The sequence below is a fragment of the Anguilla rostrata genome, chromosome 1, assembly GCF_018555375.3.
Source record: "Anguilla rostrata isolate EN2019 chromosome 1, ASM1855537v3, whole genome shotgun sequence".
Classification (NCBI taxonomy): domain Eukaryota; kingdom Metazoa; phylum Chordata; class Actinopteri; order Anguilliformes; family Anguillidae; genus Anguilla; species Anguilla rostrata.
The window spans coordinates 80,397,659-80,505,750 of record NC_057933.1 but is presented as its reverse complement, the minus strand read 5'-3'; the positions used below and the strand labels follow the sequence as shown (position 1 = coordinate 80,505,750).

Genomic DNA, 108,092 nt, shown 5'->3' with positions numbered 1-108,092 from the left:
CATTTAAACCCCAGTTTGTCACACCTGACCAGCTCAACAAGGTTTCTAGCTGTTGAGTGAGGTTTGCTTTGTTAGGGTTGGAGTGAAAACCTACAGGACGGTAGATCTCTAGCTGTTGAGTGAGGTTTGCTTTGTTAGGGTTGGAGTGAAAACCTACAGGACGGTAGATCTCTAGCTGTTGAGTGAGGTGTGCTTTGTTAGGGTTGGAGTGAAAACCTACAGGACGGTAGATCTCTAGCTGTTGAGTGAGGTTTGCTTTGTTAGGGTTGGAGTGAAAACCTACAGGACGGTAGATCTCTAGCTGTTGAGTGAGGTTTGCTTTGTTAGGGTTGGAGTGAAAACCTACAGGACGGTAGATCTCTAGCTGTTGAGTGAGGTTTGCTTTGTTAGGGTTGGAGTGAAAACCTACAGGATGGGGTGCTGAGGCCTATCCCAGCATGCATTGGGATAGGAAGAAAGGCAGGAATATAGTACAGATCAAATACAGGTCAGAACAATTACATTTAATTCAGAAATCACAACAGGTGCTGGATGATTTCCGGATGATTTTCTTACCCGTTTTACTAGCTCTGATAACGTCGCATTCTAACAATTCAATTTCATTACAATGCGAGTTCAATTGCTCGACAGTTGCTACTCTCCTAAGTATAACCTTGTGTCCAGATTATTTAGATGATATCGGAAGTTAGGGAATTCCATGCAGTACTGTGGGTCTCACGGAGTTAGCACTTGTTTTGTGCATTGAGAACCGGCCTTCAGTTGCAATTGAAGGTTATAATGTACTGGAAACTGTGGTAACGGTTAGGCTGAGAGCTGAGCTGCATTTTTGTTGGTTTTATTCAGACACTCAAATTGAGCTTTCCCCTCCCCCTCCTCTGTGGAGCAGATCCAGGGCAGCGCTCGCGGGTTCCTCTGGGCCGTGAAGACGCCGTCCTTGAGAGGGAAGAGGTGAGATTAAAAAGCCGTCCGCCGGCGAGGCGAGCAAGACAAATCTGCGCTGAGGGAGGAGCGCTCCCGAGCTCATCTCCTGCTCCTCCCTCCCTCCCTCCCTCCCTCCCGGGGAGGAGCGCTCGCGAGCTCATCATCTGCTCCTCCCTCCCTCCCTCTCAGGGAGGAGCGCTCCCAAGCTCATCTACTGCTCCTCCCTCCCTCCCTCTCAGGGAGGAGCGCTCCCGAGCTCATCTCCTGCTCCTCCCTCCCTCCCTCTCAGGGAGGAGCACTCCCGAGCTCATCTCCTGCTCCTCCCTCCCTCCCTCCTGAGGAGGAGCGTTCCCAAGCTCATCTCCTGCTCCTCCCTCCCGGGGAGGAGCGCTCCCAAGCTCATCTCCTGCTCCTCCCTCCCTCCCTCCCTCTCAGGGAGGAGCGCTCCCGAGCTCATCTACTGCTCCTCCCTCCCTCCCTCCCTCTCAGGGAGGAGTGCTCCCGAGCTCATCTCCTGCTCCTCCCTCCCTCCCTCCCTCCCTCCCGGGGAGGAGCGCTCGCGAGCTCATCTCCTGCTCCTCCTCCCTCCCTCTCAGGGAGGAGCGTTCCCGAGCTCATCTCCTGCTCCTCCCTCCCTCCCTCTCAGGGAGGAGCGCTCGCGAGCTCATCTCCTGCTCCTCCCTCCCTCCCTCCCTCCTCCCGGGAGGAGCGCTCGCGAGCTCATCTCCTGCTCCTCCCTCCCTCCCTCTCAGGGAGGAGCGTTCCCGAGCTCATCTCCTGCTCCTCCCTCCCTCCCTCCCTCTCAGGGAGGAGCGCTCGCGAGCTCATCTCCTGCTCCTCCCTCCCTCCCCCCTCCCTCCCTCTCAGGGAGGAGAGCTCCGAGCTCATCTCCTGCTCCTCCTCCCTCCCTCCATCCCTCCCTCTCGTGTCACCTTGACCTGTCAGCCCTGTGCGTGAGTGCGTTTTTGTTGCAGGTCTTTGAAAATAATGCCATTATTTACGTGAAAAGGTGATTGGCTTTGGTCCTCCCATGACACTATTGGTAAAAATTGGGGGAGACCGGGGGGGGGGCTCGGGGTAATATGATCAATTAATCATGTCTGCCTCATCCATAGTACTGTCTGCTTCTTTTCATCCCGACCTTTCATCTTCTTTCCCCTCTCGGGTAGTTGTCTTTCCACCTGGACAGAAGAACAGGGGATGGGTTGGAGTGACGGCTCCCTCCTCCTTCCGGGAGGTTCAGAGCTCAGAAAGGGGGCTTCTGGGAGGGCGTTTTTCTGCTACCGAGCTGGGCTGCTATGGACGGCTATGTGTCTGGTGGAGGGGTCTGTTGCCTCCATACATAAACGCGTAAATGCGTGTGTATGAGATGTGCATAATGCACGATAGCCCTGGGGCTCTTTATGTCCCACCTGCGCTGCCCCTCGATCGGGTGGGAAAAGCGGACGCGCAACCTGGCGAAATCTCGAGTTTGGGATCTCGAGGTCTGTTCGGAGCCTTCTTGCACCAGCTCTTCGTTACTTTAAACTCAAAGCAAATAGAGATGAGGAGCTCTCGAAAATGATATTTTCTGAACGGGGGTTGTATTGCCCCCAAACTTCACACATTCAATATACTGTCACAATAGCAGGTGGAATTCTTGTTACAGGTAAGTTGTGATTAATTACTAAGTGGTCGAACTTCATCCTTTTAAAAAAAAAAAAATGATTAACCACTTTTTTTTTTTTTAAATCCTAGTTTGATAGTAGGCTACTGCCATACTGTGGAAACGTAATTAAAAAGCTCCACATTTGCCCCAAACCCTCAATCTGGACTGTGTGTGTATACAGTTCCTTCATGGCTTGCTTGCTGTCTCATCCCTGTGTTCCATCCTCTAGCAGTGCACTGAAGTAACACAGTAATGCATGCAGTGTAACAATTTAATGTAATGAGGGAGTTCGGAACAATATTGTTTACTAAACTCAATGAACTTAGTTTGCAGGTAGCCCATACGGGTGCTGTTTTGTTTAATCCGCTTGTTTTCTGTTCTCTTTCAAGCCCGGCCGTTACACAGGACGATTCCAATTATCCAGCGTATGACTCAAGCCGAGCTGGCTTAAGGATAGGAGGCACGGAGGCAGGTGCCACGGGCTCAGACGCTCGGCCCGAGGACAGAATCTGCAGGACACATCAAACAGAGCTAAACGAAACGCAGGTAGAAGGAATGAGCGGTGGGAGGAGACTGATAAATAGCTGGCAGGGATAGAGCTGGAGACAGAAAGAGAGAGAGAGAGAGAGAGAGAGAGAGGGAGGAGGGGGAAAGGATATTCTAAAATATTACCTAGAGACAGACTGAGAGTGAATACAGGAGTTAAAGAGCAGGGACAGAGGGCTGAGAGAGAGAGAGAGGTTTCATGCAAACTGAAATGCAGTGGCAGTGAGGACTAATATGAAAATTACTTTAAGTGAGTGCAGGTGCGAGATCTGATTACGTTTATATATATATGTATATACATTTTTTTTAATTCATTATTTCTCTTGAAGGACATGGAGCTGTAAGACTTTGTTGCACATTAAAAGTAAGTGTATCTTCTTCTCTTTTCTACTGGTCTGGGATTCTTTTTTCTGTTTCATACCTGGTTCTGTAATAATCTTAAATACCTCGAGCACACCTCTGGTGACCTCGGCAAGTACGACTCTGTTTCCAAATTCATGTTTGCTTGCTTGTTCAGCTGCGTTGCTCCACACAAATCTCTAAAAAATATACTGTCCTTGTGCATGTCAGGATGTTCGACATAAATCAGTCTGTTTATGTGTCTGTGCTGTGAACTGCTTAACTTAATCTCAGCTCAGAGCAATATACACAGAACATGTTGGCTGTAGCTGTTTGTTGTTAAACCCGCAGTTAAATTTGGTCTTTCTTGGATGTGATAGGTCAGTTTGTCTCTGTTTAATCCTGCAGTTAGATTTAGACTTTATTGGATGTGATAGGTCAGTTTGTCTCTGTTTAAACCTGCAGTTAGATTTAGACTTTATTGGATGTGATAGGTCAGTTTGTCTCTATTTAAACCTGCAGTTAGATTTAGACTTTATTGGATGTGATAGGTCAGTCTATCTCTATTTAAACCTGCAGTTAGATTTAGTCTTTCTTGGTTGTGATAAGTCAGTTTGTCTGTATATATAACCTGCAGTAAGATTTAGTCTTTCGTGGATGTGACAGGTGAGCCTGTCCCCAGCTAAACCCCTGGTGAAATTTAGTCTTTCTGGGAAATGACGTGTTATTTTGCCCCATTCATCTCTTATCAGTTCCATTTTATATGCCTGTCTCATACTTGTATTTCTTCTTTGTCTTTTCCTTTTTCTTGGTTGTGTCATTTTGTTTGATCTGCGCATAGCCATCTCCTCCTGACTGGGACAGCCTTTTATTTATTACCCTACATCTCAGCGTCTATTGTTCCTTGGGGCTATTTCATTAGCCAGAGGATGCAATTTTAATGAGCAGTAGAAATGAATAACCATCCTTCTCCCTTCTGATTCCAACCGTACCTGTCTCTCAGATCATGCTTGATGTTATAATGCGTGTCTGGCTCCAGCGATACCACTGTGTTTTTGTAAAGTGATCGAAAACACTGGCATTACAAAACATGGCCAATTTACTTTCACATCCAATCCAAATACTGCACGTCTAATAGTTTGAGTCATGTAGGGATGCTTCAAACTATTCACGATATCCTTAGTGTTGAAGTTGAGATTTATTACTTGTTGGGTCCAGTTTCATAGTAAAACAGAAGACAAAGTTCTCACAGGTTACGCTGGTACTATTGCGGAGTTGCAGTTACTCGCTAATTTACAGTTCACTTCCTCCGGAGTGTTTTGATTGTTTCCTAGAAACAAAAGGCAAATCAAGGGTCACGACGCATTGAAGAGGTACCTGTGCTGTAGTGACCAACCAGTTGCTTTCATTTTCCATAAGCAGATCCCCTTGGATCTGACCAGCTGGTCTAAAATTCAGAAGCGTGCAAAAGGAAAACCTATGCAAAGCTTAGACCAGACACTCAGAAAAAAAGTGTCTATAAAGGCACAAATGTTTCTCCCTGGGCTGGTACCATAAGGTCGTACCACATTGACAGAAAAACATAATTACATTACATTACAGGCATTTAGCAGACGCTCTTATCCAGAGCGACTTACACAACTTTTACATAGCATTTTACATTGTATCCATTTATACAGCTGGATATATACTGAAGCAATTCTGGTTAAGTACGTTGCTCAAGGGTACAACGGCAGTGTCCTACCCGGGAATCCAACCTGCGACCTTTCGGTTACAAGCCCAGTTCCTTACCCACTGTGCTACACTCCTCCGTAATTAATTTGTACCATTTTTTTGCTCGTAAAAGGTAGTCATTATTAGGCCTCCCAAAATGTAAAATCGTTGTCCTTTCTGGGTACATTTGGGAAATTTGTTCCTTAAAGAACAGAAATGTACCTCCACTGTTATTTGAGTGAAGGGACCCCAGATACAGTGGTTTCACTTGTCCAACCGCTGTGTAAAATTTATTTACGTGGGCTAAACTACCAAAATCCTAGCTTGAGTTGCTCGCTTCTCCATAAATCATCTCTATGAGCTCACTCAGGTCATAGCTGATGTCAGATCACAAGTGTATCATGTTATTTTATGACTGACAAGGCTAAAAAAAAATCTCAGAAGGTGGGGAGATGGAACGACCAAGATGGATGCAGATTTAGGTTGCAGCAGGTCACACTTCAATGCTTGCTACTGTAAGAACACTGCTCATCGTTATAGCAAATCTTACAGGCTATGCAGCCTAGCTAGGTTTTTACCAAAACAGCAAACAGAGCTGATGTAACCACTAGGCGAGTGGCTTTGATTCATATTAAGAAAATATTGACTGTGAGATGTGCTTTTCATATAGCTGGTCTGAGCTTCATATAGTCAATAAAAAGACTAGCTCAGTAACCTATGGTTGTGGACAGTGATGCTTTGTACATTATATTTTGAATAAACTATCACAGGGATATAATTGTAATCTCAGCCCAATACCTATATTTGCAACCGGTAACTTGAATACTGTTACTCTATTACGTCAAGCATATGCCACACCCATGGTTGTTAATCTGATGGTTTATCGTTAATAGTTAAAATTAAGCAACCATGCAACGAGTCTGCCCATTGAACAGCATTAATTGCCATGAAGAGGGAGTCACCAGATCACCTTCAAAAACTCATCCATTTTGTTGTGATCTGGACACGAGCCGTTTAATACCCAAATGGACATTTTTATTTTAGAAACGTTTCCCTCATATTCATGCGAGTATTTCTGAAACAATGAATTCATTAGCTCGTTTATTAAATTGTATTGAAACAATTGGATAAATTCGTAGCCTTCAGGGGTATTGGTGCCAGAAACAGGGTGAAAGGGGCAAATAAACTTATGCAGCTTACAAGAAGGAAAAGATTCAGGGAAGTTGACGGGCTGGCCATGTGAAAAGGACAGGTAGATCTGAGTAACAGGCCAGACTGGGAAAAAAAAAAATATTGAGGAGATGCATCGAAGCGGTGTGGTTTGCCTCTTAAAGAGGAAAGAAGACGTGTGGGGGAGAGAGAGAGAGAGAGAGGGGGGAAATGAGAGAGAACAGTCCGTGTCTCTAACCTTTTCAAAGAAGCCCTCTATGCATAGCCAATCCACTTCAGCGACGAGCTGCTTCTGAATTAGCATCCGCATTTACATAATTCGTTTTAATTAATACTGGCTTTAAGAGGCAACGGCACCGAAAGGAAAACACATCAAGGTAATTTAAATTTCCACTTTTCCGCTCGTTGTTTCCGCGTGCGCCAGGCGCTCAATGTTCTCTGCCGCGAGAGCACGGAACTTAGATCTTTAATTTAGCCGGCTTAGCCTACCTTGATGTGGAAGAAACAAGAAGCCGAGAGATTGCCGAAGCCGTCCTGTCTTTCGTCCGGCAAGGCCTACCTGTTGTCGCTCCATGTTTTCCATGGTGTGTGCCTTGACACCAAACAAGAACCCCAAGTTCATTTCAACCCCGTTTCGGCTCAACTGTTTTGTTACTAATTGTACTGATTAGTAGCTCAACGAGGCCTCCATCCGGCGAACGAGGTCCACTTTGGTAGGGTTGAGAGTGAAGACCTACAGGACTGCCGCGCTCCAGGAGCGGGGTTCTGCATATTATATACTCTAAGGTTCTGCAGGTCTCTCCTCACAAACGTCTACCTGGCAGCACCAAACCGGAAATTAAACCAGATTGTGCATCGGAAAGCAGTTATCTTTTAAAATGAGACTAAACTAATGAAAATTGGCTTCATTGTAGTCGATGTAAAAAAAAATGTAAAATTTTTAAATGTAAAAACGTGATCAGGCAGAAATAAATGGCAACCAGCATATATATTGTTTATATTTATTTTGTAATTGAGATAAAAAATAAGTATTTTTGCATACGTCTTATTTCAGTGTCGCTTTAGAATCCCAATAATGTCCCGGGAATATCTGACCCAGGCTAACGGATTCACCGGTTGCTAATAAACTTAACAAGGAGTTAAACTCACCAGTCCCCGGAGTCTTTGCCCAGTGCCACGACTGACCGGTCCATCATGGCCGTCTGATCTTGCCGCGGTTGGCCCGCCGATCAAGCGTCTTCCTCTAACCCTAACCCTAACCCTAACCCTAACCCTAACCCCTCAGCTGGAGTGCGCTGGGCACGAGGCGGCTGGCGGAAGCCGCTGACCCGGCACTTTGAAGAGCTCAAGTGGTTTGAGATCCTTCAGAGGGATAATAACGTGCTTTATGAATGCAGTTCATTCCTTTGTTCGTCCGTCCGTCCGTCCGTCCGTCCGTTTGTTCGTCCGTCTGTGTGATTTGTGCGCGGAGCCGCTGGAAGTCCGTATGGAACGGTGAGTGAGCCGTGTCCTAGCGCGTGTTCGAATGGAGCTCCGGCGGCAGTTTCACGAGGATCCGTATCCCGCGTCCGCTCGTTCGCGTATCCCTTTCCTCGCGTTGGCTAGCTTTGTCCTTTGTGTCAATCTGTATACCGAGGAAACGATGCCAGGCGCATCTCAAACCTCGCAAGGATGAATACAAGGGCCCGGACTGATGGTGGTCCTCAAAAAAAAAAAAAAAAAAAAATGGCGATGTGGTGGCCTGGGGTGGTGGGGCCCAACGTGAGGTCTTTTCATGGCCCCTGAAATCCCTGACGACTCCCCTGGGACTGGATACGGGGCCCGTGAAGAATGTAATCAACCTTCTGAAACGCCTCAAATTGACAAACGCTTGCAATCCAGCGGAGCCATTTTACGCTGAAATGGGTGCTGGCTGCTCAGAAGGTTTTTTTTTTTTTTTTCTTTTCAATAAGACGAGGTCCTTGGAAATTGAATGGGAGTTATGTCCTGAGTTGTATACAGTTCATTTCTTCAGAACTGATATAGCAAGCTTATCTGTGGACTGTGTCCAACATTTTTCCCAGCATTTTATTTTCTCATGCAGTCTAAACATGTTCCGAATGGCTATGCGGCCTTCACATAGCCAGATTTTGGAATGCATTCTTCTGTATTAATTGTTTAATTTGTGCTGACCTCTCAACTCATATAACATATTCTGCTTTTCATTTCACATGTTTCTCTGTGAGACATATTTTGGAGACGTAGTTTAGTTCATTTAATCGTGCAGGATAATGAATTACTAATGTTTGATGAACTGCCTTAAATCAGGTGTTACTGGTTTTGTACATAGTAGAATATCTAGTGTTGATTCAACTCTAACAGAGTGCATATTGCCCTACTCTGGACCGGAACAGGATCTTATGTTCTCTGTTAGAGTCAATTTAACACTGAACATTTTACTGTGTACCAAATGTAACATGAGGCCACCCATCGTCTCAAATGTCAATATCAGCATTCCTTTATAAAAGATGGGTGAATTTCAACAAATTTGTCGATAAATTTTAATATTCTTCAGAATAATGAATAGGGAACATGAAAGACTTAAATGATGATTTAAAATAATACTGTGGAATTCCTTTGGTAATGAACTGTGCTTAAGAATTAAGAAATTATAGCGTGCTTTATGGGCATATTCATTCTGTGGGGGTGCTGGACATTTAATGTTCACAATTTGCCCACAGTTTGCATTAACTGATATTAATTACGCACATTAATTAGAAGGAGTTATGGATATTATAGTTATTCAAAGGAGATGAAACGTTGCGATTCCTTATCGCAGGTTCAGCTGAACGGATTAGCCCCACGTAAACATATTCAGGCACGATGGAGTGTGTTTGCTGACCCGTGCGTGGCCTGTAAACGGGAGGATGCCCGCGCGTGTGTGGCCGAGCACGTCCTTGCTCATGATTGACTTGGCTTTTCTGCGTTCGGGGTCACCGTTCCGGAGCTCAGGGGTTCGCTGTCGCCGTCGCGGTTGGCCGGCGAGCCGATCGACAACCAATAACGACGCGGCTTCCGATCGCTGACCGACCAGGGGGAAGTCCGGGGTCTCACTGAGAGCTCACGCAGGCCGGCCACACCTTTGAGGGTCAGAATCCCGTGATTCACTTACGGGACCGGTCACTTGCTCTCCGCCCTGTTTTTTGGGACCCGGATGGGGAGCACGCGCGCCAGCGGAGAGGGAAGGCGCAGCCAACGCCGTCCTATCGATGGAAGTGACGTACACTACAGACGTACTGCAACAGTAATTACACGAACGGCATCAGAACATTTCGCTGGTTAAGTGCAACTGAGCGTATTGCTGTCGGTCGACCCGTTGCACTCGAGCACAGAATCTATAGCTCGAACGAAACGCCCCATTTAGGAGCCGTGGCTCTGTGTTCGATCTCGGGGGCAAATTAAAATCAGCGGTCTGGGGCGATGTGCTTCGTCAATCTTTCTGCATGTGTTACACATTGCTTTGGCTTTTAGGTACGCGTTAGCTAACGTAGTTGTAGCTATTGTTTTGTTCCAGTTGCATTGTGGTGGCATTGCAGTAGCTCTGGATAAGCATGCCATTAAATACTTCAGTTTAAAGTACTGTATTCTGTTTTATAAAGCCCCTCTTTTGTGTCTTCTTCAGTGTAGGACACAACGGTCCTTTAGCAAGTGCTTTTAAGAAAGGATCCCTCTTTCTCCCTGTAGCCGCCCACTGTGGTTGTTTTATTTAACTGCCGTTAAATGAAGAGCTTTTTAAACTGTCTCTCTATGGGGGATGTAATGTGCATTACAAGGCAGACGAAGAATAGATGGAGAAACGTTTGGGTTCAGTGTTGTGCGAAAGATTATCTCTCTCTCTCTCTCTCTCCTCTTCTCACTCTCACCCTCTCCCTCACACAAATGTCCTCCCTCACTCCCCCCTCTCTCTCTCTCTCACTCTCTCCCTCTCTCTCAATCAATCAATCAATCAATGAAAATGTATTTCTATAGCACACTTCATACACAGAGGCAACCCAGTGTGCTTTACATCTCTCTCTCTCTCTCTGTCTGTCTCTCTCTCTCTCTCTCTCTCCAGATCAGCAGTGCCCCAGGATGGTTGTGTTTAATCTGACCCTGGAGGAGGACTACTCCCCTGCCCCCTCCCTCTCCCCGCCTGTGCCTCCCTGCTCCGTGCTCTCCAACTCCAGCGCCCCCGCTCAGTCCTCCCCCCCGTACAACTTCTACGCGGTCCTGCTGGTGCTGCTCATCTTCTGCGTGGTCTTCGGCAACGTGCTGGTGTGCCTGGCGGTATCGCGGGAGCGGGCCCTGCAGACCACCACCAACTACCTCATCGTTTCCCTGGCCGTGTCCGACCTGCTGCTGGCCACGCTGGTCATGCCCTGGGGGGTCTACCTGGAGGTCGGTCTGTCTGTCCGGCCGACCTTTCACCCCTCGGTCATCCATCGCTTTTGTTCCTTTCGTTTTTATTCTTTTTTTTTTTTTTTAGCTTTTTTAAATCCTTCTGTTTGATGTTTCTGTACCGTTGTTTTACATCAGGGCTGCCCGGTCCTGTTCCTGGAGATCTAATGTCCCGTGGGTTTTCGCTCCAGCCCTAACAAAGCGCTCCTCATTCACTGATGTTTTATTCCATCAGAGTATGAAGGCACAACATGCACTAAAGTTTTGGCCTAAGCCTTCCTCAGTGTGCTGATTATGCTAAAAAAATAAATGAATCGAATGAACCTTCATTTATTTTTTAGCACATTCAGCACACCGAGGAAGGCTTAGGCCGAATTCTAGCGAGCGCTGTCTGTTTCTCTCTTTCATTTATACTTTGTGGGATTCAGCACCATATTATCAGTTAATATGCTTGAGTGAGCACGTTTATTTCGTTTGATTAACCTCATAATAGCCTCGTGTCTCAGTGAGTCTGTCTGTAATAACCTGTCTATAACCTCATAATAACCTCGTGTCTCAGTGAGTCTGTCTGTAATAACCTGTCTATAACCTCATAATAACCTCGTGTCTCAGTGAGTCTGTCTGTAATAACCTATCTATAACCTCATAATGACCTTGTGTCTCGTGAGTCTGTCTGCAATAACCTGTCTATAACCTCATAATAACCTCGTGTCTCAGTGAGTCTGTCTGTAATAACCTGTCTATAACCTCCTAATGACCTTGTGTCTCAGTGAGTCTGTCTGTAATAACCTGTCTATAACCTCATAATAACCTCATGTCTCAGTGAGTCTGTCTGTAATAACCTGTCTATAACCTCCTAATGACCTTGTGTCTCAGTGAGTCTGTCTGTAATAACCTGTCTATAACCTCATAATAACCTTGTGTCTCAGTGAGTCTGTCTGTAATGCTACCTCCATCCTGTGTCTCAGTGCGACTCTTTTGTGTCTCAGTGCGACTCTTCTGTGTCTCAGTGCGACTCTTTTGTGTCTCAGTGCGACTCTTCTGTGTCTCAGTGCGACTCTTTTGTGTCTCAGTGTGACTCTTTTGTGTCTCAGTGCGACTCTTTTGTGTCTCAGTGCGACGTGTCTCAGTGCAGCTCTTCTGTGTCTCAGTGCAGCTCTTTTGTGTCTCAGTGTGGCTCTTCTGTGTCTCAGTGCGGCTCTTTTGTGTCTCAGTGCGACTCTTCTGTGTCTCAGTGCGACTCTTTTGTGTCTCAGTGTGACTCTTTTGTGTCTCAGTGCGACTCTTCTGTGTCTCAGTGCGACTCTTCTGTGTCTCAGTGCGACTGTCTCGTGCAGCTCTTGTGTCTCAGTGCAGCTCTTTGTGTCTCAGTGTGCTCTTCTGTGTCTCAGTGCGGACTCTTTGTGTCTCAGTCGACTCTTCTGTTCTCAGTGCGACCTTTTGTGTCTCAGTGTGATCTTTGTGTCTCAGTGCGACTCTTCTGTGTCTCAGTGCGACTCTTCTGTGTCTCAGTGTGACTCTTTTGTGTCTCAGTGTGACTATTTGTGTCTCAGTGCGCTCTTCTGTGTCTCAGTGCGACTCTTCTGTGTCTCAGTGCGGCTCTTCTGTGTCTCAGTGCGACTCTTTCGTGTCTCAGTGCGACGTGTCTCAGTGTGACTCTTCTGTGTCTCAGTGCAGCTCTTCTGTGTCTCAGTGCGGCTCTTCTGTGTCTCAGTGCGGCTCTTCTGTGTCTCAGTGTGACGTGTCTCAGTGCGGCTCTTCTGTGTCTCAGTGCGACTCTTTTGTGTCTCAGTGTGACTCTTCTCTGTCTCAGTGTGACTCTTTTGTGTCTCAGTGCGACTCTTTTGTGTCTCAGTGCGGCTGTTCTGTGTCTCAGTGTGACTCTTCTCTGTCTCAGTGTGACTCTTTTGTATCTCAGTGCGACTCTTTTGTGTCTCAGTGCGGCTGTTCTGTGTCTCAGGTGGTTGGCGGCTGGAGGTTCAGCCCCATCTACTGTGACATCCTGCTGACTCTGGACGTCATGATGTGCACGGCCAGCATTCTCAACCTCTGTGCCATCAGCATCGACAGGTGAACGCCGTCTCCCCCCGCCCACCTGCCCAGCAGACTCTGGGCACTTTGGGGGAAAATGTTTGTTTTATTCGCCGTTTGATGAGAATGATGAGAATGCTCCCCAAACAAGTCTCAGAGCATTCTGTTGCTCCAAACAAGTTCCATGTCACTGAAAATTGTTCCTGCTGCAGTGCAAACGGATTCACCAACAGCATCCCTCCCCATGGTTGCAATTTAGTCAAAAGAACCATTTTTTTAAGAACTAAAAATGTCTGACCATGTGATTGTGCATGGATGGGGTGGCCTGGGGTCCTGGGGCCCAACGTGAAATTTTTCCATGGGGCCCAAAACCCTTGGTGGTGCCCTTGGGTGTAGATGGCAGGTTTTTAGGCTGGCCGCGCCCCTCTCCCCAGCCCACCACCCCGGCCAGCCTCGGGTTCCCCTGCACCCGTCTCACACACCAGTGGACCACACTGCCCCCCCTCTTTCAAAATGCTGTACTGCCACAACACATATGCCATGGTGCATTTTCAAATCTGCATCTCTCTCTCATAAGTGTGAATGCAGTTGGCTCCTTCGTGCTCTGGATAAGTAAATCAGTCTATAAAGGACTGTATAGTACCACTTTCCACAGCCTCCTTACTGTCTGCTTTTCAGTGATTTTTTCCTTTTCTCTCTTTCTCGCTCTCTTATATATATTTCTCTCTCTCTCACCCTCTCTCTCTTCTATCTCTCTCTCTCTCTCAAGATGTATAACGTGTTACCCAGCTGCAAGCAGACTGAACGTGAAATTAGATGTAGTCACGCCTGTAGTCAAGGTCATTGCAAAACAATATAGAAAAGCAATAACTATAACCGTATAACTATAAAAAACTATAACTATAAAACCATCTCTCTGGATCATATATTCCCTCTCTCTCTCTCTCTCTCTCTCTCTCTCTCTCTCTCCCTGCATGCAAAACACCTTCTGTTTCCTCTCCCTCCACCCCTCCACCCTCCCTACCTTCGTCAGGACTGCACCTTCACCGTCCGCAGAAAGCCGTCACGTTGAAAAGCGATAAATCACACTGGGCTGGCCAAGTACCCCGAGTCACAAACATTTATCTGCTGCACCTCCGTCTGAAAGCCCCGCCGAGCCTAAGAGGCTTGGCCTCGGGGGACGGGGGGCCGCCAACGCTCGGCCGGCTCGGTGTGAGGGGGGAGCCGTGTTCGTGCCGCGGGAATCGATGGGGAGATGTAAATTTGGGAGGTTTATCAAGCCGCGCGAACGGCAGAGACGTTGGTTGGTTCCTCTCTGTGGTTTTTTTTAATGGCCTTGTCTCTGTCCACCGTCCACCCGTCGCTTCACACTCTCTCTCTCGCTCAGACATTTAAAGCTGGTCACGCTCAACGTCCCAAGAAACCCCAAAACACGACTTTCATTTCCAAAATGTAAAATGCATCTTACATCCTCGTAAATAAATGAAAATAGGAAGGCCGTGTTCACATATCTTTATCTTTATTTTCTCACGTTGAGAGAAAGTCTGAGCAACATTCTGTACTTTTTCAATGTTTACTTTGTCCTGGAGAACCATTGTGAAACTTTTAAAAGTTTAAAAGTGTATCTGTTACAGACAGTGTTGGGGAGTAGTTTAACTAGTAGTTGAATCACATTTTGCAGCAGTTTGTTGGCAGTTCAACTACTTTCAAATCTGTCTAGCAGTTGTAATAGTTAATTACTTTTTTGTCATATTGAGGCGTAGCTAACTGTAGGAACTACCAACGACTTTTTCCCCTAAATTGCTTTTTTTTTTCCAAACCGCTTTGAGCAAATGCTGCCTCCTCTCTCTGTTCTCTCTCTTCTGATTGGTGAGAAGCACTCTGCTCCACTATAGTTGCCAAAAGGATAACAGCCAACTGCCACAAACTGCAGCTTCTTCCCACTGAGCTGCGTAGTATGAAAGGATATCGATGCCAAAAAATAGTATTGTTATTTTTCACCTGTTGACACGGCAACAATCAGCGTGTGCGTGCGTATTAGTGGTGTGTATGTATGTGTGTGCTGCATGTGTGTGGTCTGCTGATGCATGTATGTGTGGTGTGCGTGCGTGCATGTGGTGTGTTGATGTTGCGTCATGCGTTTCTGCATGCCGTATTTGTTGTGTGTTGTGCGTGATGCAGGTGCTGCTGTGCATTCGTGTGTGTGTGTATTTACAGGTACACTGCAGTGGCCATGCCTCTGCTGTATAACACCAGGTACAGCTCCAGGAGGAGAGTGGCTCTGATGATCGCTGTGGTGTGGTTCCTTTCCTTCGCCATCTCCTGCCCCCTGCTGTTTGGACTGAACAACACAGGTACCCCCGCCCACCTGCAGGACGCCTCCCAATGTCTCCCAAAACAATAGAAACACAGTGAGACCATCAGCACAACAGTGTCTACCAAAGATAACCATGACTGCTACACTTAAAGGACAAACCTTTCACGCACCACCCCCCCCCCAAAAGGGCAGCTTATTTGCAATCCCCCTCTCCCCCCGCCAGTGGGTTCAACCCCTTATCATGACACCTTCTGTCCTGTGAACCTTTCCCTGTCTGTCACCCTCTCTGTTTTCACTCGTATGAATACATTTAAAATCTGTATATATTTTTTTTGTTGTTGTTGACATGGTCATGGATGATATAATCATTGTGAATAAAGTTCTTATGAATGTTGTGACCTCCCTCCCCCGCCCCCGCCCGCACCCCCAGCCAGTCGGGAGGTGTGGAAGTGCAGTATCGCGGACCCCGCCTTCGTGGTCTACTCCTCCGTCGCCTCCTTCTATGTGCCCTTCATCGTGACGCTGCTGGTGTATGCGCAGATCTGCGTGGTGCTGCGCAGGCGGGGCCGACGCACCGCCCCGCCCCGCAGACACGCCCTCCACGTGCAGGGAGGGGCGGAGCCAGGGGAGGGGCAGAGGCAGAGGAAGGTGAGGAGGGGGCGGCGGTTATCTGTGGTGAGGGGCGTCTGACCTCACCCCTTCCTCTGGGGTTTGCCCCCCGTCTCTGACTCTTTCTCCCTGTCCCATTTCTGTTTTAATCCAGAGACTGGAGGGCAGGCAGCTGCCTGGGGGCCTGTGCATTGGGAGGGGGGGCCCCAAGGGCTCAGTTTTAGGAGTTTCGGGTATCATGATGGCAGTGGAAGTTGGTCAGAAGGACCCCATGGGATTTTCTGGCTACGGCCCCCCCTGCCTCTAGAATCCCCTCAGTTTTAATCTCACAGCTTTGTCGACATGATATATTTTAAAAATGCATATTGCCAAAGCACACTGCACAACAGTCAACAGCAAACAGTAACCACTAGTAACAGTCAAAACCAAATTTGATAGTTGATATGATACTTACTTAAAACATATATAATGGTGAATGTATTAACCCTTATAAGGGTGTAAGATAAGATGTGACATCACAAATACGTGAATTGAATGTTCTTAACTGAATATTCTAATGCTGATGTCACAAAAGCAATGGCGTTCTAGAACTTTGACTGAATCTTGGGGGGGGGGGGAGGGAATCTTTCCAAAAAAAGTATTCTTTAAAAGGTTATTCAGTTAACAATCATCTGTCTAACTCTCGCTTTGTTTTCCTTTTATTCTGCCCGTCCTTCCCCCTCTGTCCTCTGCAACTCCTCTCTCCTTATCCCCTGTTATCTTCTCCATCTCTCTCTCTCTCATCTATCTGTACCTCTCCTTTCCTGCCTCCCCTCCCATCCGCTCCTCCCCGCTTCCCTTCTTTCTCTCCCCAGAATAAGTGCACCCACCCTGAAGATGTGAAGCTCTGTACTCTGATAGTCAAGCCCCCTGCCGCAGTCCCTCACCGCAAGAAAGTGGTGAGTCCCCAACAGACAGGACTCAAAGAGGAAATTTCAATTCTTTCTCATCTATGTTGTCATAGTAGTGCACCTGGTTACTATTTGTATTAATTGCACTATTGTTTTATTAAAATACAATACCTATTGTACTATTTGAATCGGCTGGACATCATGCAAGGTCAACTTATCATCATTATCATCATCATTTTATGGCTATGTAGTCTTTATTAAGTGTGGTGGCATAATTGCATTCTCACCTCACAAAAACAACTAAACTGAACAGAGCTGATAGAAAGAGAGAGGTTATTATGTAAATATAAATATATAAACATGTCTGCAGGTGAAATATTGTCAGAACTGGGCCCCGGCAGCGTTTCCCCAGGAATATAGTCAGTGGAGGGGGAAGTGCCTCGGACAGTACGCAGTGATGGCACTAAGCGGAGAGCCGTGGTGTTCACATGGCATAGCCCACACCTGGCCTGGTGAAAGAATGACCTCATCATGCCAGTCTTGTTAAATAGCACACTTTTTTTTTTTTTTTTAATGGTATTATGGAGACTTGATGTTTGAGTCTGGGGTTTTATTTACCGTTTTCTCTGATGTTTGAGGAGGCCGCTCGTAAATTCAGTGGCTGATGCAATGCCTCTGCTATTATTACCTGGGGGGGGGGGGGGGGATGCGGACACGATCTTTTGTTATATAAAGTTTCCAAGAATCCCATTTAAGAGTTATGGATGCTGTGGGGGAATGTAATTATCCTTGTTGTCTGTGTGAACTCACAATAAAACACTGGCAACAAAAAGTAAAAAGAAAAAAATAATATTTTGGATCAAAAATTACAATGAAAATAAAAAGGATGTGCTTTGAATAAAAATCCACTGGAAAGGAAAGCCACAGCGTTGATTTATTTTCAGCGTATAAAGAAGACACATGGAAGGACGCGCAGGCAGTGGCATGCTGTGCATTCACAAGCACAGAAGGGCACGAAACAACTCTTTCAGCTCTCCTGGCCTTCATCCAGGGGAAGGCTATTAGATGTCATTCATGTGGTGGATCTTACGCGCGTGATCAAAAGAGTACACACAAACAGCTGAACTGCACACACGGAGGAGCCTTCTGCTGTCAATGCACGCTGAGCCCAACCCATGCTCCTAATGGACACGCTATTTAAACATTCAAATATTGAACTGTTCCACAGACAGGGTGAAGGACAGTTCGGTATTTACGAGGTGCCATTTACAACAAGATTCATACAGGGTGAGTCAGGAGACAGCCAGCACGGGAGTGAATGTCCCTTCAGTGTTGCAGATAATATTTATGCATTTTTACATTGTATACCTGATATTTATACATCCTTACGAGAAGACATATTTTCTCTTCTTATCGCTCCTGGATTTTATTTATTTTTGTTGCAAGCTCGCCGTGTTTTGTTACTCTTTTTTCTTCTTTTCCATTTCCATAAAAACCCAGTTAAACATTCCCAAGAAAAGGTTCCAAGAAATGCAGTCCCTATAATGTATCTGTGATCTGTAAATTTTCCTTCAAAATAGTATCTCTTTCAATAAAAAAATAATGACCCCTCCCCTCTGTTTTGATTGGTTACAGACTCTGGTGAAGGAGGCGGTGGTCCACCCGCTGGAGGCGGAGCCTGTTCGCTTCCTCGGCCAAACAGAGCAGTCCTCTCGGCCCAAAATCTCTCTCTCTGTCTCCGTCTCTCCTGCTCCCCCTCTCCCCCCCGCTGCTCGCTCGGCCCTCGTTCCCCGCGGGGCGGTGTTTGAGGAGGGGGTGCGGGGGCGGGAGGGGTGGAGGGAGAGGGACCGAGAAAGGGAGGAGAAGGGAGGGATGGTGAAGGAGAGAGTGAGGGGGAGGCTGTCGCAGCAGAAGGAGAGGAAAGCAACTCAGATGCTGGCTATAGTGCTCGGTGAGAGAGAGGGGGTAGAGATGGAGGGGGTGGGGAGAGATGGAGACGGAGAAAGAGGGGAGAGTCATGAGAGAGAGGGGTGAAGTGTGTGGGTGTGTGTGTCCGTGCATGTGTGTATGCGTGTGCGCATGTCCCTAAACTGTCCAATCACAGGCTCTCTTTCTGCCACGTCTCCAGGCGTGTTCATCATCTGTTGGCTGCCCTTCTTCCTGACCCACGTGCTGCGTGTGCACTGCAGCAGCTGCTGCATCTCGCCCACGCTGTACAGCGCCGTCACCTGGCTGGGCTACCTCAACAGCGCCGTCAACCCCGTCATCTACACCACCTTCAACATCGAGTTCCGCAAGGCCTTCATCAAGATCCTACACTGCTGATCACCTGCAAGGCCTTCATCAAGATCTTACACTGCTGATCACCTGCAAGGCCTTCATCAAGATCTTACACTGCTGATTACCTGCAAGGCCTTCATAAAGATCCTACACTGCTGAGAGTCTACAAGGAGTTCATCAAGATCCTACACTGCTGAGAGTCTACAAGGAGTTCATCAAGATCCTACACTGCTGAGAATCTGCAAGAAGATCATCAAGATCCTACACTGCTGAGAATCTGCAAGAAGATCATCAAGATCCTACACTGCTGAGAATCTGTAAGGAGTTCATCAAGATCCTACACTACTGATGGCCTGCAAGGCCTTTACTGCTAAGAGTTCCATAAGGCCTTCATCAAGATCCTATACTGTAAAGACTTCCACAAGGCATTGATCAAGGTCCTATACTGCTGAGTTCCACAAGGTTTTCTTCAAGATCCTACGCTGCTAAGAGTTCCACAAGGCCGTTATCAAGATCCTATACTGCAAAGGGTTCCACAAGGCCTACATAATGATCCTGTACTGATGAAGATCTGATGCATGTCTCAAAAGCATGAAATGAGATCCTTTGCTGCTTCCACAAAGTCTTTATAAAGATTCTACACTGCTTAGAGTAGCATATGGTCTTCATAAAGATCATGACTTAAATCAATAAGATCCTTCTTACAAATAGTTCACATATAGAGTTCCACAAGCTTTTTATGAATATCCTCCACTGCAGAAAGGTCCGCGAAGCCTTAATAAATACCCTTCACTGCGCAGAGTTCCTTAAAGCTTTCATAAATCGGAGAGTTCCTCAAGGCTTTCATAAATCAGAGAGTTCCTCAAGGCTTGCATAAAGATCCTTCATATCAGAGAGCAGAGAGTTCCTGTATGTCTTCATAAAGATCCTGCATTGCTGAGTGAAGGGGGGTGGGGTGCTAGGTTGATGTAAAGAGGGGAGGGCAGTAGAGAGCTATACAAAATTGCATTTAATATCTCATTGCATTTAATAATGAGAAAAGAACAACACATGACTATCCAACTCTTGCTGCTGACCAAGATAAAACGTGGACAGAAGGACCAAAAGTGAGATCAAAACTGACTGTGCCTAACTGTCAGAAAGAGAGATCTAGACAGAGGAGGGAGCTGACAAAAAAAACTGAGATAAGAATGGTTCAGTCAGATTAAATCTCAGTAGTGAGATATGAAAAGAGATACAGCCATGAAATACAGCTCTACTGTAAATATTTGTATCTCTGATTTTGAAAACAGTCATTTGTGAGCACAGGAAATGATTGTACATATGAAACTATTAAAGCATTGTTTGTGTTTTACTTTGCTCTTGTTAGTTTGGATTTTTCATTTTGAATACTTCTTTTTATAACTTGCCTCAATGCAATATTGGGAATAAACTGCCCAGTCATAATTCAGCCCTACCATTTCTGAGCTCCCCAATGGTATCTTTTGACAAACTCCACTTCAGTTCCACAAACCGCAAGCAGTTCACGCACAGCGTAGCCACTTCCCCGTGCTTAGTCAAAATTAAATATGCATTATGGGTAATGTGCGATGTTATATTGTAAATTAAACCCTTGGCTGAGCAGCGGAAAATAATGCAAGGATAAAGCAATGTTGCTGTTGCGCTGATTACAGATTAACTTTAATATGTGAACAGATCCCCGCGTGGTTATTAAAGGCATATTTCTTTTTTACGCTTGCAGTCAGACCTCGAGCGTAAATTCCTTTCACACATTAGATTTACAAGAGGTCTTGAAGAAGAGAGAATTAATCTTTTCTTGGTAATGACTCCCACTTCATCCATTCTTTTGTGTTGCCAAGAATTCATTAATATTTTTGCGTAGTGCGTTGAGCGAAAGCACCAGGCCGTAGTGCGGTGAGTCGCCCTTCGGTCTCCAGTCAGAACGCGGGAATCTCCCAGAGAAAGAGCACTTGACATAACATAACATAACATAAAACATAATGAGGATTCAACAGGCCATTCAGCCCAAGGATGCTCGCCATTTTCCTGACTAAATTAATGCTCTGATTACCTACAGACTAGATTGTATCTAACACTGTATCAAGCCTAACCTCAAACAGTTTCTGCCTCTACTACGTGACCCGGCAAGCTGTTCCACACATTGACTACTCTCTGCGTGAAGAAATTCTTCCTAATGTCTGTACGGAATTTTCTTTTTGCTAATTTCCGTTGAACTCAAAACGTCAGTCTGCAGGGTCTTCCTTTCTCATTAAATCCTTTATTTTAAGACCCATCGCTTCAGGAAATACCTTTCCACCCCTTCTCCACCCTGAATCCCATTCCCTTTCCCCTCTTCTACATTCTTGCCCCTCCATCTACCCCAGCGCTGTTCAGCTCTAGATCCTGTGGACTGCATGAGCTACACCGCCTGATTTCACTCATTATCTGACCTCTATGGTAAGCTCATAAGTCAGGTGTGGTGCCTGTTTGGAGCAAGTACCTGCAGACACTGGAGCTGAGTAGGGCTGACTTACCCTACATTTCTCCTATTCCAAAAAAAAAAAAACCTTCTCTTCCACCTGTTAAAATATGGCCCGACCATTGCAATTCTCACTAATCGCGACTTGGGATTATATTACATTTTGGCGACATTGGCGATTTGCGATGCTAGGCGATGCTAGGCCCTGTCTTCATTTGCAGGCTGGTCTGGATAGGAGAGTCAGCTGAATGGCTGGAGTGTAAGTGTAAATGTACTTGCCCGGGTACTTGCCCGGGCACGCTGATTGACGGTATTCTCTTTCATACCCTGGCCGAGAAGCTCTGTGTGCCCGGGCGCCATGTCTCATCGTCTCCCGAGGGCGAGTCCTCTGATTGGACGCCTGCAGTCGGCCTGTGCCAGAGTTGCAGCCCTCCAGCGCATTCACTGCACCGCTGCAGCTGCAGCTGCAAGAGCCTGAACACTCGCATGCCAATGTCAGGCCTTGAATCGACACCGGAGATGTGCCAACGTATGTAATATTGCAGACATCATTGGCAACACTAAAATAATGCAACGTGTGCATGTTTTACATTTTCATAAAACCGTTTGTAAAGAATACGCCATCATTTAGAATTCTGGTGATTTTCTGTGGTCAAGCCCTAATCACTGGTTTTCCTGGTTTTATTTTCTCCCGGGTAATTAACTGAACAATTAACAACTGCTACGAATTGCCCAGACTGTCTTCACACCTGCCTCCCAGACAACGGAAAGCCAGCAGTTCTCAGCACTCTAGGACTGTGGTTTGATTCACAGAGCTCTAGACACAGACATGCCGTCTAGGCATGAACAGGGAAGTTATCCCTGCTTTCCTACCCTGTATTTATTCCTGCAGGGATGTCTAACTCCTGTTCTGGAAAACCTGCAGACACACACTTGGGCATTTGTGGTTTCTTGTCAATCAGCAACTAATTAAGGGCCATGGAACAAGGTCTGCGGACTGCTTAGCCAATCGTATTTGCGGTTTCCTTTCAATCAGCAGCCAATTAAGGCCTTGAGAACAGGGTGTGTGATTTGTTTTGCCAACCAATGACTGAAGTGAATCCCTCGTGCTGAAACACACTGACAACCAGCAGACTCTGTAGTCTGTCTGTCTGTAGTCTCTCAGGAGTTTGACACCCCTTGATCAACAACATTTAAGGGAGGCCTGGATGGCGTTGAATGCACTTTCCAAGTACGGCCACTAGATGTCAGCATTTTGATTTGACAAAAGGCTTTCAACTTTGACTTTGTACTTCTCTAGTCTCTATCCCTGTCATTCCAGCAGTACGGCTCTTTGCACTTTTACACTGATAGAGCCCCCATACCGGGTTGTCTTTGGATCAGTTTTCTGTTTTTGTTGTTGTTTTCCATTCTTGAGCCGATTCCTCTGTGTGTTCTGTGCGTGCCAGCGGCCAGCGCTTCCTGGGGCAGTAAGGTGAGAGGCCTAACAAATGCCCTGTTGGCGTGTAATAGGATTCAGGGGGCTTGGACACGCCAACCAGAGAGACACTCGCATGCACGGGCTGCGACACAATGATACGCGCTCAATATTCTGATGTCAGCCCTTCCTTTAGTTTCATCTCGCTGCCATAAACCCGCCGAAGAGCTGCGGCAGATGCATGCAATAGTGCTCACAATGAAGCAAAACAAAAGTCGAGCAACCTAAGTAGAGCGGTGTGCCGACAACCCTGGTGTCCAAGTACCCCGAATGACTCAGCGACAGACAGCGTGTGTCCCACTGACACCTGCAGCTGCACCCGTTCTCCTGCTATTCTCTGACACAGGCTCACAATTAACACGCTGCATCTTTCATGAGCCTCGGTGCGATGCGGACGCATATCAATTACTACTGTGTGTCCACAACCACCCTCCAGCCATAGGAAGAGGCACTGAGAGAGAGAGAGAGAGAGAGATTAAAAAAGAGGGGGTGAGAGAACTGGAGTAGGGAAACAGAGAAAGAGAGAGGGAGTGAGAGAAAAGAAGTGGGGAGAGAGAGAAGAAGAAAGGGTGCGAGAGAGAAAAGGAGTGGGGGAGTGAGAGAAAAAGAAAGGGTGTGAGAGAGATAAGGAGTGGGAAAAGAGAAAGAGGGGGATTGAGAGAGACGGAGTGAGGGGAGAGAGTCAGTGGGATCTGGGTAGGGGTTTTTAGAATAGAGGGAGGGTGTTAGAGAGAGATCCATCAGGTGAGGAAAAAGAAAAGATAGAGGGGAAAAGGGAGAATAAAAACGCTGTGTTGAGAGGCATCTTACCTCTTCTAATGACACAAGAAGGAAAGCAGTCTGGATTAACATAAAATAAAAAAAGAATGGAATGATTTGGTTGGGAACATTCCATAATTCATTTTTTTTTTAAATGGCGGCCATGGAAACACTTTAGGGAGGACCGAAGATCTCCGATGCACAAGTCCCACAGTGCTGATCTGCCCTCTGACTCAGGTAAGGCTGACGTTCAGGTAAATGGCGAGCACTTTGTCGAAATATGCTGCGCGTTCCTATGACAATGAGAGATGATACCTGTTCAGAGTCGTCGCTGAGGAACGTGGGCCACGACAAGGACGTCTTGACGGCACAGGCCTCAGGTACGGCTCACAGCACGGAAGCCTGCAAACGCTGGATGCACATACTGTACAAGAACAGTCTGTATTCATCCTACCTGACAAAAGAAAGTGGTGAAGCTGTCCTTATGAATGATTGGTGTTGGCGGGATTGGCGGGACTGACAGCACCGCGATCCTATCCGTCATTGTTTTCAGCCTCTTCTCTGCATCCTGGGTTACTTTGCGACTTTGCTCTGCCCGTGAGTTTCATTAAAGGTGCATTCCAAATTACATTACATTACAGGCATTTAGCAGACGCTCTTATCCAAGGTGACATACATTGCATCCATTTATACTGGAGCAATGCAGGTTAAATACCTTGCTCAAAGGTACAACGGCAGTGTCCTACCCAGGAATTGAACCTATGACCTTTCGGTTACAAGCCCAGTTCCTTACCCACTACACTACACTTTATTATTTATTTTTATTTTATTTTATTAGTAGTAGTAGTAGTAGTATAGTAGATAGTAGTATAGTAGTAGTAGTAGTAGTAGTAGTAGTAGTAGTAGTAGTAGTAGTAGTAGTAGTAGTAGTAGTAGTAGTAGTAGTAGTAGTAGTAGTAGTAGTAGTAGTAGTAGTAGTAGTAGTAGTGAATATTTTGCACAATGTTTTGTTTATGTCTGTATAATCACAGGGTCATATCATTTGTCTTGCCTGCTGAAAAATTTGCATTCTTCCCAGCCTTCCTATTGCATTCAATGTTTTGTACGCTATATAAGAACTTATAGGAAACAGCCACATATATTGTAGTAATCATAAGAATACATAAAAATACATAGACTTCATGAACACTATGTACATGTTTTTTTAATGCCATTGACATGACATTAATGTAGCCTTTTACAAATGTTTATGTAGTGTTTGTGAAAGTAGCAGCAGGTAGTTCTTCTCTTGGACTGCTCATGCACAGTAGAATGTAACTACACATTTATAGGGCATAATACAGATTACAGGAAATATTGTGAATTAGCGTGGACTTACCATTATCGTCTGTATTCGCAGTGTATGCAAAATGCTTGCATGTGTTTTATCCCTGTGAGAATCCCCTCAGATCCACCAATAGCGGAAGTATCTGACGGGTGAAGGAAGGTGTGTAGTTTTACCCGGAGCTACTGGAAGTGGGATCTCTTTAATGTCGTATCAGTCAACTGACTCCAAAACAATGCTTCAGCCTTTCCCCTGCGCCAATGGTTACATATAGGAGGCTGAAAACAGGGGACTAACGCCTCTATCCACCAGGAGTGTGGCTCTATGTGGATCACTTTATAGGTAGACATGGACGTGCCTCAGGCCTGTGTAGGGGTGACATAGCTCAGGAGGTAAGAGCGGTTGTCTGGCAGTCGGAGGGTTGCCGGTTCGATCCCCCGCCCTGGCGTGTCAAAGTGTCCCTGAGCAAGACACCTAACCCCTAATTGCTCCCAACGAGCTGATCGGTACCTTGCATGGCAGCCTTTCACCGTTGATGTGTGAGTGTGTGTGTGAATGGGTGAATGAGAGGCATCAATTGTAAAGCGCTTTGGATAAAAGCGCTATATAAATGCAGTCCATTTACCATTTAGCCTACAAGGATACAATTGTGAATCTTGCAATGGCACACACATGTAAAACCACCTGACACCCAACACAAATGCATATGGTTATGTTAAATATATTGAATTCTGCGGTTTGCTTTTAACAAAAATGTATCCAACATTGACAGGCAAATTGCAAGTGCAAGTTTTTCCAGTTCGCCGAGTTCATTTTGGTAATTGTGAAAAGCACCAAGCTGCAATTCTGAAAGAAAATATAGAAGGTAGGGCAGTATTTAATTGCAAGTGAAATTTAAGCACAAAGGTTAATGGAAACGAGGCTCATGATTTTTCTATGTCCGTTGCAGGGAAAACCCAAATCTCCTTCAGTCCATCCGAGCAGTACACATGCAGCCTCAGGGCCCTGCCCCTCTGGGATTCTACGCATCCCCCACCCCCCCTGCCCAAATACCCCAAATTCCACCCTCACCCCCACATGAGGGCCCTCTCTCCCAACACATATCCCAGACAGCAGCTCAAACCGCCCTTCCTTCTGTATACCCACACATGAGTCAGTGCCCCCTTATTACATATCCACCTCTGTCACCCCAAAACACAGAAATACATCCAAACTCTCTTTCTTCTGAGCACCCACAAATAATCCAGCACTCCCCCCTCACCTATCAACCTCTGTCACCCCAAAACACAGGAGCACCTCAAAACCCCCTTTTTCCTGAGCACCCACAAATAAGCCAGCACCCCCTCCTCACCTATCCACCTCTGTCACCCCAAAACGCAGGAGCACCTCAAAACCCCCTTTTTCCTGAGCACCCACAAATAAGCCAGCACCCCCTCCTCACCTATCCACCTCTGTCACCCCAAAACACAGGAGCACCTCAAAACCCCCTTTTTCCTGAGCACCCACAAATAAGCCAGCACCCCCTCCTCACCTATCCACCTCTGTCACCCCAAAACGCAGGAGCACCTCAAAGCCACCTTTTTCCTGCATACCCACAAATAAGTCAGTGCCCCCTCAAAACCTCACAACCCCCATCACCCCAAAACACAGGAACAGCTCAAACCCCACAGCCACCTAGTGAAGCCCTCACTCCCTCAACCCCCCAAACATCAGACGACCCCCCAACGGATGGTGGTTCTCTCCAGGTCAGGCAAGCAGAGGTGGCTCAGCTACAGGCCAGCACACAGCAGGTACGTACGCACACGTCAGGCACAGTAAGCATAGACTTCCATTTAAAAAATCATATAAATGTAATGTGTAACATCGTACAGTGTGTGGTTTTGAAATCACTGGGTGGGACACGGCCCTAAAAGTTCTTTTTTTTTTTTTTTACTGCACTTCTGCAAATGCTTTCAGTGCAATAGTGGTGTCAGGTGAGACAGTGTTGGCAGCAACCTCTTGTATCTACCTTACCCCCCCCCCCCCCCCCCCCCATCCAGGCTTCACAGGTTCCTCACACACCCCAAAGCCAATCCCAACAACCCGCCCTGCCTGACACCCAGCAACCAATCACAGCAGAGCTTCCACAGGTGGGTGTGGTCCTGGAAGAGCATTCAATCAGCCTCACGGTGCCCAAGGACACCACAGATGCAGGTAGGACTGGCCTCCCGCCAGACTCCACTGCTCTAGAGTGTGTTTACTGCTGAGTTTATTTCAGTTATTCGCCAGGGACCGTCTGCAATTATAACAACAGTTTCAACAAGTGAAATATGATTCAAGGCACCAGATAAAAGCTCATTTTTGTCTCCAGTCCCTGGGTGGGTGGGCAAGGACACTCTTTTACTTAAAATACTGCACAAAGACATGAGCACAGAGCTGGATCTCAGCAAAGGTCAGGGTTTGGGGCGGTAGGCTGTTGCCACGGAGATTAGCTGTGATTCGTTGTCTCCTTCCTCAGCAGAGCTTGCCACCCCAGGGGCACTGAATTCGGGCCCTTGCCCCTCTCGCCTGGTGCTGATAGCGACCCTACTGCCCCTCAGTATCACCGTCCTCATCTGCCTCGGCCTCGTTGGTAATGTTCTGCACTTCACTCCTGCCTCTCTCTCTCTCTCTCTCTCTCTCTCTCTGTAGTCTTGCACACAACACCTGCTCCCTTCAAAAAAGAAAACTCAGAAAAAGACAGCCTTTTAACGTTATCACTCTTTTTTTATCTCTCCCTCTCTGCCCATCAGTGACGTTTGTAATTTTTCCGTCCAAGCTACGGGATATGTCTCCCCCCTGTGGCAGCAACGTGAACTGCAGCAATAGCCCAGCGCCTCCTTTTCTTGCCAAGCATCCAGTTAACCAAACTGGAAATTTCAGTTCAGGTACAAGACATTATTTACAGTTTACTCGTAAAGTCCCTGGCTAATTAAAAACGAAAAAGATGGAACTGTGTTTTTTTTTTAACTTTAACTTTTTTTTAACCATCTCATGTGCTTCTGATGAACAGTGACCCCCTTTCTCCTGGCAGGCTGTGCTGAGGCCACGAGTGACGGTTGGGGTCGGATTGTGGGGGGCAGCGTGGCCTCCAGGGGCAGGTGGGGGTGGCAGGCCAGCCTGCGGTGGAGGGGCAGACACGTTTGCGGAGGGGCGATCCTCACTGGCCGCTGGGTCATCACCGCTGCACACTGCTTCACACTGTGAGGAAGGAACAGAGGCTGTGCAGAGCGAGAGAGAGAGAGAGAGAGAGAGGGAAGAAGAGGGGAGGGAGAAAGATAGAGAGAGGAGGGAGATAGAGAGAGGAGAGAGAGACTGAGGGGGGGAGAGATAGAGAGAGGGGGAGAGAGACAAAGAGAGAGAGACACTGGGGGGAGAGATAGAGAGGGGTAGAGAGAGAGAGAGAGAGAGAGAGAGAGAGAGAATTTATACTGTGATAATTTTCCCTGCACGGAGAGGAAAGGCTCATACTGTATAATACAGTACTGTTTTTCTCTGCATACAGCGCCATACTCTGTGACAGACTACACATTTTCTCTGCATAGAGAGCTTCATACTGTATAATTTAACTTCAAAGAGGCAGAAGGCATAATCGAGAAAGGGGAAAAAGAGAGAAAGAAGGAGGGGATGATATACTTCATACAGCAACAGAAGAAGGAGAGCAGAAATCAAAACTATGTGAGGGAGCTTTGTTTTCATTCCAAGATAAAAAGATAAAAAAGAGAAGGAATGTCTCTCTTTGAATGAATGTCTGAGTTGGAGGGAGGTTTACTTGCTTTTTTTTGGGGGGGGGGGGGGGGTGTTATGTCAGCTTGTCATATACGAATTACCCACTTTAGTAAGTTCTCTTATTAGAGATAAGAGAATTAAAAAAACTTTGAACTGTGTGAGAGAAACGGTTGTGGCATAGGCAGTCTCTGCCTATCTCCGTCCCACCCCACCTCTCCTCTCGCTGTGTCCGACAGGAGCGAGATGCAAGACGTGTCAGACTGGGAGGTTGTCGTGGACACCGTGAGCATGACGGACAGCGCGTCTGGGAGACACTACCACGTCCTGGGGATAGAGCACCACCCACGCTTTTCATCAGAGAGCAACGACTACGACCTGGGCCTCATCCACACCACCGCTGAGATAGAGATGAAAGGTGGGAGAAGGAGGAGCAGAAGGAAGGACGGAGGAGGAAGGAGGGAGGAGGGAGGGAAAGAAGAGAGGAGAAAGAACGGGGGATGCCCAAGCTGTTTCAATTTCAAAGCTGCATTCAGTTATTCTTTCGTCAAATCATGTGACAAGCACAGTAAAATTCCCTGTGTTAAATCAACACTTAGAGAGTGCATATGGTCCCTGTTGTGCATATGGTCACATGTGCAGTACTCTGTCAGAGTGCAATTAACACTGAACATGTCATTTTCTGTCTGCGTAGATGTACTATAATTTACACAACATCATGATGATTATGCAAAAATTACAATCATAAAACTTGCTCAACAGGTAGCAACGATGAGTGTGCTATGCGGGACAACCTGTCCTGTGTTTACAGCCGAGTGTACGTGACAACCCGCATGGTGCCGGTGTGTGTGTTGTGGTGTATTTGACCACAGTGATTGGTGCCGGTGTGTGTGTTGTGGTGTATTTGACCACAGTGATTGGTGCTGGTGTGTGTGTTGTGGTGTGTTTGACCACAGTGATTGGTGCCGGTGTGTGTGTTGTGGTGTATTTGACCACAGTGATTGGTGCCGGTGTGTGTGTTGTGGTGTATTTGCCCACAGTGATTGGTGCCGGTGTGTGTGTTGTGGTGTATTTGACCACAGTGATTGGTGCCGGTGTGTGTGTGTTGTATTTGACCACAGTGATTGGTGCTGGTGTGTGTGTTATGAGGTATTTGACCACAGTGATTGGTGCCAGTGTGTGTGTTGTGGTGTATTTGACCACAGTGATTGGTGCTGGTGTGTGTGTGTTGTGGTGTATTTGACCACAGTGATTGGTGCTGGTGTGTGTGTTGTGGTGTGTTTGACCACAGTGATTGGTGCCGGTGTGTGTGTTGCAGTGTATTTTACCACAGTGATTGGTGCCGGTGTGTGTGTTGTGGTGTATTTGACCACAGTGATTGGTGCTGGTGTGTGTGTGTCGTGGTGTATCTGACCACAGTGATTGGTGCTGGTGTGTGTGTTGTATTTGACCACAGTGATTGGTGCCGGTGTGTGTGTTGTGGTGTATTTGACCACAGTGATTGGTGCTGGTGTGTGTGTTGTGGTGTATTTGACCACAGTGATTGGTGCGGTGGTGTGTGTGTGTGTGTGTATTTGACAACAGTGATTGGTGCCGGTGTGTGTGTTGTGGTGTATTTGACCACAGTGATTGGTGCCGGTGTGTGTGTTGTGGTGTATTTGACCACAGTGATTGGTGCTGGTGTGTGTGTTGTGGTGTATTTGACCACAGTGATTGGTGCCGGTGTGTGTGTTGTGGTGTATTTGACCACAGTGATTGGTGCCGGTGTGTGTGTGTTGTGGTGTATTTGACCACAGTGATTGGTGCCGGTGTGTGTGTTGTGGTGTATTTGACCACAGTGATTGGTGCTGGTGTGTGTGTTGTGGTGTATTTGACCACAGTGATTGGTGCCGGTGTGTGTGTTGTGGTGTATTTGACGGCAGTGATTGGTTCTGGTGTGCGTGTGTTGTGAGGTACAGTATTTGACCACAGTGATTGGTGCTGGTGTGTGTGTTGTGCAGGTGTTTTAGTGCTGGTGTGTGTGTGTGTGTTTGTGTTGTGCAGGTGGGGTGTGGCCGGTGTGTTTGCCCAGCCCAGGCGAGTCCTTCCCTCCTGGCTCTCGTTGCTGGGTGACAGGCTGGGGGTACACCCACGAGGGGGGTGAGTTCAGCGCGCACGGGCTCATTTTCACAGGGCCAAACACATGATCCAAACCCACCGTTTCCCCCCGCCTACTAAACACAACAGCAGACACTAGGGCTGTTATACTGGTGCCCTGAGGACCAAATGCAGTCCACCACAGACCTTTACTCACCAAGACACTTTCCTAGAAACAGCTTGATGATATTTATATCCAAATCTGCAAGTTCTGGTCTTTCTCTGTGGCAATGAGAGGTCTCTCTCTATCTCTCTGTCTTACTCTCTTCCTTTCTCTCTCTCATTCTCTCTCTCTCCCTCTTTGTATCCTTCTCTCTCTACTCTCTCCTTTCCCCTCTCTCTCTCTCCCTCCCTCCCTCCCTCTCTTTCCCTCTCCCTCTCTCCCTCAATTCCCCCTCTCTCTCTTCCTGCTGCCATGCCCCCCCTCTTTCCCCTCTCCCTCCCTCTGCCCCCCCCCCCCCTCCCTGTCTCTCCCCATCCTCCCCCCCCCCCCCGCCCCGCCAGGTTCGGTATCCACGTCCCTGCGGCAGGCAGAGGTGCAGGTCATCAGTCAGTCCCAGTGCTCCCAGCCCTCAGTGTACGGTGGCTACCTCACCACCCGCATGATGTGTGCGGGGAGGATGGAGGGAGGGGTGGACTCCTGCCAGGTAACCACACAACATTTGTGTGTGTGTGTGTGAACATGTATGTGCCTTCATTTACACACACACACGCACACTCGAACGAACACACACACATATACACACACACTCAAACAAATACACGTACGCACACACTCAAACATACAGTACATATACACACGCACTACCTATACTACACACACACACACACACACAAACAAACATAGTGATACGCACAAACACACACGCACACACACACCCAAAAATACACGCAAGGCAAACACACACCCACACACACAAACATACACACACGCACATATAGTTAAATGCAAAAGTATTGGGACAGTTACGTAGTTTTTGTTATTTTGACTGTACTTCAGCACAATGGATTTGACACAAAAAAACTAAATATGAGGTTTCAAGCGTAGACTGACAGCTTTAATTTGAGGGTATTTACATCCATATCAGTTGAGCCGTGTAGAAATTACAGCCCTTTCAATACACAGATCCCTCCCCCCCCTTCAAATTTTAGGGGAGCAAATGTAATTACTATATATAAACTGTATATTAAATTACACGTACAGTCAGAGCAACATGCTAACAGGTGTGTCTGAAACAGGCGTGTCTGTGATTTTAAGGGGGACAGCGGGGGCCCCCTGGTGTGCGAGACGGGGGCAGGGGACTGGAGGCTGGCCGGGGTGGTGAGCTGGGGCGAGGGGTGCGGCCGGCCCAACAAACCCGGCGTCTACACCAGAGTCACACAGCTTCTCCTCTGGCTGTACCAGTACATACAGGTACAAGCCGCCAACGCATACGATTCTCTCACGACTGGGTCACGTGATTGAATTGAACTGGATGCATTAATACCCCTGGGTCATTTACAATCCCTTGTCGACAATATTGCATCAGAAGAGGTTTTCCCTTCTTTCCATTTGTTTTAAGTTGTGCAACACTGTGTGCTGAACAGAGTCTGCTGCTGGCACAGATGCTCTAGGCAGGCGTTTTGGGCCACAGCCACCTCTGGGCCACACGATTCAGGTTTAAGTGGTGGGTGTGATTTATTGTGGAGCACTTTGGAGCCACAAAAATATCCTTCTTTATGGCCACTGAAACCCCATGGTCAGCTCTTGTTCTGAATAACTGACGTAAAGCGAGCACCGGCGTATTATTGGGTAACTTGTGTGGTTGGTTTGATCTTGGTCAGGTCTTATAGAGACCATCTGGTTGAATAAAGGTTAAATAAATAAATGAAAACTGAATAACTGCTCCTACCTTCTTGAGGAACAAATAGTAATAAAGGGAAACAATAAATACATTTTTAAAAACATCACTCAATTTGTCGCAATACAGTCAAACTTTTATTTTTCATAGACAGGTTCAGAGGAAGGGTCTGCACCAGGCATGGAAGGTTCCCTTCACTGATGCTCAGAAGACCTGCGCTGCAAAACTTACTTATTTATTTATTCATTTGTTATGGAAATATTGTTCACGCAGTAACTCAATAGTAAAGGTGATATAATCCCCATTTCTGCTTCATGTTTTCATTAACAAGCATACTTATTCACATGAAACTGATTAGGCTACCAATCGCTGTATTCATCTTTTGGTAACAAACTGGATTGGTGAAACATTTGTTGGGACCACTGTGAAGGGGTGTGGCCAGCCTAACAAATCTGGCGTCTAAACCGTCACACAGCTTCTCATCTGGCTATACCAGTAGGCTACATACAGGTACAAGTAGCTAATACATATGATTGTTATATGATTAGTAATAAAGGGGAAATAGTACATATGATGTACTATTTGTGTAGTCTTACATTCACCACCCACTCTAAATATCAGGACAAACTGCGTCCCAGTGGCCAAATTACACATTTCTGGTTATGTTGTTAATTGCTGTGGAGGAAGAACCCCATACTATATAGCCTGCTCACCACCAGGAACTTTTGTATTGTGTTTTTATTTTGTATTGTCGTTTTTTATTGTGTCTGCCTAAACGTTCTTGTCAGCCAAATAAGTTTATCTTATCATAAGTGCTAGTCTGTATGGCCAGTCAGAGAAAACAATGTCCCCTTCACTACTGTAATCCAGTAAGAACAGATGTCGCTAAAACATATTATTGCGCAAGCCAACTGGCCTGCCCTGAGATACGTTGCGTTGGCAGACTGACAGTTTGATATTCATATGCAAACAGAAATTAATTTATACGGTAGGCGTTGTCGACTCATTATAATAAGGATACGTGCTGACTGTAACGTTATCTTTGGACGATGAGCGGAAACTACAAGCGATGATCACAATAATAGAAAAACGTACTGATTAAACAAACAGCATACCAGCAGAGCTCGTTCACTCGGTTTGCTAACTAGCATAGTTGGCTCTAGCTAACGTTAATGTGCATGTTATTAGGTCACTACTGCCTAAATAGACAAGCACTATTACTGCAATACAGTGGTAAGTCCATTCACCTTGCATGAACTATAGCTAACGTTAGCATACAGGCAGCTAGTAGCCTAACACTACATTTGCGAAACTTCCTGATCGACTCGTAGCGAGGAGACCGTGGAGCGGTTAAGTGAGTTTTACTTGTTTGTAGTCTGTTGTCTGCTGCAGTGTTATCGTGTAAAGGGAAATGTGTTCCGCAGTCCTGAATACAGTCAGACCTGCGCTGGCCCGTACCCTCATACTGAGAACAGAAGGGCACTCGCGCGGAATTCTAGCCGGGTTTGCGCACATCAACACCGGCACGGACCGTGTAACGCAGACCCGGGGAACTGGGATTAGACACTACGGTGTACGGATGGAGCCGGGCAAAGGAATAATATTCAGACAAGTGAGTGCATTTATGCTACTGCACGTTAAGCGACATCGGCGACTTGTTCGCGCGTCGCTGGTGCCATTCTTTTAATCAATACACAGTCTCTCCCGAAACTTTAGCCATTTTGTTTGCAACCTAACTGGTAAGATAGCTACATGCTGGCACAGCCATAGCGGTAATTTAGGTAGATGACTACTATTAGCTTTGTGCCCGTTTGTTTGCTGGCTATGGTGACTTTACTGTATGGCTGGTTTGCTACAAGCCACCGTGCTAAGTAACGGCAAACAATTGTTTTGAAATAGCAGCAAGCAACACATGAAAACAAAATTCCTCGTTCTGAGGGTGAGCAGTTGGAGTTGCTTTGAGTGCATTCTGCGTAGAGCTCAATGTGTCTAACTTAGCTAGGTAGCTATGATACATTATTATATATGTTTGTATTTCTGAGTTACACTGATGTTATCCACTTTATGGATGTTGTTTATCGCCCTTGATAAGTGATTGTAAAGTAATTTCTTAATGCATGGAATTGCATTCGCGGACTTAGTTTGCGTCAGATTCATTGTAGTATGTCGTCTTATGTTTTTAATTTGGTCGAAAGGCTGTAAATGTGCGTCTGTTGGTCCTTGTCCCTTCTCTTCTCCCTCAGTTGTTTGAGTCTATAAGCAGTACCTACACATATCTGCTGGGGGACAAAGAGACGAAGGAGGCAGTTCTCATCGACCCGGTGCTGGAGACGGTGGATAGAGATGTCAAACTGATCGAAGAGCTGGGACTGACGCTGAAAGTAGCAGGTAACAAGCGAAGGAGAGGCAGAGTGATACGTGACCCCGAGTGGAAAAACAGAAGGGACGGGGGGTGGGGGGGATTTGTGCTACCTTAATGGACTGGAACCGTGAAAACTGTTGTAGAGTGACCACATGATGCATGGTAAATGGATTTATATAGCGCTTTTATCCAAAGTGCTTTACAATTGATGCCTCTCATTCACCCATTCACACACACACTCACACACCAACTGTGAAAGGCTGCCATGCAATGTACCAATCAGCTCGTTGGGAGAAATTAGGGGTTAGGTGTCTTGCTCAGGAACACATTGACACGCCCAGGGCGGGGGATCGAACCGGCAACCCTCCGACTGCCAGACAAAAACAGAGTTGTGATCAGGTACATTTCAATTCAGGAAATTCAATGAAATGCAATGCATGAATAGGAAAATATAGGATATATGTGATTACTTTAATGAATTGAATTTCAATCTTGAGAGAGACAGGGCAAGTGAATAAAAGTGGGGTCACTGAAATCCAAAATTATTTCTCTTGCTAATCGGTTAATTTTAAATGGTTCGTGGTAGACTAAATGACACAGAGTCAGACATCGGGTGTTGTTTTCTGTTGTTTCTCGATGCTTCGCTCTGCCAGCGTCGTCATGGCAATAAAGCACCGTGTAATATAAAATGGAACCGAGCCGCACCTGGTGGTTGGGTTGGGGGGGGGTTGGGGGAGAGAGAGAGGAGGGGAGGGGATACCAGCAGGGTACAGCAGTCTCAGATGGGACGTTAAACCTGAGGGTAATTCAGTGCAGTAATAACGCTTGTTATGTGCTTGTTAGGACGTAGGACGGAGTGTAGCACAGTGGGTAAGGAACTGGACTTGTAACCGAAAGGTTGCAGGTTCGATTCCCGGGTAGGACACTGCCGTTGTACCCTTGAGCAAGGTACTTAACCGAAATTGCTTCAGTATATATCCAGCTGTATAAATGGATACAATGTAAAATGCTATGTAAAAAAGTTGTGTAAGTCGCTCTGGATAAGAGCGTCTGCTAAATGCCTGTAATGTAATGTAATGTTATGTAACACTGAACTGCTGTACACTAAGATAAAACTGTAGCATTCTCAAACTCTGGACATATACACCCAAATAAAGAATGTGTTTGATTCCACCTGTATAAGCTTGAAAGCTGTTTAATTGTCTCTAGCTAATGGTAGGCCTATGTATAAGTGAGCATAGATAGGCCCATTTAATTTATCTTTAATTATCTGTTAGGCTCCTCTAATTTTGGCTGCTCTGGCTATGTTTGATTTGCTAGTTAGGACTGCTTCCTCCTGACAAGTTCGTGATCTTTAGAGTTGAAAAAAAAAAATGACCGTATCTTTTCTCTTCGCTCAGCCAACACCCACTGTCACGCGGACCACATCACCGGCACGGGCCTGCTGAAGAAAAAACTTTACGGGTGCAAGAGCGCCATCTCCCGGCTGAGTGGAGCAAACGCAGACATCCTGTTCTCTGAGGGAGACCACATCACCTTCGGCAAACATGTGAGGGGGGGGGAGAGAGAGAGAGAGAAAGGGAGAAAGTGGGGGAGAGAGAGGTAGAGAGGGGGGGAGAGAGAGAGAGGGAGAAAGCGGGGGAGGAGAGACAGGAGGGCACATAAGGGGGAAGGTGTTATGACAGGAAATTTGAAATCTGTATGTATCCTCTTTCCATGTATTACTCTTTTTCGAAGCAAGCTCCAAATATTTTTTTAAGAAATCGACCGTGATACAGTGTTCTCTTTAAGGGTTCCCACAAACTTAAGCCCTTACTTAAATGCTTGGTCACATACATACATTTTTAGATGAAGTCAAATTGGAAAACACTCCTCCAGATCCCTGATATTTTCAACAAACACATGTTAATAAGTGTAGGTGGAAAATCCAGGTTCAAAAAGTAAAAATCCTCCCCAGTATTTTGTTCCAATAACCTGGATTTGCTCATTACCACAATTCTTCAGCCAGGAGGAAGAACCAATTAGTGAAATCGAGTTCATGCGTGGAAGAAACACGTGACAGGACTTTCTGACCCCTGGACTTTGCACCACCTCTGATAAGAAGCAAAAATGGCAATCATACGATAGCAGTATTGGTTTGTTGTTACTGCAGGAATTGTAAAGTGGTGTAAAAAGGTTATTATACTGCTTACTGTGGCCAGGCTTACCCAGGGGCTGCCTGTGTGCCTCCCCCCCCCCCAGGCCCTGACTGTGAGGGAGACCCCGGGGCACACAGACGGCTGCGTGACCTTCGTTTTGGGGGATCAGTCCATGGCCTTCACCGGGGACGCGCTGCTCATCAGGGGCTGCGGCAGAACGGATTTCCAGCAGGGTAGTCGGCTCCGCCTTTTCTGAGTTTGCATGAACACGCCCCCTATTCTCAGTTCCCCGTGTGCTTTAAATCTGTCGCTCCCTTTTCTGCGTGTGCATAAACACGCCCCCTATTCTCAGTTCCCCGTCTGCTTTAAATCTGTCGCTCCCCTTTCTGCGTGTGCATAAACACGCCCCCTATTCTCAGTTCCCCGTCTGCTTTAAATCTGTCGCTCCCCTTTCTGCGTGTGCATAAACACGCCCCCTATCCTCAGTTCCCTGTGTGCTTTAAATCTGTCGCTCCCCTTTCTGCGTGTGCATAAACACGCCCCCTATCCTCAGTTCCCTGTGTGCTTTAAATCTGTCGCTCCCCTTTCTGCGTGTGCATGAACACGCCCCCTATTCTCAGTTCCCCGTGTGCTTTAAATCTGTCGCTCCCTTTTCTGTGTTTCCCTTAGTTACCCTTGCAGTGGCGGCTCTTCCTCAAGGCCCAGTTTCACCTGTTTGATGAGTACGCAGTGTGCATTCTAACCACCAGGTGGCAGCGCCGTAGAGCTTCTGTTCCTGCCTCTTCCTTCATCGGTGTCACTCCCTGCTTCCTCCCCCAGGCTGCTCCAAGAGGCTTTACGAGTCCGTCCACCAGAAGATTTTCACTCTTCCTGGATACTGCCTCCTCTACCCAGCACACGATTACAAAGGTACTACAAGCGCTGTTTGTATTTATGTCAAACCAGCCCTGTGTGAAAATAGTGTGTGATTTTTATACATTCACCCTTAGGCATTTACCAAGATGCTCTTGGTAAATGGTAAATGGACTGCATTTATATAGTGCTTTTATCCAAAGCGCTTTACAATTGATGTCCCATTCGCAGAGCATTAGGGTTAGGGGTTAGGTGTCTTGCTCAAGGACACTTCAACATGCACAGGGCGGGGTTTGAACCGGCAACCCTCCGACTGCCAGACAATCGGTCTTACCTCCTGAGCTATGTCGCCCCTGTCTTCTCCAGACAGACCTGATGATGTCGGTTATATCCGCACCACTGTAGAGTAAATGCTGCTGCTGATGAACTTGCACTTGATGAGCTAGTTAGCGGTTACTCGCGGTTATTCGTGTGCGGTACTTTCTTTCGTCTGACGGCCTTGTGATGAACCCCGGGGTTCGCATTCATTCAGACTTCGTCACCCACAGTCATTCTTTCATTCTCAGCTGCGGTTTCTCCGGTGAGCCCGTGCAGTGGAGCGACCCTAAAATCTCATTAGCACCCCCCCCCCCCCCGGTGGTGGACCCCCTGTCGGCGTGCGGAACCGTCGCCGCGGCGACGCTGACTCCTGTGCGTCTTCCGTGCTGCAGGTCAGACCGTGTCCACGGTGGAGGAGGAGAAGAAGTTCAACCCTCGCCTGACCAAGACGCTGGACGAGTTTGTGCACATCATGGCCAATCTGAATCTCCCCAAGCCGGCACAGATAGGTACCGGACGAGCGAGCCTCTCCCTGAGCTCACATGCACTCCTGTTACCGTGGACTCTAATGCCATTGTGTCAGTGGTGGGGTGCAATGCTAAGACACTCCACGTGTATGTTTTATAAGTCCTCTTTCTCTCTCTCTCTCTCTCTCTCTCAGTCTCATGTGGTCCATGGGTCTGACCCCCTATGTGTGTCTTATATATGCTCATATATGCACTCTACACTCTCTCTCTCTCTCAGTCTCATGGGGTCACATGGGTCTGACTCCCTGTTTTTGTCTGTTATATACGCACTCAACACTCCTCGCTGTAGTCATGGTTTTTCCCGTGGCAATGTTTCTTAGATGGGTGTGTACAGGGTGTCTTGCGCGACTGGCGTTGTCGCGGTACACACACACACTAACCTTCCCTGTCTTGTCTTTCTCTCAGATATCGCTGTGCCTGCAAACCTGGTGTGTGGACTACATGAAGTCTGAAATTCAGATGGGAAAAGATCTACAGTGTGAGCATAATTCCATAGGCTCTGTCCTAGATTCTCATAATACATATTTCTGTATTATTTATGTATTATTTTTGATACTGTGGATCTAACCAGAGCAGAAAATGGTTCACATATGAATTGGTTTTAAGTTGATTATCCATACTCATTAAGTTCATGAAAACTACATTTCGGAGGTGTTGCTTTTTTCCCCATCATGCTTAAAGAAATCAGTCGTGCTGTTGCCTGGATGTGTTTTGAGATAAATGTAATCATGCTATCAATATCAAGCTGTCCGTGCGCATTTTCTGGTACTTTTTTCAGGCGCCTATCTAATGTAACTACTGCGGATTGCAATACTACGAGGTATGAGGAAAATAAGAATCGAAGCTACTTAGCTACTGAAGCGCTAGAGATGTTGATTTTGTGAATAAATTATACTTAATCATTTTTAAAAATGCAGTTTGTCTCTTTTTTTGTGTTATGTATCAAGTTTGTTGACAGTGCTGTTGTGTGGTACTTAAACTTGTTCTTGTACCGCTAGTGCAGGTTCAAATTTAGCTGAATTTTGTTGTACCAAGATCTAATTTCAGCCAGAATCTGCATCTGTTTTCACTGGCTGACCACCAGTGGCTGAAGTTATTTTAAAAGGCATTCCTGGTTGACCATGTCTGTTTTAAATTCTCTCTACATGAAAACCAAATGGTTTATGCTTATGACTGTTATTATTAGACACCCCCCCCCCCACCCCCCCTTTATTTTTGTGCTGTCTCCATTTAAAAAATGTTTTATATCCCTGCGGATGCTCAGAAACAGACCAAACTGTATGTTTGTTCAAACTACATGGTAAATGCAGGTCATAGCAATACATCATCAGCTGGCCAAACGATGGTGCTGTTTAGCAAAAAAAAAAGTTTTGAGAGCATGCAGTTCTTGACCAGATTGACGCACAGTTTTGGGCACGTGTGTAGATTCCCACCCTTGTGAAGAGAACTCCATAATGTTTGGGACAAAGACTTTTTTTTTTTTTGATCGATCAGACAGGTGTTTGGGGGTTTTCTTCATTATGTGAGGATTCTTCGGTCATCGGCTGTAAAGGTCTTCCTTGGCCAACCAGGCCCTTTGTGATTACTGTGCTCACCAGTGCTCTTTCTCTTAATGATATTCCAAACTGTTGATTTTGGTAAGCCAAAGATTCGACCTGTGTCTCTGTTTAAAAATATATATATATTTATCAGTGTCATTGTGGCTTCCTTGACTTTCATTGGCACAACTCTGGTCCTCATGTTTACAAATACGAATAACAGACTCCAAAGGCAATCAAAAGCCAAGAATGAAGACTAGACACTGACAACTCTCTTAAGCCTACACTAAGGAAGCAACTGAACACACCTGACGCCGGACTAATCACAAACACCTGTGAAGCCATTTGTCCCAAACATTATGGTGCCCTGAAATGTGGGGACTATGTACACAAAGGGATTCTTCAGTATTTAAAAAAAAATTTTGTCCTACGTTTGAGTTGCTTCATTCTTTCACACATTTCTCTTGTACACCTCAGTCAGGAAGACAGGTCTGGGGAGATGGGTGTGACCCACTTTGAACCAGTACTCCTCTGCACACAACTTCCCTGCCTACTGACGCCATCCGGTTCACTTCGAAAGACCGATCTATTTGGTTATGTCTTTAGTCTTTTATTATTGTGGTTCTTTTAACTGCTGGCTATTTTGACTCCGCTTTTAATCTTGCTCTAACAAAACACCTAAAATATTGTCTTCATTCAGCGGACTGTTGTCCAGTAATGCCCCTCAAATATACCACAAGTTTCACTGACAGTGGTACACGCAAGTTTTGTGTCATTTTCCTTACCGACAAACAAAATCAAAACAAACCACATGCTTTGAAGGTAATATTCACTCTGAATGCTATTGTGGGCCCAATGATTGAAAGAACGTGCACACGCACACACACACACATACTTGCACACACACACAGACATGCGCACACACATTCACACGCTCATACACACATACTCGCACACGCACGCACACACACACACTGCTCCCAAGTGCTCCACTCCATCAACCAGCTGTCTGCACTTGACAAATGTTCTTGTACAGGGGTGTGTCCCTTGACAACGTCATGTCTTCGTTATGTTACTTCTGGCCACTGTCCATCTGAGGGGAAAAAACGTTTCAGGACGTGTTTTTATGCTGCCAGCTGTTCTTTGGTTTTGTTTATTGTGCCCCTGCCTCTGCCTTCAAGCTCTCCATCTGTTCAGTCTCTTTCTCCCCTCTTTCATTCGCCTGTCGCTCCCGCTCTTTACTCATTCTCTCTATCACCCCATCTCCCTCCACCGTGTCAAGTAGACGGAGGGGAGGATGTGTGGGCGCGCTTGCCAGCTCGCTCCGACACTACAGTGGGAAAGGGAGGACGGGCCGACGACAGAGCCGCGCGGAAAGATTTACGTACGTGTCAATGACGTGCTCGGAGGGGCTTTGTCAGACAGTGAGACAGAGTCGCCGGGTGATTTATGAAATTATGCAGAGCGTGTATATTAATGTCTCTCTATTTATACCTTTAAACTGTAAATCAACCGTTTTTGGTAAAGTTAACGTCACCACGGGGACTTCCCGTGAATTCCCCATTTGTTTGTTCTCTATATGCATAGTTTTCCCTCGCGGCTCTGCACAACCGAGAGAAAAAAAAAACGGAGTAGGACTACAAATAAATGGAACAAACATAGCACTTGTCAATTTTACGATGAAACACAAGAGACGGGTCTTTTTCTTGTGATCATGTCGGCGTCCCATGATAGGCAAATACATTGCTTGCTTTCCCAAAATTTGGGCAGATTTTAGCCCCCCTTGAATAGGGAGATATTTTTCTTCCTATACCAGTGAGAAGCACCTTGTGATATTTGTCAGCATATGAACAACATGCTATATTTAGAGGACGGTCCATATACCACATCTCCATGACAATTTTGGCTAGTAGCATCGGAGAGAGAACTCTGACATAAACGCAATATTAAAAAAATGAAGCGTTGTATTACTGATTCGAGGTGGGTTACATTTCCGTCGATTCTACCTGAAACATCCTCCCCTTGCAACTCTTGCGGCAGTTGATTTTCCCGACTTTAGACTGCACGCAATAAAGATTGACAGGAGTGGAGCTGGAGGCTGGAGCCGCGTTTTCACACCAACTTTTTGTCCTAAGCGATCCCTCTCTGTCCCTCCCCCCTCACGCATGAATTCCATTTCACCTGTTAACGCGATACATTCAACCGTGACCTGTCATTTTGGTGGAGGTGATCAGGAAGGATTGTTTCAAGTTGAAAAAGAAAGTGGGCAAAGATACCGGAACAGATACGCTGAGTGGCTTAAAATACCACAAAGGGACCTCTAGGAAGAACTATTCGAATTGTTTTCTTTCGTCAGAAAATCCCGAAGCGATAGATATCAAGCATACAGACACATTTTCTTCGCAGCGAGAAGCCATGCAATCGTGTAGGCTATATTTACCATTTTCTTTTTTTTAGTAGCCTAATTAGGTTTGTTTTTAAACAAAGTTCTAGAGACACGGATACTAGAGTTTTTGATTTCTCAGGTCTCACAGAAACTCGAGGATTGGATTTGGCGGACAGCAAAAGCTCCAGTCAGGTACGATCGGTTGTGTGTGTTCTTTGTTTTTGTTGTACTTTCTTTCTTTGAACCAGTCTGCCTAACGCGAAAGCTGCATATTCAAATGATAACTCGATTTCTTTGATAGAAAAAAGGTACCCTATAGACTATGCATTAACCAGACACTATAATTTATAAACAATAAGCGATCGAAGCAGGGCAACTGCAACTCGAGTCGAAATAATTAAACAAATGTATATTATTGCCTATAGACTGGAGTAGGTAGGCCTTACTGTTTATTTGCTCTTTGTACTTTTATTTCAACAAATATTATAGGCTAGCGCAGTCGCCTACTTAGACTGCTTTGCCTGCATAAACATTTTGATTTAGTAGTTTGACGTTCGTACCGGCTGTGTCCGTCTGAAGTTCGGTCGGTTTTTGATCTGATTAGTGATTCTGATGGATTTCAAGTGTTAGTGTTCGGTTAAATAGTGTTTGCTGAATTCCTATCGCAGTTAGACATGATTGAGGTATGCTGTTTCTGCAGGTTGTAGGCATCTTGTAGGCTGCTGTTTACATTGGAGAACTATAAAGTCTAGAGGAGGACGACTTTATTGCTCACTACATTATGAATAAATGCGAATGAAAAACGAAAAGCATGTGAAATAACATTATTGCAAGCCTGTAAACGTGTCAGATAGTTGTTGCTTTTCAATGTGGTAATGCGGTTTAGAGGGTATCTTATACTACAAAAAATACGTCACGAATGTTCAACCAAATTAAGTTTCAATAGAGTTTTTCGTTACTTAAGAAAGCAAAGTAGTTGTGAGCGCAGTTCGGAATTCACTGGGGGTAGGCAATACTTTTTAACTGTTCATTTAATCTTAAATCTGATGTAGTAATTGTGAATTATGGTGGATTTGATGTCATTGGAATTTTGCGCTTTGATGCTGCACCTTCCAATAAATACAGCAATGCATTCCACAAAGTTCAGCTTACATAGTCACATATTATTATTATTATTAATAACAATAACAATAATAATACATTATATTAAAATCTTACTAAATAATATTAAAACACGAGTATGTTTGAGTATGACATAAGTATAACGTGTGTTTGTCATTTAGCCTACTTACCACTAGACAGGCAATCATATGCCGTACAGTATTCATGTAAACTCAATTATGCATTGTAGAAACTGCATCTGGGGGATGGAAAGATAACATTTTAGACTTCCAAGGCTTGTATCATCATTGCTATCGGCACATCAGCATTGGGGGTAAACACAAGATGTGGATAAGTGACGGGAGGGGATAGACGAGAATCATGCGGGGAGAGGTGACAGGCTACCGTGGGAACTTCAAACTCATAACTATCTCTTGCCCTCTCGTATCTCACCTCCTACCAAGTTTTAGCCAGCACTTGCTCAGACAAATCCCCGACTGTAACCAAACCTGTTGTTAACAGCTCCTCCTCGCCGCAACACACGTCCACTGGGACGTGCTGTATACCGCTTGAACAGAGCCGCCTAACCACTACTCCGCGCTCGCGCCGAACGCTGAGTACAGGTGCGAGCCCAGAAGTGCGAGAATGCACGTAACCTTTAGTCACGTGCAGACTCGTTAACCGTAGCCTACGTTATGCGACGACTCGCGCACACAAAGGTGCCCGGGCATCCTTCCCAGATAAGTGAAAATGGAACCTGTGTGGTCTTATAGCTGTACTTTATTTTTGGTTGCACCTGCTCCCCTCCCCCAATTTGAATATTCAGAACGCGCAGAATACGCGCTGTGCTGAGCTTTACGAGGGGTCAAGCATTTAGCACTTATACCCGCAAGAACACAGGTGAGAAAAGGGTGCATGATGCAACTGTCATCAGTACCCCTCACCTTGCTATGTCAGGTGCAAGCAAGAGATCTAGTGGATTTTGAATCGTGTGTACCAACCTGGTGGAAATTTACATCATGAATGCATCCCATAACTAATAATTGAATTCTTACCATCTAACCTACAATCTGACGTGTTTAGGATAGGATAGATAGGTGTGCATCAAAAACATCTGCTACAGAGCCTGTCGGTTAATCATGTCAATCAACCCCTGTCCTTATCTTTAACTAACTGTGAAAAGCAAATTTAAAATAATTTATCTTTTGCAAATACAGTTTGGCCATGCAGTTTAGTAATCAGTAAAACTGCCTGACTGGAATTTGTGAAGTAAAAATGGAAAGCTAGTGTTTATGCCATAACTAAGTCTAATTTATGATTGATTGAATACAGGCCTCTGTCTGGTGTCAGACAGACTGCTGATGCGGTTGCAACAAAAGATTCACTGCACACCCCTTTGCTAGGACTGATGAGGTTGTACACACTGTGGGGGATGGGGAAGGGGGGAGGGAGGGAGGTGGGTTGTGTTTGTATAGCTTGTCCAGGGGTTTGCAAACTTAGTGAAGGAGTCTCAGGGGGGTCCTTAGCAAAATGGAGAAACCATTTTCCTTTTAAAGAACATTATTTCTTAAAAGTGAAAACAGAGCTGTGCTTTCAGGAGTTCATGAGATTTATACATCTGGGAACCTGAGGTGCAGTTTCCAGTAGCTGTTCACTGTGTATTGTATCATAAGACCCAGCAGAACATAATGTATTATTATTTTTTAACACAAAACATGTCTTGGGTGCTATAAACATGTTGTCGTGGAAGCATTTTCATGAAAAATATTATTTATTTTCATTTTTATGAAATGTCTCTTAAACAACAAGTTTCTGCACTGTAGAATATATTGTTCTTGAGGTTAAGACCAGGGAGTTATGTCCCCTATGGGGGGACTTTGATGCTGCCGTGCCCTGAGTTCCATGGGTCTGGTGGAATTCTAATGTGCCCTGAGTTCCATGGTTACGGTGGAATTCTAATGTGCCCTGAGTTCCATGGTTACGGTGGAATTCTAATGTGCCCTGAGTTCCATGGTTACGGTGGAATTCTAATGTGCCCTGAGTTCCATGGTTACGGTGGAATTCTAATGTGCCCTGAGTTCCATGGTTGCGGTGGAATTCTAATGTGCCCTGAGTTCCATGGTTGCAGTGGAATTCTAATGTGCCCTGAGTTCCATGGGTATGATGGAACATTCATGTTCCGTGAGTTCCATGAATGCAGTGCACTATAGATTGTGTATGTGTGTTCCATGGGTGTGATTGGTTTGCAGGGCGGTAACTTGTATAAGAACCGCGTATTAGACTGCGCAGCGCGTTCAGTGTTTTGGCGTGACCGCGTCATCTCCAAACACCGGCTGTGCACACGGAGAATTTCCGCTGCGTGCGTCAGCTGCCATTGGCTGGCGGGATGCAAAGATTGGCGAAAGCCTGTCTTCCATTGCGCTGTTGATTTCAAAGGCTGAGGTGAATCGCTGAACTGTGAACGGGTGCACACGACCCCCACCCCACCCCAGTTTATGGAGAGCAGGAGCATCCCCGTGTCACATTGGCGGGTGAAATGCATGCTCAGGCATTCGTTTTGTGTACACAGGTGTGTGTGTGTATTTGTGTGCGTGTGTGTCCATGTGTCTGTGTGTCTGTGTGTGTGTGTGTGTGCGCACGCATGCACACCGCGACCACATTTCTGCTCTGAATGCACGGTGACAAATGTAAGGCTAAGCTGGCTGTGTCAGCATTAAACGTGGCCTCCGCTGCCAGCTAAGGGAATGCATGAGGGGCCACAGCAGCAGAAGTGATGCTAGCGCGGGCGGCTGTGGTGGTAGCTGTAGCTGTAGCTGTATTTAATAATGACTGGATTGGTAATATTGCTTAATGTAGATGCAGAACTACTGGATGGTAATAGCATAGCTGCACTTCGAAGCGCCTAACTCCTGTAGAAAAGGCAGGGGAAGTAAGGTTGCTATATGGCATATAGCATATATATATATAGTTGGGTGGGGGACCAAATTTTGGGTTGAAATAGGATTCCAGGTATAGAGAACCAAAATGTTAATATGGCTTCAGAACTTAACAGTGCAGTGACAGGCACAGGATAACGTTAAGCCAGTTCTAGGCTTATCATTTTGTATAGATATATATGGACAGAGGGCATCTAGCACGGTGTCCAGCCTGGCCTTGAACTTTCAGTGGGTCTCTGTTCTTGCTGGGAATCCCAGTAATGTGTTCCATGTGTTAATAGGGTGGCAGTGTAGTATAGTGGGTAAGGAGTGACCTGAGGGTGACAGGTTTGATTTCTGGGTAGGACACCGCCGTTGTACCCTTGATTCCTGGGTAGTATACTGCCGTTGTACTTAAACAGCATTGCTTCAGTATAAATGGATGCATTGTAAATGCTATGTAAAAGTTCTCTAAGTCGCTCTGGAGAAGAGCATCTGCTAAATGCCTGTGATGTAATGTAATAATTCTATGGAAACAGTGTATCGTTTTTCAAAATGAAACTTACAGGCTGGGTTGTTGGTTGGCTCATCCTGATAACCCTATGAAGAACAGGTTTTTTTGGAATTTTTTTATTTTTTTTTTTTTGTTCAAAATTCTAAGTCAGTGTTCTAGAACTCCAGTCCTTTCAGTTCCCAGCAGTGACATCAGCAATAGAATGTTCAGTTAAGAACATTCTAATCACATATTTGTTATTTTACACCTGAAAGGCGCGATTCAGGTGTGTGGATGGGCCCCGTGGTCCGGTATCAAATTAGCACTGTGCAGATCCAGCGTGATTGGCTGAGAGCGGGGGTTTCAGTTGGTGGCGGATGCCACCATGGTCGACCGGGCCTTAGCGGCTCACCGGTGTTGAGCTGCACGCCAGGCGTCTTCCTGTGACTCATGTCTGCGCGAGCCCAACCCGTCGACCGCGGCATGGAGAGAAGCGGCGATGTCACGCTCTTCAGAGGAGGGCAGGCACTTGTCTGCGTTCTCCCGAATTCACAATGGAGGGTGTCACGATGAGTGTTTTAGCGTGGGTCCTGATTGGGCCCTAAAAAAGAAGAGCGGGAAATCCTTTTTTATTTTTTTTTTTATTTTTTATAAAGTATTTTGTCTGTTCCGTTGCTTTGCTGGCAGGACCCTACATGAGTAGACAGAACTGAACTTGAGCGGTGGAAAAACGCTCCACTGACAGTGACACGCTGTTCATGTTCTGTTGGCAGTTTGAGTACGTACACCCAGCGCAGCCTGTGAATTTCACACTCTGTTCCACGCAAGCGACGCTTATCATACTCAACATTTGCTCTCCGTCTAATATTTTATTTTTACAGAGAATGCCTACTACAGAAACACTGGCATATGTCTTTTTTATTATTTAGACTTACTTTTAATGATACTATGGAAAGGGCCATGCTTCTTGGTCAAGTTTTTAATTTTTTTTATTTTTTGTTAATTGGTCATTGGTCATGTCAGTTTGGTCCTCTTGACTTCCCGTTTGTCCTCAGACTAAAAAAATCCGAGCTTGTTTATGTTCTGTCAGTGATAACACAGCCACAGTCAGGACTGCTTATCACTGAACTTAGGGAAATAATTAGCAAGGGAGCGCGATGGGGGTAGGGTCATGATTTGGCAAGGGCCAGTGATGTAAATACTGGAGCGGATTTATGCAATGTGCGCCCGTGGGTGTGTCAATTCCTCCAGATAATCTTTGTGCCACTCCTCCGTAATTAAGGCAGATTTTCATCTTTTGTCATTTATCCCTCTATCTGTCTTTCAATCGTTCCGTCCACCTTTGCGTTAAAGATCTCACTGTTTTCTACAGCCTTTCTCTTTCTCTCTCTTGTTGTCGACACCCCTCCCTCTCTCTTCACCTCATTTCTGTTTCGGGCCTTGTGTGTTTGTTCAGTCATTGTTTGTTTTTTGTTTTTGTTTTTTCTGGAAAGTTCTATGTTGACAGGAAAGCTTGGACTTTAATCCCCAATCTCTTCCTCGGCTCCTGTCCCCCTCTATCTCTGTGTTAAACGCGTGTATCTGAGCTGGACTTTCGTTGGACGTTGATAACGTGCTAATGTCCGTTTTCGTCATGTTGAGGCTTAAACGGGATAGACTCGGGTCACGCAAAAAAGGCTCTCACAACGTAGTGGCAATGTTGTAACGTTCCGGTAACGTTGTGAGAACGTTTTGTGTTAGCCGGGATACTTCACTTTCTGCGCTCCTCCATTCTGCGGAAGAAGGCTGCTGCAGTACATTTGAATCCAGCGTTTAATCTTGTGTTCCGGTACACAGCCGCGCACAAACAGCCCAGGGGCCTGTCCCGTGAATTTTACTACTGTTCCGATGCTGCAGCTTTGCTCAAGACCGTGCCGGAACAGAAGAAGAAGAACTCGCACACCTTTGTGAAGCCTGGTGGACTTGCTGCATTTCAAACTGCATTCTGTTGTGCGTTTGTACACAACGCTGGAGCACACGGTCCCTGTTCAGCGCTGCTGGTGTTGTTTGAGAGAAACTTGACACTGGCCTCTGACATTTTAGAACCCATTTCCTCTCCCCCCCTCCACTACACCACCCACCCCCCCCCTTCCCCATTCTATCGTTCACTCCTCCTCTCCTCTCCTCTCTCTCTCACCCTCTCCTCTCCTCCCCTCTCTACTGTGTGTCAGTGTGCCAGTCAGTGGTTGGAACTCCTCATTTGTATCTGTTATATATTTATCTGCATACCTCTCCCCTCACAGGCCAATAGCCTAATAAGGCTTCAGCCTGAACGGAGGAGGGCAGGGAGGGAGGGAAAGAGAGAGGGAGAGAGAGAGAGAGAGAGAGAGAGAGAGAGAGAGGGAGTACAGATAGAGGGTGGGAAAGGTTCGGACAATAAAGAGACTGAGGGTCCGTTCCCACACTCCTGAAATGTGTGTGTGTGTGTGTGTGTGGGGAGGTGGGTGTGTGTGTGAGTGTGTGTCGGGAACAAAGAGAAAGAGGACAGAAAGAGTCCTTAAAGAGAGTAAGATGGGTGCTTTTATCTTCTGTATGGTGTATTGTAACTAGCGCTCTCTCCAGGGCCTTGTCGCTATATGATCTGAGAACAGTGCAGTGAGTCTGTGCGCAGTGTTGAGGGTTGAGTCTGCTGCTCTCTCCTGCTTACCTGTTCAGCTGCTCGGCTGATTGGCTGTGTGCTCTACTGTTCTGTCCTTCCGAGAGCTCTGATAGGGTAGGAGCTCATATCATCATGTCCTCTAGAGTGAAACAAATATGTCATTCGGGCCCTGATCCACCGTCTCTCTCACTCTGGAAATTAATGGCAGTTTATACAAGTTGGCAATATATGATTGGTGGAGGGGATAGAGAAGATGAGCTTGTTGTTGTTAGGGGTATGATTACAGACGGAGTGATGGTGGAGTTTCGGTATTACAAAGCCAAATACAAATGGCTTTGTAATACCGATACCAATACCAATGGGGCAACATAGCTCAGGTAAGACCGATTGTCTGGCAGTCGGAGGGTTGCCGGTTCAAACCCCGCCCTGGGCATGTCGAAGTGTCCTTGAGCAAGACACCTGACACCTAACCCCTAACCCCTAACTGCTCTGGCGAATGAGAGGCATCAATTGTAAAGCGCTTTGGATAAAAGCGCTATATAAATGCAGTCCGTTTACCATTTACAAATACAAATGGAATAGGGTGAGGGTATGTAAAAAGTTTCCTTCTTTGTGCCAGATTTGTTTAGTTTATTTATTTTTATATGATTTTGATTGGTTGTTTTTTTTTTTTTCTTTTTGTAATGCCATTGGTGTGCTGAGAGTAGAAATACAGCATGGGTAAAAAAAAAAAGTCCCTGTCTCTCGCTTTCAGTCCTGCTTCCTTATTTCCTGTAGGTGTTGTGTTTCTGTTGCAAAAGGCTTTCTCGGAAAGGCGTTTACTTTGGCAGCGACCGCGCTAAAACCCTAGCATCTTCCCTGCTGCTCCAGTTTTGTTGTTTTTAGTTTTTTTTTTTTCCATTTACCGTAACACTCAGCGGAGTTGAGCGATTTATCAAAATATCCGTTCCCTCCTTGACAGGTATGCCCCAGCACAATATGGACACAGGCAGGAGCCAATGGGAGAGGAGCAGGCGCCTGCCTTGGATTGACAGGGTCGTAGGGGGCCCAAGCCCCTCCTCCTCGGGGGCGGAGTCAGACACAGAGAGTAGCAGCACGGAGAGTGAGAGAGTAAGTGGTCTTTGTCATTTTTTATTTATTTATTTATTTATTTATTTATTTATTTTTTGATGTGTCATCCTGAGGGTTTGAGTAAAATAATTCAGTCGTTCACGTTTTGAAAAAGGACAACAACGGTTTTCCTCTCTTCCCTCCTCCCTCAGTCTCACGGCAGACATTTTGAGGCGGGCTCTGCAAGGGTCCTGACCTCGCCCTCCATGCTGCGGCGGCGAATCACCGAAATCGATCAGCAGAGGGAGGAGCTAAAGATTGAAGTAAGCCGCGCACAGTTATGCACTCGATCAATTCTATTAATTACGTTTAGGGATTCAGCTGAAATGGATATTCAGGGAAAAAAATGCATACAGCCTACTCTGTTTCTGTGATGGGGTCATATCGCTCTCAGATTAAAACCTGTCTTTCTCTTTTGCTCTCTCTCTCTCTCTCTCTCTCTCTCTCTGTCCCCCCCCCCCCCACCTCTCTGTCTGCGCAGCTGCAGCTGGAGGTGGCCCTGTTGCAGGGGGAGCTGCGGATGGAGAAAGAGCAGCTGTGCAGACACACGCAGACGCTGCACAGTCTGCAGGAGGAGGCCAGACAGAGGGAGAGTTGCAGACTCGCCGATATCAGACAGGTGTGTGCCCAGCATGGCCTTCAGTCCCCGGGGACCACTGTAAAAACCACACAACCAGCAGCACAGGTAAACTAAGCTGCTCAATACACCCTTTATCAACACTCAGCGCTACACAAACCACACAAACCACACAAACCACACAACCAGCACAGCTAAACTAATCAATACACCCTTTATCAACACTCAGCGCTACACAAACGACACAACCAGCACAGCTAAACTAAGCTGCTCAATACACCCTTTATCAACACTCAGCGCTACACAAACCACACAAACCACACAACCGACACAGCTAAACGGAGCTGCTCAATACACCCTTTATCAACACTCAGCGCTACACAAACCACACAAACCACACAACCAGCACAGCTAAACTAAGCTGCTCAATACACCCTTTATCAACACTCAGCGCTACACAAACCACACAAACCACACAACCGACACAGCTAAACGGAGCTGCTCAATACACCCTTTATCAACACTCAGCGCTACACAAACCACACAAACCACACAACCGACACAGCTAAACGGAGCTGCTCAATACACACTGTCAGCATGTAGAACAGCTTCAAAAAACCGCACAGTCTACACAGTGAAAGTGAGCTATTCGATACGCTGTTCATCAGCTTCCAAATCCGAACGGCCTACACGCAGGGCGACGCGGTCAGCTCTCTCTCTCTCTCTCTCTCTCTCTCTCTCTCTCTCTCTGCGCCTCCTCCCTGAGCAGGAGCGGGCCGGCCTGGAGGAGGAGCGCGCGCGCGTGGAGGAGCAGAGGAGGCGCTGCGAGGAGAAGGAGAGGCAGATCCCCACGCAGCCGGAGAGCCAGCGGGAGCAGCTGCTCGTCCAGCTGCAGCAGGTGACTGCGCAGCCCCGCGCTGGAGCTGAGCGGCGGAGAGCGGCAGAGCCGCCCGCGTGCCGCCGGCCCGGTGCTTTTTACCCCACGTTTCAGCGCTTGCTTGCTTCATTTAAGTCCTTCCGAAACCAAACTGGCTGCTGATCGAAAAGAACCACAAAGAACAGCTGTCACTTCAGCCCTCCGGGGCACGGGTTTTGACAGCTCTGTGCAAACACTCACATGGATGGGGATGTTTGTCAGAGAAATATCCCTAGTTCACTCCCTATGTACAGTATATGGAACTATAAGTGTGGAATTATTTGTTGTTTTGCCTTTCAAAAAGTGATTTTGCAGAAAGACGTTCTTAAAAAGCCAACCCTGGCCCTGGAGAGATACAGGTTCTGGTTTCCATGGTTACTCTGCACTTATTAAATCGGTTACAGCAGTTGGCTCTTCTCTCCTGGTTACTTGGGTCTCAACGTGGAGCCGATCTTAAAATGAAAACAAAAACCAGCAGACCCTGTAGCTCTCCAGGACCAGGGAAGGAGACCACGCACTTTTAAAATCCTCCACATGAAATAAAGCTGTGGACCCTTGTATTTCGGGAGGATGAAACTAGTTTTTCCTGTATCTGCACTCAACGCTTACCCCACCCTAAGCTCGACTGATTTCCATTGGTCACTGGGTTCAGCCTGCCTCCCCAGAGGCACTGCGCTGTGTCACATGACCCCTCCTGCCTGCTCTCTGCTTCCTGTTCGGGGCACGTGGGTTTGGAACGACCTGTTAGACTCGTCCTGTCAGTGTGTCAGCGAGGCATGTGAAAAAGGATGAACACATAAACACACACACACACACAGACAGGCAGGCAGGCAGGTAGGGAGCACAGAGACACCTTAGACGTGTGTACTCCTTTCTCAGGGAGAGAGTCATAATGGACTCATCATTGGTATTTATGCAATTGTCCTGATTGTTGTTATTATTGCATTCATTGTCTGAGGCAGACACTGGCCTGTTTGTTAATGCTTCTGCTCTCTCTCTCCCTCTTTCTCTTTCTCTCCCTCTCTCTGTCTCCCCCTCTTTTTCCCTCCCTCTTTCTCTCTCCCTCTTTCTTTTTCCCTCCCTCTCTCTCTCTCCCTCTCTCTCTCTTTCTCTCTTTTCCCTCCCGCTTTCTCTCTCCCTCTCTCTTTTCCCTCCCGCTTTCTCTCTCCCTCTCTCTTTTTCCCTACCTCTTTCTCTCTCCCTCTCTCTCTCTCTCTCTCTCCCCCCCTCCCTCTCTCTCTCATAAGGAGAAGGAAGCGCTGGACGCTGCAGTGCGGGCGTTCGAGGATCGGGAGTTCCAGTTCCTGGAGCGAGAGAGCGGGATCGATGGTGGAGAAGAAGAGGAGGACAGCAGAGGGAGCACGGAGAGAGAGCTATCCCGCCAGCAGCACTCCGTCAACTCTGCGCAGGTAAGACAGGAAGAGGAAGAGGAGGAGGAGTGACTCTCATTTATCCCTCTCGCTCTCTTCCTTCATCTTTCACTCTTAAGCCCTGGGCCGCACATGCATGTTGTCTAACGCCTGGTGGGTTATGGAGAGCCACAGTGAGACTCAGTCAGCATCGGCTCTGCTGTATGATGTAGATAGATTTTTTAAATCTTTTCCAGTCTTCTTCAGTATATTATTCTCAAGGTATGTTCCCCTCTGTAATCTTCACAGAGAGACAATAGGGTATCGGTGACCTCTGACCACTGACTGCTGCCCTCAGCCCTGAATTCCTATTGGATAAGAGGCCTGTCAGTCACTCTGAAGCTGGGTTGGAGCTGAACGAGGTTTAGTGTAGTACAGGTTTGCAGTGCAGGGTGCTTAGAGCAACTTACCTGGTCTTGTGAACTGTCATTCATATCTCCAAATAATGATCGCGATTTTTAATATTTGACATTACGTAGGAGGTAAGAAATTTCCCATTATTATTATTATTATTATTATTATTATTATTATTATTATTAATAATCATTTTATTTTTTTATTTTGTTATGTTTGATTGTGCTGTTTGGAGATAAAGCAGTGATGGATTACTATAATGAGCAGTGTGTGCTGCTTTGTGTATTGTTCAGTCCTGTGGTTTCTATATGCCCATAGCAGTTTGACAATAAATACAATGCATGCGTACAATAGATACAATAGACATTACATCTACATTTTTGATGGACAGCTTTTGCTTTCTGTCGGTGCACATGTCTGAACATGTATGTAATGACTTGAGTTTGAAAGGTGAAATTCTGACCCCGCCCTTCCACCCCCTAACCACCCATCTGACGAGACATCAGGCAGGTTTCAGCTTAACCAAGCTAGTAAATTTAGTTTTGTCCGTAGAAAAATAACCTAACGAACGGGAGCAGTTATTTTTTAAAATGGTATGTGTGTGCATGCGTGCCGATTCATAGTTTTCATTATTCGTCACTGTAGATCGATATTATCAGATTTTTATATTGTACTCAGCAGTAAAAAACAGCTAGGTCATTGTTTGCATGTAACATTTTTCACACGTGTACTATATAATGCTCTTTGTACTTTTCACATTCCCAGTTTGACATCATTCTCACATTTCACAGTTTGACCTCACTGTACTGTTTTTAATTAAGGCACATGTCCAAGCTGAATGATAATATTTTTTGTACTTTTTATTGTCAGTGCAGTCATTGGCACTTTGGTCATTCTAGAGGTCAACACGAAATCATCTTAATATGGCTGCACCACAGGAAGAGGGACAGCTGGTGTCCCAACTGCTACTGGCATGAAACTCTGGGAAAATGAGTTTTACTATATTGGGCCTTTTTGACTCTCAAACAACTCTCCATTAATGACCTTGTGTCACTTTCATCTGGACTGTAACCTTCAGCTAAAATACTCCAGGCAGTATTCATTTTTCATTTGAGACCACTGGCATTATAATGCATTATAATAGGAGCGAGTCCTTCAGCTGGAGAACCAGGTGAAGGAGATGGAGAGAGAGAAGTAGGCCGACTGTATAAAGTAGCCTTGTCTGAAAAATAGATAAGTAAAGGATTGTGGAGTTTGAGGTCCTCGTGGAAGATGGCACTTGAGGGTATTGGCTCTGTGTGCACTGGGCGGATGAAGGAACGTTCAGAATAGCTCAGTAAAAATGTGTGAGGTCTACACATCAGAGTGGTTTTGAGTGAAAGATAGGAGTGTAAAAATGTTCTGAACAAGAGGTTGAAAGGTGGGGCCTGACATGTCCGGCCATGGAGGGACGGGGAGACATCGAGACGCCGAAGGGTGAAAATAGCACAGCTCCGTACAAATAACCAGCTGAATAAAACAAACAACCGAGGGAAACCCGGATCCAACTAGTCTATGTTAAATAAACCTAAACGTGCAAGAACTCGCAGTAAGAGACTGTGTAAATCCTGGAGAGGCTATTCAGCTTAGAAACTGTGCGAGAATGAGCTGTCGGCCACCGGGATCAGACAGTAATATTAGCACTAAGCTCAATTGCCACATTAAAAAAAATATAAATACAGAAAATGAAGACATTAATGCTGGGAGACGTTAATTATTCCTCATAACAGAGAAAAATAAATCCGGATATGGAAAAACTTTAGCTAGAGCTATAATTAGGAGCTCTATGTATAGATGGGTTTTTTTCACACGATCTGTTGTCTGTGAAACTTGGACTTGTCAACGTGCGCTTGGCTTTGTTTAGTGATCTCGACGGAAGATAAGAGCTCATACAGGCCAGTCACAGGGATCAAGGGAAGGCAGGGTTGAAAATCAAGGGCCCCCTCCTGACCAATTTAACAACTTGCGAGAATTTGAGTAGTACAGACCGGGACCACCAGTCACAACAGAGGGTCTGTGTGTTAACGGCACGCGGCATGAATCCAATAAAACTATTATCCGCTTTATTTCCCTGCGTAAATATGCCACAGCCTAATCAAAATCACGTTGAGTACTGTTGTCGTTTCTTCGAAAGTCACTAGTAAAAAAAAAACTTTTACAGAACGGTTTGTCGGGAACACAAAGCTTTTCTACACGTATTATAAACCGGGGACTGTTCAATGAGTGATGCGGAGGCCGTTTTTAAAAATGCGCCGCTGAAATTTACAATGGCTCCCAAAAGCCTTTTTGGAAAACAGACGGGACGGAAGAGAAATAAGCGGATGATAAACCGCGTGACTTTGAAAGGCGCTCTTTTCAGCGCCACAGCAGTAGGGGAATGTTGGAGAGTTAGAAATGCACTGAATGGTGAAGCTGGAATTCATGTATTGTGCCGACTTTGAATTGTAAGCCTAGCTCACTGCCATTTTAGCTGCTTTGGCAGAATATCAAATGTACTGTCCTTAATTTTGGATATACAGGCAGTATCGTGGTCTTGCCTTCACTGAATGAATGACGCATCCAACCTTTTTGGAACCTTTTCCCTTTAAATGTTTTTTTGTTAACTCGCCCCTTTCCAGCTGCTGTTACTCGGAAAAAAAAAAAATAAAACAAACAAAAACAAAGTGGAGTTATGAGCTGGGTAGAGCTGCTGTGGCTACTTTTCCTGTCTTGGCGCGCTCTAGTGGTTAAAGGATGTTACTGCTGTTAGTTCCTGGGGAGCATCTCACTCTTTCAGTTCGAGGGAGTTCAGAGTCAAGTGAGTGAGAGGGTGAAATACTAATTCAGGCAGCGGGTGAGTGAAGAGTACTAATTGATGCACTAAGTAAATGAGTGGGGTCCCAAATCTTTTCTATGGCTGGTTCTGCCAATACAGCCAAAAAATCTTATCTTGAGTGCTTATTCTTATCAAAGCATAGTCTTGTCTGTCCTCCTGTGACAAGTTTTAACATGTTTTACCATTTGAGTACAATTGTACATTTGTTGGAAGCTGAATAGTCTTTCAAATATTTAAGCTCTTTCATGAATACAAATGCTGGAGCACATCTTTGAGAGATATTTTTATCAACATAAATACTTCTCTTTCCCCATAAACTCCGCTCACTGTGTGCGTGCGTGCGTGCGTGTTGGTGCGTGCGCATGCGTACCCTTATGTGTGTGTGTGTGTCTATGCACTCGTGTGTACACGTGTGTGTGCGTGCGTGCGTGTGTGCGCATGCGTACCCTTGTGTGTGTGTGTGTGTGTGTGTGCGTGTCTATGCACTCGTGTGTACACGTGTGTGTGGGCATGCGTGCTTGAGTGTCCGCGTGTGTATTGGGGGATTGTCTGCTTATTTTTCATGTTTAATCACACCATCGACGGCCCCAAAAACACAGGCACTGACAAGAACTCGCACTCAGTCCCGCCCCCAGTCACATGGCAGGCCTAACGAGTTGGGTAATCTCATCAGTTACGGCCGTGAGACGGCGGAGAGAGAGAGTTTATTCAGCTGCGTGATGGCCTTGCTGCAGATGACAGCTCATTTCTCCACCTCCATCTCTGATCTGTCACTACCACTCCATCCCTCTGTCCTTCTGCCCTGTCGATTGTACAGAATCATCCACCCATTCACTCAGTCAAGGTATCTGCCCTAGTGTGACTTCCTTTTCCTGCCATTATCTCTTTCTCTCTCTCTATCTCTCTCTCTGTTATTCCTCTATTATTCTGTCACTTGAAAAGAGCGTATTTGCTTTTTACTGTGACTGATGATCAAAGGATTATCACTGACTGTATAAACGTATGTTTATTAAGCACAGTGTGCCAAATGGATCCAAACAGTGGATCATATTCTGGCAGATTTGTGGGGATGAATAAGAGTAATAAGAGTATGAATATTTTTAATTTTTTTTATTAATTTGGCATGTCCAGTTCCCACCCAAATTTGAAATGCCAAACAGTCCGCACCCGCAGCCACGTGCGCGCGTGAACCCCACTGCCGATTTGGGAGTGCACAACCGCGGTTATCACTCCGCAGACTGTGGCTGAGCTCCCATAGGGTGGAGTCAGAGGAAGACCATTCGTATGCAGCTTTAACATGCAGTCACCCGATCGACCAGGGTGGGGGGTAGCGATGAAACGCGGACCCCGAACCGACTGAGCCCTCCCGTACCAGAGGCGGTTTATTCAGCAGGTGCTCTTATCCAGACTACCCACCCTTTACATAGCATTTATGGGGGTGACATAGCTCAGGAGGTAAGACCGATTGTCTGGCAGTCGGAGGGTTGCCGGTTCAAACCCCGCCCTGGGCGTGTCGAAGTGTCCTTGAGTAAGACACCTAACCCCTAACTGCTCTGGCGAATGAGAGGCATCAATTGTAAAGCGCTTTGGATAAAAGCGCTATATAAATGCAGTCCATTTACCATTTTTTATATTGGCACCCATTTATACCGAAGCTGTGCATGTTAAGTACGGCAGTGTTCTCCTCTGGAATCGAACCTGTGACCTTCAGGTTACAAGGCCGGTTCCTTACCCATTACACTACACGGCCGCCCTTATGTCACTGTCACTGTCACCCTGAGCTAGCGGCCGCAGCCGGCGCAGGCACCGTCCGGGGTCATCCCGTGGTCTTAATGAGTCGTCCAGCAGCCCCCATTGAGAGTACCTCAGCCGTGGCCTCTCTGCCTGTCTCCCTTTCACAGGAGCGAGTCCTTCAGCTGGAGAAGCAGGTGAAGGAGATGGAGAGAGAGAAGGAAAGAGAGATGAACGCTCTCCGGCAAGAAAGGAGGGAGCTCCTCCACAGCTCACACAAGGTGAGGGCGAACTCCTCCTCTGCAGACCTCAGACTGAGTAAAAAGGACTGATAGCAAATGGCCCTTTAGCTTTGCTGTAGCGGTCCTTTCAGAAAGAGCCTTCACAATCTGCTCTCATATGGATCCAGTGCTGAGGGTCTTTGGCTTCTGATCAATCGGCATTTTCCCTGAACTTTGACTTTGGCAAATACAAGCAAGAATTACTTAATTTTCTCATTAATTTTGAGGCGATCGCTCAACTCGCCAACCTGGGTTTGTGAAGAAAACTAAAAACACGTGCATTTAATTTTCAGTCAAGTTAAGGCAAAATGTTGATTGAATCCAGGCTTGGTGTTAGTGTTATTTATATAATAAAATTTTTAATGGGGGACTTTTAGAAGTATATGTTTTGATATACACTTTATATACATATATGTGTGTATGTATTTTTATCTGTATATATAATATTATATATATATATATATATATATATATATATATATATATATATATATATACAGCATACACACACATACACATGCACATATAAGTGTGTGTGTGTGTGTGTGTGTTATTGCAGAGCAGGGTGTTGAATCTGTGTGTGTGTGATAGCAAGATTGCTACTCTTGCAGAGGTTGTGATTAGCCACAATAAAGCACCTTTGATATGGAATTTGATAGGGCCGGGCGAAAAGGGGGAGGCGGACTGGGAGAGCGAGAGAGAGAAAGAGAGTGCGAGAGAGAGAGAGAAAGAGAGAGAGAGAGACAGCTGAAGAGAAAGGGGAGGAACAGCGAGAGGGCAGCGGGAGAACAAGGCATGCGAACTGGAAGTGAGAGAGGCAGAAAGAGACAGAGAGAGAGGAGAGGACATGATTAGCGCTCGCACACCGCCCAGGTAAGACAGCGTTATCGCACAACTTTTCTGTAGGAACGGGCTTCGGGAGCGGCCCTGTAACTTACCGAGTCGGGTTTTAGTCCTGTCGCACAAACGGCAGCCAGTGCAGGGAAGAATCCAGAAGAGAAAGAAGGGAGTGGCAGACTGTAGAGGGAGTGAATGTGTGTGTGTGTGTGTGTGTGTGTGTCATGCGCGCGTATGTGTGTGCATGTCTGTTTTCAGTGGAAATACTGGGGAACTGAATGAATAGTTTTTGAAGCGCTACGGCGTTAGCGCACGTTTGACTGTGGAGGGTGGACTTGACAGAAAGGAGTTAATGCAGACTTCAGCCACTGAGGCGCTCATGTGTTTGTGAGTCAGAGAGGGGGGGAGGGAAGGGAGAGAGAGAGAGGGAGAGAGAGGGATAATGTTTAACTCATTAGAGAGATTTTCAGGAGGCTGTATTGATTTTTTTTTTTGTTGCCCTGTTTCTCTATCTTGTTTTATTTGCCCCTCTTGTTATCTGCCCCCCCCCTTCACTCACCCGTCTCTGCATGGCTATCGGGTTTTAATGCTCTCTCTCTTTCTCTTTCTCCCCATTTCTCTCATTCATACGATGTGTCGTGATTGTGCGTTTTTTTTTTTTTCATCAGATACTGAAGGAGAAAAAACCGCTCTCTGATTGGTCGAACATCACAGGATCCGTCCCCTGCATGATGTCACTGTCCCCACTGACCATTCACAAAGCAGGACAGGTGCGAGGGTGAAATGTCAGCAGTAACTGCGTGTACCGTGTAAAACGGTGACATAACTGAAAGTCGAGCTTCTTGGACTTCGATGAACACAACTTCCGTTCGCAGATTATTCCAGATGGTTTACGAAACAAAATGTCTTCCTTTCAACCTTTTCTCACAGGAATCAACCAAGGAAACGGTCAGCTTGCCCAGAAGGCGGAGGTCACACCCCAGTAAACTAACAGACCGACCCCTGTCCGCACAAGGTGAGCTATCATTTCAGTAAAAGTCTGAGATTACTGATCACAATGGGCTCTGCACTCTAGCCTTGAAAGACCTTGTCAAAATGTTTGTTTCAATCCACCTCTTCTCCTCCTCTCCCTCCCTTTCTTTCGCCCCGACCCAAATCCTAGGTGTGTCAGTAGATTTTCCGGTAATGCCACCATTATGAAATCAGAAATTACCTGTACGTACTGGTACAGAGGAGAAGCTGTGTGACTCTGGTTCAGACATCAGCTTTTAGGCGTGGGAGGCTTGCTTGTCATATGGGAGTCGTGTCCGTGCATATATATTCCCATACTGGGAAGGCAGTCAGTTTTCCATTGCAGTAAACAGCATTCAGTGTGTGGTGTAGCTGAGTTTTAAATTAAGCCACATCATAAACTGACTCCTCAATTCAGATTCTATACTGAACAGGTCCATTCCCAAATTATTCTCTTTCCTCTGTTTTTTCTCTGTTTCACAGTTAAATTCACTTTTTTTTTTTTTTTTTTGGAAAAACATTTTAGTGCTTGTTTTCATCCTGTGTGTTGCTTGTGTCTTCCTCAGTGTCCATCACAGTATGGCTTACTGAGCCTCTAGGGTCACAAAAAGTTCTCTCCTCTGCTCCTGGAGCTTCGGTGCGAATTCCCGAGCAGAGATGTTTTTTATATAATGGCCAAACGAGAACCTCTCGCTTTTCTGCATTTCACTAAAATCAGGAAAATCCTCAGCGTCCCTGGAGTTCAGCTGATTTGCTGCTGCACGGCCTGTGTTCTCTGGGCATCTGCGGCTGACTCTGTAGGTTTGGCTTCAGTGACTCTGGCGCGTGTGTGTGTGTGTGTGTGTTGAACTGCATTGCGGGAATATTTTTTTTTTGTTAGATTATGTAAGGGCAGGTACGGGTCGTCTGCTACGGTGTGGTCTTTCCGCAGCGCGACGGCGACGGGCCCGTGTGTTTCGCTGCGCGTTTTCGCGTGCGTGCCGACGGCTAACATAATTAATGCTTATGCTAGGCACGCGCTCCGGTTTGGAGCTTGCCTTGGGGCTGTTTTGAGTTAATGGGGGGGGGGGGGGGGGGGGGGGGGCTGTCGATGCAGTTGGCTTCAAGACCAGCTGGTCAAGGAGCGTTTTCAGTGCTTTTCTGATCTCGTGCGTGCAGTTTGGTGTTTTTCTTTGTGGTTTGGGAGGGTGTTTTGCAAAACCTGGATGCACGCAGGGTCCCGCTACATAGTACTCCTCCCAGGGCAGACCCCATAACTCCTTCCATATGAAGCAGTTTGGTGCGATTTGGGTTTTGGGGTATATTTTTCACTATGTTTTATACTGGGTGTTTAATTTGTGTCGCAGTTTAAGCTGTGCAATTTGTTGCTCTGTGATGTTTAAAAAAAAAAAAAATTTAATTTATCTTTCATTTTGTACTCAGAAACACGTTGAGAGATACTGTTCTTTTTTTAGCAGTGCTGTGTTGACAGACAAAACAGTCAGTATGTTCTGAACACAACATTTAAACAATAAGTAAACAGCCATTATTCAAAATGTAAGGAAAATAACGCAACATTAATTAGAACTTTCGCAATTAAATGTAATCAGGTTTGCATTCCACTTTAAAACATGCCTTTCCCTTGCTCTCTCACACAGTGGGATTCCCTTCTTACTGGAAGCTTGCCTTTCATAGCCTTGGCAGGAGAGATGGAGGGAATGTAAGCAATCCCTCTCTTTTCATAAATCGGAATGGCACTTGGTGCGGCCGCCATATTTCATTTGGACATTTTTAGGGATTCCCTCCTTGAAGCGGAGGGAAGGGAACACCAGGAAGAAAGCGTAAAACCCCATGTTCTTTATCAGGTCCCCGTAAGGACCAATAGGAACCAAATCTCTGAGCTTCAAAGACGGCTGTATAAAGACCCATGTGTGTGGTGTGCGGTCTCTGAGAGCGGTTTTTCCCTTGTACTGTGCTGGCTGCCATCACCCGGAGCGGCACCCAGTCCTGAGAACAAGTCTGATGAAGTGATACAACTGATAAACACTCCCCAATTAATGCGCCTGAGGAGATGAGATGGGAGATTGTGATTAATGGCTTTACACATGAACATAAGCCAACGCTGCTCCCTTCTCACACAACGAGAGGGCCGGCCCACTTTCATTGAAAATACAGTGATGGGTACTGTTTGCGTGAATCTCGTTGGCTAACACTTGAAGGATGTTAATCCTTTCTAAAAGGGGTGGAGTTTTAGCGTTGCCTGTGGTTGCTGTATTCCTTATTCCTTCATCCTGTGACCGAGGGTGTCAGTCAAGGGAGTAGCCAAAGGGCTCAGTGGGTGGGGCTGAAGTATGAAAACAATCTGTGATTGGCTGCACATGATTTTGGGGGATGCACTTGCTCGTCTGCTCTCTCCCTAATGGATAAACGACGTTGCGGAGATTTGAAAGGCCAAAATATAAAACAAGGACAATCCTGACAGGGGGAAAGGAGTTTAAAAAATGACCCTTATTTCTCGCCAGTGCCCCGGTCTGACAGTATCCTTATCTGTTTGATAATCTGCAGAAACGGGATGAATTCCGTGTCTCTTATCTGGTGCAGGTGTGTGGATTGTTCCTACCTTGTGCTCAGGTCATCGATACAGGTGTTTAATGCTGTTGGTGCTCCAAGTGTAAGCCTGTCAAGCTCCTGTCATTTTGTTGCCCAGTTTCATTGGGCATCATTCCCGTGTCTGTACTGAGTGGAATCGAACCCGAGTCCGTAGTACTGACTGAGGAGTCCTGCACCAACGTGAGGAACCTACAAGTACAACTGAATTATTTAAATTAGAGACAAATAAATAAATATGGCTTTAATAAATGTGGTTCACAAAAGAAATCTCATTGAAATGTTTTACTCGTGACACTGTCTTCTTTGGGAAAGTTAATGCAGACCTACAAGGGATCTGCCCCTTATTCCCGATCAGGCAAATTTGTCCTGACTCTAAAGACGAAGGTGTTTAATCATTACTGATGTTTTTTCCAGTCTTCTCTCAGAGTGGACTGTCTGCTCTACTAGTTGTACGTTCTCACTGATTCCGGCAGAGAGGGTTACAGATAGAGAAGACCTCATCAAATTGCACTGCAGGCATTTAGTAGATCAGCTGCTTACCCATTACAGCACACTGCCGCTCATAGTACAGAGAGTACCGAGGCAGGGACTCAAACTCCGGACCCCGTGTAGGGGTTTGTGTCCCGGTTGAGAGCCGGCTGGCCTACGGACGGCACCACACCGGCCTACTGTTCTGTGTGGTCTTAATTTAACGCGTTCCTGTTCAGTGCGTACCCAAAATTTATTTGACCTAATTGACTCCTCATCTCTCTGTCTAACACTGTCTATCTCTTTTTCTCTCTTTGTCTTTCTTGCTCTGCTATTCTCTCTCTCTCTCTCTGATTTTTTCCTTGTTTCTCTGTTTCAGGGCTGGTGAGAATGTCGCCGGATGGCCAGTTCCCGGAGGTGCTCCCCCCGCCCCTCCCCCTGTCTGTCCACCAGCACGGCTCCGCCCACAGCAACGGGCACAAACCCGGGCACTGCAACGGGAAGGGGCTGCTCTCGCCCTGCGACAGCACCAACAGCTCCCGAGCTGCGAGGTGCGTGCGTGGTGCCGTCCACTGCAGTGCAGTCCACTGCAGTGCCTCCTGTAGCCAGGCCGTCCCACTCTCAGTGCCTCCTGTATCCAGACCGTCCCACTCCCAGTGCCTGTAGCCAGACCGTCCCACTCCCAGTGCCTGTAGCCAGACCGTCCCACTCCCAGTGCCTGTAGCCAGACCGTCCCACTCCCAGTCCCTGTAGCCAGACCGTCCCACTCCCAGTGCCTCCTGCAGCCAGACCATCCCACTCCCAGTGCCTCCTGTAGCCAGACCATCCCACTCCCAGTGCCTGTAGCCCGGCGGTCCCACTCCCAGTGCCTGTAGCCAAACCGTCCCACTCTCAGTACCTGTAGCCAGGCGGTCCCACTCCCAGTGCCTGTAGCCAGGCGGTCCCACTCCCAGTGCCTGTAGCCAGGCGGTCCCACTCCCAGTGCCTGTAGCCAGACCGTCCCACTCCTAGTGCCTGTAGCCAGACCGTCCCACTCTCAGTACCTGTAGCCAGATCGTCCTACTCCCAGTGCCTGTAGCCAGGCAGTCCCACTCCCAGTGCCTGTAGCCAGACCGTCCCACTCCCAGTGCCTCTTGTAGCCAGACCATCCCACTCCGAGTGCCTGTAGCCAGACCGTCCCACTCCCAGTGCCTGTAGCCAGACCGTCCCACTCCCAGTGCCTCCTGTAGCCAGACCATCCCACTCCCAGTGCCTGTAGCCAGACCGTCCCACTCCCAGTGCCTGTAGCCAGACCGTCCCACTCCCAGTACCTGTAGCCAGATCGTCCCACTCCGAGTGCCTGAATTTTCTGCTGCTTAAAAGGCAACTGAAAAAAACCTGTGGACACTACTTGAATGTGAGTGGGCTAGTGTGCCAATCACAAGCTCCCCTGGTACTGCAGCAATATCAGACTGTACAAATATTGAGATGTGGAATTTCTCATTTTGTAATATTGACCTGTAATTTTGGGTCTCGGTACTTGTTCGTTTGGGAGAAACTCATTGTCATAACAGTCCATAAGCCCTGCTGTCCTTGCTGGTTATGACAGGACTGACCCTGAAGGGGGCGCTGATGCTGTTTAAAAAAATATATATATTTTATTTTATTATTGTTTTTTTTATAGCCCCTGTCTGGGCCTGCCCGACCTGCTGGAGATTGAGAGGAAGCTGAGGGAGGCTAAGGCAGAAAAAGAGAGGCTACTGAGAGACAGGGTAGGTCACTCAAACCGCCACTCACACTATGAACTCAAACTGCTGAGACCTGATTGGTCAATAAAACTGCCACTCGCATTGTGAACGGCTTACATGTGAATGTTTTAACATTTCACTAAACGACAATCTAAATATAAATATTGAAAACCAAAACTGAAAGCAGGGTGAGTGTACCATACGCTTTGAGAAAACTAAGACTTGCGGTTGATGAGGAAGGGGGTGGGAAATTCATGGGTACTAACAGAGAAATGAGAACTCTGGATGTTTCTCTCAGTATTCTGGTATTTTGATTTCCCCATTCCTCAGTGGTTTGTTTGTGATTTTTTTACGTGGATGTGAACACGCAGGCTTCACCCAGCAAGGGTAATAAATGTTCAGGACACAAAAACGTGTCTTTTTCACGACCTGTCCAATCACGTGAAGTTGTTTGAGTGTCTAAATAGTTTCAGCCGAAAATGAACATACACCTGTCACTGGGTGCATTCTGCTCCATGGAAGTACCAGTCTGTAATGGCTGCTGTGGTGTAGAGCTGATGGGTGTCCTGAAAAATACATGTGGTTTTGCCACAAAACGGGACGTAAGCTAACGTAATCTCAGAGACAGAAAAATGTCCAGTTTTCACAAGTGATGCTTCTTTATGTCTGTTTCGGTTTCCATATGATTGTTGGCTTGATGCGCGGCCGAAAATGAAAGTAGAAAGCAAGAGATGAGAGATAAGAGATCCTTACCGCACCGTTCAGGGAGTTTCTCGCCAGCGCACAGACAGGGAAGAACGTGTGTTTTTTGCTGAAGGAGGAGAGGAGGAGGGCAGCAGAGGAGGACAGGAGACGGAGGGAGCAGGATTCACTGAAAGAGGAGCCGACGGAACCTCCAACTATGGCTACAGAACCTGAGCCAGAACCTGAATTAGAACCAGAACCAGAACCAGAAGAACTTGAACACAGCCCAGTTCACTGCAGTTCAGAGGTACGCTCACTGACCCTCGAGCTGTTAGTACTCTTTCTGTCTCTGTTGCCATGCGGAAAATATGTTGTCTGTCTTCGTCTGAAGTCATTGGTCTGATAACATCTAGCTATGGCGGTTTGTCCTGTTTTTTTTTTTTTTTGCCTTGCCTCTCCAACTCCCTTGGGGCTTCTAGCCTGTCTCACTCTCTTCCTGTCCTCCTCTGTATTCACTAAACATTTCATTGCAAGTTCACTGCATGTGGTAGGCACAGAGCTAAATAATAGTTCACTCAGGCGGCTAAAACCAATACGATCTTTGTCAATAAGAAGAACGATGTATTGCTCAAGTTTTCCAATAAAATAACATTTTAATGTTTGTCTTTAACAGTTTTTATTTAAATAATGATTTTTGTTGTTTTTATTAAGACTTGATGCTCTCTCTCCTTAGCCTTTTCTCCCGCTCTCCCTCTCTGCGAACTTTGACCTCCGGGCTCATGTGGAGTCCCTGGGCCACGGCGTGGCGGGGTGCATGGGGGTGCGCCTGTCTCCACGGCGATGCGGGGGCTTCCTGACGAAGCGCGGAGGGCGTGTGAAGACCTGGAGGCGGAGGTGGTTCCTGTTTGATCTGGACCACCGCAGACTGGCCTACTACACTGGTAAGATAATGTGTCTGTGTGTGTGGGGATGTGTGGGTGGGTGTGCGTGTGTGTCTGCGTGTGTGTGTGGATTTGTGTGGATGTGTGTGTGTGTGTGTGTGTGTGTTGCTGTGTTTATTCTATTTCTGACATGACCACAGACCCCCTAAAGACATATTTGGCCTTTGACTTGATTTAAAGAAAGCTGTTGTGATTTGAGCAGAATGAGGTGGCATTGTGGGGGGGTGTAGTGGTCTGTTTAAGAGCTGTATTTGGGGGGGTGATGATGGAAGGCAAGCGTCTGCGTGGTGTCTGCAGCAGCGTTGGTTTTCCCCGAGATCGCCGAATCGCTCTGAGACAGAAGGCCACACCGCGTGTTTTTCAGGAACTGACTGGTGACGGTGTCGCTCTGTCTCTCCCTCCCTCCTTTCCCCTTCCTCCCTCTCTCTTTCCCCCTCCCTCTCTCAGATCACGACGAGAGGAAGTTGAAAGGGGTCATCTACTTCCAGGCCATAGAGGAAGTGTACTACGATCACTTGCGGACGGCCTCCAGCGTGAGCACGCACACCCCGACCCGTACACGTGTCCTGTTCAGCCATGTTAGCCGCTTAGCACCTTAAAGACCCTGTGAACCCCAGTGCTATCGGTTGTGTTAGCCTGTGCTACGTGTTAAACTACGTATATAAGGAACAAAAGGGAAAAAGCTTCTAGAGTATTAAGGCCATTTCATTTAGTTTTGTTTTTGGTTTCATTTTTGTTATATAATGTTATATATTTTTTTAAAATCCTGCTTATACTGCCTACAGCAGAAGCTTTCTGGTGCTGGTCTTTCATAGACAAAGCTCCTTTTGTTAAAAAAAAAAAAAAAAAAAAAAAAAACATGGCCGTTTATATTTTAAACAACTATAGGTGTGTCCAGATAGCCAGGCAGCCAATCAGAAATGAGATTAAAGAGAATGTCCTTTACAGAATGGACACGCAGAGCTTTGTGCTGTTCAGAAATGGCACGCTTTGCATGCCTGTCCTGTTAGCAGAGCTTTAAAACTGCCGTCTTGGAGGGGCTGCAGCACCTGCTGGTTTTGGCTTCAGCACTCAAGTGACGTATCCAAGTCTCTGATCGGCTGAAGGCTCCACGCACCTTTGCTTCCGAGGCCTACTCTGGGCTGCTGCGTGAAAGTAGACCACATAAAACCCGCAGACACCGCTCAGCCCCCCAGGACCTAAGGCCGAGGCGTCTGCTGCGTACCGTAGGCAGCAGCGGGCGAGGATACTACATCAGCAAAGCGCTTATGCGAGGAGGGGTGAGAAGAGGCTGAAGGTTCGAGGAAAATGTTATCTGATGAAGGTTAAGTGTCCTGGGCTCACCTTGCGATGACGAAAGCATTTTTCTGCCAGCGTCAGCGTCCTCTGACTTCCTCATAGTTATCCAGTCAGACGTGCTGACACGGAAGTGAACCCTTTTCTCCATCCTTTGTGGGAATGCACTTTCTTTTTTGTATACTAGTTGTGATTGATAGATTTTTTAATAATTCTGCCCTTTATCTACAGTTTGAAGCAAAGGCCTTTTAATATTCAATAGTCTTTCTCTCTCTCTCCCTCTCTCCATCTCTCTCTCACCCTTTGTCCATCTCTCTCCCCCTCTCTCTCTCCCTCTTTCTCACTCTCTCTGTCTTGCTCTCTCTCGCTCTGTCTCTCTCTCTTACTCTCCCTCTCGCTCACTCACTCTCCCCATCTCTCTCTCTCCCTCTCTCTCACTCTCTCTCCCTCCCTCTCTCTCTCTCTGTCTTGCGCTCTCTCAATCTGTCTCTCTCTCTTTCTCTCTCTCGCTCACTCACTCTCTCCTCATCTCTCCCTCTCCCTCTCTCTCCCCCTCTCTCCCAGTCTCCCCGCCCCAGCCTGACGTTCTGCGTGAAGACGTACGAGCGTCTCTTCTTCCTGGTGGCCCCGAGCGCCGAGGCCATGCGGATCTGGATGGACGTCATCGTCACGGCAACGGACGAGCACTGCCGTTACTGAGGTCACGCGGCGCCTGAGCCGCCGAAGCCTGTCCGCCTGCCGCCGGCGGGAGGGGGGGACACAGGAAACGCTGCCATAATGGATCCAGTGTTGGGCCGGCTGGTTTCGGGCTACACCTCGTCAGCAGACCCCTCTGTCTCTCAGCACCACCTTCTCCCAGAGGAGCTGCCTTTAACCTCATCAGGACAGCAGACCCCCTCTCTCTCTCAGTACTGCCTTCTCCCAGAGGAGCTGCCTTTAACCTCATCAGGACTCCTCCTGCATAGTAGACCCCCTCTCTCTCTCAGTACTGCCTTCTCCCAGAGGAGCTGCCTTTAACCTCATCAGGACTCCTCCTGCATAGTAGACCCCCTCTCTCTCTCGGTACTGCCTTCTCCCAGAGGAGCTGCCTTTAACCTCACCAGGACTCCTCCTGCATAGTAGACCCCCTCTCTCTCTCAGTACTGCCTTCTCCCAGAGGAGCTGCCTTTAACCTCATCAGGACAGCAGACCCCCTCTCTCTCTCAGTACTGCCTTCTCCCAGAGGAGCTGCCTTTAACCTCATCAGGACTCCTCCTGCATAGTAGACCCCCTCTCTCTCTCAGTACTGCCTTCTCCCAGAGGAGCTGCCTTTAACCTCACCAGGACTCCTGCATAGTAGACCCCCTCTCTCTCTCAGTACCGCCTTCTCCCAGAGGAGCTGCCTTTAACCTCATCAGGACTCCTCCTGCATAGTAGACCCCCTCTCTCTCTCAGTACTGCCTTCTCCCAGAGGAGCTGCCTTTAACCTCATCAGGACTCCTGCCATAGTAGACCCCCTCTCTCTCTCATACTGCCTTCTCCCAGAGGAACTGTGTTTAACCCTGTCAGGACAGCAGACCCCCCCCCCCCCCCCCCACCCAGCACCGCCTTGTCCTGCACAGCCGGCTGGAAGCCGTGGGACCAGTATTACGGGCTGGGCCCGCTGACCTTGCGGAACAATTGTGTGGAAGAGGGGCGGGGATGAAATGGGAAATTTGGCACCATTACAAACTGAACTACAGAATAACTAACCTGTATGCAAGGCCCGTATGCAAGCAGGAAGCAGCAGAGACAGACTTCTATTCCCTGTGTTTTACCTCCATCTTGTGGTCACCTAGTGGTACATATGTGTCATACAGAAAGGCAGATTGGTTCAATCTATTTTTCACTGTAGGTCAAAAGGGTTTTTCAAATGTATTAAATACAGGTTTTGATAATGGATATGAACATCTTGTTTAAATATGTATTATTATTATTATTATTATTATTATTGTGTGACAATTACAATTCAGCAGAAAATAGTTTCTTAGTGTAATTAGATTTTTGTTTACATTTTTTTCCCATCATCAGTCTCTGAGTCTTGCCCCCCCTCTCCGTCTTAGCAGGTTTTTTCTTTGCGGTGAAAGATTTGCTGCCGTCGTGATTTGCCATACACAGCTGGACAGGGGTTCAAGACCCCTGTCTGTCTGACCCCCTGTCTGTCTGACCTGCGTATCTCTGCTGACTGCACAGCTGCTGGTATCCTGTCTGTCATGGAGTGACGCGGCTGTGGGAGACTCTCATTCACACTCACCACTAATAAGCTTTGTTGGAAATACGAAAGAAGCTTTTGTGTCAGCGATGTGCCATTCATTTGAAAGGAATAAATAAAAGTGTCCTTTTACTAAATGGGCTGTGTCTCTAAATTTTTCAGATACATCAGTGTCAATGCTGGGAAAATTTCAGTGTGTGGGGTGTGGCAATGGGATGCGGAGGGTGCAGTTAACATTACGGTGTACTACAAGCGTTAATGTGGATGTAGTCTGGACGAACGCATGTACTTCCTGGGGCAAAAGGGAGGAGCCTCTGCCACTGGGAGCCAGCGGCAGCTTCCCTATTGGTTAATCGAACCGTCTGTCCCAGTGTGCCGTTCTAACCCCCCCCCCCCCCCCCCCCCCGTTCCTTGTGGGCTGCACAAGTCCCGACTGAAATACACCAGCGAAACGGACGAAGCTATCGAGCTAACACAAATTATCTGCTAAATAGAGAATTATGGACAAATTCTAAGATTTTAATTCTGTTATAGCACAGACTTGCCAAATACATGGCGTGACTTCGTGGAAGGACCTACAGCGCATATGTTTGGATACGCTGCTATCGAACAGAGATGTACTCGCTTGCTTGCCTACAGGATTTGGCAAGTTTAATCAAGCGTGGCCTACGGTATGCGGTCTGCTATCAAATACATACCCAGAAGAAGCAGTGGTTTTGATTGTTTGCCCGTTATAATCAATAATGGAGGAGCAAGTGGAATTGTTGAACCAAAATTAAATAAATTTATCACCGATCTTGTTTGTTTATTTTATTATCGAACCATTTTCCCCAAATAGTGACGAACTGATGCGGGTCTGGAAAAGTTTGCCTCCGGTAATGTTTTCCGGTGCACGTTTCAGACTCGGGCTGCGTCCGAAAAGTAAAAAAAAAATTACGTCCTATGTCTTTTCCTAACCACCTTTCCTTGACCTCGATGGAAAACGTCACGAGTTTAAGGAAAGATGTGAAGGAGAATTAATGAGTACTTAGCACCGCGGTTGTCTTTTCCTAACAGAATCCGACTGCACTTACACTAGGCTACGTAATTATGCGACGGCGGATGTTATTGACGTGAGTCTGCCGTGGTGAAACTACAATGTTCCGAAGATGGACTACTAAAAGCGCATCTTAGATATTTCGCCCCGTGCGTTCTCACCGTGTTGTTTCATGCGGGCTATATAAACGTGGACGACCTGGTGAAAAATATTGTTTCATTACCAAGGTTGGAATTAAAATAAAAAAGGAATATAGGCTACCGGTCACAAAAGTTAAACGAAAGGGTTGTCACATTGAGAATGGTTGCTCACACTCACCCTCATGTCCACTCATATTTATCGACATGAATCCCAATTAGTATGATTGTATGAAAATTATTGTTAAATTTATGCAAGATATTTTAAATTTTCGTAATCGAGTATAAGGTATTTTGCTGACGCTCTTATAGGACTGAAGCATCAGCATCAGCAGTGAAGTACCATGAATTCATTTGCATTGACAGGAGTAGACTTACAGAATTATACACACACACACACACACACACACACAGGTGTGTCAATACTAATGTAAACATATACTTGCGCTCGTGCCAGCTGAGGCCGGTAGCTCCACATGGCCAATTGCGTCACACGGGGAATGGGAGGGTTCATTGCTCATTGGCGGCCCCTGCTGGTCCATACCGAAACAGCTGGTGACCCCACGTTGTTTTCGGGGGAACTGTGCATGTCTACGTTCTCTGGAATCAGCAGTGTGGTTTGCAGGATGAACGCGGCTGCGGACATTTCAAATTGTGGTGGGAACGAGATATACTTTGCACCACGTTGGGTGCCAAATGTATATACAAAGAAGAAATAATTGAATTTATTCTGTCAAGTTCATACAGATATCAGCAATAATGATTGAATATCTGTTTACATTTTTGTTTCTCCATGCAAACAAAATACTTGCATATTTTTTCCTTAAAATGGACGAGCTGAAAAAAAAAGTCTCATGCATAAAGTAGATTCTTGAGGCTTAGCTAAAGGACGTTTATTTACATTACTAGCCTTATGCAATGTTTGTTTAATGCGGAAGCTGAACCTTTAAGCAGTTTGTTTAAAATTGCTTTGTCTGTTTATTCATTCTTTTTTTAGCATTAGTTTCAGTTTCAATGAACAAGTGATGGTCTGCTTCTTTTTAGTAAAATGTTTGCAATGCAAAGGGCTGTATTTCTGGAGTAGTGGCTCACACTTTAGGTGGGGTGATAGAGTAATGAAAATGCTTTGAAGCACGCTATCTCTTCCTCTGAAACCAACCGAAGAGTATCAAAAGGGTTATTTATAGTGTATAGTTATTTTAATGTATTATGATCGACATCTCCACCTGGATGGCCAGCCACCATCTGAAGCTCAACCTCAACAAAACTGAGCTGCTCTTCTTCCCATGCAAGACCTCCTTACTATGTGAGCTCTCAATCACGGTTGATGGCACCACAGTGACTGCCTCTCACTCTGCTAAGAGCTTGGGGGTGGTCCTGGATGACCAACTGGACCCCAAGGAGCACATCAAGGCAACATCACGGTCCTGCAGATTCCTTCTGTACAACATCAGAAGGATTCAACCATACCTGACGACGCACTCCACCCAGCTGCTCGTCCAGGCTACAGTGACCTCTCGCCTTGATTACTGCAACTCTCTCCTTACAAGCCTGCCAGTTTGTGCCATACAGCCACTACAGATGATTCAGAATGCCGCTGCCCGACTCATCTACAGCCTTCCCAAATTCTCCCACGTCACTCCTCTGCTGCGATCACTCCACTGGCTACCGGTCGCCGCCAGGATCCGGTTCAAAGCCCTGACCCTTGCCTACACTGCAGCCAACAGGACAGCCCCCATCTACTTGCAGGACATGATTCGATCCTATGTGCCTGCTCGACCACTCCGCTCTGCGGCAGCAGGGCGCCTTGTAACCCCTCCCACCCGACCAAAGTTCACAAAGCTTCTCCACCCTAGCTCCCCGGTGGTGGAACAAACTCCCCGTCCCTCTCCGAACCTCCCCCTCACTACCCATCTTCAGCCGTGGCCTGAAGACTCATTTCTTCAGACTATACCTAGACTAACCACCACCACGCTGTATATTTCACTCTAAATCCCCCCGCCCTTTTCATGACACTTGTTACATGTTGCCCCATCCCAGCACTTTTTGGTAATTTGTATTTGTCTTAATACTGTAGCTTATTCTTCTGCCTAGTTGGCTTTGCAGAGGTTAGGTCTGAATAGTGTTCACTGTGTGAAACTGTGTTCTTGGCTAGAAATAGCTGTACAAAATAAATATTGTATCTTACTGAACCTGTGTTTAGTAGTTGTCTATGACCATGAAATGCACTTTTTGTACGTCGCTTTGGATAAAAGCGTCTGCCAAATAAATGTAATGTAATGTAATGTAATCTGGGATCTCCTGCTGGGAAGTATTTTTAGGACCCTTTGAAGACAATTCCATTGAAACTGGGAGCTGTGACGAGCATTCCAGATGTGCCTCCTTAGACGTCTCCCCCGGCAACCAGTAACTGTCCTCCCACCAGAGAAAAGAGCCCAGAAAGAACTCTGTTCTTTCACTTCTGAGGACTTTTCGATGTATTTAATATCAGTAATAATATTCAGAAATAATATTTATAGTAATATTCTGATTAGCACATCTTTTCTGGCTTTTTGTTAAAAAATAAAAAATAAATTAATAACAAAGCAAAGTCGTTACATGGGAACTAGAAGACTTTGTTATTGTTATTGTACTTCAGCCAAAAAAACACACAAGGCTTTAAAATGCTATTCTGGAAGTGCTATATTAGGCACTCTGCATTTCCATGGCAAATTCCACTTAATAGTGTTTATTTTACACAGCTTTCCTCCTCAAGCACCAAGCATGCTGGGAGTTTTTGAAGGGCACTCAGGGTCCATTACAGGCTTCTGAGATGTGCAAAATGGTAATTGAGTGGTGAAACAAGGTAAGCAGGTTATTTAGGGAAGCTTGAAAGAGTAGAATCTTTTACATTAGAAGGCCATCAAACATAAAGGTAACTCATAACACATGCTGCCATTGTGTCTACTTTGATACTATTTTATTCAAACAGCCAGAAAATAGAGTGTACTGTACATATACATTCACAATGTAATGTCGTGTGCTACTGGCAATACGAGATTCGTAAATCCATGCATTTAATTTGGATTTTAATCTGCTTAGTTTAGTAAATGTTGAATTTTAGTTACTGTCATTATGTGGGATTATCCACAGTGAAAACAATGCTTCCATAGATGGTCTGTATGAGTCCTATGGGGGTATTAGGGTTCTGATAGTCCATGTGTGATTCCCCCCTGAACAGGCCGGGGGTGGCAGACTGTCCTGTTGCTCTTAAAAAAAGAGAACGGTGGGTATCAGGTGTGTGGACAGTGTGTGGGAGCAGGCAGTGTGTGGGAGCGGACAGTGTGTGGGAGCGGGCAGTGTGTGGGAGCGGACAGTGTGCGGGAGCGGACAGTGTGTGGGAGCGGGCAGTGTGTGGGAGCGGACAGCGTGTGGGAGCAGACAGTGTGCGGGAGCGGACAGTGTGTGGACAGTGTGTGGGAGCGGACAGCGTGTGGGAGCAGACAGTGTGCGGGAGCGGACAGTGTGTGGGAGCGGACAGTGTGTGGACAGTGTGTGGGAGCGGACACGTGTGGGAGCGACAGTGTGGGAGCGGACAGTGTGGGGACGGACGGGCAGTGGTGGACAGTGTGTGGGAGCGGACAGTGTGCGGGAGCGGGCAGTGTGTGGACAGTGTGTGGAAGCGGACAGTGTGCAGGAGCGGGCAGTGTGTGGACAGTGTGTGGGAGCGGACAGTGTGTGGGAGCGGCAGTGTGCGGGAGCGGACAGTGTGTGGGAGCGGGCAGTGTGTGGGGTAGTGTACCTTTCCTCAGGCTTTTCTCAGTGCGTTGCAGTTGCAGTTGATCTCAGGGCGCTTCTCTGTTAAACCCCCCCTGCGGTGGGGGGGGGGTATATATGATAGAGTCATATATATATGACTCTATCAGTTAATTGTATACACACTTACAAAATTCACATTTTAATATTAAATTCACATAAAAATCAAAATCCAAATGGTCTTTAAACTTGAAAATTCATGATTCTTGACAGGAACTATTAAAAAAAAAAATCTCCTTCACCCTTCCAATTTAACCATAAGCGTTTTGAACTATAACCATAACCGTAATGTTTTGACTCAATGCTAATATAAATGTGCAAAAAGACCAATGCTTATACACATGTCCAAAAAGACCAATGTCCAAAACAATATGTAAAAAAAGATCACATAGTTCACATTGATGCTCATGTTCAGTCAAACTGTTGTGGAAGCCAATCCCAAGGGTTCTGTCAATGCCCCTGCCGGAGTTGAGGGGACCAAGCTCTGCCCCTGCCCCCGGTCCCCAGCCGGGCCCTTGGGGCCCTCTCCGTCCTCCTCCAGGGCTCTCCGGCACGCCCCAAAAAAGTCCTGCCGGAGCCGCCTCCGGTGGTCCAGGCCCATGAAGAAGTAGAGCACGGGGTTGATGCAGCTGTTGAAGTAGGCCAGCCCCTTGGCCAGCGTCAGCCCCGCTTTCACCGCCGGGCTCTTGCCGTTCACCAGCTTGACCAGCAGGAGGCAGTGGTAGGGCGCCCAGCACAGGAAGAAGGCGGTGACCAGGCAGACCAGGATCCGGAGGGGCCTGGACCTGCGGGCCAGCCTGGTGCGCCGGAGCCCGAGCGCCGCCGCGGAGTAGCAGCCCAGGATGACCAGGAAGGGGAGCAGGAAGCCGCACAGGAAGCGCAGGGCGTAGAGGGCCCGCTTGGCCCCCTCCAGGCCCTCCCTCTCCCGGGGCTCCATGGAGCACTTGGTCAGGTTGTTCCGGCCGCCCTCGGCCCGCCGGTGGGCGGAGTAGGGGACGCCGAGGGCGACGGCGAGCAGCCAGAGCCCGGCGCTCACCAGGCGGGCGGCGGCGGGCGAGCGGCACCGCCGGGCCAGGACGGGCCAGCGCACGCACAGGGCGCGGTCCGCGCTGATGGCGCTCAGCAGGAAGACGCTGCAGAACATGTTGGCGTACTTGAGCAGGCCGCTGGCCTTGCACAGCGCCGCGCCGAAGGGCCAGTGCCGGTAGACCAGCTCCCGCAGGAGCGACGGCACGCGGCTCAGGCTGAACGCCAGGTCCGCCGCCGCCAGGTTCGCCAGCCACACGCTGGTGACCGTCGGCGGCAGCCGGAAGCACGCCGTCCAGACGACCGTCGCGTTGCCCGCGGTCCCCAGGAAGACGATCAGGATGTAGAGGAAGATGAGCACCGGTCTGGTGTAGGAGTCCGCTAGGCTGGGGACGCCTGGCTCTCCCTTAGAGGGGGACTGGGTCAGGAGGAAGAGCAGGGAGGTGTTTGCTGCCATTTCTGAAAGAGAGAGAGAGAGAGAGATACAGAGACTGAGAAACGGACAATGAGAAAGAGAGAGAGAGAAGGCTTTTTTCAATTGATGACATACGCATTACAATAGCATGAGTGAGTCACAGGTACATACAAACACTTCTCTCTCTCTGTCTCTGTTTTTCTCTCTCTGTGCAGTATGACTTTGAAAAGATATGCTTCAATATTGCAATAGTACATCATGTTATTTTCAATAAAAGGATAACGGTAATATGGATGTAATAAACATTTTATAAGTTAATTTATTACATAATCCTTTCTTTAAAAATTGTCGATAATAAGCAGGTAGGATATGATTAATTGGTTTTTTTTGTATAAAACCTTAACAAAAAGAAGGCCAAATTACAACAAAACCCAACAGACACTGCAGTTCTTCCCGTTTGTGTGTGTTATTTTCCCGAGAGAGGACACAAGGACAAGCTGGGTTGGCCAACACACTGTCTATCGTAAACAGCACCGGGGGGGATAAAAGACACTGCTGGCTAGCAACCGATTCCCATGAAGTCCGTAAAAGCCTAGAATGAACGGCACTCTCTCATATAAAATGCTTTATTGTTTTATGGAGTCTGTGAATGGAGATCTTGCCCTCTGCTCCGGAGTAGCTCCTCAAGGTGTCTGTGCCCTGGTCCTGTGGGTATCCACAACTTTGCTTTTTTTTTACTGCAGGCTGTATACAATGCTGTTAAACTGAGTCCATGCCACCCGGCGCCCTTCCCACGGCCAGCTGTCAAAGCCCAGCCGGCGTGGGGTTGCTTTGGGCTTCTATGGGAGACCACCACTGAAGACTAGGCTGCTGCGGGAAGAGGAGGCGGTGGGCCAGTAGGAGGCGCTCTTCTCTCCAGAGCAAATAGAAATCCAAAGCCCCAGCACCGGGATGTCAAGGATGCCGTCCTTTTGGTGAGGCATAAAACTGAGCATTCCGGCTCACTGTGGTCATTACAGATCTCGTGGCACTTTTGGAAAGAGCAGGAGTTTTAAGACTGGGGTCCGGGCCAGGTTACCACAAAACTAACTCTCTACGCCAGGCCACGATATCACACCCTACATCTGACTGGTTACAGGATTCCCCGCCTTCCTAAATATTAGAAATAATGTTTATACATTTTGAGTGCATGTAGAGATCTAATCTGTGTAAATTGCTCTGGATGAAAGTATCTACTCTGTAATGTAAGGACACCTGTTGATGTTGATATGGGATAAATCACTGTTACTGATAAGAGTATATGTAAACATACAGAATTTTAGTTTTAAAAGAAAATGATCCTGTGCTGTTGCCTTCTGGTGTTACATTGGTGTCCCGAATAAGATCTACATTGCAGTTGAATTACTCATGTTATTTTGATTAAATGAATATCAGCAGTAATCACCAGGTCGATGTAACTCTGGTCCATGTTGTGAGTGAAGAGTGGACACTGCTATACGTATTCACTATGTGGTTATATGGTTTTATATGCACTATATGGTTTTTATCTGTCAAGCATTTCCGTTTCAGCCATTACATAGAAATACAACACTGCTTCGATGAGAAAAATGTTGTCTCCTTACCGGGAAATCGGTCCAGTCTGTGAGTCAGGCAGCATGAAGGAGCAGAGAGTGATCCTCTGATCATCCTTCCAGCTAATATGTACTTAGGACTGTGTGTGCGTGTGTGTGAGTGTGTGTGTGCGCGTGCGTGTGTGTTTGTGTGTGTGTGTGAGTGTGTGCGAGTGCAAGTGTGCGTGTGTGTGTGTGAGTGCCTGTGTGTGTGTGAGTGTGTGTGTGTGTGTGCGTACGTGTGTGTGCGTGACTTTGCAGCTGTCCAAGCAAGCACAAAGAGGAAATACTCCATCCCTCCTCATTTTCACTCTCTCTCTCTCCCACACTCTGTCTTTCACTCACTCTCTCTCTCACTCTCTCTGTCTTTTACTCTCTTTCTCTCTCTCTCACTCTTTCTCAGACACACACACACACACACACACATTTTTTTTCTTTTGTATTTAGAGATGATTGCACTGATTTCAGGGATATATTCTTGTAAACACATAATAAACATGATAGGGCGGCAGTGTAGAACAGTAAGGAGCTGGTCTTGTAACCTAACGGTCACAGGATCGATTCCCAGGTAGGACGTTGACACCGCCTGTTGTACGCTTGAGCAAGGTACTTAACCTGTATTGCTTCAGTATATATATCCAGCAGTATAAATGGATGCAGTGTAAACGCTAAGTAAAAAGTTGTGTAAGTCGCTCTGGATAAGAGCATCTGTATTGCAATGTAATGTAATGTAATGTAACCCCTGATGATAATGACATCTCTAAGTAATACATGTAAGCTTTGTTTGTACCCAGGCCCCTCTTTGGTAACATCAGCTGTACGCTCAGAAAGAAGGAGGGGCTTGTGGATAGTTCCACCCTTCTCATTGGACAAGCCTGGCTTGTGCTCCGTGAACATGAGTGCAAGCGCTGTCGACTGTCACAACAGCAGGACGTGTTTGCTGTTCAGAGTTGGGTAAGTGTTTTCTGTATCAATTAAGATGGCGAAAGAGGGGAATCTCATTAGACATGCATTTATGACAAATATATTATGTGGAATTAATTAAGTACTTGGGTGGGTGTACCTTTAAATGATTAGAAACGTGTTGTTTGTTACAATAAAGAATGATTCAGGCTTGATCAGTAAGGGTCAGAGAGATAATTGGAAGCTTTTTGGCATCATCTGACCATAACATCCAGTTCAAATTGAAGCTCCAATGCTGATTGGAACACAGAAATGGTTTTCTGTCACCAAAATTGTCGAAGTAATACCTGTGTGTGTGTGTGTGTGTGTGTGTGTGAGAGAGAGAGATATTTGATTTTAAAGCCCCTTTCACTGGGACATTGTTAACTGCAGAAATTACAGAACTTTACAGAAATTACAGAAAAAAACAACCTAAACAGCAACCATAAGCAGAGAGAGAAGCAGTGACAGAGAGAGAGAGAGCAAGAGAGAGAGAGAGAAAGAGTGTGTGAGAGAGAGAGATAAAGTGAGAGAGTGAGATAGTGAAAGACAGAGTGGGATAGACATATAGGAGAGAACAGAGGGAAACTGAGAAGGGAGGGAGTGTTTCCTCTGTGCTTGCTTGGACCGCTATAGACAAACATCCACACACACACACACACACACACAGGCATTATTTGGACCATTTTGGTGTGTGTAATTGTGTAATTCATGTTAGTCAGGGGATCCTTGTATTTCAAAAAAAAAAAAAAAAACAGTTTTTGTCATATTTTATGATCTCTTCTGCATCTAAATTTTGGGTACATTGCATTCAAATTAGAGAACTTCTGTAGTTTTGTGTGATGATGATGACAAAAGGAAAGATGAAGTAATCAAAAGGAAATCAGATTTACCCAAAACTCAACTGGAATGTACTGTCTTTGGCAATACTTCCTGAAAGTCAGTGGATACTTTTCTGTGTGTAATTTGCTGTGATTGGATTGAGCTCATTTTAAACATTCCCCTTTGAATGCAGTTCATTCTTCCCACTCAGCCCATGTTCACAGTGTCTAATGTATCTCTCCTTTTAAGACGACAGAGACATGAATGGAACTGTAAGCTTCATCCTCATTGGCTGTCTGCTGCAAGGTGAGACTGAAAGGGGTGGGGTTATTGGGAGGTGTTGTCATTGTACATTCTTCAGTGAGCGCTCAATCGATTCGACTGCACTCCCTGACATGAAATGATCTGTACTAAACGTGTGCAAATAGGAGGTTTACCTTGTAACTCTGTCATGTTTTCACATAATAAGTATATGTTGCAGCAATGTTTAAAGAGCCAGTTAAGGGATGTTGTGTTGGCAATTTTAACAGAAACGTTACAAATACTCTTTCACAGATTTTATATTCAAAGTAAATATTCGAGTAAAAAGTTCAAGCATTTGATTAATGCTAATAGAGTGTACAATATGTATCACCAAAATACCCACAGAGCTGCTGTATTCACAGAGCTGTGTTGTGTGTGTTGTAGGTGCCCTGGGCAGGGATTGGGCAATCTGGATGCCTCAGAGTATAGAAGCTCTGAGTGGATCCTGTGTGCTGATCCCCTGCACATTTGAGATCCCATCTGAATATGACCAAGATCTGGCAGCTAATGCCAAAGGAAGATTTATGAAAGGACATGCTTTTGGCGATAGAATATTGCTTGAATCCAGCACAGCTAGATTGGTGATCAAACGGAGCTCGATTCAAGGATACCTGATAGGAAACTTGCTGGAGAAGAACTGCACCTCAATCCTGAACAATTTTACTTTGAGGGACAGTAACAAATATTTGTTCAGAGTGGAATCCCCAAATCTTCTCAAATTCAGTTTTAAAGAAGGTGTTCAAATTAATGTCACAGGTAATCATTTGCCATCCATGTGTTTTAATGCTTTCAGTAAAGTACATAGATAAAATATCAGAACAGATGCAGACAGTTAAATACAATTAAACCTTCATACCTCTAACAGGTATTACACTCACTGGTAAATGTGATTTTCTGGTTTCTGTGTCATTGCATTGACTGAGGGGACCGTGTGCTTTGATAATTTAGTACAGGAGGTCATTACAGAATTAGGTGTTAATGTTAATGTCTTATTGGAAGCCATGACATCTCTCCATGTCTTCTAGACTCTCCACCCAAACCCAAGTTAACCCCAGAGAGGGTGGAGGTGATGGAGGGGGCCTCTGTGAGTTTGAGCTGCTCTGCTGCAGCCCCCTGTCCCAAACTCCCCCCAAATCTGACATGGACCCCCAGGCTGAGTGACAGTGTGGATCAACTGCAAGAGAATGAGGATCGAACCAAATCTGTGTCTTCTGTTCTGACCTTCACTGCTTCCCACCTCCACCATGGGCAGAAGATCACCTGCAGGGCACTTTACACACTGCAACAAGGAGACACTCAGAAGACATCTGAGGCCAGTCTGACTCTCAGAGTTCTATGTAAGAAAGCTGGATTTGAGTTTGTCTATGACTGGTCCCAGGAGGGTATTGTTTTTAGACATGTACAGCATCATGAAGTTTGTGTGTGTGTGTGTGTGTGTGTGTGTGTGTCTTTATATTTATTTTTTTTTAAATTGTGAATCCAGTTGTTGAATAGCTTTAAATATCTAAAATGTCCATGCTGCTGGTGTATTGATTGTATTGGCATCTTCGCAGATCCAAATGGTGTCTTGTAAGCACGCAATTGAAATTAACTGTCAAGATGGACAAAAGTAATTATCTGATCATTTCTTCAATAGGCTTCAATTTCCTTGCCCCGAGTGTGTTTCTTGTCCATTTGTACTTTATTAAAGTAGAAAAGGCACACGCACGTCCCAGTCATTGCAAGAAGGAGAACCCAGCGTATGCCTCTTTATTGGTCTCCTTTATTAAACTATGTACAGTGGCTCAAGCCTCAGGGCCTCATCAGGTTAGGCATACACCTGATGTACACCTGAAGTCCTGAGGATCAAAACATTGTGCATTGTACAATATGTTAGAGCAATGGAGAGTACTGTGTGGGGTGTTCCTTCTTTTAACATTTGTAGCTCATTACAATGTATGACTGACTCAGATTTTATCCATATATTAAGACTATCACATATTCGTATTCTTCCAGATGCACCTAAGAACACCTCAGTGTCAGTCAGCCCCTCTGGTTCAGTGTTAGCGGGCAGCTTTGTGACTCTGACCTGCAGCAGTAATGCCAACCCAGCAGTGCAGAACTACACCTGGTATGAATGGACTGTTAGTCAGGTGACTTACAAAGGAGCTGGTAATAAACTAGTCCTCCAGGTGTCTGACACGACCAAAGCACGGTTCTACTGCACAGCAAGGAATAACCAAGGAACAGACAGTTCACGGCTGGTTCAGCTCAACATGCAACGTAGGTGACACTTCCAAACGAAAGAACTGTTCCAGCGTTGGAATGTTCTCTCGATATACACATGCACTAGGTGATGCTGCTGCACAGTAGCCTGGATTATCATCCCTGCAATGAAGTGTATATATGCTTTGCCGTTGCCATCTTCTCTTTCAGACTCTCCTGAGAACACCTCGGTGTCAGTCAGTCCCTCTGGATCAGTGTTTGCGGGCAGCTCTGTGACTCTGACCTGCAACAGTAATGCCAACCCGCCAGTGCAGAACTACACCTGGTATAAAATGAAAGGCAGAGACATCGAGGTTGTAGGAACTGGAGACAAATCAGTGCTATTGGTCAGTGCAACTGATGGTGGACACTACTTCTGTGAAGCACGGAATCCACGTGGGGCGCAGAGGTCTGAAACAGTGTTCCTGTTTTTTGAAGGTATGTTCAGACCACCACAAATAGAGAAGACTACATAAACAAAATAGAATTAGCAACATCCGCTTTACTCATATTTGATCCTTTGTTGTTCTATGGGAACTTAACCCATAAATGTAATATCTTGATTCATTGTTGGAAATGTAAATGATAGCCATCTTCACAATTTTTCCAGGGCATTTAAAATGATCTGAAGCAATGAAAGCACATTGACAGCATTCATGAGATCTGTGTGGAACTTCGGTGAATACTGATTAGAGAATGCAAACCATTTCTTCTCTTTCAGGAAGTAAGTGCTCTTTAGCGCAACACATAATCTGCGGAACACTGGTGTTCCTGTATATTCTAACAGTTTGCGTTGGGGTCTACAAATATAAAAGGCAAGTATCAGAGATGATTAATAGCTGTTATAAACAGGAAGCTGTGTACCAAAAGCCTTAAATTATGGGGTGACATGCATGCATGCGTGTTTCCCATGACTTCATGAAGTGGGCTTGTGGGCAGCAGTGCAGCACAGTGGGTAAGGAACTGGGCTTGTAATCGAAAGGTCATAGGTTCAATTCCTGGGTAGGACACTGCCGTTGTACCGTTGAACAAGGTACTTAACCTGCATTGCTTCGGTATATATCCAGCCGTGTAAATGGATACAATGTAAGTAAATAAGTAAATAAATAAATAAAATGTAAAAGTTGTGTATGTCCCTCTGCAATTAGTTCATGAATTTGGTAATACAAATACATGGGTAATAATCCAGTTTCTAGATGACTTTTTTTTTTTTTTTACTATGTTGTGAGATTGTCATAACACAAAAATGTCTCTCTCTCTCTCTCTCTCTCTCTCTTTCCATGAGCAGCCTGTGCAAACAAATACAAGTAAGTATAAAACAAGTCTTTATTTAAAATTTAGTATGGGAAATGCCATATCACAAAATGCAGCCATCTTCCTTTCTCAAAACAGGCACAGCCGGGAGAAAAGGGCAAGGACACTTATGACAGACTGCAGATCTCCACTATCACCTCCTCCGATTATGATGTCATAAGGGTCAGTACCTGTGACCAATCAGTTTTCTAGTTTATTGACTAAATTCAAATTAAATATGATAACATAACCCCCCCCCCCCCACCCTTTCTTTTTCTCTCATTGGTTTAAACACACCATGAATCAAGTGTAATTTCCATCACCCATGACTCATATATGTGAGTAAGGGTGTGTTTATGCAAGCTGACTTGTCTGTCTTTGGGTTCACAGAAAGACATGGACGCTAGCCGAGGAACTGATGAAGGAACGTGTGATTATGAAAACATCAAAAGGAATAAGCAAAAAGGTGCAGCAAGAAATGTCCAATAATATGTGAACTGGAAGTGCTTAACAGAGCTCAGAATAGTGCGTATTTGCATTTTTACTATGTTCTTGAAAATATGTTCTTGCCAGGAGTCTTTTTTTTTTTTTAGATGATGCAGATGGCATTTGTATTGCCATGTTATGAAGTACTGGAGTGCAGCAAGAATTATATATTGCGTTGATCTACTACGTGGATGTCTAGCTACATCTTCATTTGTCATTAGATGTTACAGCTTCCACAGTGTAGCCACAATATCCATAGCTATGCATCATCTCAACTTCTATTAACCTTTCCAGTTGAGTTGAAGCTATCCAGTAAAAAATACAGTGTTAATAGGTGCATAATAAATGTGAGTACCCCTCGCTGTGGCTGGTGGGATGGGGCAGGGTCAGATGTGAGGAGTTGTGGGGGGGGGGGGCAATGGCAGGGAAGTGGTGAAGGATGACGAGACATGGATCCTTTACGTGGGACCGGGTGTCTGCTAGTGGCTTACCATTTTCTTTGCAAGCTAGGTTTGACTAGAGGCGATCATAAAGTAGAAGATACATCAAATTAGGCCTTTGAGTTTATTGTACATAGTTTAACACACGTGTTGGCTGGCATGCCTTCAATGTAAAATCATTAACCGATAGCTGGTACAGTTTGAAATGCAGAAGATTTAATCAGGGACGTTGGGAACGTTTTTATTTTAAAGAGGGTGGAAATGAGTGGTAGTGATAAATAGAGGTACCATGGTTATTTAAAAAAAAATTTATTTACAGATCATGACATAGTTTTGCTCATTTTCACCTTATCATCAGGTTTATGCATTACATGACAGCCACACAGTAAACAGAAAATGAAAATGCATGCCTGCAATTACTACAATACACCTAAAACTTTAACAACAAAGAAAAATGGGTCCCTGCTTCTCTTGAAGTTGTTTAACAAAGTAAGCAATAGCTGCCCCAAGCCTGCTGCCTCTTTAAATCCATGGTTTGTCTTAAACAATGAGAGAAATCCAAAGTAAATTCCACTGTAGAGTTTTATTTCTTAAGTTAACAAAGGTATGTATCTCAGTTTGCATTCATGAATGTAATTGTAACCCTATATTACTGTGTCCTTGTGCTTTTCGTCCCTTCCGTGAAAAACCCTGATAAAGTAAAGTCTGCGTTGTGTTGTTTTGTGTGTGGGTCTTGGTGGAAGAAAAGGAGCATAGGGAGAGTTTGTGGTTGCGGTTGAAGCACAGCAGTGTTGTTTCTTTGGTGGCAGATGAAGCAGTTGAAGCAGCTGAAACAGCAGCATGCAGTCAGTCTCACACATCCAGCCTTTCAGAGTCAAAACAGTTATCTGAATTAGATACATGGCCAACTGCACTACACTGCACTAGCTACATATAGCTACGGTAGCACACGTGCATCACATCAATTCAATTTGCATAAAACATGTAGTAAAAGTCAAATAAACTTCTGCCAAGAAATAAAAGAATATAGATAGTACATGTCCTTATATGGAACGTAATACTGGTTTGATGCTTGGAACTTCTATTTTGAAAATGTCAGATCCTTGTGAAAGTCCTATGTCGCTAGATTCCACTGATAACTTTATCGCGATTGTGAAATCACTCATTGTCCTAAATTCTATCTGCATAACTTCTATGCATGGATTAAATGTTGCACCATAATGTCTCCAAATTTTTAGACTACAATGCTTACACTGTAAATTACAACATTGCATAATTAAATGCATGTGCCACAATCAATGTTAATTTGCTGTGAAACATACAATGCTTAATACATTAAATTTTCACCAACTTTGCAAAATAACAAGTTGCTATTATTACCAAAGCAAATGCTCTTCCCTCTATTGTTTATTAGCAACAGAGCACACGTGCTATAATACCTCAAATATGCACCAACAGGACCTGCCAAATATGCACAGCAGACGCAATATCACAAGCAGGACCCCAATCCCAGCGACCCCCCCCAACATCCGACCACCGGCCCATCCTGCAGGCTGCAGCAAGGACCTTCTCTATAAATGCTGGAACTGATATAGGCAAAAAGAAAAAAAAACAAAAAAAACTGAAAGACAGCAACAACTCCGCTGTGAAATTTTCACGTGTACAGCTTCATTAACATCTTCCATTTGATTCTGAAGCAGACGTCAATAATGACAAAAACAGCCATTTAATGTTGCCACAGCCCTTAAAGTGCAGTTAAAAGATGTGTCCAAAAGAATCCCATGCAGGATTTTAGGTTCAGAGATCCCTGTCAGAGTGGAGTATTTTTGGCAGCCCTGCTCACTGCTACATGTAGAACCTTGGTCCTAGGATGAAGGCATAAGCACACACAAACACAAAGGCACGCATACATCTTAATAACATGATGATAATAAATGATGAATAAAAATGATACAATAAAACTCCAACAGAGTTAGAGGTTTCTCAAGGATTTACCATCAGATGAGCTGCAGCTTCCTGATCGAGGGCGTTTCACAAGTGGTGACTCTAGAGACAAAAAATGACATCATGATCATATCATAATATATGCAGCAGAGATAAACTATAAACTCATTAAGAGTATGGAGGTAACTCCTGAAAAATATGGATATATATATATATATATATATATATATATATATATATATATATATGTGAAAAGATGAAGATAGACATGTGACAAGATGTGACATTTTCCTGTAAGTGTATGGAATATTTGGTATAATGCAAGGTGTATAATATGTATAAATTATGTAACATGATATTCAGCATGAGCATAGCATGTTGTTGTTCCCATTCCTTGCAATCTTCTTCATTGATTCTGATTGTACATACGTACATACTGTACATGAGTTCATACATACATACATGGCTGTAAAATGGTTTTGCATAATTCAGTGATCAAGCCAGCTGCTTCTAGTGAAACATATATCAAATAGTAATAATTAAGCTATATTGTGCACCTGCATTTTATATAATTACTTATAGTGTAACTAATTATTGTATAATTATGTTATTATAGTATAATCGAGTAATTATAACATATTATTAAGAGCTCACTCACCTTCGTTGGGTTTCTGATGCGGTAACTTCATTATGACCACAATAACTACAACAATCCCAAGTGTCCCCCAACAAAGGAGTCCAGGGACAATTCCATCATTTATGCGATATGCATCTTCTGAAAAATTAAATGTAGTCAGCCTAGAACTAAATCCATCACTTTCAGATTGTAAAATAAATAAATAAATAAATAAATTTAAATTAAAAAAACAAAAAAACAAATTCACGTTTATAGACTGAACAAACCTGTTGTCGGATTTGTGTTGAAATTCAGTTTATATATTTTATTTTCCTTATTTGGCATGGTTGTTGATGGGAATAATTCCAAAAAATATTTGTAAAAAAAAAAAACAACTGTATGCAAGCCTGCATCTACTAAACTGAGCTTTCATTATAACTCACCACATTACATTTATTTATTTACATTACATTCACTAGTCAAGTTTCTTTGCCTTACTGTTTTCATCAGTTCATAATCACAACATGCTAACCCTGATTTTTATTGAATATCCCACCTGAATTTGTTGCTATTTGCTGGTAGATGGCAGTTTGTTTCTCTCCAGTGTCGGGGTTGGTGTAGCGCAGGTGGAGATTGTGTGCCCTCTTGCTTGTGTTTCTGTGCAGCACACTTTTAACGCAGTAGAGGCCGTCCTCCCCCAGGGTGATGCTAGTCTCTGCGACTTCTGTCACATTCCGATCCTGCTCGTCGGTCCAGAATGGGGACGGCTCGGGGAGCCAGCCGCATGATTCGAAGGACAGAAACGTGGCGTTCATGGAGATTACGCCCTGCCTCAAGGGCCTTGCTGGAGAGGGTTTAAAAACATAGAGGACCCTGAGGAAAAAGTATATCTTAAAGGGGAGGGGATAATCCTTTTTTAAGGGGTGGGGAAAAAAAAAAAAGCTAACAAAACCATTTCACGCACCCAGAAGATGAAACCGAAGCTCAAACAGCATACGTAACATTAAGCCAAGACATATAGCATTTTACAGATTGTATTTCAACATAATTATTCATGAATCTCAAGAAGATCTCGACCTTAAAAAGAAGTGATTTGAAACCTGAGATTATATTTCAAACCCCATTTTATCCCACTTTTCCCAACCTCCTACTCAGCTGAACTCCATCTGCAGCCCTTCCACACAGCACACTCGCCACCAATCACATATTGCGCACGTTGCCAAAAAATAACTAGGTCAGCATATGCATGGTTTGCGCATGTGCCGGTGCCTGTTGTGACAGGAATGGCCTCTAGAGGGCGATGAAACCAACATAAATAGTCAGCATACCCCCTATCTTTCCCCGACGATCGAGCTGTTGCACACACTACCAGGGTCAACGGACGCTGGATGTTGCCAAAAGAACAGAAAAACAAGCTAGCTAAACCAGAGAGTAAACTAATCTAGTGTATCAAGTACACAAACAAAAGGCCTATCTACTCTAACTAGCAGACTGAAAACACAATTGGTTGGCAATCACCCCTAAGGACTAGTGAATCTATACATAACATAGCCTACAGGCATATGTACAGGAGCCCCCAGTCTTACCTGTCCCAAGCCTTGGAAGTGTACACAAAACAAGACAAGTTCAAGTGAGTGGTTAACATACATAGTCAAATACACAACACAGAGCAAACAGTCAGACATCCATTGTTACAAACAGGTGGGGTTTATATAGTAGATGTGGCAAGTTCGGATTGGTTGTCCAGAATTGACACGGAGGGTGGGGCTTGGTGAAGGTGGGACTTGGTGGATGGTGACTGACAGGTGAAGGCAGGGAAGTCCACACAAAAGAAAAACATGGCACGTAACACATACGCAAGTCAGATTTCACAGAGTAGGTTGTTCCAGAGCTTACCGGCCACAGTAAGGCTGACTGAGGCACGATCCGCATCGCTGTGCCGTTGACTCCACACCTCACAGACGTACAGACCTGCATCTTGCAGCCTGAGAATTTGTAGCCTCAAAGTAGCACTGCCCTCTGAAATATTGCGATATAATTCGGTGCGGTTGCTGTAGTCAGGATCCTCTCTCTGTTTCTGTCTCTGGCCGTTTTCAAAGGCGTAAATAATCCTGCGATGGCCACTTTCGTTTCTCCACCAGGTCAGACAGATGCTCTCTGGTGTCACCATGTGGTCAAAAAAAAAGTAACAAGGCAGGAGTGTCCAACGCTGGTAAGGACCCGTGACAAGCGGTCTGGAAACAACCTTGTGCCCTGCAATAATCAAAACATTATCACATGATCAAAAATTGTCCAAATAATCCAAATAATTTTCATCATGCACACACATAATTCTTCAGGCTGCACCTCTCCCCATCCCTCCCTACCCCCCTGTAAATGACTGTAAGCTTAGGGTTGTAACTAGGCAGCTGTTTCGTAGGTGACTTAGGTGCATTAACTGTCTTAACTACTGCTTGTATTTTTTCCATAGACTGCGTTGTTGCCGTTCTCGTTGTTTAGTGTTAATCAGTTTAACCTTCAGGTCCAAGTTGAACTGTGTGGTTGTTCCTTGCACTTGGACCGATACTTCTCTCTAGGGGTTTCGTCATACTTGTTCCTGGTTATGGTTATACACTTTTTTGTACGTCGCTCTGGATAAGAGCGTCTGCCAAATGCCGGTAATGTAATGTAATGTAACATAATCTTCATAATATATTAATCCCCTTATTACGGAGAAAGTAGCTGCCAAATGCATATAGGTCCTTAATTTCAAATTACTTACTTGAAAGCTTTCTAATCTTTAGGTGCCTCTGTGCTTGAAATCATCCATCAATCCATACATTATCTATACCCGCCTATCCTGAACAGGGTCGCGGGGGGTGCTGGAGCACATTCAATCTATCGCAGGGCACACACACCATTCCCTCACCATTCACTCACACACTCATACCTATGGGAAATTTAGTGCTTTCAATAAGCCTACCTGCAAGTCTTTGGACTGTGGGAGGAAAACGGAGTACCCGGAGGTACTTTTTTTGTTTGGCAAAAATTACTGGTTCTCTGAGTCAGATTATGTCCCAAGACAGATACATTAATACAAAGCTACATGCCACATGTGACCTTCTATAATTTTGTCACGTGATTTTCTATCATTTTCACAAATACCCATAACAAAATTTTTGTTTTTTTAGTATAATGTTTTCTTGAAAATTATAAGGCATCCACAGCAGTATTTTAAAATTGTCCGAAAGGGTAATGTGAAATACATTATTGACCCCGGTTCCCATTTAATATCTCTTGCTTTGCAAGTGAAGGTTTCGCCCCATGAAGCCATTTCATATTCTTCAACTATGTATATATATAAAAAATCAAAAAACATAAAACAAGCTTTTCCTTACGTGACTGTTCCATGGTGGAGTGAGAAAACATCACCATTAGAATGATGAGCTTCACGCTGCACATTAAAATCTGAATTTTATCCATTTCTCCAGCTGTCATCCACTTTCCACAATAACCTGCTAAATGTGACTTTTTAATGCTGTCTATCTCACAGATGCCTGCCTTTTTAGTCCTTTTAGTTTATATACTGGTGTAGCGTGATTATTTCCTCTTTATATATGTAAACCACAACTGGGTTTTCTGCCCTGTCATCTCAATAGCAGAAAAGAAGAAGAAAGAAGAACTGAAAAGTGCTTGCATTGCAGATCGCCACAGGCAAACCACAACATAAAATGGAGTCGAACAAGAGATTCAACACTAATGATTTAATCCAGAATTAATAGACACGTTTCACAATGCACTTGAAGATAAATACAAGTATCCACGTATCACCATGTAGCAGTACAACAATGAATGAATTAGTACAATGGTAATATAGACTAAGTAGCAATCAAATGGGGTGATCCTCCAGGCCCGTCTGTGTACAGGACTCCAGAAGGATCACAGGGCTGTAGTATATATACTAGAGTCTATCAGGTGCAGTCTATGTGGAACAGGTGTAGCTCATCCCACTGCCAATCACCAATTAAGCAATCTAAGAGCAGAGAGAGCGACAGAGAGAGAGAGAGGGAGAAAGACACGCACCCCACATGCACCAAGAAGTAGGGGCACACATAACAGCTTAATTCTGGAAATACACACCTCTCCCTCATTGCCTCATCTTCCGCCATGGTCTGAAAACTCATCTCTTCAGACTATACCTGGACTAACTAACTATTACCACTTTGCAGATCATTTCTATCACTTAAGTTCCCTTATTTTATGCTACACTTGTACCCCCTCTGCCACTTTCATACATGTACCTCCATCCAGAACTTACTGTGCCATCATTGTCTTGATGTTGTAGCTTGTAATGCCTCCTAGTTTGACATAGGTTAGGATAGGTTAGGTTAGCATAGGTTAGGTCAGAGTAATGTTTACTTGAGAACTAGACTCAATGTGTTCATGGCAATGAATAACTGTACAAAATGAGTACTGTACCTTATTGGACCTGTGTTTTGTAGTTGTTCCAATGACCTTTGGTATGCACTTATTGTATGTCACTTTGGATAAAAGCATCTGTCAAATAAATGTAATGTAATGCAATCTTGGTTGGTGGTGTCTCAGTTTTAAGCACTCATTCTTGATACAGTGATGCAGCAGCTCATAAACCTCTACCTTCATCTGACTGGAGAACAACTTTGGCTGTCACATGGGGAAACCGGTCAACACCAGATTGATACCTTACACCAGCAAACCATCATCATCATCAAGCATATGTCTGTCCTGTGGTTCCACTTGTCAGTGTAAACTGACTCCACATTGTCCAGCACCCACTTCATGAGCAAATACAGTTCCATCGTTGAGGTGCCAGGACAACGAGGAGGCAACATAACCCTATGTGCCGCCATCAGCCAGCGGGGCGTCCTCCACCGCCATGCTACCCTGGAGCCTTACAACACAGCACACCTCCCTGCATTCCTAAATAACATGGAAAACAACATATGTCAACAGGAAGGGGAGCCAGGGCGGCCAGAGCAGTCCCACTATGTTGTCATATGGGACAACGTCAGTTTCCATCGTGCTGCTCTGGTTCGTGCCTGGTTCACTGACCATCCTAGATTTTCTTTTTTATTTCTGCCTGCATATTCGCCATTCCTCAACCTTATTGAGGAAGTTTTCTCTGCATGGCGGTGGAGGGTGTACGATCGCAACCCTTACGTGCGGGAAAATCTCCTGCAGGCCATGGAGATATTGCACTTGAATCTATCCAAGGGTGGATTAGGCATACCAGGGCATATTTCCCACGCTGCCTTGCACAAGCTAACATCACGTGTGATGTGGATGAAATTTTGTGGCCTGACCCAGCCCACAGACGAGACGGCGATCACGCTGACAATGCTGAGTAGTGTGTAAACTTCTCTAAATTGCTGTTTTTTTTTTGTTTTTTGTGCTGCACATACTTTTGAGTTACTTTTTTGAATATTACTCTCTTTAAATTACTACTTTTTTTTGTTCCTTCCACTGTGATGCGTACTGTATACTGTATTTCAAAAGTATTTCACTTTTCAGTACTGCAAATAAAATATTTGGAAAGTTGCAATTCCAGACTCACTGTTATAAAAAAGTTTTTGCAGTAGTGCTTTGAATTTAACTCACTGGTGTGTTACGGGTAATCTACATTGTCTGTGATTTTGATGGCTTAAGTGTGCCATATGAAGTCAAAGTTTAATTTTGATGGAAGAGTATATGTTTTTGAGAAGATAATTTGAGTTTGGCATGGATGTTTGAGGTTTGTGCTGATTGATGTGTAGTTTTGGGATTGTGTTAATAGTTCTGAGAAAAAGGGGAATTGTTTCATTAAATGTGTCTTAGCAATCAAAAAAACTGTAATATCTCTTGCTTTTCAAATGAAGGTTTCACCCCATGAAGCCATTTCATATTCTTCAACTATGTATATATAAAAATCAAAAAACATAAAATAAGCTTTTCCTTACGTGACTGTTCCATGGTGGAGTGAAAAAACTTCACCATTAGAATGAAAAGCATTAAAATTTGCACATTAAAATCAGAATTTTATCAATTTCTCCAGCTGTCATCCACTTTTCACAATAACCTGCTAAATGTGACTTTTTAATGCTGTCTATCTCACAGCTCTTGTATCTTTCTGCCTCCTGCCTTTAGCTTATATACCACGTAAACCACAACTGTCTGACTGGTAGTGGTCAGAAGACCTGAAAGAAAAACTGAAAAGTGCTTAATTCTGGAAATACAAACCCCTCCCTCATTGCCTCATCTTCCGCCATGGTCTGAAGACGCATCTCTTCAGACTATATCTGGACTAACTAACTATTACCACTTTGCAGATCATTTCTATCATTTACAGTTTTTCTCAATTGTTTAAACACATTTTCTGAAACTATAGCTCAGTTTCTCAAAACTCTAGACACAAAGCACAGCAACAGTTAACCTTTTGCCAAAACTACACAAATCTCTTGCAAAATGCATTCATGCATTCAAAACCATGAATAACCATGTTCTCTCTTCTCAAAACTGACTTTTTCCATTAAATGATTCACACGGGCCTCATATGAATAGGTCTTATTGAGCATTGATTTCACACTGGTGCGATAAATTTAAAAACACAACCATCAAAATACAGTATGTATGTTCTGGCCTCATGAGGTCATGTTACATATTCAAGTGTATAAAATTGAGTAAAAATTGCTTTTTTTTAATCCTTTTTTGAAGTTTTAGTTTTCTTTTCAAGGGGTCCCAAAATAGGCTGCAATTTTATAGTAAATATAAAGACTGTTGCCATGATACAATACAGTAAATATATCATCATATAAATAGTGAATTTGCTAGGTAAACCTAATTCTAATTCAGTACAGTACAGCAAAGTGTGTGAACCGTTATCACTTTGAGTGTTGTTGTTATTGTGTATGATACAATGCACATTTTACTGCATTGTCCTGCCAATGAGGTCCAGTTGGGCTGCACTCACCACCCAGGTTCCATCATGAGTCATACTGAACATTGTTAGAAGTGTTTTTCCTTTTTCCTTATCAGTGAATTATGAATTTTGCCAAAATAGATAACATTTGTGTCTTCTCAAAACGAGAACATGCTTAGACTGTGTCAGTCTGGACTTGTCATATATGAAATCAATGAACAAATTCAAAAAGGTAACAAAGCAAATCTTTATTTGTTACTGTAAAATAAATCTTTGTTCAGCAGACTGCAAAAATAAAAGTAGAAGATACATCAAATTAGGCCTTTTAGTGTATTGTACATAGTTTAACACACGTGTTGGCTGGCATGCCTTCATTGTAAAATCATTAACCGATAGCTGTTACAGTTTGAAATGCAGAAGATGTAATCAGGGACACAAACATTTGGGAACGTTTTTATTTTAAAGAGGGTGGAAATGAGTGGTAGTGATAAATAGAGGTACCATGGTTATTTTAAAAAAATTTTATTTACAGAACATGACATAGTTTTGCTCATTTTCACCTTATCATCAGGTTTATGCATTACATGACAGCCACACAGTAAATTGTTACAATACACCTAAAACTTTAACAACACAGAAAAATGGGTCCCTGCTTCTCTTGAAGTTGTTTAACAAAGTAAGCAATAGCTTATAGCCCCAAGCCTGCTGCCTCTTTAAATCCATGGTTTGTCTTAAACAATGAGAGAAATCCAAAGTAAATTCCACTGTAGAGTTTTATTTCTTAAGTTAACAAAGGTATGTATCTCAGTTTGCATTCATTAATGTAATTGTAACCCTATATTACTGTGTCCTTGTGCTTCTCGTCCCTTCCATGAAAAACCCTGATAAAGTAAAGTCTGCGTTGTGTTGTTTTGTGTGTGGGTCTTGGTGGAAGAAAAGGAGCATAGGGAGAGTTTGTGGTTGCGGTTGAAGCACAGCAGTGTTGTTTCTTTGGTGGCAGATGAAGCAGTTGAAGCAGCTGAAACAGCAGCATGCAGTCAGTCTCACACATCCAGCCTTTCAGAGTCAAAACAGTTATCTGAATTAGATACATGGCCAACTGCACTACACTGCAGCTACATATAGCTACGGTAGCACATGTGCATCACATCAATTCAATTTGCATAAAACATGTAGTAAAAGTCAAATAAACTTCTGCCAAGAAATAAAAGAATATAGATAGTAAATGTCCTTATATGGAACGTAATACTGGTTTGATGCTTGGAACTTCTATTTTGAAAATGTCAGATCCTTGTGAAAGTCCTACTGTCGCTAGATTCACACTGCATAACTTTATGCTGGATTAAATTGACCATTGTCTCCAAATTTTATCTGCACACCGCTGTATGCATAATTAAATGCATGTGCCACAATCAATGTTAATTTGCTGTAGAAACATACAATGCTTTAATACATTAAATTTTCACCAACTTTGCAAAATTAACAAGTTGCTATTATTACCAAAAAGCAAATGCTCGCTTCCATCTATTGTTTATTAGCAACAGGAGCACACGGTGCTATAATACCTCAAATATGCACCAAACAGGACCTAACAAATATGCACCAAACAGGACCTAACAAATATGCACCAAATGGGACCTGCCAAATATGCACCAAATGGGACCTGCCAAATATGCACCAAATGGGACCTGCCAAATATGCACCAAATGGGACCTGCCAAATATGCACCAAATGGGACCTGCCAAATATGCACCAAACGAGACCTGCCAAATATGCACCAAGCAGGACCTGCCAAATATGCACCAAACGGGACCTGCCAAATATTCACCAAACAGGACCTTTGGTGCCGTGCCTTTTTTGTCGTCCATGTTTTTCCGCATGCTACGTAGTTCAACCCCGTCACCACCCCCCTAACATTCTCGCCTGCATCACTCCCCCCCCCCCCCCCCGACATCCGACCACCGGCCCATCCTGCAGGCTGCAGAAAGGACCTTCTCTATAAATGCTGGAACTGATATAGACAAAAAAAAAAAAAAAAAAACACTGAAAGACAGCAACAACTCCGCTGTGAATTTTTCACGTGTACAGCTTTATTAACATCTTCCATTTGATTCTGAAGCAGACATCAGTAATGACAAAAACAGCCATTTAATGTTGCCACAGCCCTTAAAGTACAGTTAAAAGATGTGTCCAAAAAAATCCCATGCAGGATTTTAGGTTCAGAGATCCCTGTCAGAGTGGAGTATTTTTGGCAGCCCTGCTCACTGCTACATGTAGAACGTTGGTCCTAGGATGAAGGCATAAGCACACACAAACACAAAGGCACGCATACATCTTAATAACATGATGATAATAAATGATGAATTAAAATGATACAATTAAACTCCAACAGAGTTAGAGGTTTCTCCAGGAGTTACCATTATATGATCTGCAGCTTCCTGATCGAGGTTTCACATATGGTGACTCTAGAGACAAAAATTGACATCATGATCATATCATAATATACGCAGCAGAGATAAACTATAAACTCAGGAAGAGTATGGAGGTAACTCCTGAAAAATATGGATATATATATATATATGACAAAAGATGAAGATAGACATGTGACAAGATGTGACATTTTCCTGTAAGTGTATAAAATATTTGGTATAATGCAAGGTGTATAATATGTATAAATATGTATATGACAAATGTAACATGATATTTAGCACGAGCATAGCATGTTGTTGTTCCCATTCCTTGCAATCTTCTTCATTGATTCTGATTGTACATACGCACATACTGTACATGAGTTCATACATACATACATGGCTGTAAAATGGTTTTGCATAATTCAGTGATCAAGCCAACTGCTGCTAGTGAAACATATATCAAATAGTAATAAATCAGTTATATTGTGCACCTGCCTTTTATATAATTACTTATAGTGTAACTAATTTTAGTATAATTATGTTATTATAGTATAATCGAGTAATTATAACATTCAGCTCACTCACCTTCATTGGGTTTCTGATGCAGTAACTTCCTTATGACCACAATAACTACAACAATCCCAAGTATCCCCCAACAAAGGAGTCCAAGGACAATTCCATCATTTATGTGATATGCATCTGCTGAAAAATTAAATGTAGTCAGCCTAGAACTAAATCCATCACTTTCAGATAGTAAAATAAATATTAAATAAATATATTAAATAAATAAATAAATTTAAATTTAAATTATCAGACTGAACAAACCTGTTGTCAGATTTGTGTTGGAATTCAGTTTATATATTTTATTTTCCTTATTTGGCATGGTTGTTGATGGGAATAATGCCAAAAAATATTTGTAAAAAAAACAACTGTATACAAGCCTGCATCTACTAAACTGAGCTTTAATTATAACTCACCACATTACATTTATTTATTTACATTACATTCACTAGTCAAGTTTCTTTGCCTTACTGTTTTCATCAGTTCATAATCACAACACGCTAACCCTGATTTTTATTGAATATCCCACCTGAATTTGTTGCTATGTACTGGTAGATGTCAGTTTGTTTCTCCCCAGTGTCGGGGTTGGTGTAGCACAGGTGGAGATTGTGTGCCCTCTTGCTTGTGTTTCTGTGCAGCACACTTTTAACGCAGTAGAGGCCGTCCTCCCCCGGGGTGATGCTAGTCTCTGTGACTTCTGTCACATTCCGATCCCGCTCGTCGGTCCAGAATGGGGACGGCTCGGGGAGCCAGCCGCATGATTCGAAGGACAGAAACGTGGCGTTCATGGAGATTACGCCCTGCCTCGAGGGCCTTGCTGGAGAGGATTTAAAAACATAGAGGACCCTGAGGAAAAAGTATATTTTAAAGGGGAGGGGATAATCCTTTTTTAAGGGGTGGGAAAAATATTTTTAAATGTTTTCCCATAAAATATTTACACATAATTACAGCTCTCACACACGCTAACAAAACCATTTCACGCACCCAGAAGACGAAGCCGAAGCTCAAACAGCATACGTAACATTAAGCTCACCAAGACATATAACATTTTACAGATTGTATTTCAACATAATTACTCATGAATCTCAAGAAGATCTCGACCTTAAAAAGAAGTGATTTGAAATGAACGTGAACCTGAGATTATATTTCAAACCCAATTTTATTCCACTTTTCCCAACCTCCTACTCAGCTGAACTCCATCTGCAGCCCTTCCACACAGCACACTCGCCACCAATCACATATTGCGCACGTTGTCAAAAAATAACGAGGTCAGCATATGCATGGTTTGCGCACGCGCCGGTGCCTGTTGTGACAGGAATGGCCTCTAGAGGGCGATGAAACCAACGTAAATAGTCAGCGTACCCCCTATCTTTCCCCGACGACCGAGCTGTTGCCTCGGCAAATCTGTCCTCCGGCCATAGCTGGAAATGGTTTTGAACCAGTGTCTTTCCATGAACCACTGAGAGGCCTTACTCCGAGATAATTACACTCAAGACCTCTAAGATAACCTCAACCTACATTATTACAGCATTTCAACTGCAAGCTGCGCAGTCTGGACCCAGCAGCGTAATCCTGCCGCAGTCACATGGGACAGGCACACTTTTCCTGCTTTTCTCATTTCTTCCGCGGCCTTTTCTTAAATGTACGGAATGAAAATAAATGAGCAGTGTTTAGAATGCTGCAAGCACACACACACACACACACACACACACACACACACACAAATAAAACATTAATTCACATGAATCCCCATGCACATGCAGGCATGCACATACATACACAAACATGCATCACATGCACAAACACACACAGACATTCATTCACATGCACACACACACGCATACGCACAAATATGAATGCACATACGCAAGTCAGATTTCACAGAGTAGGTTGTTCCGGAGCTTACCGGCCACAATAAGGCTGACTGAGGCACGATCCGCATCACTGTGCCGTTGACTCCACACCTCACAGACGTACAGACCTGCATCTTGCAGCCTGAGAATTTGTAGCCTCAAAGTAGCACTGCCCTCTGAAATATTGCGATATAATTCGGTGCGGTTGCTGTAGTCAGGATCCTCTCTCTGTTTCTGTCTCTGGCCGTTTTCAAAGGCGTAAATAATCCTGCGATGGCCACTTTCGTTTCTCCACCAGTTCAGACAGATGCTCTCTGGTGCCACCTTGTGGTCAAAAACGAAGTGACAAGGCAGGAGTGTCCAACGCTGGTAAGGGCCAGTTACTTTGCCCAGTGGTTTGGGCATAACAATATGAAGCTCTGCAATAATCAAAACATTATCACATGATCAGAAATTCAAATAATCAAATAATCCAAATAATTTTCATCATGCACACACATAATCATCATAAAATATTAATTTCCTTATTACGGAGAAAGTAGCTGCCAAATGCATTTAGGTCGTTAATTTCAAATTACTCGAAAGCTTTCTAATCTTTAGGTGCCTCTGTGCTTGAAATAATCCATCAATCCACACATTATCTATACCCGCTGATCCTGAACAGGGTCGCGGGGGGTGATGGAGCACATCCGATCTATCGCAGGGCAGACACACCATTCCCTCACCATTCACACACACTCATAGCTATGGGCAATTTAGTGCTTTCAATAAGCCTACCTGCAAGTCTTTGGACTGTGGGAGGAAAACGGAGTACCCGGAGGTACTTTTTTTGTTTCGCAAAAATTACTGATTCTCTCAGTCAGATTATGTCCCAAGACAGAAACATTAATACAAAGCTACATGCCACATGTGACCTTCTATAATTTTGTCACATGTGATTTTCTATCATTTTCACCAATACCCATAACAAAATTTTCGTTTTTTCAGTATAATGTTTTCTTGAAAATTATAAGGCATCCACAGCAGTATTTTAAAATTGTCCGAAAGGGGAATGTGAAATACATTATTGACCCCGGTTCCCATTTAATATATCTTGCTTTGCAAGTGAAGGTTTCACCCCATGAAGCCATTTCATATTCTTCAACTATGTATATATAAAAAATCAAAAAACATAAAACAAGCTTTTCCTTACGTGACTGTTCCATGGTGGAGTGAGAAAACTTCACCATTAGAATGATGAGCTTCACGCTGCACATTAAAATCTGAATTTTATCCATTTCTCCAGCTGTCATCCACTTTCCACAATAACCTGCTAAATGTGACTTTTTAATGCTGTCTATCTCACAGATGCCTGCCTTTAGTTTATATACTGTGATTATTTCCTCTTTATATATGTAAACCACAACTGGTTTTTCTGTGACGTCATCTCATGGCAATGGCCTGAAAGAAGAACTGAAAAGTGCTTACACTATGGATAATCCACAGGCAAACCACAACATAAAATGGAGTCAAACAAGAGATTCAACACTAATGATTTAATCCAGAATTAATAGACAAGTTTCACAATGCACTTGAAGATAAATACAAGTATCCACGTATCACCACGTAGCAGTACAACAATGAATGAATTAGTACAATGGTAATAAAGACTAGGTAGCAATCAAATGGGGTGATCCTCCAGGCCCGTCTGTGTAGAGGACTCCAGAAGGATCACAGGGCTGTAGTATATATACTAGAGTCTATCAGGTGCAGCCTATTTGGAACAGGTGTAGCTCATCCCACTGCCAATCACCAAATAAGCAATCTAAGAGCAGAGAGAGCGACAGAGAGAGAGAGAGGGAGAAAGACACGCACCCCACATGCACCAAGAAGTAGGGGCACACATAACAGCTTAATTCTGGAAATACACACCTCTCCCTCATTGCCTCATCTTCCGCCATGGTCTGAAAACTCATCTCTTCAGACTATACCTGGACTAACTAACTATTACCACTTTGCAGATCATTTCTATCACTTAAGTTCCCTTATTTTATGCTACACTTGTACCCCCTCTGCCACTTTCATACATGTACCTCCATCCAGAACTTACTGTGCCATCATTGTCTTGATGTTGTAGCTTGTAATGCCTCCTAGTTTGACATAGGTTAGGATAGGTTAGGTTAGCATAGGTTAGGTCAGAGTAATGTTTACTTGAGAACTAGACTCAATGTGTTCATGGCAGTGAATAACTGTACAAAATGAGTACTGTACCTTATTGGACCTGTGTTTTGTAGTTGTTCCAATGACCTTTGGTATGCACTTATTGTATGTCACTTTGGATAAAAGCATCTGTCAAATAAATGTAATGTAATGTAATCTTGGTTGGTGGTGTCTCAGTTTTGAGCACTCATTCTTGATACAGTGATGCAGCAGCTCATAAACCTCTACCTTCATCTGACTGGAGAACAACTTTGGCTGTCACATGGGGAAACCGGTCAACACCAGATTGATACCTTACACCAGCAAACCATCATCATCATCAAGCATATGTCTGTCCTGTGGTTCCGCTTGTCAGTGTAAACTGACTCCACATTGTCCAGCACCCACTTCATGAGCAAATACAGTTCCTGCAGCCCACCCCAAATTAAACAGTATGTTCAATTTGGCGACTGAAAGGTTTTTAATGTATTTCAGAACACCTGTACATAGACTGTACCTGGCGCAGTGTTTATTTTGATTGGTGTGAGAGTATCTGTGGAAATTGTCCAAAGACATTTTTTTAACGTATTTACTTATTTATTTATGGCACATCATCTCATGACTCACCTCAATCCCTTCCCTTCCCTTGCAGTAGTGCTTTGAATTTATCTCACTGGTGTGTTATGGGTAATCTATATTGTCTGTGTTTTTGATGGCTTGTGTATGCCATTTAAAGGCAAAGTTTAATTTTGATGGAAGAGTATATGTTTTTGAGAGGATAATTTGAGTTTGGCATGGATGTTTGAGGTTTGTGCTGATTGATGTGTAGTTTTGGGATTGTGTTAATAGTTCTGAGAAAAAGGGGAATTGTTTCATTAAATGTGTCTTAGCAATCAAAAAAAAAACTTCAAGAGAGTAGTATTCAAAAAAGGAACTCAAAAGCATGTGCAGTCCTTGCAACAAAAAAAAACAAAACAAAAAAAACCCCAGCTATTTAGAGAAATTTACACACTACTCAGCATTGTCAGCTTGATTTCCGTCTCGTCTCTGGGCTGGATCAGGCCACAAAATTTCATCAACATCACATGATGTTAGCTCGTGCAAGGCAGCATGTGAAATATGCCCTGGTATGCCTAATCCACCCTTGGATGGATTCAAGTGCAATATCTCCACAGGCCTCCTCCATGGCCTGCAGGAGATTTTCCCACACACAAGGGTTGCGATCGTACACCCTCCATCGCCATCCAGAGAAAACTTCCTCAATAAGGTTGAGGAATGGTGAATATACAGGCAGAAATAAAACAGAAAATCTAGGATGGTCAGTGAACCAGGCACGAACCAGAGCAGCACTATGGAAACTGACGTTGTCCCATATGACAACATGGCGGGACTGCTCTGGCTGCTCTGGCTCCCCTTCCTGTTGATATATGTTGTTTTCCATGTTATTTAGGAATGCAAGGAGGTGTGCTGTGTTGTAAGGCCCCAGGGTAGCATGGCGGTGGAGGACGCCCTGCTGGCTGATGGCGGCACATAGGGTCATGTTGCCTCCTTGTTGTCCTGGCACCTCAACAATGGCGTGCTGACCAATGATATTTCTTCCTCTTCTCCGCCTTTTCGTCAGGTTAAACCTCGCCTCATCAACAAAGACGTATTCATGGGGTTCAGCCAGAGCATCAAGCTCGAAAATTCTCTACAAAAAAAACATTGTATATATATTCTAAATACAGTAAGGTATGTACTAGAGTATGCAGTGTACACACACTTTGCCACAATGAAGGACATGCCTTGCATACAGTAATTTACAGCAGGGCACTACAGTACACACATTACATTACCATACAGTATTGTTGTACTGGACAGGTAGACCATCATAGTATACTCTACAAATATAGTACTGTACATGTACCTAAAAATAGTGTACCATATTGGGCTTACCTGCACATATTGAAACTGTTGGTTCTTCACCCTGATTGCATTTCTTTCAAAAGGTACTCTGTAAACTTGCTTCATCCTCAGCCTATTGTGGTGAAGTATGCGCTGTATGGTTGATATGGCAATACGGTTATTCCCTCCAAAAACGCCCTGATCTTGAATGATCCTTGTCTGAATTTCATGCAGGCAAAATTCTTTGTCTTCCTGCCGTCCTTTGTCGTCCATGTTGAGGATCCATTGTTCATAAGCACACAGATGCAAACTGTGGCCCTATTTATTGGTCCTGAGATTGGTGACTGGTGATTGGTGATTGGTGACTGGTGTGTTAACAATTTTGCTGCCAAGTGGTTGCACCTTGAGAAAGGTGTGCTACCTGAGTTTAGGTTGTGATGACTTGAGTTAAATGTTTTGACTGCTAGTGTTTGTTGCATGAGCACAGTGTGTAACCAGTGATTCATGAGGGTACCTGCCATCCCAATGGGGGTAGAGGAGGTTTAGTAAATGTGGAGGAATGTTATCATTTAAATGTGACATGCGATCACGATAAGGAGATGGTCTTGAAACCTAGAGATAGTAGGTTCGATTCCTCGCTAGGACACTGCTGTTGTACCCTTGTGCAAGGTACTTAACCTGCATTGCTTCAGTATATATCCAGCTGTATAAATGGATGCAATGTAAATGCTATGTAAAAAAAAAAAAGAAAAAAAAAGTTGAGTAAATTATTCTTGGCACATTCTGTTTAACAACTTATAAATAACTGCATTTCGAATTATGGAGCTCTGAAAAAAAAAACAAAAAAAACAACAGTGCTTGTGATGGGGATGTGGGGGGGGGGGGGTTCAGCTGGGATTCAATCACTGCACACTTTGACCACAAAGCAAAAGTGTTGTGATTCTACATTCATTTAAAAATGATTTAAACTTGAAAAATATAAAGTATTAACTAAGGAGTACAAGGATGGACAGGGTTTGTGGGCTATGCACTGTTTTTCTGATGCTTTGAAAAAAAACCTCTGGATAATGCTAACTCTCAGCTGACGAGACATGGATCCTTTACGTGGGACCGGGTGTCTGCTAGTGGCTTACCATTTTCTTTGCAAGCTAGGTTTGACTAGAGGCGATCATAAAGTAGAAGATACATCAAATTAGGCCTTTTAGTTTATTGTACATAGTTTAACACACGTGTTGGCTGGCATGCCTTCATTGTAAAATCATTAACCGATAGCTGTTACAGTTTGAAATGCAGAAGATTTAATCAGGGACACAAACATTTGGGAACGTTTTTATTTTAAAGAGGGTGGAAATGAGTGGTAGTGATAAATACCACGAGGTACCATGGTTATTTAAAAAAAAATTTATTTACAGAACATGACATAGTTTTGCTCATTTTCACCTTATCATCAGGTTTATGCATTACATGACAGCCACACAGTAAACAGAAAATGAAAATGCATGCCTGCAATTACTACAATACACCTAAAACTTTAACAACAAAGAAAAATGGGTCCCTGCTTCTCTTGAAGTTGTTTAACAAAGTAAGCAATAGCTGCCCCAAGCCTGCTGCCTCTTTAAATCCATGGTTTGTCTTAAACAATGAGAGAAATCCAAAGTAAATTCCACTGTAGAGTTTTATTTCTTAAGTTAACAAAGGTATGTATCTCAGTTTGCATTCATTAATGTAATTGTAACCCTATATTACTGTGTCCTTGTGCTTCTCGTCCCTTCCATGAAAAACCCTGATAAAGTAAAGTCTGCGTTGTGTTGTTTTATGTGTGGGTCTTGGTGGAAGAAAAGGAGCACAGGGAGAGTTTGTGGTTGCGGTTGAAGCACAGCAGTGTTGTTTCTTTGGTGGCAGATGAAGCAGTTGAAGCAGCTGAAACAGCAGCATGCAGTCAGTCTCACACATCCAGCCTTTCAGAGTCAAAACAGTTATCTGAATTAGATACATGGCCAACTGCACTACACTGCACTAGCTACATATAGCTACGGTAGCACACGTGCATCACATCAATTCAATTTGCATAAAACATGTAGTAAAAGTCAAATAAACTTCTGCCAAGAAATAAAAGAATATAGATAGTACATGTCCTTATATGGAACGTAATACTGGTTTGATGCTTGGAACTTCTATTTTGAAAATGTCAGATCCTTGTGAAAGTCCTACTGTCGCTAGATTCACACTGCATAACTTTATGCTGGATTAAATTGACCATTGTCTCCAAATTTTATCTGCACACTGCTGCATGCATAATTAAATGCATGTGCCACAATCAATGTTAATTTGCTGTAGAAACATACAATGCTTTAATACATTAAATTTTCACCAACTTTGCAAAATTAACAAGTTGCTATTATTACCAAAAAGCAAATGCTCGCTTCCATCTATTGTTTATTAGCAACAGGAGCACACGGTGCTATAATACCTCAAATATGCACCAAACAGGACCTGCCAAATATGCACCAAGCGGGACCTGCCAAATATGCACCAAGCGGGACCTGCCAAATATGCACCAAACGGGACCTGCCAAATATTCACCAAACAGGACCTTTGGTGCCGTGCCTTTTTTGTCGTCCATGTTTTTCCGCATGCTACGTAGTTCAACCCCGTTACCACCCCCCTAACATTCTCGCCTGCATCACCCCCCCCCCCCCCCCCGACATCCGACCACCGGCCCATCCTGCAGGCTGCAGAAAGGACATTCTCCATAAATGCTGGAACTGATATAGACAAAAAAAAAAAAAAAAAAAAACACTGAAAGACAGCAACAACTCCGCTGTGAAATTTTCACATGTACAGCTTCATTAACATCTTCCATTTGATTCTGAAGCAGACGTCAATAATGACAAAAACAGCCATTTAATGTTGCCACAGCCCTTAAAGTGCAGTTAAAAGATGTGTCCAAAAGAATCCCATGCAGGATTTTAGGTTCAGAGATCCCTGTCAGAGTGGAGTATTTTTGGCAGCCCTGCTCACTGCTACATGTCGAGCCTTGGTTCTAGGATGAAGGCATAAGCACACACAAACACAAAGGCACGCATACATGTTAATAACATGATGATAATAAATGATGAATAAAAATGATACAATAAAACTCCAAAAGAGTTAGAGGTTTCTCCAGGAGTTACCATTATATGATCTGCAGCTTCCTGAACGAGGGCATTTCACAAGTGGTGACTCTAGAGACAAAAATTGACATCATGATCATATCATAATATATACAGCAGAGATAAACTATAAACTCAGGAAGAGTATGGAGGTAACTCCTGAAAAATATGGATATATATATATATATATATGACAAAAGATGAAGATAGATGTGACATTTTCCTGTAAGTGTATGGAATATTTGGTATAATGCAAGGTGTATAATATGTATAAATTATGTAACATGATATTTAGCATGAGCATAGCATGTTGTTCCCATTCCTTGCAATCTTCTTCGTTGATTCTTTTTGTACATACGCACATACTGTACATGAGTTCATACATACATACATGGCTGTAAAATGGTTTTGCATAATTCAGTGATCAAGCCAACTGCTGCTAGTGAAACATATATCAAATAGTAATAATTAAGTTATATTGTGCACCTGCATTTTATATAATTACTTATAGTGTAACTAATTTTAGTATAATTATGTTATTATAGTATAATCGAGTAATTATAACATTATTAAGAGCTCACTCACCTTCATTGGGTTTCTGATGCAGTAACTTCCTTATGACCACAATAACTACAACAATCCCAAGTATCCCCCAACAAAGGAGTCCAAGGACAATTCCATCATTTATGTGATATGCATCTGCTGAAAAATTAAATGTAGTCAGCCTAGAACTAAATCCATCACTTTCAGATAGTAAAATAAATAAATAAATAAATAAATTTAAATTTAAATTATTAGACTGAACAAACCTGTTGTCAGATTTGTGTTGAAATTCAGTTTATATATTTTATTTTCCTTATTTGGCATGGTTGTTGATGGGAATAATGCCAAAAAATATTTGTAAAAAAAACAACTGTATACAAGCCTGCATCTACTAAACTGAGCTTTAATTATAACTCACCACATTACATTTATTTATTTACATTACATTCACTAGTCAAGTTTCTTTGCCTTACTGTTTTCATCAGTTCATAATCACAACACGCTAACCCTGATTTTTATTGAATATCCCACCTGAATTTGTTGCTATGTACTGGTAGATGTCAGT

General features: G+C 44.8%; 9 protein-coding genes and 1 long non-coding RNA gene across 17 annotated transcripts in view; 6 read left to right on the top strand and 4 right to left on the bottom strand.

The window, feature by feature from the left end:
* Positions 1–3,192: 3,192 nt before the first annotated feature.
* drd2l (dopamine receptor D2 like) lies at positions 3,193–20,239 on the top strand. The gene is made up of 8 exons (XM_064303863.1): positions 3,193–3,479; positions 10,431–10,753; positions 12,714–12,823; positions 15,002–15,138; positions 15,532–15,749; positions 16,565–16,648; positions 18,236–18,551; positions 18,729–20,239. Exons 2-8 carry the CDS (start codon positions 10,448–10,450, stop codon positions 18,923–18,925), a joined length of 1,368 nt encoding a protein of 455 aa, XP_064159933.1. The 5' UTR covers positions 3,193–3,479; positions 10,431–10,447; the 3' UTR covers positions 18,926–20,239.
* Positions 20,240–26,833: 6,594 nt separating this feature from the next.
* Positions 26,834–27,828, top strand: LOC135237103 (uncharacterized). Its single transcript, XR_010324753.1, has 3 exons — positions 26,834–27,112; positions 27,417–27,530; positions 27,691–27,828. It is a non-coding gene; the product is annotated as an uncharacterized LOC135237103 (long non-coding RNA).
* Positions 27,829–27,884: 56 nt separating this feature from the next.
* LOC135247922 (transmembrane protease serine 6-like) lies at positions 27,885–32,942 on the top strand. Its single transcript, XM_064321950.1, has 7 exons — positions 27,885–27,894; positions 27,972–28,140; positions 28,903–29,081; positions 30,707–30,802; positions 31,304–31,473; positions 32,058–32,213; positions 32,791–32,942. The coding sequence occupies exons 1-7, from the start codon at positions 27,885–27,887 to the stop codon at positions 32,839–32,841; spliced, it is 831 nt and encodes a 276-aa protein (XP_064178020.1). The 3' UTR covers positions 32,842–32,942.
* Positions 32,943–33,588: 646 nt separating this feature from the next.
* ethe1 (ETHE1 persulfide dioxygenase) lies at positions 33,589–39,753 on the top strand. 3 transcript variants are annotated; one of them, XM_064303831.1, is made up of 8 exons: positions 33,589–33,628; positions 34,065–34,252; positions 34,884–35,028; positions 36,403–36,551; positions 37,244–37,373; positions 37,960–38,049; positions 38,703–38,819; positions 39,243–39,753. In XM_064303831.1, exons 1-8 carry the CDS (start codon positions 33,604–33,606, stop codon positions 39,287–39,289), a joined length of 891 nt encoding a protein of 296 aa, XP_064159901.1. In that variant the 5' UTR covers positions 33,589–33,603; the 3' UTR covers positions 39,290–39,753. The 3 variants fall into 3 exon arrangements, with proteins under 3 accessions (XP_064159901.1, XP_064159892.1, XP_064159910.1); XM_064303822.1 differs by lacking the exon at positions 33,589–33,628 and adding an exon at positions 33,655–33,873; XM_064303840.1 differs by lacking the exons at positions 33,589–33,628; positions 34,065–34,252 and adding an exon at positions 34,452–34,579.
* A 2,717-nt stretch (positions 39,754–42,470) lies between these two features.
* On the top strand, positions 42,471–71,060 carry phldb3 (pleckstrin homology-like domain, family B, member 3). 3 transcript variants are annotated; one of them, XM_064303815.1, is made up of 16 exons: positions 42,472–42,953; positions 50,870–51,018; positions 51,171–51,281; positions 51,500–51,637; positions 52,365–52,493; positions 53,759–53,920; positions 55,419–55,445; positions 59,057–59,140; positions 60,646–60,747; positions 60,908–60,992; positions 64,425–64,596; positions 65,709–65,796; positions 66,590–66,763; positions 67,190–67,397; positions 67,845–67,930; positions 69,258–71,060. In XM_064303815.1, the coding sequence occupies exons 2-16, from the start codon at positions 50,872–50,874 to the stop codon at positions 69,390–69,392; spliced, it is 1,848 nt and encodes a 615-aa protein (XP_064159885.1). In that variant the 5' UTR covers positions 42,472–42,953; positions 50,870–50,871; the 3' UTR covers positions 69,393–71,060. The 3 variants fall into 3 exon arrangements, with proteins under 3 accessions (XP_064159886.1, XP_064159885.1, XP_064159881.1); XM_064303811.1 differs by lacking the exon at positions 55,419–55,445 and having other exon boundaries at positions 42,476–42,953; positions 59,030–59,140; XM_064303816.1 differs by lacking the exons at positions 52,365–52,493; positions 55,419–55,445 and having other exon boundaries at positions 42,471–42,953; positions 59,030–59,140.
* Positions 71,061–76,118: 5,058 nt separating this feature from the next.
* On the bottom strand, positions 76,119–77,390 carry LOC135242069 (chemerin-like receptor 1). The gene has a single exon (XM_064312971.1). The coding sequence runs from the start codon at positions 77,372–77,374 to the stop codon at positions 76,307–76,309; it is 1,068 nt and encodes a 355-aa protein (XP_064169041.1). The 5' UTR covers positions 77,375–77,390; the 3' UTR covers positions 76,119–76,306.
* Positions 77,391–79,802: 2,412 nt separating this feature from the next.
* Positions 79,803–86,185, top strand: si:ch211-171h4.5 (B-cell receptor CD22). Of its 2 annotated transcripts, XM_064303676.1 has the most exons (10): positions 79,804–79,896; positions 80,956–81,012; positions 81,394–81,765; positions 82,035–82,346; positions 83,005–83,271; positions 83,425–83,691; positions 83,975–84,068; positions 84,542–84,560; positions 84,646–84,729; positions 84,937–86,185. In XM_064303676.1, the coding sequence occupies exons 2-10, from the start codon at positions 80,967–80,969 to the stop codon at positions 85,033–85,035; spliced, it is 1,560 nt and encodes a 519-aa protein (XP_064159746.1). In that variant the 5' UTR covers positions 79,804–79,896; positions 80,956–80,966; the 3' UTR covers positions 85,036–86,185. The 2 variants fall into 2 exon arrangements, with proteins under 2 accessions (XP_064159757.1, XP_064159746.1); XM_064303687.1 differs by lacking the exon at positions 83,005–83,271 and having other exon boundaries at positions 79,803–79,896.
* Positions 86,186–87,008: 823 nt separating this feature from the next.
* LOC135237021 (erythroid membrane-associated protein-like) lies at positions 87,009–91,594 on the bottom strand. The gene is made up of 6 exons (XM_064303741.1): positions 91,410–91,594; positions 89,929–90,285; positions 88,589–88,876; positions 88,075–88,191; positions 87,468–87,518; positions 87,009–87,337 (listed from the first exon to the last, which is right to left on the bottom strand). Exons 1-6 carry the CDS (start codon positions 91,507–91,509, stop codon positions 87,318–87,320), a joined length of 933 nt encoding a protein of 310 aa, XP_064159811.1. The 5' UTR covers positions 91,510–91,594; the 3' UTR covers positions 87,009–87,317.
* Positions 91,595–97,013: 5,419 nt separating this feature from the next.
* On the bottom strand, positions 97,014–101,194 carry LOC135237017 (erythroid membrane-associated protein-like). The gene is made up of 5 exons (XM_064303729.1): positions 100,963–101,194; positions 99,824–100,189; positions 98,447–98,734; positions 97,942–98,058; positions 97,014–97,410 (listed from the first exon to the last, which is right to left on the bottom strand). The coding sequence occupies exons 1-5, from the start codon at positions 101,060–101,062 to the stop codon at positions 97,340–97,342; spliced, it is 942 nt and encodes a 313-aa protein (XP_064159799.1). The 5' UTR covers positions 101,063–101,194; the 3' UTR covers positions 97,014–97,339.
* Positions 101,195–106,547: 5,353 nt separating this feature from the next.
* LOC135237000 (erythroid membrane-associated protein-like) overlaps positions 106,548–108,092 on the bottom strand; it is a 4,205-nt gene continuing 2,660 nt past the window's right edge. Inside the window, exons 3-6 of one of the 3 annotated variants that reach the window (XM_064303708.1) lie at positions 108,059–108,092; positions 107,570–107,686; positions 107,006–107,056; positions 106,548–106,875 (exon numbers count right to left, since the gene is read on the bottom strand). The exon at positions 108,059–108,092 is cut by the window's right edge and continues 254 nt beyond it. In XM_064303708.1, the coding sequence (XP_064159778.1) occupies positions 106,856–106,875; positions 107,006–107,056; positions 107,570–107,686; positions 108,059–108,092 (222 nt within the window). In that variant the 3' untranslated portion in view covers positions 106,548–106,855. Of the gene's footprint in view, positions 107,057–107,569; positions 107,687–108,058 lie in introns of all 3 variants that reach the window. The other 2 variants (XM_064303699.1, XM_064303716.1) reach the window with 2 other exon arrangements.

Excerpts from the sequence above, each read along its gene's own strand:
- drd2l (XM_064303863.1), top strand. The coding sequence starts at position 10,448 with ATGGTTGTGTTTAATCTGACCCTGGAGGAGGACTACTCCCCTGCCCCC. Across the intron at positions 12,824-15,001 it reads TGTGCCATCAGCATCGACAG|GTACACTGCAGTGGCCATGC; the intron begins GTGAACGCCGTC and ends GTGTATTTACAG. Across the intron at positions 18,552-18,728 it reads GATGCTGGCTATAGTGCTCG|GCGTGTTCATCATCTGTTGG; the intron begins GTGAGAGAGAGG and ends CCACGTCTCCAG.
- LOC135247922 (XM_064321950.1), top strand. Across the intron at positions 28,141-28,902 it reads GCTGCACACTGCTTCACACT|GAGCGAGATGCAAGACGTGT; the intron begins GTGAGGAAGGAA and ends TGTGTCCGACAG. Across the intron at positions 32,214-32,790 it reads GGCTGTACCAGTACATACAG|ACAGGTTCAGAGGAAGGGTC; the intron begins GTACAAGCCGCC and ends TATTTTTCATAG.
- ethe1 (XM_064303822.1), top strand. The coding sequence starts at position 33,813 with ATGTGCATGTTATTAGGTCACTACTGCCTAAATAGACAAGCACTATTA. Across the intron at positions 33,874-34,064 it reads ACTATTACTGCAATACAGTG|TCCTGAATACAGTCAGACCT; the intron begins GTAAGTCCATTC and ends TGTGTTCCGCAG. Across the intron at positions 34,253-34,883 it reads AAGGAATAATATTCAGACAA|TTGTTTGAGTCTATAAGCAG; the intron begins GTGAGTGCATTT and ends CTTCTCCCTCAG.
- phldb3 (XM_064303815.1), top strand. The coding sequence starts at position 50,872 with ATGCCCCAGCACAATATGGACACAGGCAGGAGCCAATGGGAGAGGAGC. Across the intron at positions 60,748-60,907 it reads CCATTCACAAAGCAGGACAG|GAATCAACCAAGGAAACGGT; the intron begins GTGCGAGGGTGA and ends CTTTTCTCACAG. Across the intron at positions 67,931-69,257 it reads ACTTGCGGACGGCCTCCAGC|TCTCCCCGCCCCAGCCTGAC; the intron begins GTGAGCACGCAC and ends CCTCTCTCCCAG.
- LOC135242069 (XM_064312971.1), bottom strand. The coding sequence starts at position 77,374 with ATGGCAGCAAACACCTCCCTGCTCTTCCTCCTGACCCAGTCCCCCTCT.
- si:ch211-171h4.5 (XM_064303676.1), top strand. The coding sequence starts at position 80,967 with ATGAATGGAACTGTAAGCTTCATCCTCATTGGCTGTCTGCTGCAAG. Across the intron at positions 83,272-83,424 it reads GGTTCAGCTCAACATGCAAC|ACTCTCCTGAGAACACCTCG; the intron begins GTAGGTGACACT and ends CTTCTCTTTCAG. Across the intron at positions 84,730-84,936 it reads CCGATTATGATGTCATAAGG|AAAGACATGGACGCTAGCCG; the intron begins GTCAGTACCTGT and ends TTGGGTTCACAG.
- LOC135237021 (XM_064303741.1), bottom strand. The coding sequence starts at position 91,509 with ATGACAGCTGGAGAAATGGATAAAATTCAGATTTTAATGTGCAGCGTG. Across the intron at positions 90,286-91,409 it reads CTCCACCATGGAACAGTCAC|GGCACAAGGTTGTTTCCAGA; the intron begins GTAAGGAAAAGC and ends TGATTATTGCAG. Across the intron at positions 87,338-87,467 it reads AAGCTGCAGCTCATCTGATG|GACCAAGGTTCTACATGTAG; the intron begins GTAAATCCTTGA and ends CCTTCATCCTAG.
- LOC135237017 (XM_064303729.1), bottom strand. The coding sequence starts at position 101,062 with ATGACAGCTGGAGAAATGGATAAAATTCAGATTTTAATGTGCAGCGTG. Across the intron at positions 100,190-100,962 it reads CTCCACCATGGAACAGTCAC|AGCTTCATATTGTTATGCCC; the intron begins GTAAGGAAAAGC and ends TGATTATTGCAG. Across the intron at positions 98,735-99,823 it reads AGTCAGCCTTATTGTGGCCG|CAAGGCCCTCGAGGCAGGGC; the intron begins GTAAGCTCCGGA and ends AATCCTCTCCAG.